Source organism: Cydia splendana, chromosome 4 (assembly GCF_910591565.1).
Source record: "Cydia splendana chromosome 4, ilCydSple1.2, whole genome shotgun sequence".
Lineage (NCBI taxonomy): Eukaryota > Metazoa > Arthropoda > Insecta > Lepidoptera > Tortricidae > Cydia > Cydia splendana.
Window position 1 is genome coordinate 12,773,422 of NC_085963.1, and position 106,128 is coordinate 12,879,549.

The 106,128-nt window shown below is 38.6% G+C and overlaps 1 protein-coding gene and 1 non-coding gene across 3 annotated transcripts; one reads left to right on the plus strand and one right to left on the minus strand.

Annotated features, from left to right (window-relative positions):
• The first annotated feature begins 18,016 nt into the window (after positions 1 to 18,016).
• On the plus strand, positions 18,017 to 100,921 carry LOC134789926 (neurogenic locus notch homolog protein 2-like). Of its 2 annotated transcripts, XM_063760634.1 has the most exons (12): positions 20,839 to 21,143; positions 21,180 to 21,535; positions 75,673 to 75,863; positions 78,162 to 78,334; positions 80,660 to 80,778; positions 86,324 to 86,477; positions 88,487 to 88,741; positions 98,327 to 98,469; positions 98,731 to 98,853; positions 99,324 to 99,426; positions 100,083 to 100,267; positions 100,635 to 100,921. In XM_063760634.1, exons 1-12 carry the CDS (start codon positions 20,936 to 20,938, stop codon positions 100,836 to 100,838), a joined length of 2,214 nt encoding a protein of 737 aa, XP_063616704.1. In that variant the 5' UTR covers positions 20,839 to 20,935; the 3' UTR covers positions 100,839 to 100,921. The 2 variants fall into 2 exon arrangements, with proteins under 2 accessions (XP_063616705.1, XP_063616704.1); XM_063760635.1 differs by lacking the exons at positions 20,839 to 21,143; positions 21,180 to 21,535 and adding an exon at positions 18,017 to 18,731.
• On the minus strand, positions 69,741 to 69,813 carry Trnad-auc (transfer RNA aspartic acid (anticodon AUC)). The gene has a single exon. It is a non-coding gene; the product is annotated as a tRNA-Asp (tRNA).
• Positions 100,922 to 106,128: the final 5,207 nt, after the last annotated feature.

Sequence of the window (106,128 nt, forward strand, 5' to 3'; positions counted from 1 at the left end):
TGAGAACCTGTAAACAGCATGATGACGTAGGCCCGTGTCAGTTAGGTCATACGCGAATCTCGGAATAGAGTACCAGGCGGAGTATATTATTATACCATGACTTAGAGTAAACTTACTTAATAATTATACTTATTGATTAATTTAATATTTCATTAAGTAATTTAACAATGTACCTGAAATTTTTACTTAACATATTAGGGCATTTCTGTTTAAAGTACCCAGAACTTGAATTTTAAAGTTTAGAATTTTTATATTATTTCCACTCAGAATCGCAATCTCTTTCGATACGAGAAAAAAGTGTCGCCAAAATCTCATACAATTATTTTCTTTTGTCCGTTTTATTAAGGTCATAGAAGGTTGTATTGAAAACATATTCAAATGGACCAATAACATATGCCTATTACAAATCAACTCCGAGTTCTCTCGCACTTCTTTGAAGTTCATCATCAGGTCCATCTCGTGACATGAGACCTAACTGCTCACCTAGAGGATTCTAAAAAACCCATACAACATATGTCTATCCCAAACCAACACCGAGTCAGGGGCGTATTTTGAAATTTGGCGCCCCGGGCCAATACGTTTTTCCGCCCCAGAAGTCAAGGAAGAAAAACAAAATGCAATCCGGCATGCCGCCCCTGGGGGTTGGCATATGCCGCCCCTGGAGGTTGGCGCCCCGGGCCATGGCCCGGATGGCCCTAGGGTAAATACGCCCCTGACCGAGTTCCCTCGAACTTTTTTGAAGTTCATCATCAGGTCCATCTCGTGACATGTAAGTAAGTAAGTAGTAAGTAATCATTTATTGTCAGATTGTGCAATGTCAGTATACAGATGTTACAATATTATTTGATTAGAGAGTGTCACAATCAACCGGTTTACGGTATACAATGTCCTTATTCCTAAAATACATATAGTACAGTTCAAATAACCTTAAGATTAAACTAAAAAATGTCTAAGGTACAAAATACATATAATATAAAAAAAAAAACTATTCAACCACTACTACAATCATAATATTATAAAGCAACATTATTGTTTATTACCTACTAGCTATATTATTAATTACTATGTCAATTAAATATTATTATAATTTACATTGTTATTAAGGTCAATATTCATAAGATAGGTATCATTCACATGTTACATTGTTCAGTTAGGAGGCAGGGTTAGGGTACAGAAAACCCATAATGTCAAGCGTTAGAATTGTTCTATCTTGAGAAAAAAATCATTGATATTGTAAAAACATTCAGTTAGGAGAAAGGATCTTAACTTGGAGAAAAATTTGTTGTTTGGCAACTCTGTCCATGACATAGGAAGTGCATTATAAATACGAACAGCCATGTAGTAGCAATTTTTCTTACTCACTTCTAATTTACATTTTGGGACTACTAAAGCTTTATGTGTGACTGTGCGCTTTCCAATGTTACATTTCTGATCAAATAATTCTAAATTGCATTTAACGAATTTACATATCTCTAAGATGTATAAGCTCGGAACTGTCACGATTCCATACTGTTTAAACAACGGCCTATATGACTCTGACCACTTGACCCCCGCTATAGCCCTAACACATTTTTTTTGTGCTATGAAAGCTTGTTTTACATTTGTGCCATTACCCCATAATACTATTCCATAACGAACCTATTTCATGAGACCTAACTGCTCACCTAGAGGATTCTAAAAAACCCATACAACATATGTCTATCACAAACCAACACCGAGTTCCCTCGCACTTCTTTGAAGTTCATCATCAGGTCCATCTCGTGACATGAGACCTAACTGCTCACCTAGAGGATTCTAAAAAACCCATACAACATATGTCTATCACAAACCAACACCGAGTTCCCTCGCACTTCTTTGAAGTTCATCATCAGGTCCATCTCGTGACATGAGACCTAACTGCTCACCTAGAGGATTCTAAAAAACCCATACAACATATGTCTATCACAAACCAACACCGAGTTCCCTCGCACTTCTTTGAAGTTCATCATCAGGTCCATCTCGTGACATGCGACCTAACTGCTCACCTAGAGGATTCTAAAAAACCCATACAACATATGTCTATCACAAACCAACACCGAGTTCCCTCGCACTTCTTTGAAGTTCATCATCAGGTCCATCTCGTGACATGAAACCTAACTGCTCCGCTGGCCTAGAGAATTCTAAAAAAACTTACACAACATGTTACCTATATATTATGTCTAAAATGGTACAATACGGTATGACGAAGCACGAAGTTTCCGCAACTGAAAAACCATCATCGTCACATCACTAGTCGAAAGGGAAAGGGATAGCGCATTGCATTTTCAAGTTGACGAAAAGGGACGGACATACTTCGCCTCTGCTTACTGACCAGTATAAAATGAACCCCGCGGACAAGAAACATTATTCAATGAAATAATGAATTTCGCTTTCCTGTGGGATGTTATTCCATCTGTTTTGTAAGTAGAAGTCTTAGATGACTTGCCACACCATTTTACGCTGCAATATCCCATGATTTCCCAATGAATTCAATAGTTTACGATTTATTTTCTTAGACTCGTGCACACTGCTAACAGGTCGTAATCTTGGGCGCAACTGATCGGAGCGGCGCGCGAACAATCTTATATTTGACCTATACACCATACGGGCGGTGACCGCGAGTCGTCCTATAAGCTCGGTCTATAGGGGTTGGTCTGTGACAGATACAAAACTCAGCATAAACATTTATATCATTTTGATCTAGATTATTTTTTAAACTTCGTATGCCACTTCTAGTTAGTTCTTCTCTGTAAATTTTCATTCTGACTATAGTTGTAGCCATCATTATCATGTCTAGAGTTTCTTCAAAACAAGCTCCTAAAGGCAAAGGCGTGGCACTGTGCGGCACAAGCATATTCAGCACAAAAATGCTTGTGCCGCACAGTGCCGCACACTGGTGGAATCCCGCCTTAACACCAACTTTTTTGTGGTGAGATAGTACTTAGGTACTTATACAGGAAAAACTAATATCAAAAAGAATAGATAGTATAGAGGGGTCCTGTCATTGTAAATTTTGTAGTCACTGTAAATTTACTGCCATCTATCGACACACGACTAAAACTCAAAATGAAAACGTATAAAGTTATCAAAAAATGTATATATGTCGTAGTCAGATCGTATAATCCGCCGTATTACATTACGGCTAGCCGTTATCAAAAACAGGGGCGTTTTGAAATGCGGCGGTTCGACGATTAGCCGGATTGTCATTGCGATACGTTCTTCAATAAGGCGGCCAACGTTTAGCCGCATCGTACTACTATTTTAGATTGTAGAGTGACCAGTTCTTTCGGTCGCCTACGTAACCGGAGTTTGACAATGTTTGCAATTTAATTTATTTTTACCATGGTCCCACCGCACTACATGTGTTTCTTTTCCAAAACATTTCCTTCACAACTTAAATAGACGGAGCCCCGCAAGCGGGGCTCCTATTTCTGGGCGGTTTGCCCTTCGGGCATCTGAAGCTACCTAACGAACCTAACCTACTTACCTACCTACGCTTTTTTCCCCAAAGTGTAATGTTTTCACGGACGTCTCACTAAATCAATAGGTAGGTAGGTAGGTTAGGTTCGTTAGGTAGCTTCAGATGCCCGAAGGGCAAACCTCTCAGAAATAGGAGCCCCGCGAAGCGGGGCTCCGTCTAGTTAAGTTGCGAAAGAAATGTTTTTTGAAAAGAAACAGTCCGACGAACTCCAGATTTGATGGACACCCCAGCGTTTGTCAGGCAGCGCCACGGGTGTTAAAAATGGGAACTAAAAACTGTCAAAGCGGCGGCTAATGACTCGCTGTATTACATTACGGCTAGCCGTGTTGAAGAACGTATGGCGCCGAATACATTCCGGCGGATTCTCATTCAGCCGCATTCAATCCGGCTAATCGTTAAACCGCCGCATTTCAAAACGCCCCTGTTTTTGAAAACGGCTAGCCGTAATGTAATACGGCGGATTATACGATCCGACTGCGACATATATATGGATAAATAATTTTATAATTTTTATATCATTTTGATCCATGTTCATTCACTGATATCTATGTGTTAAAATAGTTAAATATGAAACGGTGTCGTCACGCCATCTAGCCGAGGATAGGCTAAAGGTGTGTGCGCCACCTATTCGAGAACGACTTTTACTTGAATTCCGAGGCACGTTTTTTCCTTAGACTTTATTCGTCTTATACGAAGTTACATATGTCTTTGCTAATATGTTGATAAAATGTTAACAGAGTTTTATATTTTATTGTAGCCAGTCCCACGAGTGTGATGTAGTGTAGCGCATCGATCGGTAGAACTAGATACAAGTGATAGTTGGGGTGACCTCGGTTCGTGCTCAAGGGTTCAGGTCGCGCGATACGCTTATCTTATTCTGTCTCGGTAAGTAGAATAGTCACGAAACAAAGAATTATAGGAGGGGAGCGTCTTCAACAAAAAAGGTAAGACTGGAAGTACATCGCGATAGCGTAACCACAGTTTGCTTATAAACAGTAACCTATTTCCGGCTGAAGCTTTACTCAATTATTTTTTGATCACTTGTCGACGTCCAATGGATAAAGATCTCTATCGAGTAATTTTTTTATGACTATCTATATCGAAAAATTGTAGCTATACATTTTGGCAAATCATAATACGTCGATGTTGTCTACGGGACTGCCAATTTTTTTTGGGATTTCTGTGTTGACCCTATAGGAGAAACTTTTAGGCAAGGCCTACATAATATTTCAGTACTTACATTCATCTCAAGGCAAGTCATGAAAAATCATCCTGTATAAATCTACTGTGGCGTAACGACCATTAGGCATTTCCATAATTTAATCCGGCTGACAGTAGAAATAAATGCGTTTCATTGCATAACGCACTGCTGGCGCTGCGGTGATTCCAGAATTTGCAAATTTAATCTGCAATGCGCTAATGAATAAAGTTTAGGTATACGAACTTGGATACGTATATAGATTAGATATGAGCGCCGCGCCGGCGCGCCGCCGCCGCCGACAAAATATTCGCGCCGCCGCCGCCGACGCTGCGCTATCGGCGTGGCATCGGCGTGACCTTGTTAGATACTACTACGTGCTACTACTTTAAGAATCAGATAATATATATTTTATCTAGTTTAGATCTTTAACGGCGCCACTCCGAAGACATTCAATAGGTATTTTAGGTCCATATAATTCAAAAATATCGATGGTAAATTCATTTTTTTTCTTTCTGGTAATCGCCCTACTATTAAAATAAAATAAAAAAGTCCGGCCGTTGGCTTCGCACGGAAGGGCGTCGGAAACGGTACCGGGTCTCATTTAAACTTGGCCATTGTACAAATTTCAAGCTTTGCTTTCTTTGGCCTTGCATCGCATGGAAGTAAGCCGTTATATGAACCTTACCTCCAATTTTTCGGTCTGTTTGGAGCTCAACTTTCGGCCTCGCTTTTACAATGCTTGGTCATTGGTTTTTATCCGATCTTAGCTGCACTGCAGCACGGCCTTTGGCCTCGCACGAATGCGCCGGCAGGAAAGCTCCAGGTCTTTAACACTATGGCCTCGGTCTTTATCGCCCTTCGAACTTGCTTACACTGGACCACTAGTTCAATTCCAAGCTCTGCTTTCTTGCAGCTTGGCCTACGACCTCGCACAGAAACGCGCCGCCATCGGCGCTCCAGGCATTCGGCCGTCAGCCAAGCTCAATTCTAAGCTGTATTCTTACTTGCAGGTCAGCCTCTGGCCTCGCATCGGAAGGCGTCGGAATCAGGTCTTCGCTTTTAGGTGGAGCTCGGCCTCGCGTCTCCCTTTTTTACATAAATCGGTTATGTAGAGTCGATTTTGGTTAATGACGGAGCTTGATTTTCCTCACTTCGGCTCTTTGGTTGAACTGTCGACAATGACTGTTTCCCTGTGGGCGCAGCACGGTTCCATTTTTATCGTCGATCACTATGCGCGTCCCTTTCGCACTTACGTACTTGTTAAACGTGACAGGCATGGTGACAAGGGATAAAAACGCGACCGTGCTAAGCCGCCTGGTGATACAGTCAATCCGCTACTTTTTACTTAGCATAAAAGATAAGCCGCTCGCAAAGATGTTCCCGCCATGGCCTCGCCAAGATTAAAACCGCCTCTGATGCAGCGCGATACCGTTTATACTATGAAATGAAATACTACTACAATACTACTTAAGCCTATACTATATAAAACTATTATACTATATAAAACTATTTTCGTACCTTTATTCAATAAATTATCCTTGAAATTGAAAAATGCACTTAATTTATAACTTTCTTACAGCAAAAACATGTTTTTTCGGTAAAATTTTGATTTGAATTATTTTTTCATTAATCCAAGGAGTTTCAAGGCCACGCCGCCGATTCGCCGCCGCCGCCGACCGATTTTGACCGGCGCGCCGCCGCCGGCTAAATGCCTATCGGCGCTCATATCTAATATAGATAAGATAACTGTCGAGTGGTAGACTTGAACATTTGCTGCGTTTGCTGCTGTGCGAATCTCGTAGCGCTACGCCAGCCATTTTATTTTATAACATCCAATGTAGGAGCACCACAGATGTGTAAAGACTTAGGACCAATTCGCGCTTCGAAGTTGAAAACTTCTTAATGAGCAGAGTTCATTAAGAAGTGATGATGATGAGATGAGTGATGAGGGAGTTCCCTCTGCCAACAAACTGTCCTGCAGTTTGGCAGAAGAAAAAAAACTGTATAATAGGGTTTATTTCATCTGAATAAATGATTTTTTTATTTTTTTTTTATTAGAGTAATGTACGAGTACAGTATGTGGCGCTTTGACAATTCAGTGACCACCGTAAGCGGGTGGCGCCGTACTAAAATATGATAGATTTAATCTAATGCATCTTGTTCGTTGTTCATGTATATGACCATACATGTTGTTGCGAGCAAAAATCTTCTCTCACCGCACACTAAATGATTGGCCTTTATCTAATATTAATTTTAGTGCATCGAATCGACCATATTTTCTGAGTCTGAATACACCTCTATTACCGTGTCGAGAATTTCTTATGATTAGCCCTAATTTGAGCCGCAAAATAGCTACAAGCAAATGAAAACCAAATAACAAAAACATCTTAGAAAATGCGAAAAAATATCTCATTGTAGAGATCTTAAATAAAACTGGAAAGAGAGCTAATAAACCATGTCAACATTTTATCTACATCATAAAACTTTCAATGTTTCATTAATACGAAGACGAATGCTTTTATAGCACGCGACAAATTGAGAGAGACGAATGAAATCTACATAAGTTTCCATTTGACGAAATTGCCGAAGCTCACATAGTAAGTCCGGGCTTATTGCAGAAACAGACAATGTGGCATGCACTGCTGGCAGCGGTAAACGGTGACGAGGAAAGTGAAGCGAGGCATTGACGGCGCGGATTCATGCGGCGATAAGGCTTTTGTCGCAGTTTAAAAGGCGGTAAACGTGTGTTGATGGTAATGTCCATAGGCTGTTTTGTCGAGCGGGGATAGTGACAGCGTCAGCGGATGGCGCGTTGCCAGGCTTCATTCGTATATTTCTGGTGCTTACCGAAAAATATGCTTCTGGCGAACCAGTATAAGTGTGATTGTTACGTACGGCTTAAGGACCTTGATTATATATTGAACTACCTATTAGGTACGCACGCGAATAGGTACCGATATTGTTGTTTTCGTACTTTTGGTTTATTTTTTTAACAAATAATTAGGTACGTTAATCAAGAACTCTACATGGCCGACTGAGTAGGTGCAGCAAATTCAAACGATCTGCAAAATGCTGCAATATATCTAAATCTCATGTAATTTGTTCAACGTGAGTGGAGCCCTTAACAATCATATAGAGATTTATTTCTGGTATTTTGTTCCTAAAACGAAAATATGAAACCTACCTACTGGATCTACTTGTTTAGAAAGAGCAGGACTATAGCACTTAGTAGTTTACTCTGTACGAGTGTGATACCAACCAAATTCTTACGAATTTACACATTTTTTGTCGGCCAAATTGCTCCTCAAAAGGTTTTTATAAATAACGAAATAGATATATATGATTGGTTGCGCGGGTATTCCAATTTAGCGTTTATTACATGAAGTTATTTTGTACTGGAACACAAAAAGAAACATAAGATTACGTCCTTCCTAATTTGAGCCTGATGTGCATTGCAAAATTAAGGGTTAAGCATGACTGTTACGGGTCTCGAGTGTTACCGAGTTGCTCTTATACAAGGTGCGTCTGACGTAAACACTCTAGTGTTGTGACTAACAACCAGGGTAGGTACTTGGCCAAGATTAGGGTGTTTCATTTTTCCGAATTTTCGATTTTCATCTGACTTTGCTCGAATTCTTGTTCTAACTGATAAAAAAATATTATACGTTAAAAAAAATTAAAATCGGTCAACATTTAGAGGTTGCACAACATCAACAAAGATTTTTCAAATAACCAACGACTCTACATCGGAGGGTAGAAAATGGTTTAAGCGGCTACCATCAAAGCGGAGAGTAGTGTGATACTGAACCTTCTACATATAAATAAATTTTAAAATTAGTAATAAACTTGGATTTTGGTTACTCGATAAATGTTCTAATTAAGAATTTTCAGTTTTTCCACCTGTTTCCAAAGGAAAAGTGCTTTTATCGTGTTTTAGACGCAAAATTCAGTTTTCTCATTCGATTTTAGTATCAGTTCATTATATTTTGTCATTTTAGAACATAGTTCATTTTCACGCAATGTATGGGGTTCTCACTCTACCTTTTCAACTTGTGCAACCTCTAAACGTTATTCGATTCTTTTGAAAATTGAAATAGATAGTTTTTAGTGTGGGGAGACTCCATTGGTGAGCAAAGTCAGTACGTCTACCATCAGTTTTGACATTGACATATACGCTCACGTCTACGTAACTTACTTTCTATGCATCTCGCTCGTACTCGCATATGCGAGCAATAGTGCAAGCGAGATGTACAGAAAGTAAATTACGTAGACGTGAGCGTTATGTCAATGTTAAAACTGATGGTAGAGGCTCAGGAAAAATATTACAACTTTTTTTTCTCCATACAAAAGTGAATCACCCTAGCCAAGATGCCAATCATTTGCGCGACGACAACGAAACGCTATGTCTAGTACGTCTCTCTATCGCACTAATATGTAAAGCTGGAGGTTCGCGCCGCGACAGAGACAAGCGACCGAGACAGAAGACCGCGACCATCACTTGACCATAGGCAACATATAAGCGACAGTTCGCGGCGAGACAGAGACAGGCGACAGAGACGCGAGAGGTCTCTGTCTCCTCGCGAACTGTCGCTTATGTGTTGCCTATGGTCAAGTGATGGTCGCGGTCTCCGGTCGCGGTCTTCTGTCTCGGTCGCTTGTCTCTGTCGCGGCGCGAACCTCCACCTTAAGACTGATAGAGAGACAGAAAGCGTTTCATTGTCGTAGCCCAAACGATTGGCATCTTGGCTAGGCCCCCAGCTCCTCTCGCCGTTGTCCCCGCAGCCCGCGCGGCGCTGCACCACCTAAGTCGCCTCCAGAATCTCGCGAACTAAATTGACATGAGATTGACAGATAAAATGATACCAGGCGGCTTAGCACGGTCGCGTTTTTATCCCTTGTCACCATGCCTGTCACGTTCTAACAAGTACGTAAGTGCGAAAGGGACGCGCATAGTGATAGACGATAAAAATGGAACCGTGCTGCGCCCACAGGAATAGCAAAGAAAAAATAGTCAAGAGTATGTGTCGATAAGATGATGTCGATAAGAAAGAATTGCCCTTACTACCCATATGATAATTATAAAGAGGTCAGAAACGATTTCGATTTATATAAATATGACGAGAAAAGTGGTTGATTCGATTGTAAAATTATGACGTTACCGATCAAATCAGGAGGTGTGGATGCGAAATTGACAAATTTCAATGTTAGTATGCAGGTTTGGGGCAAGTTGTTTATTTCAAGAGCTCGATTGTCATCATGAATCTAAAATTGGTGATTTAATTTTGTACATGTGGCCGGTAGATGAACCTGATCCATAATTATTCCTGATCAATTGATATTTTCCTACTTGACGATCATAATATAAATTCGTATAGATTAGTGTAAAATAATTTATATTGTAATTTCATATTATGAAATAAATAAATCTAAATCTAAATCTATTTAAATTCTGACCTAATTGTCAACTTGAATGTCCAATTTGGGGACTGGTCTTTACAATCGAAGCAATAGGGATCAACGAGACTATTTAATTTTTGCGTCCACACCACACAATGTAAATGAGAAATTAATCAGATTGTACGAAATATTTCCCTTGTCTGGGTTGGCCTTATATTTGTATTTTGAGCCAAAATAAGTGTAGCTGTAAGTATTCCTAATAATTATAATAAAATATTTATTTAATTACAATAATATGTTTCTCCAATATCCTTGTCTCTATTACCATAAAATTGCACAATTTTCGAAATACCAAGTAACATTTGTAAAGTAAGTTAACAAAATTACAACTTCGAAATTTTATTAATATACTACATAATATATAACAAAACGTATAAACTATTATTAAAATTAATTATATATTAAAACTAATAAAATAAATAAATAAATAAATTACTTAAAATTACATTTGTACTGACCGCGCAATAGTAGCTCCCCTAGCGGTGAATTCTCGCGATATTCTCTAATTCAAACTTTTTTGAAAATATCGATATGAACAGCACTGGCCAAACTGTGGTATCATTTGTGCACATTGACTTGTCAATTTAGTTCGCGAGATTCTGGAGGCAACTTGTAAGCACGTGAACAGTCATATAAGTAAATTACGTACTAGTATGAATTATTTATATACATACAAGCATAATTCAATGGAATCCACTTTACGGAAAGACGTAATATAAGAGGCAGACAAGCGGCCAAGAAAGTAAACCGAATTACTTATTTCGTTTTCATGTAAGCATGTAGGTAGGTACCATACATATATTATTATACTCTTTGTCTGAGGGATCGCGCAAGCTTAGGTCATGACAAGACCGATGTATTATGTATGTACCTATGTACCTATATGTATTGTATAACTTGTAATAGGTAAATATTTAGGTGCATATAGGTTTTTCTAGACCCACAAAAATGCATGTCCTACATATAATTTTCTTAGCACTAGCTAAAACTTTTTTATTATTTATTTAAGACATTTTATTTTTAAGACATTTGTGTAGTTATGTAAACAAACGAGTATGCAGGATGAGCATTTGAAATTGCCGAATAAGAGGAAATCAGGAACTACATGTATAAGACACTGACATTTTCTTTTCTTAACAGCGACGTCCTCGCTATATCTATTTTTGAATTAAGTAAAATTTTACATAGCTTAATGAAGTGGGTGTATGCACAATTGTACACTCATATGTACAGTCGCCATCAGATATATCGGAGCGGCCAAGGTGTTCACAATATCTGAACACGCGCTCTAACGCCCTGACAATAGAGGCGTGTTCCGATATTTGTGAGCACCTTGGCCGCTCCGATATATCTGATGGCGACTGTATGAGTATTGATATTTTCAAAAAAAATTTTTTTTTGACGTGATAATGTCTTATAAATCGATGAACACCGGTAGCATGCACGAAAAAGTGTCACGTTGTGGACAGATCTCCATGGTAACGTTGTGGACAAATCTCCATGGTAACGTTACGTAATGTAATGTTAATGTTTTCTTATGGCGTTATCACGCAAAATTATCGTCCGTAAACCAACTTTACAGACAACCATATTTTTTTTTCGTAATATACATTGTTAATATTGTTATCATCATACAAATTAAACGTAAATAATTCGACGAAATCCATTACGCTCATATAATAAGGCGCTATTGTTGTACCTAGGTACCAAATCATCAGTACAATATTTCGCAAATGTAGGCACAGTTAATCAGCACCCTGTTGTAAAATATTTACACGAGCTAAATTTTGCCAACAATTCATTCAAATTATTCGGAGTAACATAAGGCAACATTAAACATTCAAATTGCTTTCAATTTGAAAATTTAATATTGTTTTTTCTACATTCAATATAGCTTTATGTGGCACCTGTGAATGTTAATGAGCATGAGCAATCCCTAGCATTATTAATTGCGTCTCACGCTACACTGGCACTGTTATTACTGAGTAACAAGAAGCGCCGTAATCCCAGTTAGCTAAGCTCCCAGAGGTGAGCTGCTGATTATTAATGAAATAAGATCGCAGTGGCGTTTACTCTAAACGCCGCTAAGCGTACTATATTCGCGAGGCAAGCATACAGGCTGTCAGGGAATGAGTAGATTTGATTAACCAATCGAACGGCAATAGGCAGCCTCGCAATTATTTTGAACTTTATTGCACATAAATTGTCAAACCTGAAATTGTAGGATGCATAATAATAGACATAGGAGTTGTGAAAAGTGTCACGTGTCAGTCCATACGATGTCGCATTGGCAAGCAGAAGGTTAGTTCTCATAGCCTAAGAAAAAAACCTTCCACCCATAAATCTTTATTAAACCTAGTCTAATAAACGTTCGAGTAAAAATAATAACAGCGCGCGTTTTGTATAGCTTTGTGGTCTTTGTGACACCTTTGTAAAAGCTTCATAATTAGCTTGGTGTTTTAATTATTTGATGCAACCGGAAACTTTATTTTGACTTAATCCTATAAGGAATATATCCCGTTATAGACCGGGAGATACTGACACATTTTACTGGGTAATTTGTACCAGTATGGCGGTTCGTCAGGGGTCTAAGTACGTAAAGAACGAAATAAAAATGATGGTCATAGCGCTGGTACCGGCGGCCCAATCGCGTGGGCGTTAGTCGAACGTGTCGGATAAAATACGAGTGTCGAACGATTTGTTCCACAAAAATCCTCGTATTATTCGATAGTCCATAAAAAAGAAGTAGACGGTAGCGTAATGCCATACTTCTCCGGTGTGACTTACAGCCCGCCATACTGAGGCGAACACATTAATAAAAAAAAAACAATTCAATCATTTGTGCCAAGCTAATTTTTGCACAGGTGATCATCGTCGAGCAGCCATTCATGGACATCACCATGCCATACTTTTCGGATGGTTCCAAATGGCCGCCATACCGCCGCAAAGGAGTTAATTTTTTTTTTATTGCTAAACGATTTGTATCATCTTGTAATTTTTTTTCAAGACTTTCTGTGTGATCATAAATGGAAATCTCATAATGCCATACCTGTAGGAGGTGGCAAATGTGTACAATATTTTTTTTTTTTCAAGTATGGTGCCCCTTTTTCCCCCTATTAGAAGTATGGCAAATATAATAATGGTCACAATGGTCACATTGCATCATATAATTTCCAAAAATCCAAATGCCATACTGGTACAAATCGTCAAAAAATTGTTTTTTGTTTTAAGTCTTGGCTTAAGTCTCACAGTCGTCCGCCCCGTAGTTATAATCTGAAATATATTTTTTTAGGTACAATTGTATCCAAACAAACAGAATATGATGATGCCATGCGGTAAAAAAATATTTTACGTATACATAGTCGTATTTTTGAAACGTGTCGATTAAATAAGTTTTTCAAGTATGGCAGCACTTTATCCCCCTACTATAAGTATGGCAATTATAATAACGGTCACATTTTATCAAATACTTTCCAAAAATTTAAATGCAATACTGGTACAAATCGTTTAACAAAAAAAAAAATTAACTCCCTTGCGGCGGTATGGCGGCCATTTGGAACCGTCCGAAGAGTATGGCATGGTGATGTCCATGAATGGCTGCTCGACGATGATCACCTGTGCAAAAATTAGCTTGGCACAAATGGTTGAATTGTTTTTTTTTAATTAATGTGTTCGCCTCAGTATGGCGGGCTGTAAGTCACACCGGAGAAGTATGGCATTACGCTACCGCCTACTTCTTTTTTATGGACTATCGGAAAATACGAGGATTTTTGTGGAACAAATCGTTCGACACTCGTATTTTATCCGACACGTTCGACTAACGCCCACGCGATTGGGCCGCCGGTACCAGCGCTATGACCATCATTTTTAGGGTTCCGTACCCAAAGGGTAAAACGGGACCCTATTACTAAGACTTCGCTGTCCGTCCGTCCGTCCGTCCGTCCGTCCGTCCGTCTGTCACCAGGCTGTATCTCACGAACCGTGATAGCTAGACAGTTGAAATTTTCACAGATGATGTATTTCTGTTGCCGCTATAACAACAAATACTAAAAACAGAATAAAATAAAGATTTAAATGGGGCTCCCATACAACAAACGTGATTTTTGACCAAAGTTAAGCAACGTCGGGAGTGGTCAGTACTTGGATGGGTGACCGTTTTTTTTTTGCTTTTTTTTTGTTTTTTTTTTTTATATGGTACGGAACCCTTCGTGCGCGAGTCCGACTCGCACTTGCCCGATTTTTCTTTCCTTCATTACATGCTTAGACCCCTGACGAACCGCCATACTGGTACAAATGACCCAGTAAAATGTGTCACTATCTCCCGGTCTATTAGAAGACATCCTATACAATAACTAGTTACCCGGTCGTCTTATTTTACCTTAGCTTCATTCCAGTAAGGCATATATGTATTTAATCTCGTAAGCATTGGATTAACTTGCAATCTTACCAACCTCCGGCTACGGCCGAAGGTGAAGCAGAGATTAACACTAAAGTCATTAGCAACAGTAAATACGCCACGAGTAGTTTATATACACCTGAGCGTATTGAGTTTGATCGAGTTTAAGTTCTACATGTTTGATTTGTTAACGTATTGATTTTGTACGTATTTATTTGTCGTCCTGTTTTTGTATGTATTTAGTCTTAGGTTGAAGCGTAATTATTTAAGTAGGTTCCTAAGTTCCAGTAGTTTGACTTGTACCTATCCTTGCATAAGATCACATATGAAAGAATGTCACTCTTCATTGGCTGCATCTAAATAAGAAGGTATTGATGAAGGTTAGCATATTTTAAATCCCTTACCTATAGCATAGTTCTATGTATAATTTTTCTATTGAGGGAATGACAATTTTAGGTCATTTATGACGATATTTTACTTCTTTATAACGCATAATCCGTTGCGAAGAGAATATAATCGGCCGTAAAATGTCGGTGTGTGGCTAACTTCAGTAGTGCTTACGATTAGTAGGTAGGTACGTAAGCATCAATTTAGTATAGGACAATGTATAGGTACATTTATTAGAAAATAATTAAAACTTTAATAAATATTATAGCTAAAAAATACAACCGGCTTTCTAGCAAGGACCGATTCCCTCAAATCGATGACTCTCACATAAAAAAAACCGGACAAGTGCGAGTCGGATTCGCCCACTTAGGGTTCCATACAAACGTAACTATGTACTTTTTTATTTTATTTTTATATTCAAAAATTTATAGTTTTGAGATTTTTTTCATGTAAGTACTTGTGGTGTTACACGATATTACTTATTTCATATACGGGAAGTACCCTATACATTTTGATTCCCTTGAGAGTATACGTTTTTTTGCGGCAAAAACGGCTATATCTATTTTTTTATGTCAACTTAGAAGTTTGATTTTTTCACAGGTTTTGATTTCAACTCGATATCTCCACGCGCTCCCGAGATAAAGAGTCTTGACAGATCGGCAGACGGACGGACGGACAGGACGGAAAGTGATCCTATAAGGGTTCCGCTTTTCCTTTTGAGGTACGGAACCCTAAAAATACATAGTACACTTTCAATGGGTGACATGGCGGACTATCCTATTTTTAACATCGATATCCCTGTAAGTAGGTACATAATATCTTCAAAAATGGGCAAGTAAAAAGTAATGTTCGTAAGTTACCCGATAAAAAGCGATGGCTCGTTAAATATGACTTGCGTGCGAGGTGGTTTACAGATCTAAATATATTGCACCAACTTATGCTTATGAGGTGCCATCATGGTGCCATAATATAAATAGCTTTGCCCTTTTATATGATGAAATTATTAACGTGCCTTTTTGCAGCGTGGTTTATTTTAAATCTACCTAATACTTATTACTATAGATTTAGATTTAGATATTTATTCTCATAATATGAAATTACATTATAAATTATGGTAGACTAATCTACATGAATTTATATTATGATGGTCATTCATATTTACATAATATTATTTGCCCATATTACGTCAATATTTTTTTGCCCGTAATATTATATAAATAGGGGACATTTGTGACATGAATTACTTAATTATGATTTATTTATGATACCATATTAGGAGTCAACTTTATTTACTTCCTTAATTGCGAACCCATATATAAGAATAATACCAGTTTAGAACTGGTGACTATGCTACATTATACGAGTACACTCGTAGATTTGCTAGTTACCATAGCTATTACGTCGATTGAAAACGACATCGGATGTAGGTAAGGTAAAAGATTGTGTCTTTCGAGTTCTATCACAAAAACTACTCTTGAGTAATATATGAACCTGTCGTTACTATCCCAATACACCTTATACGGCTTATATGTTTTTCGGATCGGATCGGCGGTAGGTAGTTCGTTGTTGTCAAAATATACAGCTCCCTCTTCTTAGCATTTAACCCCGTTGCAGTTGCAGTTACTGATTCTAAAGCAGATTCCCTTTGGGAGCGTTCGTATCCTACCAGCTGCGCCATATAGTATAGGGCACGTAAGTTAAACACAAGTTCGAGATAAAGACTGATTTATTCAAATCTAAGAATACATATACTGATTCCTAATATTACCCACACGTCCAAAGCTGTCCAGTTTCGGACTTTTGATGCCCGACTTCTACTCTTATCTCTCTCTTATGTTACCCCATTCCCTTTCATTATAAAGTCAGTGCAACCAGTGCCTCCTATAATTTCACGAAGTATATATATGTTGCAGTCAAAAGTGGGAACTGGTCAAAAGAACTTTTAACCGACAAAAACAGGCAAAACTGCTTTTGACTGAGCATGTTGGTCAAAAGTAGTTTTACCTGAAAATCATACCTATTTCTGGCAGCAGTTTCGTTTTTAGGGCGAAGCAAAAAAAAAATAACCCTAACCTACCTATCTCTGGGAACAGTTTCGTTTTTTGGGCGTAGCAAAATAAAAATAACCCTAACCTACCTATCTCTGGGAGAACTTTTGACTGATAGTAACAGTCACAATTACTATTAACCAATGATTTTCAGGTAAAACTACTTTTGACCAACATGCTCAGTCAAAAGCAGTTTTGCCTGTTTTTGTCGGTTAAAAGTTCTTTTGACCAGTTCACACTTTTGACTGCGACATATACACCGATCGATTAATCAGCTAAGCACAAACCACAATTTATTCCAAAAATCTTTATTGTAGATCATAATCAAGACTAACAAATAACAGAGTAATTGATATGGTGATATAATTATTGGATTTTCTCACAATCTACAACGTTTGCGCGTGTAATGCGGTTTGGCGGTGTGTGATAATATATAGCGCAAAGGAAAATTTTCACAAAATTCATACCCGGATATTACCTTTGCATTTTTAGCGTCTTTCGTAATGCACATAAATTATAGGGAAGAGATATTATTATACATTGTTAAATAAATCTAGTCCAGGATACTTTTTTCTTCTCTTAAAATCGGTAGGTACCTATTAGGTAGTAAATCTACCTAGTATTTCCACTTTCTAACAACTATTTCTTTTATTTGCTATTGAAAATCGTAGCCCTTTATTTACCATTTTACCATTCCTCCTTTATTGCACAATATACTCAATGCTATCGCGTCCAAAAAATAGGCTTTAACGATATTGATGAGAGATCATTGGGCTCATTAATGCAGGGATCATTAAGTGATGGTACAGTAATTCAGCTGTATCTCGTTAAATCTTTTCAGCACAAAATTCGATCTTATTCCATAACAGTACAAATGTGAGTATCAGAGTAGACCTATAAGAGTTTTCAGCGAAATTTTTAATTATACGGACATGCCGGCAAACTGGCGTGCTTCATATTTATACTCTACACGACCAACAATGCTCATTTCAGCGAGGTTTTATGAGTGGCAGCGTTAGCGGAAAAATATTTTCAATCTGCCCACATGATATTGGATTGTGTTAGGCGCGGTATCCGAGGAATGTAACGCAATAAATACCCAGTGGGCAGCGGGCAGGTAGCGTCGACGATGTTTACAGGCCGGTCCCGCCGTGAAGCCCCTCGAGTCGGAGGTCGTTTGTCAGTCGCATCACGCTGACCCTACAATGAACCATCAACTCCACTGAGACCTCAACCTAAACACTCACAAAACTTAATTGAAAGCATTGCTATTTATAAAATCCTTTAAGTTAAAAATAGAACCCATGTTAAATCTTGACACGTCGAGGAATTCGTTTGTATTTCAGACATGTATAGTAAAATTAAGCAAAGATACAGGCGTGAGGGTGCAGGCGAGGGTGGCGGGTGGAGCGGGGCGCGGCGCGGGGCGGCCTGCCCTCAGTGTCGCGGAGGCTGCGGCGCATCGAGCCGCCCGCCCTGCGCCGCGCGAACTTTTTGCCAAAACACTACCTAATCCCATCCAAATTACTCATTTTAACGGCAACAACTTGCCCCATCACAATTTTACGTACTCCAAACGAGCCAATGTTTCTTATAAAGTCACGTTTCTTAGCTCAACTTGTGAAATAAGAAAATGACAACATAATTTTCGTTTGACGATTATCAACTAAGTATGTGAACTGTTTTTCAACTTCTTATGAACGGCTAAAACGTGACTGAGAAAGCCTCTGTATGAATTCTTACGTAAGTATCTTATTATTTCCATGTTATAGTATATACTTAAGTATATGTGACGTTCCACGGGAAAAGGTACCTTATGAGGGTTTCTAGTTTCGGAGATATGAAATGTTTTGTAAAGAGGTGAAAAAATGCTCAATTTTTTTTTATTGTGTGATCTGAAACCTTAATGCGTAACGTTTGTTTACCTGTTTTTATTTTTGTTATAAGTTAGTTATAAGCCTAGTAATGTCGTCTCAGAGTTTAGTAGAAAAGGTACCTTATGGAAAAAAGATTGTAAATTCCCAAAAAAACTAGTCAATACGGGAAAAGAAGTTTGGTAGAGAACTGTATTAGCATTCTGCAAAACTAATTTGATAATTTCAGTTCTGGTTGGGGCGCCTCGCAAATATTATAACCTTACATAGACCGACATCACAAATCCAAGTAGACTGCTATTATACCAAAGTTACTCTCGTCAAGTCTTTCTTAACTAGAATAATCTTCATTTGGTTTGGTCGCATGCAGTAAATCAGCCATTGGTTTGCTGAAAAATGCCAATACCCGACGCATTACCTTATGGAATATCTGAGGTCATTGAACCTCAATGCCGCTTATCTTCAATAGCAACCGAAATATATTATTGATAAGAAATAGACTATTTATACCATCTTAACCCCAAAATATTATTAGTTTATCCTAACTGTTCCATCATCATCATGCCTCATCATGTAACTTGACCACAAGGTACCTTTTCATTACATACAAATTATTGGTCTTTTTTAAGATTATTATGACGAAGAACTAATTAAAATTGGGGCAGTTTAATGTAAATTAATATTTTCTATTCATAAAAGATAAACTGTAATATGATTGATATTTGTAGTGATGTATTATTAGATTTATTTCCATAAGGTACCTTTTCGTAAATGTATGGAGCAAATACTGTTATTGTTATGTAAGTTTAAAGTGGCATAAGGGGTTAAATATAGTATTTAGTTGGGGTTTTAGGATTTATTTCATTTGAATGACAGAATTTCTTTCATATGTGCTCAGAAAAATTGATTGTGTGTCACATTAAAAGTAAAAATATTCAATTTTGTGATTTTATATGAAAAAGTCAGAAAATACATTTTCACCTCTAAATCGGTATTGTTTTTTGCTTAAACTGTCTGTCAGTGTCGTTTTCTAATAGATAAAATTTAAATCTTGAGAGCTCATTGCAATCAATCGTGAAAATGAAATAAAACTTTATTTTCAAGAGATTGGTTAGTATACACATAAATCAGTTGATATCAAAAGTTTCTATTTGCATTACAGAACAAGTCGCAATATTTTTTTAATCTCAGATATATAAGGTATTATTATTTGTAGTCAACTATGTAACTTACTTCAGGAACATAGTTTTTTAGGCGGCTAAACTTAAAACTTCTCTATCGTAAAGTTGCTCATTTCACAACATTATTTTCAAAAAATCATATCTCTGTAACTACGTAACCTAGAAGGTTGATCTTTTGTGTTATCGATAGCTTATTTATTGTAGATTACTGGGGTATGCATAACTCCATACCCGCCATAAGGTACCTTTGACCGTGGGACGTCACATATACATATACATATATATTTTATAAGAAAATGTAGATAGCTACTTATTAGATAATACAGCGTTTGTCATATTGTTAAACTACTGTAAATTTTTATTTGAAAATTGAAACATACTTATTTTATGTAAAAGTTGTTTTTAAAACCTCAGTAGTTATAAATTAGCGCCCGCGACAAAGTTACAAGGTAGGTATAGTAATTAATGAGGGTTTTCTTATACTGAAAGGTTTTGATGAAGTGAGATAAATAAAGTTTATCCGGGAGCTGCACTCGTGGTGTAAAGAGGGTCGCACTCTTTAGGCGAGGACTCTACGCTGTCAAATTATACTTAGACTTTTTTGCCAAGAGACCACTCGTGCATCGCGCCCTTGGGATCCTGGGACACCTGAAATACCTACACCTTTTATTTAAAAGTCCTTCATTAGAACAAAGGACTTACCCTCAGTTTTTACCCAATTATAAATTTATTTCGTATCGTAAGATTTTTTTCGAACAATAGAACGATTCATGCAAATTTTCATGATATTGCTTTCTTTGTTAACAGGATTAGCAGCCTTGAGAGAAGAACCACTAGAGAATAATCTACTTGTGCCAAATTTACAAAAGCCAAATAAAAAGTTCTTAACATCATGGATGGTCGAAGACGCAATGCCTGTGTGCAAACACATATGGCACCCAGTGCATTGGCTGCGCTGTTTATATTATCGTTAGCAGGAGTGTGTTTTTGTAAATCAACTGTTAAACCGACAGAAAACGTTACGTTGCCTAGCACGTTGCTTAGCACGTCGCCTAGTACGTTGCATACCACGTCAGCTAGCACGACGCCTGGCACGTTGCCTAGCACGACGCCTAGCACGTTGCCTAGCACGTTACCTAGCACTCGGCCCACTCAGACAACTGTATATATTCTACCGACAAACACTACTTTGAAGCCATTAGAGCCGGATGAAGCAAGCACTACTGCATCTCCAACTACAAAGGCGAACCGTAAAACAACAAAAGCGAATAGTGCCGGGCGGGCAACGACTCAAGTATACACGAGCACAAAAGCCGTAGTAAAAAGTGCAAGGAAGCCGAAGTTAAACACTGGTTCAAGTGTAGGGGGGATGCATTCCGCGGGCCGGCTGCAGGAGCGCCTAGGGGCCATAGATTGTGATCTGCCCGTGCTACCGCGGGAGTCGCGGCTTTGGCGGGGCAACGAGACGCATGAGCTCAATCTACCGGTCAAGGTAAGTTGGGAACTTATCAGATATCTAAAAAGCTTTACACATTAATTAGTGACAAAGCACGCGAGTTCATACATTTTCCTGTAACTCCTAGCAAAAATATTTTTATTTAAATCGCGCTTATCACTGATCAATCGATTTACTAATAAGACTTCGACATTTAATAGTAAGTATGTTTAAATTGTTATTTAAAAAAAGTAGACATCACACACTAAAAAAGTCGAAATTGAGTCCCAAAGCAGATGAAGGTACTGTGTGTACAGTTCTACTCAAAATTCACTATCTGTCACTTCCTCAAACTCGTTAATAATTAGATTCTGTCTGTCTGTCTGATTCTGTGTTGTGTGATATATTTATGTATATATGTATTTATTTATATATTTATATATCTCATTAATGTATGTATTCATATTGCTATATATTTAGTTGTGCTGATTTTTTTTCCTGTTCTTGCACTTCATTTATTTTTGCTACCCTTATATTTATTTCTTCCCTTCGATAATTTCTACTACCTGAAGGTTGTCTGAGAGAGATCGCTCTTTAGCGATAAGACCGCCTGTTGTTGCTTAGTTTTTTTATCGAACGAGCGAGCGAAGCGAAGTGAAGTTCTTACATTCGACTTTGAACACACGGCTGGCTAGGGGCACGTCCCGGCATTTCGATGTTTTTAAGCTGAACTATCAGAGGATAGTTTGATACTCGATAACTTAAGTAAAAATGTTCTAATTTAAATGAAATTGGGTGAACGTATAGTTGAGGGCATTATATTTTAGTCATTAAATTTTGAGCTGGCTCGAACAAGATTGGTTATTGAGCTAGAAGAGCCGAAAGTGCTAAAAAGCTATTTGTGAGGGGTCTTGCTATTCTGGTCATTTTAATTGCAAGAAAGTATGGTCGAGTTTGGTATCAAATGAAAGTACAGTAGAGTCCGGTTATAACGACGCCCAAGGGACCGCTGATATTACGTCGTACTAACCGGACGTCGTACTAAACGAACTGCCAATTTTAATATGTTTTTTTATCAAAAAAAGAAAAAATAACATTTCTTTTAAAATATTTATTTACGTTAGTATTACGTACAACACATTGTCTTAAATGGAGAGACTTGTGTGAAGACGTGTCTGTGTTAGAAGAAGCCACTTTTCAAAGTACGCGTACTCACTCGTCATCCGCAAATTACTCGAAGTGAGTCGAATTCCGTAAAATAATAAGTCGTAATTCTTGGGGATCTAATCAAGATGACGTTGTTTTATCACACAGTTCCTATGGCCACCTCCTGTGTCCATTATCAGATCAGCTCGAAGGTAGGTACCTACCAAAATATTGCATTGTCACCCAACACATAATTATGTATATATGTGAAGTTTAAGCTCAATTGAATAATGGTAATTGGGTTTTATTTAGTTTGCAAGATTACGAAAAGTCACATGACTATTTCATCTTGCTGCGTATAATCAACAGGGCGAGGGGTGATGGGTGCGCGGGACGGAGTAAGCTTCTTACCAACAATTTCTTTGTAAAAACTACGTCGCTCGTCGTTGTAACCGGACTTGACGGACGGATTTTGAGTAAATTTCCGTCGTTAAAAGCGATCGGTCGTTATAAGCGGAGTCGTAATAAACGGTTGTGCTTTCATAGTAGCTTATACTAAATCCAAACAAGTGCTTATACTTACGTCGCTATAAGCGGTTGGTTGTTATATACGAAGTCGTACTAACCGGACTCTACTGTACTCGGTTTACACATTTATTATTTTAGGTCGTATTGTAGGAACAATTGCTTCATAAGTCAGAAACGCGCATGTGACACTCTTTAGTAGATTGTTAACCAAGGGTGGAAAGTGAACCATTTCACCCGAGATATTTTGGCGCTCGAACGAAGAGAGAGCGCCAATAGTTCGAGGGTGAGATGGTTACTTTTACCCGAGTTAAACACTCTACTTTTCATTTAGACTATGAGGAAAGTCAAACACGGGAAATGTCATAGGTTTATTATTGGTAAGTATTTATGAAGTTTTTCAAGTTCACTTGATGCTTTGTATTCATCACTGATTTAAGCATAGAGTAATTGCTCCAAAGTGTGGAAGGTTGATTTGATTTAGACATTTCACTGAAATAAGCCAAAAATACGTTTCCCGACAGCGACTTCACTTTTTTAACGCTTCTCCAATTCATGAAGTACTCGTATGCCTTTAGGTATCTTTGTTTTGAGGATGCAGGTAAAAGATTATCAACCACTATTTCTGCTTCTTCTTTAACAGATTCAGGAGTTAATTATATGTTTAAGTCACTCGAATCACTTGAAAAATCCATTTTAAACCAGAGCAAGTAATGTCTCAACAGTTTATTTAGTACCAATTAAATACCTATACCCGCCTTAACTTAGTTTTTTTTTCTATTTTATGATAATAAAAATGTTGCTACTGGCAAAATATTTATTATTATATTATTATATTGTTTAATACACTAGCAGCTGAAAGCTGATGCGTGTATATCACTGCACTTGTTTTTTTAACGATTAGTGTTCATTTTTTTTTGTTTAAGTGTTTGTCAAGTCTGTTTTTGAAACTATTCACTGAAGGAGCACATATCACTGTTTCTGGCAATTTATTCCACTCGCGTACGACGCGGTTTGATAGAAAGTGCTTCCTAGGATTGCTTGTGCTGGGAACTCGAATAATCTTTGAGCTGTGGCCTCTTAGACGATGATTCTTGCTCATAACAAACAGGTCCTTTAGTTCAGGTAAGTCATAATAGTCATGTATGATCTTGAATGTTTCAATGAGGTCACCACGCTTTCTTCTTCGCTCTAGGGTTGTCAAACCAAGATTGGCAAGCCTTTGGTCATATGGCTTATTACGTAATCCATATACCATTATTGTGTATAAAAATTATACTCCTCCTCTTCTTCTTCTTGCCCTTAGTCCCAACTTCATTTGGGGTCGGGCCTTCTTGTGCGTTTGCGCCAGGCCGGTCTGTCCTGGGTTGTCAACAATGGGATATTCTGAGTTTTTAGGTCCCTTTCGACAGTGTACCACCAAGTGGCGGGCGGTCTGCCTCTGCCTCTTGATCGCTGCGTGCTAATGTTCAGCACTGTTTTTACGGAGTAGCTATCGTCTCGCCTCATGACGTGCCCGTACCATCTTAGTCGCCCCTCCTTGACCTTCTCGGCTATTGGTGCAACTTTGAAGGAACCTCTTACATATTCGTTTCGTACTTTATCCAGGCGCGTCACGCCTCCTGCCCAACGGAGCATTTTCATCTCTGCTGTATGTAGCTTTTGTTCGTGCTTCTTCAAAGTTGCCCAGCATTCGGAACCGTATGTCATGGTAGGTCTGACGGCCGCCTTATATACTTTTCCCTTAGTTTTTATTGGCACTTTTCTATCACACAGAACGCCGGACAGCTTTCTCCATTTAAGCCAAGCCGTATTAACTCGATGGTCCACATCTCGATCGATTTTTGAGTCATCTGTTAGCATAGAGCCGAGGTATTTAAAACGCGAAACCTTTGGGATTTTATTGCCGTCCACTACAAGATTGCAGCCAACCTCCTCAGTTCCTCCGAAGTCGCATTCCATAAACTCCGTTTTGGTGCGGCTCACTCGTAGACCGTGTTTTTCGATTTCAGCTACCCACCCGTCTAAAACTTTTTGGAGCTCTGATGCGTTGTTCTCCACCAGCACTATGTCGTCTGCATACATTAAACTCCATGGGATCTCCTTTTGGATGTTTCTTGTGATGTAATCCATACACAGGTTAAATAATAATGGGCTCAGAGCTGATCCCTGATGAACTCCTACTTCGACTTTAAACGGGTGGGTTATACCAGCGGTGCTACGGATCTGGGTGGTGACATCCTGATACATGTTTCGGATCAAGTCAATGTAAACTTCAGGCACTTTCTGCGATCGGAGCGACTGCCATACCAGCTTTCTCGGTACCCTATCGAATGCCTTTTCGAGGTCTATGAAGACCATATACAGATTTTCCTTATTTATTTTATATTTGTCCATAAGTATTCTTAAAGTCTGTATAGCCTCTATGGTAGATCTTCCTGCAGTAAAGCCGAACTGGTTTTCTGTGGTTTTAGCAATCGCCGTTATCCGTGCTCCAATTACTCGTTCCCACAGGTTTAGGGTGTGCGATGTTAACTTTATACCCCTGTAGTTGTTACAATTAGCGACGTCGCCTTTATTTTTGTATATGGGACAAAGATAGCTCCTGCGCCAAGAGTGTGGTATTTGTCGCTGTATTAGAATCCTATTGAAGAGATCTGTGAGCCAGGGTAGTGAATCCTCTCCCAATATTTTCCAGATGTCAGCCGGCACGTTATCAGGTCCAACGGATTTGTGGTACTTCATTTGGCGTAACGCGAGTTTTATTTCTGTTGGTGATATACAGTCTATAGGTCCCTCAGAAGGTGGTAGCTCTGGTAGTGGCTCACTAGCATACTCTTCATTAAGGAGTGTTTCATAATATTGTTTCCATCTACGGTTTATTGATGCGTTTTCTGTCAGTAATCTACCTTGATCGTCTTTTATATATTTATTGCACTTGATATCCAGTGATGATTTGTGACGTTGTTTAGCAATTTTGAATATGGTAGTTTCATCCGGGGCGCTTCAAAGTCAAATATTTAAATACATAAAATAAACATAAGTATTTGTTAATAAATTAATATAAATGACAATGAATGTATATTAAAATATTATCATTACATTACATTCATTCATTCAGTTTCACTTATTTTTAAAGCGCGTATACATTAAGGCCTTTTCAGACACGTCCCAATTTAAGATCGGATTGTCTATGGTTTTAGATTTTTATCCGATGAACATATAAACGGCGCCAATTTCAGTCACGCGGAAGCTAATATGAGAGCTTTTAACTGAATAATATGGCATATATTAGCCGTTGCTCGAAGTAAAAATTAAAAAAAAAATACTTTCCACCCTAGGGTGGGAAATGCAATTTTCCACCCGGTTATCAGCCTATGAAAGGTGAACTTTCCGAACAGGAGAGTAAAAAAATATGTAAACATCCATAGACTACGAAAACCGCTTAGCGTTACTTGTTAGTCTCCATAGGCTACGGTGGCTAAAATCGAGAAAAAAACTGTTTAAAAATTTAATTTAGCAAGGAGCAAGTACCAGGGCCTCATGAGAGTCATGAGTTACGAGAAGGTGTCGTTGACCAACCCGCCGCGGGGCGCGGCGGCCGGGGCGCGTACCAGTATGAAGGTATCGCGGCTATATACTCGCGTATCTTAGCTATATACTTTTGGTTTGGTTTGTTTGTATGATTCTACTATAAAGACTTTAAAGTATTATTTTTGTTGACTTGTAGAAAAAGTATTGTATACAATAGTGATGTAGTCAAGCTTTTCAGTCTCGTGCCTAGTTGGGCAACTCAGCAAGCTTCGTTGCCTGAACACGGTGCTCGACTGAAGAGCTCTCTATTGTATCGCGATTGTATGAAATACTATTTTTTATATGAAGATTTTTTATAATGATGAAAATTTCGGATTCCAAGATGGCGGCCATGCACTATGTCATAAAAGTCGTCATGGATGTCGTTTTATAGGTTTTAGGGGGCGCAGATTTCGAAAATGATGACCATTTTGGAATCCAAAATAGCGGCCATGCAGTATGTCATAAAAGTCGTCATAGATGTCGTTTTATAGGTTTTAGGGGGCGCAGATTTCGAAAATGACGACCATTTTGGAATCCAAAATGGTGGCCATGCAGTATGTCATAAAATTCGTCATTGATGTCATTTTATAGGTTTTAGTGGGCGCAGATTTCGAAAATGATGACCATTTAGGAATCCAAAATGGCGGCCATGCTGTATGTCATAAAATTCGTCATGCATATCGTTTTATAGGTCATCGTCATCGTTTTCGAAATCTGCACACCTGCTTTAAATAAGGTATAGATGCATCCTAGTAAGTCAACAACATCTATATCTACTATCGAAATGTACTTTTGATAGTAGTAGTACGAAATGTAATCTGAAAGGAATCAAGTAATGCATTCCTGTAATGAGGAATCGACATTGATTCCAATTACTATTAGTAATTGTAATATTTGAAAATTTTTTTCCTGATTCCTCAAATGGAATTGTAGTTAGTAATTCGGTATTGTTAGATTACAAAGTAATCTGGGAATCTGTAATCAGATTGCAAAGTAATTTCAAGTAATCGTGGAATTAGGAATCAATTACGAAATGCCCATCTCTAAGACTAAGTAGCACTGCATTCAATTGATCTTTTTGGCGAACCGCGAGTTCTTAGTTCGGGGCGAACTACTAGTTTATGTTAATTTGCTGTATTTAATCATGTTTTCATTGTGCACAATAAAGAATATTATTATTATTCTCTTTATTTATTTTTCATCTTAAGTTAGGTATTTTTATAATATGAATATAAAAGTAAAATATAAAAACACTTACAAAACAATAAAAAATACATATAAACACATTATAAAAAAACCTAACCTAGGGTGCCGCCGGTAGCGGGGCAGGGTCCAAGCTGCCGGTGGTCAGGGCCGCAGAGTGAGGAATCGACGTACTATACGCGCCGTGTCCAAAATTACCGCCTTCTGCATCTGACCCTTGATCCAACCACCCAGCGAGAGTCTCTCTAGGTGTTGGTCGAGACTCTTCGCTATGAGACCGTTCGCTGACACGACTATAGGAACAATGATCGTCGAGTCAACATCCCACATGGCGGTTATCTCGTGGGCTAAGTCTAGGTACTTGCTGGACTTGTCCTTCTCGGCCTTCACGAGATTCTCATCATGGGGGATAGTGACGTCGACGAGCACGGTCCGGCGCTGCGATCCATCTATCAGCACGATGTCAGGCTTATTGGCTACAATAGTCCTGTCAGTGATGATAGATCGATCCCAATAGAGCGTGGCACGACCATTTTCGAGAACTGGCGCAGGTGGGTACTTGTAGTACGGCACTTCGCGGTCCATAAGGCCGTATAGGAGGGCAAGCTGCTGGTGAATAATTCTGGCTACGAGGTTATGTCTGTGCAAGTACTCGCCGTTAGCAAGATGAGAACAACCGGAGATAATATGCCTGAGTGACTCTCCGGGACGGCGGCATGCCCGACAAATGTCGACCGTACCGTCCTTCAGGATATAGTAGTAGTAGTAGTAGTAGTAATCACTTTATTGTACACAACACAGGTTTACAAAAATAAATTACAGTAATGGAAGTACAAAGGCGAACTTATCCCTATAAGGATATATCTGCACAGGCAAAACCTTCGGTTTCTCCGAAGAGTTCCCCGAATCGTAGCCAGTTCACCGACGCGGGTAGGTCTACATCGGGTCGCATGAGGGCCTTGTAGAACCGCCCGTGTAGCTGCTTATCCTTCCATACCGCCTTGCGGTCCTCGGTGCTAAGTACTACAGGTTTGCGCCAGTTCTCGTTCGCCAAGGAGAGCGGCGTGAGGCCCCTGTCAGCTGCCACCACATCACGATGCATCCCACACTCGTTGTTGGGTCAATTTGTGAACACGATTTTTTTTCTGTCCGTGATGAAAATCGCGGGTTAGCATCAGATAATACTTACCATTTTTTTTTACATAAAGAAGTCACACTTTCACACCGAGTTCCATATGAATTCACTGATTAATTGGTTTCTAGAGTACAATTAAAAATACCCAAAGGCTCAAATTACTACTCCCGTGCCCTGTCCGGAATCTACTTTTGAGCATAATGAAAAATCCTACGAAAAATTCTACATTAGTATCACTAATTTAGGGTCAAATACTTAAACTAGATGATATTTACTATCACTGAGCACATACACTATTAACTTCATTGTGGTAAATAACTCGTGATCGAAGTTTAAATTTAGTCCGAGCGCGCGAGTACAATTTCGTCGGCAAAACTCAAAGGGCTCTGACCGCCGACGTCTGTATTTGAACCGCCTCGTGTCCCGCCTCACCTGTACTGGCAGTATTCGGCTGTCTCTTAAAGCAAGCCGATGTACGTCAAGCCGCGGCGTGTTCGAGCAAATCGCGTAAGTATTTCGGAATCCGGGTGGGCGCCTTATAAAATTTATTTCCCACATAGCTTTTCAATAACAATTGTCATATTTAGGAGCCCTTTATGTATCTTTATGTAACCGATAACATAACAGTTTGGTCAAACACGATTTAAATTTTTGGCGAATTTTTTTATTACGAATTCTAATTTCTGTGCCCTAATTCCCATGGAATATTTACCTAAAACAGCTGATTTAGTGGCACGGGAATTAGAAAGTATTACATATATTGTCAACAAATCTTTTATTGGAGGCACTGTAAGTTAATTGGCAATGTTTACGTCATATTATTATTACATATATATATATTGGCATTGAATATATATTATATGTAATAATAATATGACGTATATCTTTCTATTTTACATTTAAGGAAATCTTAAAGAATTCACGAAAATCTGTGAACGTTTTTTTAGTATAAGTACTATAGTACATACTTACAGGGTGGACCCGAATGACCCGGGCAATTTTAATACGTAAGGTAAGGTGGGGTAAGACGACACTGGGGTAAGACTATCACTTGTATGGAATCCTCGTACTAGTGGGGCAAGGCCCACCTTACCTTATTCATTGATCGTATTATAATATTAAAATATTATATAAACATAAAACTATTTTTGGAATTATTACATATTATAATACCTGTACCTAAGGTTACATGAAACAAAATGAATCAAATTTACAATGTTTTTTTTTTGTAAATTTGACAGATGACAGCGTGTGCCGTATAAAGTTTAAATATCTGGGAGACCGTTTAGAAAATTTTCTTTTAGAAAAAAAAAAATCACACTTTAAAATCCCTTAGTTTTGTCACTGACACAATCGCTCACAATCATCATTATTCTAAGGTACTTCTAGCATACCCACAAGTTCCAAATTTGAAACATAATTCGGTTTTAGCTTTTTAAGCCAATAATCATCATAATATTAGTCACGTTCTAAAGATCTAATAACGGCATAAATAAGTTTGTAATCCTATAGAAATATATGCGATAACAACGTTACCTTTTAGTTCTTACAAATTAGTAGGGAAAGTAAAGGTACACTACACTACGATGTACGATGTGAGTATGAATAAAGATGTGTATAGTTATGATATGTGTATACATAGTATCAGTATGGTATGGGTATGATTACCCGAAAAGAAGGACAGCTTACAAAAAGAGATGGGATCCTATCAAAAACATTACATGTAAAAAGATGCAAGTCTCGCAACGCAGTTCTTCTACTACAAAAAAGTTTGAGATGTAATGTGAAACCAAGTCGGTTATTTTAGTCAGTGCCAGGGGGAATTTTTTTTTAGGAAGATTATGATATTTTTGAGAAATTACTTAACCAATTTGAAGATTTTCCCGGAGGGCAGGGACACCCCGTATACCTATGTGTAAAGTAAGGCGGGGTAAGACTTACTTAGTTTATGTTGACGGGGCAAGACTAACAGTATGAGGATTCCGTACAAGTGATAGTCTTACCCCGCTGATAGTCTGACCCCACCTTACCTCATATGTGTTCAAACAATCTTTGTGTTATGAATTTATGAAGGCAGCATATTCGATTTCTTCAGATTAACTTACACAATAACTTCTTCTCACTGTGCCCCTATTTATTTCTCAGTATCATTTCCTATACGGTCATATACCAGAATAACACCTTGTACCTATCTACATGCAGATACATAATGACACTTTTTAATGAATAGTTTTGTATGTAAGGCGGACAAGTTTACGAAACTACTCAAAGTATTGTTTTGAAATATGTACATTTTACTAAGAAAGAGAGATTAGTTGCCATTAAAATAAAGGAAACGATTAGTCAGATACGTAGTTTTTAGTGTATCATACTTTCATAGATTTGTCTTCCGAAACTAAAATTAAAGAAGGTAAATATGTTCGATGCCACTTCAGTATGGTTGCAGTATATTATTGTAGATTAAAATATACATAAATAATAGTTTTAACTACCAAAATAAGTTAAGAAAACAATTCCTGTGCCATGTTCCAATTTCCGTCCTAGTAAAATCTAATTCCCATGGACACACTAATTCCCGTGCCCCGACCAAAATTTTAAATTGAAATAACTTTTATAGTTTTATGAATATTTTTATCCCATAAGAAAATTAATGTTTATTATATTTTTTATCAAATTATCAGCATATTTTTTTTGTGTAATGTTGGCATTTCAAAATTCCATGGGAATTAGACAAAAATGCTCGTTTGGTGAAATTGACCCTGTTGAGGAAATAATTCCTGAGATTGTACACCTCACGGTTGTGGAGATTTTTGGCCTTTAGAAAGCCGCGACCTCCACATTTCCGTGGGATGTACAATCTCATAACAGACGAGCGTGGGTGCAACATACGGTGTGTAGTGAGCAGCTGTCGGACCCTCCGATCCAGGGCATCCAGCTCGGTCTGAGTCCACCTTAGTATGCCAAAGGAGTATGTGAGTAGAGGTATTACCCAGGCGTTGAAGGCGCGCAGTTTGTTGCCTCCTGACAAAAGACTGTTGAGTACTTTTGTGAGCCGACTGAAAAAGCGCTCCTTCTGCGACCGTCTAATACCTTCTTCCTCAATACCCAACGACTGTGACATACCAAGGTATTTATAGGTTTCTGATTCAGAGATGGATCTGAAAGACATTGTCTCAGAAAGTTGTAAATTTGTTGAATTTACAACTTTCCCCCGCTGTACATGCATAACCGCACATTTATCGACACCAAACTCCATGTTGATGGCATTACTGAAGACTTCGGTAGTTTTCAGTAGCTCCACCAAGTCTTGGCTATTTGGTGCAAATAATTTGAGATCATCCATGTACAGAAGGTGAGAAATGACTTCACCCCCTCTCCGAAGCCGGCAACCGAGTTCTAAATCCTTCAGCAAGGTACTGAGAGGATTCAGAGCTAGGCAGAACCACAGAGGACTCAGACTATCACCCTGAAATATTCCTCGCTCAATCGCTCCTATTATTATTATTATTATTTTATTACAATTAAATATACCTATATTAAATATACCTACATATGATGGCTATCAGTGGAAACAATGCGATCGTATGCCCGAGGAAAATTTTCAGATTCTGTCAAACTACCCCATTTCACACACAAGCACACTTCACGCACACTACCTCACTTTACTGGGACAGGTCAGTGACCCATCTTGTTATTTTTTTAAGATTCAAATGAGAGTATTTTGAGTTTCGTGTTAACCCTGTTAACCACTAGCCTCCTTTGAGGAAGAGAAACTCTAAAAAAAAAACGTTCCATTGAAAGAAGGAAGAGAAACAATATATTTTATCTTGCTCTCCTTGTCTGTTCATCTCACATGTGACGTACTTAAATGTAAATTAACTAAATAATCGAATTCATTAGATATGCGTACTAAATAAACCGAATAAATACAGAAGTCGTCAGATGAAAAACGTTATTTAGGTACTACTCTATTCAATAGAGCTTTCGATAAGGCGCAAAATCAATTCAATCACAATTTCATTGAAATCATATGTGTATTCCGATGATGTTATTTTTATATAACTTACCTTAGCTTAGCTTCAATTTGTATATATTTAGTTATAGTACCTAGCTAAAGCCTGACCAGGAATACATGATCATTGTCAAGAGGGCGCTATTATTCTCATTTATATGGCAACAGTTCAGTATAGTCTGAACAATGTGGATTGGCTACTCGTTTATTTTGACTTACATACTTTTACTCACTCTAATCATAATCAGTATCCAAATATTCGGTGTTCACATTTTTTTATTGTCGGTTTTTCCCGTATAAAATTCATGTATTTTCTTACGCGTCACACATAGGTCAAAATTACCTTACATAGGGTCTGCTACATTGTCAAGGAATAAAATTGATCGTCTCCAAAGCCCAAGCAAAGAGAATAGAGTGTATAGAGAGTTATTGTCATAGTAAATTTTGTAGTCACTGTAAATTTATTGCCATCTATCGACACAAGATTAAAACTAAAAATGAAAATCTATGTTATGTATATCTTTGCCCATAGTAAATATTTTTCAAACACATGTTTGTTACTGTACTTAAGTATTTCCTCGCTTGTGTATAACATAACACTACAATAACCAAGTTTTAATAACCAGACTATAATGACATTTTTTGTTTACCTGTCAGCTCTGATGTTAATTTGGAAATGTTTCATAGCGAAATAGTTTAATTTCCCGAACGGTTCTTTTCCAGCAGTTTATTATTTACATTATTTACAATGTTTCGCTCTTGATTATGTATAGTTTTGGCCATTTTTTGTCATTTATTATTTAATATTCAACACTTAATTATTATTTTAGTAAACCGCCACAATGACACTGACAACAGTGACAACCTATCATTAAAATTATTGCCAGTGTAAGAAATTAGTTCCAATGAAATTCCGCAACATGGCGCATGATCATATATTAATGGTCAGGCTTTAATAAGAAAAATTTGCAAGTTCAAGTGAAATGTAGGGGAGAGCGGGGACAAACGTAACGGCGGGTGGAAAGTAACTATTGCTCTGTAGGTTTATCTAATAGTCAAAACACCACTCCGCTGCTATTAGGTGATAGACAGTGGCGCCCCCTTCACTTGCATTCAGTCGAAACGGGCGCCACGTGCTATTAGGTTAGGTGAGAGGACGCAACGTGATTTTTCGAATCAAAAGTACGTTTTTTGACTTTTAGTTATTTGATGTTTATGTTGTATTAAAATAAATACATTTTCTAAATATTTGCATATCCCCTAAGAGTGGCATTGTCCGGCTCCCGGTCTCTATGGTGGCGGGGAGCCGGGAGACGGACAGACATAACAAGCCGTTGAATGGCGGCGCCTCAGATTTAACGGTGGGTTGAGGTTGATGGCGCGGCCATTTTGGAAAAATATACGTCAAGTGGCGGGGCCTCCATGGGTGGTCATCGCGAATTTGGCGAATATGTATGAATGATATATATTAAGAGCGCTATTACATTTCGGCGTTGAGCGAGTTTAGGTATTTTACGCGCTGCGGCAGGCCGTGCGAGCTCAGTATGCCGATCCCTTCTACCACACTCGCACTACAATGATGGATTAAACATTCTTGATCTCTTTATAATATTTATAAACGACCTGCCGAACTGCATTAACTGTGGGACTACTTATCTGTACGCGGACGACACCAGCACAGTCTTGAATGCCGATTCTGAAGTTACGTTTAACGATCTAGTACAAACCTGCTGGAATGAGCTGACAACCTGGTTCGCAGCAAATGGTCTACGAATTAACTGCAGTAAGTGCTTCTATATGATCTTCCGTCGCTGCAGTAATAGTCCTGACTTTGAGTGCAACATTCCTATATCTAAATCTAACTGTGTATGTTTTCTGGGCGTAAATCTTGACCCGTATCTAAGGTGGAATATCCATATTGACAAAGTTAATAAGAAATTGGCGAGCGCATGCTATGCATTAAAAAGTTTAGCTAGTAGCTCGGATAAATATATATTAAAAAGTGTCTATTACTCTTATTTTGAAAGCATAATCAGCTATTGTATTGAGGCTTGGGGTAACGGTGTCAATAATATGAACTCTATCCTGTTAAAACAAAAAAAAGCCCTTAGAATTATAGAAGGCTGTGCTAGAGTACCTGTCACACATAGAAATATGTTCATAGACAATAAAATTTTGACCGTAGTATCGCTGTATCTGTATCGTATATGTTTGTTTATCCACCGTAATAAAGAATCATATCGTACGGTTGGCCAAAGTCAGAATTATAACTTAAGAAACAGTGACAAACTAGCACTACCTGACTCTAATTATGCACACTTCAACAAAAGTTTAAGTAATAATGCAATTAAAGTATATAATAAGTTGACCAAAGATCTAAGAGAATGTGACGATATGAAATTATTTGACATGAAAGTGAAAGACTATTTTATAAATAGGCCATATTATTCTACCGACGAATATTTTGCTAATGTATTAAACTAACCTGACATTATCCATACCTACTGTTATTATTATTATTTTCTTCTGTTTGTTTGTTTTACTTGTGTTATTTATATCTAGTTTTATTCTTTGTATATCTATTGTTGTGACTTATTATTATAAGTGAAATGAACTAACTGTATTTGCATGCATGCAACTGTGCTTACTTAGCAAATAAAATTTGATTGATTGATTGATTGATTGATTGATTGATCCTTCGCGAAGCATATTGAAATCAACCATAACAACACTAACTGTACTTAACTTTTAAAGTTCTAAAACTGTTATTTGGTAAGTACGAAAATACTAAATGCAGTGCAAATGTACATAGGGGTTGTTCATAAATTACGTCATCTATTTTTACGATTTTTGACCCCCCCCCCCCCCCTCAAATCATCCAAAAATCAAGCTTCGGATGAATCTGTTTCCTCCTACGTCATGTTACCATCATCCGATGTCCAGACCCCCCCCCCCCCCACTCCTCCCATTTGAAACGACGTAATTTATGAATAGCCCCATACTCGTACTTATGAAGGTATATTACTCGAAAGAAATTATAGGTACCTACTCGCTTATTTACATGTTTCGTCATTGCATTTGGTACCTATAGGTTGTAAAGTTTGTATCAACGAGGGTTTAAAAACGAACTGGTACTGAGGATCTGATGATGATTAAGGTGGTCACGGATACCAATCAACCATGTAGTAACATGATTAGGCTCGTTTGATTCGTCTCAACAAGATCTTTGACACTGAAGATACACAGGGTCTGATGATGGAGCTGGAATGTGGCCACGGGTACCAGTCTATCATGTAACTAAACAACTTCGTGTTTGGGCTCGTTTGATTCGTCTCAACAAGATCTTTGACACAAGATAGTACTCAGGGTCTGATGATGGAGCTGGAAGGTACCATTACCAATCAACCATGCAACTAAACCACATCGTGTTTAGGATCGTTTGATTCGTCTCAACAAGATCTTTGACACTAGGTGATACTCAGAGTCTGATGATGGAGCTGGAAGGTGGTCACCGGTACCAATCAACCATGCAACTAAACCACTTTGTGTTTAGGCTCGTTTTATTCGTTTCAACAAGATCTTTGACACAAGATAGTACTCAGGGTCTGATGTTGGAGCCGGAAGGTGGTCACCGGTACCAATCAACCATGCAACTAAACCACTTCGTGTTTAGGCACGTTTTATTCATCTCAACAAGATCTTTGACACAAGGTAGTACTCAGGGTCTGATGATGGAGCGCGAAGGTGGCGACGGGTACCTGTCTATCATCATCAGCTCCATCATCAGACCCTGAGTAGTATCTTGTGTCAAACATCTTATTGCGACGAATCAAACGAGCCCAAACACGAAGTGGTTCAGTTACATGGTAGACTGGTACCCGTGGCCACAGTCCAGCTCCATCATCAGACCCTGAGTACTAACTTGTGTCAAAGATCTTGTTGCGACGAATCGAACGAAGCCAAACACGAAGTGGTTTAGTTGCATGGTTGATTGGTACCGGTGACCACCTTCCGGATCCATCATCAGACCCTCAGTACTACCTTGTGTCAAAGATCTTGTTGCGACAAATCAAACGAGCCCAAACACGAAGTGGTTCAGTTACATGGTAGACTGGTACCCGTGGCCACAGTCCAGCTCCATCATCAGACCCTGAGTACTAACTTGTGTCAAAGATCTTGTTGCGACGGATCGAACGAAGCCAAACACGAAGTGGTTTAGTTGCATGGTTGATTGGTACCGGTCACCACCTTCCGGATCCATCATCAGACCCTCAGTACTACCTTGTGTCAAAGATCTTGTTGCGACAAATCAAACGAGCCCAAACACGAAGTGGTTCAGTTACATGGTAGACTGGTACCCGTGGCCACCTTCCAGCTCCATCATCAGATCCTGAGTACTATCTTGTGTCCAAGGTCTTGTTGAGACGAATCAAACGAGCCTAAACACGAAGTGGTTTAGTTGCATGGTTGATTGGTACCGATGACCACCTTCCGGCTCCAACATCAGGCCCTGAGTACTATCTTGTGTCAAAGATCTTATAGAAACGAATAAAACGAGCCTAAACACGAAGTGGTTTAGTGGCATGGTTGATTGGTACCAGTGACCACCTGCCGGCTCCATCATCAGACCCTGAGTACTATCTTGTGTCAAATATCTTGTTGAGATGAATCAAACGAGCCTAAACACGAAGTGGTTTAGTTGCATGGTTGATTGGTACCGGTGACCACCTTCCGGCTCCATCATCAGACCCTGAGTATTATCTTGTGCCAAAGATCTTGTTGAGACGAATCAAACGAGCCCAAACACGAAGTGGTTTAGTTGCATGGTTGATTGGTACCGGTGTCCACCTTCCGGCTCCATCATCAGACCCTGAGTACTATCTTAAGTCAAAAATCTTGTTGAGACGAATAAAACGAGCCTAAACACGAAGTGGTTTAGTTGCATTGTTGATTGGTACTGGTGACCACCTTCCGGCTCCATCATCAGACCCTGAGTACTATCTTAAGTCAAAGATCTTGTTGAGCCGAATTAAACGAGCCCAAACACGAAGTGGTTTAGTTGCATGGTTGATTGGTACCGGTGACCACCTTCCGGCTCCATCATCAGACCCTGAGTACTATCTTGTGTCAAAGATCTTGTTGAGATGAATAAAACGAGCCTAAACACGAAGTGGTTTAGTTGCATGGTTGATTGGTACCGGTGACCACCTTCCGGCTCCATCATCAGACCCTGAGTACTATCTTGAGTCAAATAAATACATATATAATGTCAGGTCGTTTCAAATATTTTTAATCCTGTCCGGTAGTTTATTAAACTGTACCATTATAAATTATAATACTATAAAAACAGTGCTAGGATCAAAGTCTCTCTTTGCGGTTTACACGCACACAGTATAGCGTTTTACACGGCGCCCGCCGCACACAATGATAAAAAACCTCGTCGTCGCCGTTGAAAATGTGCGGAGCCGACCGACACACGTCCTGCCTCTACAAGCTCTGCCGCGGCACTGAGCTGGCGCAGCGCGCGTCATCGGTAATATAGAGTAGTTTTCAAAAAATTGCCAAAAAATTATAGTAGAATTTCATAAACACTAATGTATACCAACAGTATAAGCAAACGTTGCAGATTGCTTGAGTATGAAAATGACTTCGATATTAAGTAGATTTTCGTAGGAATTGACACTTGTTTCGGAGAGAAAATCGAGTTCGTTTTACTTTGATTTTCTCTTTCTCAAAGGTATGTAGGAAAAATATAGTTTGATATGCCTAAAGTACAGGGTATTAGTAATACAAAATAGCCAGGTTTAGCAGAGTAAAATTCTCAACATTTCCAAATAAGAGCTCGCCATTCAGTGCTTCACGGGGTTTTTCGGAAACGACCATCAGAAAGAAAATCATTACTAATTTAATAAGTCCTTTTTCTAATATTTACAACGATATTTATAAAGATAAGAAGACGCTTTTACTGGAACAAGTACTCATTGTTTCTAATAATGAGCGCAAAGTCCTGAATTTCGTCGACTAGTATCATCAATTTTGCATTATTTCGACTTTTCTTGTAAGAGCGCTTTTAACTATGTATCATTGAATTCAGCATAAAATGGCTTAATTGATTGTATACCAATGAATTACATTCTATTTATGTGAATTATGCTGGACTTGATCAATTCTCATATTACCAATTTTTTTCTACTTTCATGTATAAAAATACGTATAATTAGGTAATAAAACAATTTATTGTATATAACACTTTAAACTCTCGCGTTTTGTACACATATTTAATTACACAAACGGGTCTACCGCGATATAATTTCATTGTTTTTACCTTTAATTCCGACGTTTCAGCTGAGTTGCACCAGCTGTGGTCACGGAAAGACTGACGTCCCAACAAATGTCAACGGATATATTAATAAAACACCACTAAACTACCCGAAATTAGTTTATAAAAATGTTCGGGGTAGACAAAGAAATTGCAGCTACCCGTTAAAGTTTAATGTTTATTGTCCACGGCACGACACGCAACACTCACAGTATCCGTACACTGGTCCGAAGATATATCCGCTGGTTTCAACATTTGAATCACTGGTCCCCAAGTAGACGATAATTTGTACCCGTCCTCACGTTTGAAATTTTTAGGGTGTTTTTTAATTTCAATCGCCTCTCTCACGATCCGCGGATAATAGTGTCGCTCGTTGGAGAGGACTTTGGGTTTATGTAGCTCAATCCAGTGATTCCTTCCTGTTGTCAGCAAGTGCTCAGCTATTGCGGATTTGTTTACATGGCGATTTTTAACAGCTGCTATGTGTTCCTTCACCCTCTCTTGAACGCTGCGCTTAGTTTGGCCAATGTACGCACTTCCACAACTGCATTCTATCTTGTAGACACCCGGATTCTGATACGGAATGACATCCTTTGGGCTGCGTAAAAGACTTGCTACTTTAGATAACGGCGTGTATACAGTATTAATGGAGAATTTCTTCAGTACTGATCCAACTTTGTCCGTTATCCCTTTCACATACGGCAAAAAGGCTGGTTGCCTACTAACCTCCGGATGTCTTTCTTTTTTAAGAATAAGAATAAGAATAAGAATCTTCCCACCATCATCCGAGGCATCTACAATCCGTGGTCACAACTCTGGTTAACAGAGCACGAGACTTATGTGACGCGGAACACATAGATAATGAGTTAGCCCATGTTCAGGAAGTGCTAAAGAAAAATGGGTACTTGCAGAAAATCCCACGCACGACTAGGAAAAAAGAAAGACATCCGGAGGTTAGTAGGCAACCAGCCTTTTTGCCGTATGTGAAAGGGATAACGGACAAAGTTGGATCAGTACTGAAGAAATTCTCCATTAAGACTGTATACACGCCGTTATCTAAAGTAGCAAGTCTTTTACGCAGCCCAAAGGATGTAATTCCGTATCAGAATCCGGGTGTCTACAAGATAGAATGCAGTTGTGGAAGTGCGTACATTGGCCAAACTAAGCGCAGCGTTCAAGAGAGGGCGAAGGAACACATAGCAGCTGTTAAAAATCGCCATGTAAACAAATCCGCAATAGCTGAGCACTTGCTGACAACAGGAACGAATCACTGGATTGAGCTACATAAACCCAAAGTCCTCTCCAACGAGCGACACTATTATCCGCGGATCGTGAGAGAGGCGATTGAAATTAAAAAACACCTTAAAAATTTCAATCGTGAGGACGGGTACAAATTATCGTCTACTTGGGGACCAGTGATTCAAATGTTGAAACCAGCGGATATATCTTCGGACCAGTGTACGGATACTGTGAGTGTTGCGTGTCGTGCCGTGGACAATAAACATTAAACTTTAACGGGTAGCTGCAATTTCTTTGTCTACCCCGAACATTTTTATAAACTAATTTCGGGTAGTTTAGTGGTGTTTTATTAATATCTCCGTTGACATTTGTTGGGACGTCAGTCTTTCCGTGACCACAGCTGGTGCAACTCAGCTGAAACGTCGGAATTAAAGGTAAAAACAATGAAATTATATCGCGGTAGACCCGTTTGTGTAATTAAATTTATTGTATGTAGAAAAAGCATTCTTTATGACAAAACAATACATTTAACACGATTCACACAGTTTATTTCACTTTTTATCATTGCGTATTCCGTTTGAATGTTCGCGGCTCGACGGTCGGCGCGTAATGGGCGAGGTGGGGCGGGAACATCACGCCATTTCTAACAAACTTTATTTTACGCGGGAATTCGACCGTTAAGGAATACCATCCTTGTTTATTGACGAATGCATCTTGCAAGAGTGAGCAAGCAAGGCATAGTTTTAACGGTTTTATTTTAGGCGCAAAATACGGTGTCGCATAGAGGCCGGGAGACAGTCTCTGCCACACACGGGCTTGTTGTGACGGAACCGTCTCCCGGTTCGCCGCCAATTGGGGAGTGTCCGGCTCCCAGCCTCTGCCACGCAGGGGCATATTTTTAAAAATGGCCGCGCCATTTCTCCTACCGTTCAACCGGAGGCCCTGCCACCCGAAGGGATATTGATTAGATTGATTGCAATTTATTTTTCTCGAGCACGTTCCGTTTCAAAGATATCTTTCATGTTTTCAGAAAAATGCGGTCGGGTACAAAAGTAACAAAGCCGTACAAAAGTAACATTTACATCCCATACAATATACCTATTGGATCTAATATGGGGTCACATGCTTAATGCGTCAATGATGATTTAAACGATGTATGCCATATTTGTGAGTGAAAAAACTCTGACCCAGAATTATCTGATTAGAAAACATGTTTATAAGACAATAATTGATCTCATCACTTGAAATAAAAGCAATTTCTAACGAGGAATTATTGATATGTTTTCTTGAAATGATAATGTTTATGTAGTTAAAATGCAAATATTAAAGTGTGTTATCAATAATAATTTACATGATTAGTACTTTTTTGATTTGATATGTCATATTATATTAAATTACAGCCCAATGTGTCTTGTTACTTTTGACCCACAACGTGTTACTTTCTGCACGCCAACGGGGTCATAAGTAACCAAAGACGATTATTTTAAAGTCACTCTAATATACATACAAAATACACAATTATAAGGTTAGTCAAGATGTTAATGTACAGAACATGCACTGAAGTTCATTAAATAATAATAATAATAATAATAAGCTCCAGGGGTGGAAGTGAAATATGCATAAGACGCGAGTTGGCACAGTGGCTGATAACAGCCACTGGGTAGAAAGCGGCGCACACCTCTCGACACCCCTGAGCCGCTCACACCGGTGTTGCCCTTGAGCCATCCTAGATGTCGCTTTTTGTGGGGGCCCATCTTGTGAGGGCGAGTCACCGTCTGCCGGAAATAAAATTGCATACCGTTTTATTAGGCAGGCGTCCGGTTTTTGACCCCATAGCTCAGTTCTTAGTCCATCGCTTTCACCCAATAACCTAGTTCATTTTAGATTCCATCAACTCTCAATAGTCCTTACACCCTGGCGGGTGCTGCCTCTGCGTGCGTCCCATGACACGGGCAAGGGCATCCTCCGCTCGGTGTACCCCTTACATTTCATTAAAGTGTCAAAAGGGCCTCTACGTGTTGGCTTCGGCTCCGCGCACGCCTCCCAAAGGTCCGGAACACCATTGTTCCGTGATGGGAAAGACATAATAATAAAAAAAAAAAAAAAAAAAAAAAAAAAAAAACTTGACGCCGTCAACGTCAGACGCGTTTTTTACTAAATTTTCCTTTTATATGCGATCAAATATGTTTTTACTGGCTTTTATTACATTTTAGTTGATTTTTTTTGTGGAAAAGTTACCTTCACAATAATGCGACACTTCGCAAAAGGATACGTGACCGCAAAAAATGTAACTGTACGAAACTAGCCGACAAACAATGGTTGAATGACAAAGGAAAATGATTACACGAAGTAAAGCGCGTTCACAAGCGTCCACCACAGCCAACGCACGCCCACCACCCTCGCCCGTCTCGTCCGTCTCCTCACAATCATCGGGCGATGAATTCGCCACTGCGCCCGATACCAGCGAGTCGAGCGACGAGTGCGGGCCGCCGCCGCCGCCGCCACGACCACCAGCGCGACGCGGGCGGCCACCGCTGCCGGCACGCTTGGGGCCTGCGGGACATCTTGCTCCGCCCACGGCTCCCGCTGCCGGTGGTGTAGTGCGTCGCATGAGATGGTCTCAAACCATGAATGAGAACGTCATGCGCGCCTACTATGGGGCTACAGAGGGGGGAACCGACTTATGCGCGTACCGTGTCCGAATGCTTCCACTGTTTCAGGCCCTCGAACCAACCATCGACGTGACTGCGCAACGGCTATCGGATCAGGTGCGAGTCATCCAGCGGCTAAAGCGGTTGGATGACTCGACACTTGATCGGCTTCGCCTGGAGGCTCTCTCTGCTCGCGCAACCTCCACCTCGGTGCGAGACCCGCCCGCCACATCGCCGGATCCGGTGCCGGCACCCGACCAGGCACCGGAGGCGCCGCGGGTAGATCTCTGTGCCGACGAGGAGGAGTTCGCGCAGAGTGTGAGTAGTACAGCCAATGAGCAACTGAGGAGGACTTTGGATGAGGCGATTACGCAGTATCGCTCCACACCCAATACTAGGCCACGATTACCACGTTTGCCTATGAATAGACACAATCTAGCGCTAATGGGAGCCCTAAACGCTTTACTAGAGCCATATTTGCGGACTAGTAAAGATTTAGATGATACGCACGCGATCATGTATTGCGGAGCCATCGCGGCGTGCCGTGTTGCACGAGTCAAGTTTCCGGACTCTGAACGTGCACCTAGGACCGCCGGGGGTGCCCCCGCATGGCAAATACGGATCGAGCGACGTATCAGCTCTTTTAGGACTCTTATCGCAAAGCTGATCTGCTTCAGGGGGGGCAACAATCGCCCCCGAGTAATGCGCTTTGTAAACCAGGCATTCGCGGGGACGGATATTAGGCCCCGCGACTACATGGCCAACATTACGGAGCGCATCGACTTTCTAAAGCAGAAAGTCTATGCATGGGCAAACCGTATTCGCCGCTACAGAGAGCGTGTGGACCGATTCCAGCAGAACCGTCTTTTCCAGAGTGACCAAAGGAAGATGTACCGAAAGTGGGAGGAAACCAACCCTCGTGCGTCCGACTCGCAGCCACCGGATGCTACTGTCATGAATGACTTCTGGCGTAGCATCTGGTCAGTGCCTGTCGGACACACCGAGGGGAGTTGGATGAGTGTTGTCGAGCGTGAGTGCGAGTCCATCGAACCTATGGGGGCAGTCACCATCAGCCCCGATGACGTAAGTTGTGCCATTCGCACGGCCCAGAACTGGAAAAGTCCTGGGCCGGATGGATTGCACAACTTCTGGCTAAAATGGTTCCGATGCTCACACTCCTGCTTGGCAGCACAATTTCAACAAGCCCTCGAGCTTGGTTCTCCCCCACCTTCCTTAACAACTGGTGTCACCTTCCTGCTCTATAAGTCCGGTAGTACCACGGAAGCGAAGAACTACAGACCCATCACATGCTTGCCTACACTCTACAAGCTCCTTACATCCATTTTGAGAGCAAAAATCAACGCGCACATTGTCGCAAACAATATTTTGGCCTCTGCTCAAAATGGATGTAGGGTTGGGTCCCGTGGTACTAAAGAGCTCCTCCTCATAGACATGACCATCTGCCAACAAATCCGGAGGAACAGGGGGGCCCTCTCAGCAGCCTGGATTGACTACAAGAAGGCCTATGATTCGGTGCCTCACTCATGGCTGGAGAGGATCTTAGAGCTGTATAAAGTTGATACAGCTTTAAGAGCCTTTCTAAGCGCATGTATGAGGCAATGGACCACAGTCCTTCGTCAACCAGGAGGCGGGGATGAGAGCCCTGGCCCGCAGGATTTTATAAGGATTGAGCGAGGAATATTTCAGGGTGATAGCCTGAGTCCTCTGTGGTTCTGCCTAGCTCTGAATCCTCTCAGTACCTTGCTGAAGGATTTAGAACTAGGTTGCCGGCTTCGGAGAGGGGGTGAAGTCATTTCTCACCTTCTGTACATGGATGATCTCAAATTATTTGCACCAAATAGCCAAGACTTGGTGGAGCTACTGAAAACTACCGAAGTCTTCAGTAATGCCATCAACATGGAGTTTGGTGTCGATAAATGTGCGGTTATGCATGTACAGCGGGGGAAAGTTGTAAATTCAACAAATTTACAACTTTCTGAGACAATGTCTTTCAGATCCATCTCTGAATCAGAAACCTATAAATACCTTGGCATGTCACAGTCGTTGGGTATTGAGGAAGAAGGTATTAGACGGTCGGTGAAGGAGCGCTTTTTCAGTCGGCTCACAAAAGTCCTTAACAGTCTTTTGTCAGGAGGCAACAAAGTGCGCGCCTTCAACGCCTGGGTAATGCCCCTACTCACATACTCCTTTGGCATACTAAGGTGGACTCAGACCGAGCTGGACGCCCTGGATCGGAGGGTCCGGTCACTGCTCACCACACATCGCATGCTACACCCACGCTCGTCAGTTATGAGATTGTACATCCCACGGAAGTGTGGAGGCCGAGGCTTCCTAAACGCCAAGGATCTCCACAACCGCGAGGTGTACAATCTCAGGAATTATTTCCTTAACAACGAGTGTGGGATGCATCGTGATGTGGTGGCAGTAGACAGGAACCTCACGCCGCTCTCCTTGGCAAACGAGAACTGGCGCAAACCTGTGGTACTAAGTACTGCGGATCGCAAGGCGGCATGGGAGAGTAAGGTGCTACACGGGCGGTTCTACAAGGCCCTCACGGGACCCGATGTGGACCTGCTCGCGTCGGTGAACTGGTTACGATTCGGGGACCTCTTCGGAGAAACCGAGGGTTTTGCCTGTGCAATTGCGGACGAAGTGATGATGACGAACAACTATCGGAAATATATCCTGAAGGACGGTACGGTCGACATTTGTCGGGCATGCCGCCGTCCCGGAGAGTCACTCAGGCATATTATCTCCGGTTGTTCTCATCTTGCTAACGGCGAGTACTTGCACAGACATAACCTCGTAGCCAGAATTATTCACCAGCAACTTGCCCTCCTATACGGCCTTGTGGACCGCGAAGTGCCGTACTACAAGTACTCACCTGCGCCAGTTCTCGAAAATGGTCGTGCCACGCTCTATTGGGATCGATCTATCATCACTGACAGGACTATTGTAGCCAATAAGCCTGACATCGTGCTGATAGATCGATCGCAGCGCCGGACCGTGCTCGTCGACGTCACCATCCCCCATGATGAGAATCTCGTGAAGGCCGAGAAGGACAAGTCCAGCAAGTACCTAGACTTAGCCCACGAGATAACCGCTATGTGGGATGTTGACTCGACGATCATTGTTCCTATAGTCGTGTCAGCGAACGGTCTCATAGCGAAGAGTCTCGACCAACACCTAGAGAGACTCTCGCTGGGTGGTTGGATCAAGGGTCAGATGCAGAAGGCGGTAATTTTGGACACGGCGCGTATAGTACGTCGATTCCTCACTCTGCGGCCCTGACCACCGGCAGCTTGGACCCTGCCCCGCTGCCGGCGGCACCCTAGGTTAGGTTTTTTATAATGTGTTTATATATTTTTGTTATGTTTTGTAAGTGTTTTTATATTTTACTTTTATACTCACATTGTAAAACCCTAACCTAAGACCCTAATTGAATAAAGAGAATAATAATAAATTATTTATTTGGCAGGCAAGAAACCCAAAAAAATAAATACAATACAATATAATAAAATGTGTAAAAGTAAATATAAAATACAGTAAAACTTACAACCTAAAACAATGAAATAAAACATTTACAAACTTTTGCACTAAAGATGGCCGTTCTCAGACCGGTGCAGTTTTCGCCAATGTTTGTTAAATTCGTCACTGTAGTCTTTAGCTACCAGTGACAGAATTTCATTGTCAGAGGCTAGCAGTCTCGCCCGGAAGGCAGCCGACCTGGCTCTCAGAATGGCGAAGAAGTCAGGGACTCTCGCGTCCGCAAACATACCTTTCGCACTGCAGAAACGCGGTAATTTCAACAAAATACGAAAGGCGTTGTTGTACTGTACCCTCAGCGCGTTGAAGGAGTGCCTGGTGTACCTATTCCAAAGCTGACAAGTATAAAAACATTGGCAAAAGGCTTTGAACAGGGTCACCTTTACCTCACTCGAGCAACGCGCAAAGCGTCGAGCCAACATGTTGCACCGAACCGCGAGAGCCCTGCGCTCCCTCTCCATATCGGCGTCATCTTTCAAGTACTCGTTCAGGATATGTCCCAAGTACTTGAAGCTCGTTACAACCCGAATTGGCGCACCACTCATACACACCGTAGGTATCACCTCCGGACCCTTCCCTGACCTAAAAACGAGCATTTCCGTCTTAAGCACGTTATATTTTAGGCCATGCGTACTGGCATAGTGTTCGCAGATCTTGAGCAGCTTAATTTATTAACATTAATTTCATCAAAATAATAACGGTTAATCAGAAACTAAGGTCAAAGTACAAAGTGTTTCGTTTCTCCCCGTTCTCCCCTACGCATCCAAAATTACTGTCCACCTATGTTCATCACTACATTTTTGCAAATAAACATATCGTTATCTTTATCAATAAATAAAGTCCTGGCAGGGTGCAAATTTCATTATGGCGGATTGTTTTTCTCTGCATCTGACTGTACAGCTACGCCAAATTTTTGGTAAACTTACGGTTATATGTTCAGAATCTGAATCTGTATAGTTATTTAGTACGAAAATACTTAAGATATATGGACATACCTCTGGTCCTTGAACTACGTCCAAAAGTTCCAAGAGAGGTATGGGCACTGTGAATAACATCTCGCTTTGTGTGGTAGGAGAGTTGTGCCATTCTCGAGAAAGTTCTCCGTTTTGTATGGGGAATGTTCTCGCTCAAGAATATTTCCCATAGTAAGCAGAGAACATTCTAAAGAACGGCACAACTCTAGGTAGGGCACAGCACAGCGGATGTCATTCCAGACCTAGATCAGAGCTCAACCTTACAGAAATCTGCAGCCAAATAACACTAGACCCTACTCATAGTGTTCTTCCTGCCGGTGAGTATGGTTGCCAGTTATCAACGAGGATTGCGGAGTGTTAGGCTCGGCAACGAGCATGTAACACCTCTGGAGTTGCAGGCGTCCGTAGGCTACGGAGACTGCTTACCATCAGACGGGCCGTATGCTTGTTTGTGATCGACGAGGTATAAAAAATAAAATTAAATATGCACAGAATATAATTTAACCAAAAACTTTGTTTTATTTTATAGTAAATTAGTATAACACTCGATACATAGGCAATCACAAACCAGGCCGCAGCGGTATTGGCCTGTAAGCCTCGTAGGCAAGTATATCTCGGCCTCACAAGCCGCATAAACTCGCTAGGACTGAGGCTAGATCATAGTCGTTTATTTATTCTTGATTTCATGAAGGTTTGCAGAACAGCAAATTGATTCTTAAATTGTGTCCAAAAAATTTTTTTTCCTTAAACGTTTTTATTTGTCACATACCTATTATTACATATATCAAAAGTACATACAAAAAGCAATTTGGTGACATTTCGGCATTTTGGTGGCCATCTCGGCTATTTTGATTTATATAGTTATTTTAACATAGCCTAAGTCACTCCTATGACTACAATAAACCTAATGACAGCTCAGACGTTGAAATCCGTCAAACTATAAAGGCTGTAGAGCGTGACAACGAATTCCATACACATCATACATACAAGTTAAAAACATTTTTTTTTCCTTTGGGAGTCGGGCAATAATAGCAAATTATCTATATCTTATAAAAATGCATTTCTGAAAAGTGCATGTGCCTCTAAATTAATCAAACGAATTAAGAATGACACGACCACGTGTCTATATGTCACGAACGTGGACTCAAAAGTCCGTGGTGGTGACAGATTTTTGCGGCCACGGTCGTGATAATTTGGAACATGTTCGATATTACATAAACATTTCCTTTGATTTTGCAAATGTTAAATAATTAGCTTAATCTGCGATATATGAGGTATATCTTATGTTACAAACAATAACGTGAAACTGCAACTTACATTTAAAACTCTAACACGGCGGTGACGCGTTAAGGTTGACAGTTTTTTCAAATGAACACAAATAAATAATTTTCGACAAAACTTCTTCCTTCAGCCATTTGTAAACCTGACAACAACACAGTGTTGCTGTTCTAAAAAAACTTTAATAAGGCTGCCAGTAGTATAGGTAAACCAGAATTTTGGGAGTATTGTCAAGAGGGCGCTCGTTTTGAATTTTATATAGCAACAATTTGTATAGTGGGGACAATGGAAATTGGCAGATGATTTTTGTTTTATTCCGACAACTTTAATAAGTGCGAAGTTTGATGTTTGGATATTTCTTCGGTTTTTACGCTATAAAATTCGTGAATTTTACGACGTATGACACATAAATCAAAATCATCCAAATCTATTTTCTTTTTTTGTTTTCTTTTTTTTAGGTTTGGTCGTTTAATTCCGCCCTTACGCCCTTCGCTAGCAATCCGTGATACCGATGCATGCGATACACCTAATACACAAATCAAATTATTACAAGACATCAACCAAATCGTGACGACCTGACTATAGTGACATTTGTCCATAAGTTTGAAACTTACCCGTCAATTCAGGTGGTAATTTTGTTATGTTTTCTAATGGAAGAAATTTCTCTCCCGCACGTTTTTTTTTTTCAATAAATAACTATATACACCGTTTACAACTTTTTCTCTGTAAAATCTAAAACTTTCGGCATGATTATTGCAGTCTAATAATAATTCACACGAAACTAGACAAAGCAATGTTTACATTGTCAATATTGACAACTATCGTAGAGGGTAGATGTTGTCTATTATTAAAGTTGTTGCCATTGCTAGAAATTAGTACCAACAAATTTCCGTAACATGGCGCACCCTCAATAGATCCTGGTTCACCTATAAAGATAATTTTCTACCGAGTACCGCATGTTTATATATACCACGCGTGGTGGTGACGCCAAAACTAATCACAAAATGTATGTTGTTTAAAATTATATAAAATCGTTATAAATCCATACAATTTTTAAGCAGTGTTGTAGAACAAGGATTAGTGTTTTACATTTGATATAAATTATTGCAAAATCACTTCATATTTTTTCAAAAAAAAATCAAATAATACAAAATCTGGGGAAGTCACACTACACGGTCCGTGACATTTCGCACTTGTAATTTTTTTTAAATATGTTTCTAATACTCTAAGGACAATACATTTAGGTTGACCTAAAACTAGAGGTAAATTGCTAAGTATATTGATATAGAGTTTACTTATTTTCACAAAAATACATGCTATTCTTACGTGTTACACAAAAAATGCATAAGAATAAGATTTACCCATACATCTAGGCGGACCTCACAGCAACAAAATAGCTGTACCACTGCAAGATTTTCAAGTAGTACATGAAAATATTTAGATAATGTTCCGTATTAATAGGTAATATTTGAAGTTCTCTAACATAAATACTAGTGATTATATGCTCTTTGATAAATACAAGATCACAAAATTGTCATCACAGTTCATTGACGTTGACGTACAGAAGTTACATGGGTACGCCATATTAATACCAGCTAGAGATGGGTAGGGGTGAGTAAATACTGAGTATTTACTCGGTATTTACTCAAAGCACCCGATAAATACCCGTATTTACTCATTTAGGTGGGTAAAAACGATTGCTTATAAAATATTCAAAAAGTGAGATTTAAGAACAAAATTGTCTTTTATTGAGGAGTGCTAACGTGTATTAACAATATCTATATAATAAAAAGCATATAGGACGCTTAATTTAGGAAAAAAATGTAATTATTAGTGAGAGGCCAATTGTGATAATGCATAGTTAACAATTTTGTTTTAAATAAGAAGGTATTTACTTTAAAAATATGGTACTTAAATTCTATCGATGTTCTAGATAACTGCATGTCGCGCAAAAGTGCGTGTTTACGCGGCACTTACGACCTTTTATTAAGGGTTTTTTAAAGAAAACTCAAAAATGGCTCGACCGATGGTGTTCAAAATATTGTTTTTTGTACTCTATTATACGGCTAATCTCCCGATATGTTTTCATATTTTTTCTGAACGTTGGTTCTAAAGTTATAGAGAGATAAACATTATTTTGGCCTTTCGAAACGGTTTTTTTCCAAAAATATTCAATTTATCCAAATATGTTCTTAGAAACATTCCCGTTATTTTTAAAGACCCATTTAGTGAAGTGCAATACGTTGGTGGTTTCTGAAATTTTTTTTTGTGACAATTAGTTACATGTATGGAGTGCCCCTCTTAAAAATACATTTCTTACAATTTTGAGTACTTAATCCAGTAGCGGCTTAAAAAATACACCTATATTTGAAATTAATATGCCCCTTTCAGCACTCTAAATAGTTTATACCCACCAATTTGGGTAAAAACGAGTAAATACGGGTATATTGAGTAAATACTGAGTATTTACTCGGTATTTACCCGTGAGTATTTACTCACTACCCATCTCTAATACCAGCATAATGAAAATTAATTCCAATCAGGGGGCCGATTTTTGAATTTCGACCGCTCGATTTCGTCTATTTCGTTCAATAATATCTCCAGTACCCGGCATTTAAATTCTACTAATAGAACTGAAAACGAGTGGTCAATACCACTCGATTCCCAATTTCTATCGCTCGTATTTCAAAAATTAGCATTTCGCTGTTTTCCACCGATTTTCGAGTGACGAAATCAAACGCTCGAAATTCAAAAATCGGCCCCCTGTAAGTATGAGTCTTCAAACTTTTTTCATTTTAAGCGGGGTTTCAAGGAGCAAATTACTTAAATGATATTGGAATCGTATTGTTTTAAGATAGTTTACTGCGTTTTTCAACCATTATATGCCCCGTAAACAACAACAAATCAAATTTAAGATGAGACTCGAGCTCTATGTGATGATAATTTATTTACCCTGTTTTTTAAATACAATATGTCTACTGGTATACTTTTTCGTATACGTATATGATTTAATGTCAAAATAATTGCAAAACCCAAATGTCACTTTAGTGCGCCCGACGATACGACTGCCTCCTTCTTGACTCAATGGTGAAGGAGCTCAACAGAGGGGGTATGTATATGCAGGCCTACTCTGATGACGGAGTGCTACTAGTGAGAGGGGCGGTTCTTAGCGTCATAAGAGATATAATGGCAAAAGGCCTCAGACAGGTACTGAGGTGGTGTAGAGAGAGAGGACTGGATCTCAATCCGTCGAAAACAAAGCTAGTGCTATTCACTAATAAGAGAATAAAGGAGATGAGACCCTTGAGATACAAGGCATAGAAATAGAAATGGTGAACGAGCTGAAATATCTGGGAGTGACTCTAGACCAAAGAATATAATACTCACTAGGAGAAGAACGATAACTCCATACAAAAAAATGTCCCTTTCAAAAGTTCGTTTATACTACTAGCGCTCTGGTAGGATACCATTGTAATTAGAATTGACAACTCGTTTAGCCTAGCGGGTATTGGCAGTAATCCAGTTCAGGAAGCTAATGGTCCTGGGTTCGAATCCCGGAGAGGGAATTTCTTTTTGTATTTTTTTCTTTTTTGTTGGGGTCAGGTTTTTAAGAGCCCATCAACATGCACACTAGCGCCACTACTGAATACATTAAACTAGTTTTTATGTTACTGGATTCGTCAATCTACCCGTCCAAAGTTAAAACAGCCGTTTTTGTTTTGAGCACATAGATCGACGAATCCAGCAACTTAAATACTAGTTTGATGTATTTAAAAGGTACTTAAATACACAATACAGACCGTAGCGGCCCCTTTTATAAATTTAAATAATCACGATTATTTAGCAGTGGCGCTAGTGTGCACGTTGTTGGGCTCTTAAATTAGCATATCACAAATAAATAAAAAAATACGTTAAAAGATAATGATTAGGTACTATATTTAGAAATTCGTCAAATATAAAAAAGGTAACAAAAAGTTCATCATTCAGCCTATATAGTCCCACTGCTGGGCACAGGCCTCCTCTCACTCGCAAGAGGGCTTGGGCTATAGTCCCCTCGCTGGCCCAATGCGGATTGGGACAAAAAGTTACGTATTAAGATATAAATATTTTCATTCCATAATACATATGAATACATACATTGATATGGCAAATGGTTACAAGTTGTTATTACATCTATCCGGTTATCGGACATTTTCTGCTTCACAGCTCCGCGCGGCGTTCTTGATCACCGGGAAACTAGTCTGGATATGCGGCAGATACGTGCCCTTTGAGCTTTTTCCAAGAAATCATATGACGGCCCAGGATTATAATATATTATTATCTCACGCTCAAGCCATCAATTTGATTGATTCAATTTCTAAAACAAAATAGTCACAAATTAAACAATATAATCTAACTTCCTAATTACTAACGTCGCTAATTCCTAGGGTCTAAATTTACCAGCTCAAACAATGTGAAGTTTTACATCTATGATGAATTTTGATTATAATTTCGGACGCGATATAACGTCCGCGGGTTTACGGGGATAGTAAGATTAAATTATTATATTTGAATTTGGTAATTTAGTACGCTCATTTTTATTTAAATATTAATATATTTCTTACCTTGAAATTATCGCTGTTTCTGGTTTCCACACACACATTAGGGCTTTTCATAATCCGGATAAGAATTGTTGATAAAGTCGCCATTGCCGGATACAGCAAGGAAGGAAGAGAGACAACGGTTTAATTTTAACTAAGCCTGTCTATGCGAAGACGCATTTAGATATGTTGCTCGTACATATGAATAGTTTTTATTTTAAAAATTAATAGGAACCTAAATAAATATATTTCAAGTGAATAAATCGTTTTATATGAAAACTGATATGATATTTTTGCGTTAAATTACTTTACTGACAGCATTGACATTACAGACTTTTGTAATGACCTATGTTCTTACCGGCCAGACCCAAATCAAGGCCTATCAAAGAGGCCTATTGACAAAGTTTTTTTTTTTATTTTATTAAGGAGGGTAGAGGCACGTCTACCCTTCGTAAATTTTATGAACATAGACAAAGACAAACTGAAATATAATAGATAACAATTTACATATATCAAAATATAAATAATAATTTACATATGACTACTTCATAAAATACAAATCAAAATATATTTGATAAAATAGTTTCATTTGTTCCTAGAAATCGTATAGACAAAGCCAGTTCTAGCAATGTTGCTGTAGTAAAATATTTTTATGTTAATTACTGGCAATCTCGTCTGGGAACGGACAACACATATACAATTTTGAAAGGCCCCATCGTTTCAAGGAAGTCAATAGGCCTTGCTCTAGACAGTACACTCAGATACAAAACTCACATCAAAGAACAGACGGCAAAAGCCATAAGAACACTGTGTCAATGCAAAAGGGCAGTGGGGAAGAATTGGGGACTGAAGCCAGGTATGATCCACTGGATCTACAAGGCGGTGATACTCCCCAGGGTGCTATACGGGGCAGTGATATGGTGGCATAGGGCCCGTATTAAAGAATACCAAAAAGACCTAACCAAAGTACAGAGATTAGCGTGCCTCATGATGACAGGGGCCATGAGAACGACCCCGACACATGCATTGGAGGTAATGCTAGGCCTGAAGCCACTCTGGATAGAGGTAGAGAAAAGAGCCACTGAACAGTGGTATAGAATGAAAGCATGCAAGGAATGGAGAGGAAGCTGTGTGGACAAGAGACACGCGCTGATACAAAAAGAGGCGCTATCAAAATTTGAGATGCTGATGGCCAATAACGACCTTATAAAAAGGCAGGAGATATTTGACAAGAAGTATAGGATACATATAGGAGAGAGAGACAACTGGAAGGTAGAAGTCAGTCACCCGACGACTATCTGTTTTACGGATGGCTCTAGAAGAAGCTCAACGAAACTAGCAGGAGCAGGCATAGTAATCCCTAAACTGGGAGAGAAGGTATCAATACCGTTGGGTAGGTATGCTAGCGTATTTCAAGCAGAGGTATGTGCAATAGCGCGCTGTGCACATATAATTAAAGAGAGTGTGCAGCAAGAAGGCGCTGTTGTAATATATACCGATAGCCAAGCAGCACTGAAGGCACTAAAGAAAACATCGGTTACCTCCTCCCTTGTGAGAGAATGTCGGGAGGAGCTTAACTCGATAGGCAAACGAAGAAACGTCACGGTGGCATGGGTACCAGGACACCAAGGAGTGACGGGTAATGAGAAAGCGGACGAGATGGCAAGGATGGGGGCGGAAACGGATCACATTGGTCCGGAACCGGCTCTACCTATGTCAGCGGACGTCACGAAGGGAGTCATAGAGAAGGTAAAAGAGATGGAAGCACAAAGAGAATGGGAAGAAGAAACTGGATGTAGACAGTCGAAGATGATGATCAAAGGCATAGATCACAGGAGAACCAGGTATCTTCTGAAACTAGGTAAGAGTAGTCTGAGACTTCTGACAGGCATTATTACAGGTCATAATACTCTCAATAGACACCTTAAGATAATGGAGATTAGCAGAGATGCCTCCTGTCCACACTGTGGTAAGGAGGAGACTAGCTTACACCTACTAGCGGAATGTATCATGTATGCGGCACCGCGATATAATACATTCGGCAAAGACACACTAAAAGAGAACGAACTAAAGGACGTCGAACTCAAAGATGTCCTTCTGTTCTGCAGGAAAACAAGAAGATTTGAGGAGAATGGTGAGGGAATGCCGCCGGGACAGTAACCTGCAGCTCCGACTCCAGGGAATCGGGCTGAATGAACGCGACACGCGATCGACAGCCCGCCTGCTTCCGGCCAGGCGTCCCTACACTACATCTACTACATCTACATCCGTTCAAGCCCAGCGGGCATCTGATCAAAGAAGTTGCGTGCACGGGACCGCTATAAAAAAAGAGTAATCGCGGAATTCGCTTAAGCATAAAATTGCGCGTTATTAGAAGCAGTTTTCATATTTTTTATCTTTTGCAAGTGCACAAATTGTTACGAATGTTTATAAAGTCCGTTTTAGACCTATGTTCGTGATTGTTTTCGGCTACAAATATAATGACCACCAAAAAATACTTTGGTACCCTAACTAAAAAAATCATGCTTACCAAAAAAATTACTGAACACCAAAAAAATAAGGCCTAAAAATACAAAAGTACCACCGTTTTAATTACGACTGCACTTCAAATTGTATTCAAATACCAAATATATTGAATGATCACCAAAAATCATTAATGATCACCAAATCTTGAAGACCAAATTAAAGCGATATGTTCACCTAAATAAACCACTATGATTACCAAAAAATGTAAACATAATACCAAATAAAGTAAATTTAAGTGATGCCAAAATTACTAGCCCCTCCCGCTCAACCCCCCCGTACCCCGCACCGCATACCTACCTAACCGAACCTACTTTTCTAGTAGCATTTCGTTATGCTACTAGAAAAGTAGGTTAAACTGCTATCAGTTTGAACTGCTATCAGTTAAGTGGGTTAGGTTAGGTTAGCACTGCGACCCTTACAGAAACGAAATGGTACTAGAAAAGTAGGTTAGGTTAGGTTTGATCTGCGACCTTTACAGAAACGAAATGCTACTATAAAAGTGGGTTAGGTTAGGTTAGAACTGCGATCCTCACAGAACCGAAATGCTACTAGAAAAGTGGGTTAGGTTAGTTTTCAACTGCGACCCATACAGAAACGAAATGCTACTAGAAAAGTGGGTTATGTTAGATTTGAACTGCGGCCCACACAGAAACGAAATGCTACTAGAAAAGTGGGTTAGGTTTAAACTGCGACCCTTACAGAAACGAAATGCTACTAGAAAAGTGGGTTAGGTTAGGTTTGAACTGCGACCCTTACAGAAAAGAAATGCTACTAGTAAAGTGGGTTAGGTTAGGTTTGAACTGCGACCCTTACAGAAAAGAAATGCTACTAGAAAAGTGGGTTAGGTTAGGTTTGAACTGCAACCCTTAAAAAAAAGAAATGCTACTAGAAAAGTGGGTTAGGTTAGGTTTGAACTGCGACCCTTACAGAAAAGAAATGCTACTAGAAAAGTGGGTTAGGTCAGGTTTGAACTGCGACCCTTACAGAAAAGAAATGCTACTAGAAAAGTGGGTTAGGTTAGGTTTGAATTGCGACCCATACAGAAAAGAAATGCTACTAGAAAAGTGGGTTAGGTTAGGTTTGAACTGCGACCCTTACAAAAAAGAAATGCTACTAGAAAAGTGGGTTAGGTTAGGTTTGAACTGCGACCCTTACAGAAAAGAAATGCTACTAGAAAAGTGGTTTAGGTTAAGTTTGAACTGCGACCCATACAGAAACGAAATGCTACTAGAAAAGTGGGTTAGGTTAGGTTTGAACTGCGACCCTCGCAGAAAAGAAATGCTACTAGAAAAGTGGGTTAGGCTAGGTTTGAACTGCGACCCTTACAGAAACGAAATGCTACCAGAAAACTGGGTTAGGTTAGGTTTGAACTGCGATCCTTACAGAAAAGAAATGCTACTAGAAAAAGGTGACGAAATTAACGATAACGATATATTAAATATTTGCACATTTTTAATTAAAATGTGGTTACAATTTTGGTGGTCATTTACTATATTTAGGTTTACAATGATTATTTTGGAGTCATTTGCTTTAATAGGATAAAAAGATTTAAAAATTTGGTTATAATTTTACATTAAAATGGAGTTCTAATTTTGGTGGTCATTTACTACTTTTGGGTTTACAATGATTATTTTAGTGTCATTTTCTTTAATAGGATAGCAAGATGTAAAAATTTGGTTATCATTTCACATTAAAATGGGGTTTGAAATTTGGTAATCATTTACTATTTTTGGGTTAATAATGATTAGTTTGGTGTCATTTCCTTTAATAGGATAGCAAAATGTATTAAAATTGGTAATCATTTCAAATTAAAATGGGGTTATAATTTTGGTGGTCATTTATTATTTTAGGGTGGTGAAATATATTTTTTTGGTATTAAATTTTACTAAATCTGGTGATCAGTTAAATAGCAGCCATTGTTTTCTATCGAGCAAAAGTCAAAAGCTTAGGATTCGAATCGCGGAAGTCACTAGAAAAAGCCCTCAAGATTGCTAATTGAACGTATGGCAGCCGTATTGTGATCCAAAAAAGAGCTACGGCATTTAAAAAACTCCGTTTTCTGAACCCACTGCACCTTAAATTCCCTTTGAGCTCAAAAGCCTTTAAATGTAATTTTATCCGTCCATATTAAATTAATATCGCCGGTCCAATACTTATACCTTCCGCCATACATGTTGTTGCGAACAGAGAAATAAAATACTTCCGGATGCTGCAAGCTTTTTGTGAAAGACACGATATAGATAGAAACAACGCATCACGTCACCATATGTTTTTTAATCAAAAATCTGGTGCAAAATTATGTAATAAATAATGAACATTTTCTTGCCGCTATGGTTGCTGTATACTGTGGTTTATTATTTATATTTTTAGAGAATCTACCGACCTATTAATATATTATATTTGGAGTGGGTGAATTACAAAAAAATGTACATAGTTACTCGTAATTAAGGAGCTGTAATTAGTCTTAAGTTAATTGGTTACATTGTGATACGAAAATGAATCATCGTATTGTATTGTATTCATTGTACTTAATTCATACACACATGAGTTTATATTATACTATAGCATACGCCAACACACTGTCATGCATGCAACTTAAATAGAAAATGCTTAATTTTCGTACCTAACTGAATGGAGTCAATTAATCCGAGTCTTCAATTAACCCAAGTTTTCTTGTCGGTTAAATTAGCGTCCCAGCCTGATTTTTAATACTAAAAACATATTTGTGACAATACTAAAATCACGGAGGTACATCTTCGAACATAAATCTGCTTTTGATGGCCATTCACAATGTTCGCAATCTTGGAGCACGTATAAATAAGAACAAGATTTTCCTTAAAATAAAGTAATGAACAGAGCTCAACGAGTCTCTTAAATCGTTGAAGCAAAAAAGCTTTTCCCCCTTTCCTTTCTTCTTTCCTTCTTCTGTCGAATTGTATGTTTTATGTATTCGATCTCGCCCTAGTCCTTTAGGTGTTTTACCAATGTCATTCCAAAATCATTATTTAAGTACATATACTATAACCATGATCTGCGTTTGGTTATACCATTACATGTCCGTCACTGAGCGTCGGCTGGCATTCGGTAAATTTGGCATGGCATATTTAATACCAAGTACCTTCTATAACTTTAGTTAGGTACGGACTCATTAGCCACTATGTAGCGTGAGTTACCTTAAAGTTAAACAACAATTTAAATCACATTTGAAAACGAAAAGTTTGCATGTATTTAATACGTACCTACAATAGTTTTGCCGAACCCTAAACAACCCCGTTGTCCCCGTTCTACCTGTTTTCGCTTTAACAATGGAACCATGAAAGTTTAGCATTTGTTGCTTGTTGGGAATTATATATTATACTATGCCTGAACTCGTAACCGACACCTTTACTAAGATAAATTAGAGCAACGTGTCACATCTATACAATTTCACAATTGCTATCTGGGTCACACAAACCAGTAGTACTGTAAGTGGGTACATATAACATATATAAATTGAAATTAAGTTAGCATTAACTCCCCAACCGCCCGAAAGCTACGGATTTAGGATTCTGGAAGAAATTAGCAAATGACAGAAGAGTGAAAGGCCTTAATGATAAATCATAAGGTATCTGCGCCAAAGAAGGCCCGGTTCTAAGACGAAGAACACTTGGAGAGGTGTGGCACCGCCCACGTTTGGCCTAAAATATATTATTAATGCGAGTTAATAATATATTTTAGGCCAAACAGCGATGATCTAAATTTAATGAAATCAACAAAGTTTAACTGCGGACGCAAATCGATTCTAAAGGAGCTTATCACTATAAATACAGCTTTTATTGGCTGAGTGTGCTAGCCTCAAGTTAATTTCGATGGTAGGTAGGTACCATTTAATTTGATTTTGGCTAAGGCGAAAAGTTTGCTTATTTCATTATACAAAACTTGGTTGGTTAAACACTCCATCGTGAACATTTTGCCAATAAGATTGGATTCGCGAAAACCCTTCTAGGTAGAGTTACGCTACGTCTTACGTAGGCGAACAACGCGCGAACGCGGCGCGGCGCGGCGCGGCGCGGCTAAATCAATCCTTTGATGCCCATAGAAGTGTCCTACGTAAGCGATCTCGTTGCGAACGCGGCGCGGCGCGATTTGCACGCGAATGTCGGGCGGCGAGGCGCGGCGCGGCGCGGCGCGGCGCGGCGGCGGCGCGGCGAGACGCGGCACGGAAAAAACAAACCGTTGTTGCATATGGAAGTGTCCTAGGTGAGCGATTTTGACGCGATGGCGAAGCGGCGCGGCGGCGGCGCGGCGCGGCGCGGAACGGGCGCGATCAATCCATTTGATTTTTAGACGCGAATATGACGCGGCTAGAGGCGTTGCGTATATAGAATTACCGGCTATGATTTGATTAGTCGACTCCCGTTTGATTTCTTTATAGGTTTTCCTGTAATCTATAGGCACAAAACTAAAAAATATTCAAATTCGCGGAAATTGGCATAAAAGACTTAACTCCAGTAGCTTCTATGGCACTTACGACTATTCTGAGTTCGCTGTAGTAAAGATTCGGCAAAGTAATTTATGTCATTATTTCAATTTTTTTAAGCTAATTGCGAAGTTACAGCTCACAGAAAAGAGCAACTACTTTGGTTTTTAACCGCCTTAAAAAAAAGGAGGTTCTCAGTTTGACCGGTATGTATTTATGTATGTATGTTTGTCCGTGATTTTGATGCGGTTTTCAGTGGGATTGAGAGTGCGAGTGCGAGTGCGAGTGGGAGAGGGAGTGGGTCCCTGTATTACGTGCGCGCAGCAAGATCAATCGATCGTCATAATGAGACAAAAATAAATAAAACTAAATAAAAAAGTAAAAATATAAATAAATCAATTAAAAAAAACAAACATAAAAGCAAAATAACTTAATATAATTTCTTTAAAAAAACCGGCCAAGTGCGAGTCAGACTCGCGTTTCTAGGGTTCCGTACATAATTCCGACTCCCGCTTGACTTCACATTTCTAATAGGTTTTCCTGTCATCTATAGGTAAAGAACTATTTTGTACTTATATTTTTTTTTCAAAATTTTAGACCCAGTAGTTTTGGAGATAAATGGTCATTTTTTGGCTATTTTCTTAAATAACTTCGAACCTATGTATTTTAAAATTATAAAAAAAACATGTCCATCTTTAAGTTACTAATGTACATATGTGTACCAAATTTCAACTTAATTGGTCCAGTAGTTTCCGAGAAAATAGGCTGTGACAGACGGACAGACAGACAGACGCACGAGTGATCCTATAAGGAGTATAAGGGTTCCGTTGTTTCCTTTTGAGGTCCTTCCAACCCACTGAAAAGCACAAAATATTTTTTTATATACCAGACCCCACCCCTATAGGTCCTTGTCCAGTCCCTATCCCGTCGTAAAGCCAATTTCTGCCAAAACGTAATTAATCCATACTATCCATACTATATTAATACTAATATTATAAATATATATAATATTATAAAGGCGAAAGTGTGTCTGTCTGTCTGTTACCTCTTCACGCTTAAGCCGCTGAACCGATTTAGTTGAAATTTGGTATAGGGATAGTTTGAGTCCCGGGGAAGTACATAGGATAGTTTTTATGTCGGTAATCATCCCTGAAGAGAGTGCAAGGGGGGGTGGAATTGAAAGAGTTAATGAATTGCCTAATAATTGAAGCAAGCAATGCGCGAATTGAATCATTGCTATTAGAATTATCCAGGCGCCATACCTACTTTAGCTGCTGTCACTAATTCCACGCAGACGAAGTCGCGGGCAAAAGCTAGTAATATTATAAATGCGAAAGTGTGTCCGTCTGTCTGTCTGTCTGTTACCTCTTCACGCTTAAACCGCTGAACCGATTTTCATGAAATTTGGTATAGAGATAGTTTGAGTCCCGGGGAAGGACATAGGGTAGTTTTTATCCCAGAAATCCCTCTTTAAAGGGGTGAAAAAGGGGGTGGAAGTTTGTATGGGGAATCAACAACTTTTTCTTCAACAATTCAACTTCTACTTCTCTAACTTCAACTTCTCCAACTCGAACTTCTCCAATCTTTTCAACGTCGTCAACTTCAACTTCTTCAACTTCTTCAACCTTTTCAACTTCAACTTTAACTTCTCCTACTTCAACTTCTCTAACTTCAACTTCTCCTACTTCTTTAACTTCTTCAACTTCATCAACTTCTCTAACTTCAACTTCTCCTACTTCTTCAACTTCTTCAACCTTTTCAACGTTTTCAACTTTAACTTCTCCTACTTATTCAACTACTTCAACCTTTTCAACTTCAACTTCAACTTCTCCTACTTCTTCAACTATTTCAACCTTTTCAACTTCTACTTCTCCTACTTCAACTTCAACTTCTCCAACCTTTTCAACTTCTACTTCTCTAACTTCAACTTCTTCAACTTCAACTCCTACTTCTTCAACTCGTCCTTCAACTTCTCCTTCTTCAACTTCTCTAACTTCATATTCTCCAACTCGAACTTCTTCAACTTCTCTAACTTCATATTCTCCAACTCGAACTTCTTCAACTTCTCCAACTTCTTCATTTTCTACTTCTATGACTTCAACATCTCCTACTTCTTGAACTTCAACTTCTCCAACCTTTTCAACTTCTTCAAGTTCTCCAACCTTTTCAACTTCTTCAAGTTCTCCAACCTTTTCAACTTCTTCAACTTCAACTTCTTCAAATTCGACTACTCCAACCTTTTCAACTTCAACTTCTCCAACTTCCTCAAATTCAACTTCAACTTCTCCAACTCTAACTCTTCCACTTTTGCACCTTCTTCAACTTCTCCAACTTTTTTTAACTTCTTCAACTTTTTCAACTTCCTCAATTTCTCCAACTTATTTATCTTCCTACTTCTTCAATTCATCCAACTTCTTCAAATTCTCCAACTTTTTCAACTTCTTCAACTTCGACTTCTCCAACATCTTTAACTTCAACTTCTCCAACTTCTTCAACTTCAACTTCTCCCACTTCTTCAACTTCAACATCTCCTACTTCTTCAACTTCAACTTCTTCAACTTCTTCAAATTCAACTTTAACTTCTCTAACTCGAACTTAGTCAACTTTTTCAACTTCTCAAACTTCTCCAACTTAAAATTTTCCAACTTCAACTTCTCAAACTTCAACTTCAACTTCTCCAACCTTTTCAATTTCTTCAACTTCTCTAACTTCAACTTCTACTTCTTCAACTTCTTCAAATTCAACTTCAACTTCTCCAACTTCCTCAACTTCTCCAACTTCAACTTCTCCAACCTTTTCAATTTCTTCAACTTCTCTAACTTCAACTTCTCCTACTTCTTCAACTTCAACTTCGACTTCTCCAACTTCTTTAACTTCAACTTCTTCCACTTCTTCAACTTCATCATCTCCTACTTCAACTTCAACTTCTCCAACCTTTCAACTTCTTCAAATTCTCCAACCTTTTCAACTTCTTCAACTTCAACTTCTTCAAATTCAACTTCAACTTCTCCAACTTCCTCATGTTCTCCAACTTCAACTTCTCCAACCTTTTCAATTTCTTCAACTTCTCTAACTTCAACTTCTCCTACTTCTTCAACTTCAACTTCGACTTCTCCAACTTCTTCTACTTCAACTTCTCCAACCTTTTCAATTTCTTCAACTTCTCTAACTTCAACTTCTACTTCAACTTCTCCAACCTTTTCAATTTCTTCAACTTCTCTAACTTCAACTTCTACTTCTTCAACATCAACTTCTTCAACTTCGACTTCGCCAATTTCCTTAACTTCAACTTCTACTTCTTCAACATCAACTTCTTCAACTTCGACTTCTCCAACTTCTTTAACTTCAACTTCTTCAACTTCAACTTCTCCCACTTCTTCAACTTCAACATCTACTTCTTGCAGTTATCCAACCTTTTCAACTTCTTCAACTTCAAATTCAACTTCTCCGACTTCTTCAACTTCTCCAACTTCAACTTCTCCAACCTTTTTAATTTCTTCAACTTCTCTAACTTCAACTTTTTCTACTTCTTCAACTTCAACTTCGACTTCTCCAACTTCTTCTACTTCAACTTCTCCAACCTTTTCAATTTCTTCAACTTCTCTAACTTCAACTTCTACTTCTTCAACATCAACTTCTTCAACTTCGACTTCGCCAACTTCCTTAACTTCAACTTCTACTTCTTCAACATCAACTTCTTCAACTTCGACTTCGCCAACTTCCTTAACTTCAACTTCTTCAACTTCAACTTCTCCCACTTCTTCAACTTCAACATCTACTTCTTCTAGTTATCCAATCTTTTCAACTTCAACTTCTCCAAAATCTTCAAATTCAACTTCAACTTCTCCAACTCGAACTGCTTCAACTTTTTCAACTCCTCCAACTTATCCTACTTCTTCATCTTCAACTTCTTCAACTTCGACTTCTCCAACTTCTTCTACTTCAACTTCTCCAACCTTTTCAATTTCTTCAACTTCTCTAACTTCAACTTCTACTTCTTCAACATCAACTTCTTCAACTTCGACTTCGCCAACTTCCTTAACTTCAACTTCTACTTCTTCAACATCAACTTCTTCAACTTCGACTTCGCCAACTTCCTTAACTTCAACTTCTTCAACTTCAACTTCTCCCACTTCTTCAACTTCAACATCTACTTCTTCTAGTTATCCAATCTTTTCAACTTCAACTTCTCCAAAATCTTCAAATTCAACTTCAACTTCTCCAACTCGAACTGCTTCAACTTTTTCAACTCCTCCAACTTATCCTACTTCTTCATCTTCAACTTCTTCAACTTCGACTTCTCCAACTTTTTTAACTTCAACTTCTTCAACTTCAACTTCTCCCACTTCTTCAACTTCAACATCTTCTACTTCTTCAACTTCAACTTCTCCAACCTTTCAACTTCTTCAAGTTCTCCAACCTTTTCAACTTCTTCAACTTCAACTTCTCCAACTTCTTCAAATTCAACTTCAACTTCTCCAACTCTAACTGCTTCAACTTTTTCAACTTCTCCAACTTCTTCAACTTCTCCAACTTCAACTTCTCCAACCTTTTCAATTTCTTCAACTTCTCTAACTTCAACTTCTCCTACTTCAACTTCAACTTCGACTTCTCCAACTTCTTCTACTTCAACTTCTCCAACCTTTTCAATTTCTTCAACTTCTCTAACTTCAACTTCTCCTACTTCTTCAACTTCAACTTCTTCAACTTCGACTTCTCCAATTTCTTTAACTTCAACTTCTTCAACTTCAACTTCTCCCACTTCTTCAACTTCAACATCTACTTCTTAGACTTCAACTTCTTCAAGTTCTCCAACCTTTTCAACTTCTTCAACTTCAACTTCTCCAACTCGAAATTCTTCAACTTCTTCAACTTCGACATCTCCAACTTCTTTAACTTCAACTTCTCGTACTTCTTGAACTTCTACTACTCCAACCTTTTCAACTTCTTCAACTTCAACTTTTCCAACTTCTTCAAATTCGACTACTCCAACCTTTTCAACTTCTTCGACTCAACTTCTCCAACTTCTTCAAATTCAACTTCAACTTCTCCAACTCGAACTTCTTCAACTTTTTCAAATTGTCCAACTTCTCCAACTTTAAATTGTCCAACTTCAACTTCTCCAACTTATTCAACTTTATCAACTTCTCCAACTTCTACAGCTTCTCCAACTTCTTCAACTTCTCGAACCTCCAAGTTGGAGTGGAGGTGGAAGTGATGTTAAGATAGAAAAATATGGTTGTCTGTAAAGTCGGTTTACGGACGATAATTTTGCGTGATAACGTCATAAGAAAACATTACCATTACATTACGTAACGTTACCATGGAGATCTGTCCACAAAGTTACCATGGAGATTTGTCCACAACGTGACACTTTTTCGTGCATGCTACCGGTGTTCATCGATTTATAAGACGTTATCACGTCAAAATTAATAAATAAATAAAAGAAAATAATATCTTAATTTCGTTACAAATAAAGAAAGTTCGCATTTTTGACTAATTGTAATTAGTCATCCATTTTGGGGGCGAAAAGAAGGAAGTAATAAAAAGCAGATTTGTTTAAAAATTATGGTACCCAAATTACTAATTCCACGCAGACGAAGTCGCGGGCAAAAGCTAGTACCTAATAAGCAAATTAATAACCACCCGGGTAATTGTGTACTTAGTTTTTGATGGCGGTGCCAATTCAAAATCCCAGTAAACCAAAATTTTAGACAACGAAGAACGCTGCACTTACTTTATGCAAGTAACCACATAAAGACATAGTTTACTCATAATTTAAATACGAATTTACTAAAAACCGTGTCTGCGTGCGGCCATGGCGATCGTGGAGTGTCTCCCTAGTCGGACAAGGCCGCCGCGCCGCGCCTTCGCCGCGTTCATGTGTGAGTAGGACACACCTATACGTATCAACGTTTTGTTTCACCTCGCCGCGCCGCGCCGCGCCGCGTGTTCGCCGCGCGTTCGCCGCGCCGCGCCGCGCCGCGCCGCTTCGCGTCTAAATCGCTCATGTGTGAGTAGGACACACCTATACGTATCAACGTTTTGTTTCTTCCTCGCCGCGCCGCGCCGCGCCGCGCCGCGCCGCGCCGCGCCGCCGTCGCGAGTTGTTCGCTTACGTAAGTCTGCAGCGATTTTGATAGCTCATGCAGTGCAAGTGTAATTTTAAACGTCAAAATTCTATGAAATTATGACGTATAAATAACACTTGCACTGCGTAGGCCTTCGAGCAACACGGAAGGGAGGCGGCATTCGCACTATTTCCCCTCTGCCGAGGTACAAGATTAGCGCGTCAATCTAATCTAGCGCGGGTAATAAAACTAGTTGCACTTGGATTTTTCACTAGACCGAGTCCAGACGCGCGCGTGAACACTGCTGCACAAAAATGCCTGTTTGCTCGGTTTTTTGTTATAAAAAGAGGTCGGGGACATCAAATTTACAAAAAGAAAGTGTTACATTTCACATGTAATATTTTTTTTTACATATCATACGTTTAATTACATTCAAACACAATAATTATATTTTAGTCTCATGTAATTGTTGGATTTATCGATTTTGCTCGCTCAGTACAAATTGCGGATCGGTCGAGCGACAAATCCGACTTCTCATCTCTCAGAATACAATAACATACTTCAACGAAAATGTGTTAGTGTGCGTGTTGTGACACTTGTCACTCGTCCGTACACAAAAAGAGATCGAGGTTTGCAAGATTTGTCTTTGACGTGTGTCATTTTCTATGTATTTGTGTCGTCATTACAGATTGGATTTTGTATGTAAGTGTGTGAGAAGTGCGACTGTGTGCACCTTTCCCCCCGCGAAAAATGGCAAAATGATTTGTACGGTGAGATATCGCTTGGGCCCCTCCCTTCCGATGTGTCGGAAGCCGGTGTTGCTCGAAGGCGTAGGCTATCAAAATCGCTGCAGACTTTTCTTGGTCTAACTCTACTTGACACTTGACTAGGTATACACACTTTTGATTAAATGTCACATAAATTCATAAGTATCTTACCTAGTCTAATTCCTAAGAAGGTATGTAGGTAAGTGATCGCGTGAATATTTTTTGAAGCTTATATGTATGTATATTACTAGGTACATAGTTTTAATGTAAAGTCCTTTGCTTTGTCAAAAAACCCCACTGTACTCATATTACTAGTATTAATAGAAGTGCAGTAAAATCAAAGTAGGTACCTGTGGTGTTCATCAATAAATAAGCAGATGGCTGGCAACACTGGTGCGCATGATGGCGGCCGCTGTGTTACGGGCGCTCTGTAAGGACCGAATAATAAATTGTTTTATTTACCTATAATCAATATAATTCCTCTAAAAGTAAACTAGATTAATGATGTTAAGTGAACATCACAGTACCTACTTTAAAATATTTAAATTTTTGCACGGAAAACTAATAAGTAATAAATACACCTCCGGGTCACATGGGTCGCCGTAGCATACATTGCATGGACGCCAGGTGCATCCTCCAAACGTAACATGTTTCCTCGCTCTAACGTTGAAAATGAGATTGCGAGGGAATTTGTTTTGCCCGCCATGTCCTTTTTGTCCGCCCGTCCCCGATTTATTTTGCAAAAAATACGAATGTAAATAAATATATCTACTAGAGTTCGTTTTTTTAGCATTAGAAAGAAGGTAAGCGATCTTGACATGTCTTTTAATTGAAAAACGCTTTTTAAAAATCAGTAACTATTACTTATGAAAGCAGAAGAATATAAATGATCCTATTAGATTCAAAATTGTTACATATTTGCCGTGACATATTTTTAAAACGTGTTTTTCAATTAAAAGACATGTCAAGATTGTTTACCTTTTTTCTAATGCTAAAAAAACGAACTAGGTATAGAACCTACCTACCTACGTGTATCTACATAGATACTCGTATCGTTGCCTAGTACTTAGTAGCTTATACCCTTACTACCCATAGTATAAGCCTTGCTATAATGCATAGTATAAGTTTGGGGCAAGGTCGTTCTGTGTAAGATTGTCTTCAAATACCTATTTATTATTTCACTTAATATCTAGACTGCAGTCGACCTTAATATAGTCGACGGCTAAGCCTAGAACTAGATGCTCGTTAGTTTTGTGCATAGATATTTAATTCCATAATTTATACGGAGAGCTAGCTCCAGAAAATGGTTCACGATTTCGACAGCAACGAATCTACCAAGTGAGTTACCATTCTTATTACTGGATCCAGGCGTCTGGCAGCTATTCATCGGTGGAGGTCAGAGAATGCGGGTTATGCCCACTAGTTACCACCAAGTTCTTACCAGTGGTAAATACTGGGAATTTTTTTTCCACCTTTTACCACTGGTAACTACTGGGAAAAATAATTCCCAGCAGTTACCACTGGTAATACGAGTAGGTGGGATTTTTTTTTGTGCCAGTAGTTACCCCCAAAAAATTTTTAAATTTAAATACTAATAAAAACAGGTTGTTTTTTATAGTCACCTGCAATAATTTACGGGGTAAATATGTAGGTAGGTCATACTGAACAACTTTTACTATGGCAAATATGGAATTATTTCTGCACAGCTGCAAACGTCAATACTACTATCATCCGCATTCTCACTATGAAACGTTTACGACACACGACACGTACAGTAAGTATTAATTCGCGATTTCTTGCCAAAATAAACTCTTTTCGGTTCGCAAACTTGCGAAACTTAATTAATTATAATTTAAATGATCGTGTCAGCTTGAAATCCTATAGGACTGGCCCTCTATAAATGAGACAACTTCTGGATTTTTCTCTTAATTTGGCATTTGGTTTTGCTGGCTTGTCATTCTAACTTCCACCGATGAACAGCTGCCAGGATCAAGTAATAAGATTATTATAGCAAATCGTATAGGTACCATTTTCTTAGTCTATTTATTGTAGGTTAGTTGCGTCTGACGCATTTCGGAAACAATATTTTCAAGCATTTTAAATATATTTACCTACACTGTATATATAATACCTTATAGCTTAATAGCTTATTAGTTTTAGGGTATTTATTATGATATCGTTAAAAAGAATAGTCTTTTTTAAGCTTAGAATAAATTTAAAAGTAGAAAAATTACTGTCTTGGGTGAGACTTGAACTCACGGCCTCTGGATTGATACTCCAGCGCTCTGCCATCTGAGCCACCAAGACCTCATCCATATTCAGCAAATCTTTCCACCATATTATAGGTCAAGGTAATTTTTCCACTTTTAAATTTATTCTAAGCTTAATAGCAACGTTCGCAGACGTTTCTGCTTGTTAAAAATTAAAAATAGTCTTTTTTTTCTTACAGAAAAAACATGTTACCTATTTGGTTTGAAAATGTTAGTAAAGAAGGTACTGCATCTACCTATTATTCCAAAAATAAGGTTATTTGGATAGAGTTAATCTATATCAACGAAAACTGCCCACTGACTGCACATTTTCTATAAAAGGTGCAGCAGCATGAATTTTGCGATCGTCTACCGTCATGACCCGCCATCCATTGCGTTGCGGTTAGCCTACACCTAGTACGGTTGACAGAATATTTGTCCGATTTTATAATTAAAATCGTAATTTAATCAACCACTTGTTAAAACATTGGATGACAGTTACCACAATACGGTATCCTAAATCACATTATTTTACTCTTGTAAAAGGGGGTAGTTAGACTGCATACATGAGTGCATATCCATAATAATATACCTACTCACATAGACATAGGTATACCGGTATAGGTACCTACTTAAATTTTCGGAGAGGATCAGTGGGAGCCAATTCATAAATTACTGATTGTGCCTGCGCCATCTGTCGGAGTGAATATACTTATTAATGAACTAACTTTTGTATGGTACAAAAACCTTTGGCCTTCGACTTCGGCTGATTCAGGAAGGATTGCCCACTTATTCTCAATTTCTGATCATAAGTGTATTGTGAAATAGAGATAGGGTAGCAATATCATTCAATAATAAGAACCCTTTTAACCCCATAGGATGATACGCGTTTTATCCATAATTTTATTTACTTTGCGACCCCGAACTTTTAGACTTTTCAGACGAAAGCCAATTATATTTGGCTCCTACTTGTATACCTAGTATCTTATGTAGAACGGCATTGACCGAATACCGTGAGTATTATTAACTTTATTTAAAATTAAATAAACCTTGTAACATAATGTTGAGATAAAAAAAATGGAAAGAAAAGTCCGATAGTGTGGCCGAATGTTACTCATTCATTAGATATAGAAATCATCACGATATTCATGATGAACTAGTGAAACGTTAGGACTAGGGGTCACAAAACCGTGCGTATTTTAGAAAACCGGTTTTTCGGTTTTTGTGAAAATACAAAACCGGGTTTCAGGTTTTTTCGGTGATTTCGATTTTACGTATAATTTGTAAAATAAGGAAGTATTTTTAGGATCAATGCTTTGATATTAAGTCTTCCACGACATTTCTATTTACTTTGTCTTTACCAAGACCATATCAATAAATCAATCCAAATCCATCAATGAAGTTTTTAACTAAGTCAGCAATTCTAAAGCGGAATGCCTAAGCAAAATATTATATGACAACGGTGTTGACATAGTCCTCCTTCTGGAAACACACACCGCTGATGATGCCCAACTCGCTAAACGAGGTAAAATACCGGGATTTGATTTGGTAGCGGCATTATACCATAAACAATATAGAACTTCGACATACGGCCGGTCTTCTCTTACTGCCCTGATCAACGTGATTTCAAATAACATCGATGGCAACAACATCGCCACCACGACTATTCGAATCGGCGAAACGCGGATATATATGCAACATATATAAGCCTCCACGTAGCTACTGACCTACTCCACCCCTTCCTAAAGGATGACTCACGTTAGGCAACACTAACAAAGGCAAAGGAACGTTCAAATCAGCTCGATGGAGAAGTGACCACAACCCGGACCTAGTCTTCACAACAAGAGCAATAGACGGTACCCCAGTGGCCGCGAGCTGTAAGTGCTAGCGGATTTTCCACACTCTTATCACTGCCTAGTATTAGTTGTCAAAGGTCTGAAAATACCGATGGTTGAGTCGTATCCTGCCTAACACCACATGACACAAATAGACAGCTTGGGAATGGAACAAAATAGCCTGGAAAAGGACCTGGATCTATTAGATGACTATTTCTCTCGATGGCGTTTGTGCCCCAGCATTTCGAAGATCGAGGTGTCTTACTTTACCAGTGCAACAAACTATCCAACAAGGAGCTGAGAGGAAAATTCAGGGGCAATCTTCTCCGACACAACTTCCTACCTAAATATCTCCGAAGCATCCTGGATTGAAGCCTTAACTTCAAGGAGCACCTAAGCAGTCTATCTGTAAAACTGGGAAAATAGATATAACGTTGGAGACTAAAAACCTGTTCATTTATACAATTTTTGTGTATAAAGGATTGTTTCTTTTTTTAATTTGCTCTTCAAAATCTTTTTATTAAACCATGTACCTATATAAAACTGTAAAATCGAAAAACTCGAAAAAGCCAGTTTTATCAATGTGAAAACCCGGTTTTTTCAATTGGCTGTAAACCCGGTTTTTCCGGTTTTTTCGATTTCGGTGAAACCGGGTTTGTGACGCCTAGTTAGGACCATAGATGAACCTATTAGTGATTTGAACATTGCTTGAATCCCACAGCAATTGATACTTAGTTTTTTAAAGGGTGGATTGTTTAAATGGGGCACTGAGGGCAGCTACCAGATCCGGCAGAGCTATGCTAAAATGGCCTTAGGAGGCATTCCCTAACTTTTGAAATCGTTAGTTATACATTTATAGTTTTGGAAAAAAAATTACGGTCTTACAGTCAGTTAGTATGAAAAAAGTACAATTTTTCAAAAGCTTTAGTACATTACGCAACTATGTCGAAAATTTAAAGGGCCATACGTATTCCAAAACGTTGTAAGTATGTATATGTGCGAATAGGTGATTCACTTAAAACGGGTTTTTACGGTAGGTAACATATAGGTACATTGATGTGTAATTCTTGGAAAAATATGTACTTACACGCGAAACGATATTAATTGGCGTACTAATCGTTTATTCGTAATAAATGGCCGAGACTGAAAATATCCGGAATTTAATGGAGGATGAAAGGAAATTAATATTCAAATGAATTAAATTACGCATGAGAACGATAAGTGGACTCCAGGCGGGGTGTTAATGAAAATGCTTCGAATTATTCTTTATGATGGGTCATTACATTATCGACACAATAGTACCCTCATCTGAGTCTGGGGACTACGTATGTCTTAATTTAAGTTAAGGTACGAAATACGACCCTTATAATATACACATGCGTGGGCAGAAATTTTTTCTTAGATTTTTTAGAGCGCGGAAATGAATAGATAGATATTTCTTCATAAACCCATTCTTATGCAGTTCGCCTGGATACATATATAAAATTTATCCTAGTAAAATCCCATCAAAACACAAGATAAATGTTTTCATGGCTTTCGAAGTGAAGTGTCATCATCATCAACATTATAGTTACTACCGAATATTTTCCGGACGGAGTTAGTGAACGGGAAGTTATGTTAGGGTAGCTATGTCTTCTGAAGAAATTCGGCACCAGGAGGCCAATCCAAACTGACATTTTGACCTCAAAACGATTTAAAAAAAATGTATGAAGGAAGAATTTCTATACACAATATATAAGAAGCTATCTACCCATTTTTTGTCTCGATACGAGTGGTAGATATCTCTTGGTCAAATTGTAAATATTTATAAATTATCCTTTGAGAGAAATAGTAGATTGTGTCACAAGGGAGCAAAACGACATAATATATTTACGGTGAGGGCGTACATTGAATGAAGCGAAGGATTCTAAAATGGAATCTTAAGCGTAGTGAGGGATTCAAGTGTTAGTTGGAAACAATTTTGCTACCAAGTGACACATACTGCTTTTCACATCACCCACCAGGAAATTATTATGTTTTAAGCTAAAAAAATAGTATAACTGAGGATATTTTCATTGAAGTTAAATTTTACTGAAAAGGGTACCATGCCAGTATAAAGTAGCCACCGTATAAATAAACCTGTTTGATGCATCCCTAAATGTTTTTAAGCAAATAAAGCAGACATTTCACTCTACGCACCCACAAAGGGCCTCGTGATAATTAATGTGTGTGACTTTGTCACTCGCGTGTGCGGTTTCTGTGCGAGACACACGAGGCGGTATGAAGTCAAATGTAGCCTGAATGAGTTGGGGCTCTTGATACTGGCCATTTTTCGGTAGAAGTTAACATTTTTTGTAGTCTAGGGAATTTTGATTTAGGTGGGTAATTATTTAGGTACCGTACTTACAATTTATGTTGGTACTTATGTAAAGATTAGCGGTTGTCACGAAACGGAGGATAACTGTTTTAATCGTACTATTGACATATTTTTGAAGTGAAAACTTCTTTAGCAGCGCTGTGCACTTTTTGAGGTGGGGAAAAAATGTTAAACTCGAGACAGCGTAAGGCGTAACGCGTAAGGCGTAACCCCTGCTGTTTCGTTTTTATTCACCAAAGAACTTTAGTCATAACGTATCATAATCAGGTCAATTATTTAAAACTGGACTTTTATATTAAGCAATAAAGCTCAATGTTCTAATCTTGTACGGGCTGAAATACGAGGATCTCACAGTTACATTCTAACTTTATATCACTCCAATATAATTCAATAAAGCTACATCTTGATGATATCGCTAATAAAGGTGAACTCTAGTACTGGTGAATAAAACTCAAAATATCATGACCAAATATATTTAGATGCGAGGTCTGCAAGGTAACTTTACAATTTCTATTCGAATTTTAAACAATTATCGCTACAAATTTAAGCTCACTGGCCAGCAATTTCGGAACTAAAGTTTTTCAATAGAAAGGAGGATGGGTCAATTATACATAGTGCTGCAGACATTTTGGACTAGTCATTGAGTTTTCACTACTGTCGGCACTCCCGGAATGCAACCCGTTGTTGTTTTTAAAAAACCGGGCAAGTGCGAGTCGGACTCGCGCACGAAGGGTTCCGTACCATAATGCAAAAAAAAAACAAAAAAAAAGCAAAAAAAAAAACGGTCACCCATCCAAATACTGACCACTCCCGACGTTGCTTAACTTTGGTCAAAAATCACGTTTGTTGTATGGGAGCCCCATTTAAATCTTTATTTTATTCTGTTTTTAGTATTTGTTGTTATAGCGGCAACAGAAATACATCATCTGTGAAAATTTCAACTGTCTAGCTATCACGGTTCGTGAGATACAGCCTGGTGACAGACGGACGGACGGACGGACGGACGGACGGACGGACGGACGGACAGCGAAGTCTTAGTAATAGGGTCCCGTTTTACCCTTTGGGTACGGAACCCTAATAAGTTAATTTTTATAAGCGTTGTTTAAGAGTGGCATCATATTACATGAACAATTGAACATGTTGTATACTATAATTTCTTTCCCGCTTGATATTAGCTGTATTCAGAGTCTAAAGCATTAAACACGTTACATTTTATTATTATAAATATGCCTATAGTAGGAAAATACTGGAGGCCAAACTCTTATCGCTCTGTCGTTTAACTTTAGTGCATTGTTTTACGCCATATATACTATGACAGTCTTAATGTTTTCTAAAATACTGGTTAGTTAATTTCAGGTTGTGTCTAACCCGAATTAATCGTATTTTTGACGACTACTAAAATAATAGTTTAAAATTTTTAAAAATAGTTTGTATGAGTAAAAATTCTCCTTCGTGTTCCTACTGAAGAACATAATAAGACCACGATAATTTTACATATATCCCATAGCCAAGTATTTAGTCCATCGCTTTCACCCAATAGCCTAGTCCTTATACCCTGGCGGGTGCTGCCTCTGCGGGCGTCTCATGACACGGGCAAGGGCAGCATCCGCTCGATGTACCTACCTCATACATTCCAACAAATTATGTACGCGCCATTGTCCCATGATGGGTGAAGACCACAATAAAAAAGCGTAATAATTATTATTGAATCTTATTTGTTGCATAGGTGGCAGAGGATTGCGCAGGCGGAGAGGAGTGCCCTCCGGTCGTCGTGTCTTGGGAGGGCTCGGCCGACATCCAGAGCGGAGACATCCTCATCGTGCGCATCGCCGACTCGTCGCTCCTCGACACTTTCGCCCACCCTGACGCTAAGAACAGTAGCCATGATGCGAACGCTACGCAAGCAGATGGACAGAGGTAGGTGACTACTACCCGTTCGCTTCAAGTTGGCCGTTACCACCCCCTCTGACGCCTTATCCACTCGGCTACCACAGCGTTACACCCGCTTTTGTTAGGTAGGTAGGTATATACCTACTTACATTCACAAAAATTTACGGTCTAACATGAGATTCGCGGGACTTCATATAGTTTTCAATTTGAAAACCCGAATAGTTCTGCGCAGTTCTTGGCTACTTTTGTACGTAAAACCCTTATCTCGAATAAAAACTTAAACGAAATATTCGTGTTAAACTTAAGTTTAAACACTAGAGGATATCCGATTTGAAACTATTCAATTCAGCTGTAAAATTGTTCCGCTGTGGAATATCCATTGGCATGGAACAAAGAGGATTTGATCCCTCGGTTGGATCCAAACCCGATGTTAAATTTAGTTAGCAAGAATTTCTAGAAGCGAATGTATCACATAAATATGATACCTACCTACTAAGATATATTATATCGGCATCTAATATACTTAGCTAGATTAATCAGGCTTAATAAATATCATCAAAGTAACTAACTTACTGTGAGCCGAGAGAAGGTCAGAATGAATTTACTTCATCACGCATCATAATTACATGATTGATTAATCTTGAAGGGGTCAGGCGGTGACCCGAAAAATCGAGATGCCTCAATGCTTTACTGAACCCACGGGTAATCCGGAGAACTAGTGGACTAATAAGGACAAGTAATTCAACGGCAAACCATTGAGGCATAACGGGACAATTATTTATACAATATTTTTTCCCTCAATTTCTCTATGGATCTATTTTATGGGTGCGGTAATTAGAAATAAAATCTCCCTACAGCAATCAATGTGCTAATACGGAAATGGGGCCGCAGTTGTTTAGGTTTTTTTTTAATATTAGAAGACGTTCACGCTCCGCGCTGCTCGTGTTGGACTTATTACTAAAATAATAATAAAAAAATAGTATACTATTTCTTCCCTTCTCAAAGTGAACGTTATCGAAGCCAAATCGAACTTCCTTTGGAGTTTATGGCTTATATAAGCCGTAAAAGGGTCTGAAACGGGCCTACGGACGACCAGATATAGCATTACCTACTTAAGTAGGTTTGTAAAGGCCGATTTTTATGATTAAATTTAAAAGAATATCGACTAGCAATAGGTGACATACTTATCATAGAAACCAATTAGAATCAATTTTTTTGATCAAAGCTACTTGTATCAGAAATTCGAAAAAATATAACTTACTTAAAGTAAATGCCAAATATTTGAAAAACTTTGCATTGCATACTCATTCTCGCGTATTAACCATAACATGTGCAATGGTACTTTATGTATAGGTATAATATCAGTCGATAACGAAGTATCAGTTGATTTTCGGTGAAGAAAAATATCGAGAGGAAACCTAAACGCATCTCCGAATTTTTTTTATTTAAAAGTGCATGTGAAGTCCTATATCCGCTTTTGGCTAGCGTAGCGGGGACTGTAGCTTTTAACCGCCCACAAATGAAACTTGACAAGACCAATGCCAAATTTTGTTTTGTCAAAATACTCAAAATAAATATTAAAATTACAATGGAATAGAAAGCTTCTGGGCGGCTAACGATAGCCCATAACGGTGGCCTGTGCTAGAGTTGGACGCATATTTGCTGAATTTTGCTGGTATTGACTGTCATATAAGTAAGGTGTGTACGAGTACCTAGTCCATATACGTGTAGGTATGTTGAAACTATGTAAATTTATAACTACCCCTTTAGACAGAGTGGTTAGCATAACGAGCCCGTTATTTATGTATATCGACGTTATAGTATAATTGAAAGCGAGCTACCTTAGTTCTGTTTGAACTCCGTTTAGACCGCATGACATGAGGGTGGGCTCCGAGCGACCGTAAAAGCATCAGGGCGCGTAGCCAACGTGCCAATCGTTAACGCTCCGTTGCGTATCGTAGTCATCTCTCTCTATCACTCTTCCTCACTAGTGCGACGGCGACAGTTGCGTTTAGTTCGCTACGGAGCGGTCACGATTACACGTTGGCTACGCTCCCACACCCAGGGCTTCAAAACCACTTCAAACACAACGAGTAGCGAGATGGATTTGTTCTACTTATATAACCGCGTGTCTATGCAAATAAAAAATCCCTGTGTTTTACGATTCTTGGGTGTAAATACTCGTAGATCCGAATTCTGATGAATTTTCGTATTTAGTCGACAGATGCGCTATTTTTATTCGATCTTTTCCGCTTCTTTGAAGTTGTTTGTTTCTGAAAAAGTGGGAAACAATCGAATTAATATCTAATGTGTTGTACTGTGCAGGGTACACCGCACGCTGCCATCGCCGGCCGTGTACCAGGTGACGCGGCAGGGGCACGTGCACTGCGACGTGTCTGAAGGCATGCTGCTCGACATCACCCCGCTGGACGAGAACGGCGCCAAACTTATCACGCTCTACGACAAGGATCTCACCGAGGGCGTCAACTTGCTGATAGGTACGGACATAGCACTGTTTGTATTAATTTAATATTGTTCATACTACTTAGTATTTGTTCGTCTATACATTAATATTTGTTCATGTAATGAGCCAGTATAATTCGTTTATAATAAGTACGTACGTAAGTTACGTTAACGGTTTCGTGCTATATTGCTTGCTTCCTTCAAGTTTTATTACTTTTGTATAACTTATAAACATGGCAGTGGCAGTTACTTCAGTGTGTTAAACGTCGAGTTTCGAGATTTATGTGCATGTCATTTTTAGCTTAAAGTCGAATGAAGCAACGAACACGAAACATACTTTATTTATAGCATTTAAACCTTCGAGCAACACCGGCTTCCGACACATCGGAAAGGAGGGGCCCAAGCGATATCTCACCCTATAAATCTTTCTGCCATTTTTCGCGGGGGGAAAGGTGCACACAGTCGCACTTCTCACACACTTACATACAAAATCCAATCTGTAATGACGACACAAATACATAGAAAATGACACACGTCAAAGACAAATCTTGCAAACCTCGATCTCTTTTTGTGTACGGACGAGTGACAAGTGTCACAACACGCACACTAACACATTTTCGTTGAAGTATGTTATTGTATTCTGAGAGATGAGAAGTCGGATTTGTCGCTCGACCGATCCGCATTTGTACTGAGCGAGCAAAATCGATAAATCCAACAATTACATGAGACTAAAATATAATAATTGTGTTTCAATGTAATTAAACGTATGATATGTAAAAAAAAATATTACATGTGAAATGTAACACTTTCTTTTTGTAAATTTGATGTCCCCGACCTCTTTTTATAACAAAAAACCGAGCAAACAGGCATTTTTGTGCAGCAGTGTTCACGCGCGCGTCTGGACTCGGTCTAGTGAAAAATCCAAGTGCAACTAGTTTTATTACCCGCGCTAGATTAGATTGACGCGCTAATCTTGTACCTCGGCAGAGGGGAAATAGTGCGAATGCCGCCTCCCTTCCGTGTTGCTCGAAGATTTAAACCAACAACAACCCATAAAGAACCAAAAAAGTTTATATAAAACAATAAAGTTCCCAGGGCAAAGGAAGTTTTCCCCGTTAAGCAAATGATAACACGATTTTGTAACAAAAGTTGGGTCTATCTAAATAAAAAACGAATTCCGGGAACGCATAGGCTGCCGTGAGCGTGAAGTAATAACATACCTTCATCCCGCCAACTGTCTACATCAACAGCTAACTATAAACAACGAGCCGAATAGTGAAAACTGAAGGCTTGTGAGTGGTTGGGAGTTTCAACCCTTGCGAGTCCGGGCACGTATACATGGACGTCATTAGTTAAGGCGCTTAGCCAAGTCAAATCGGCTATTTCGGTTTATTTCTGCCTGAAGTGATACCGCCGGATACGTGGCATGACAAAGTAAGCAGGTAGACTCTTTGTTACTGGCACCACACCTGACAAGATTACAGAATTGAAGAGCTTAAGTCTTTTGTTTGTTGTATCACTTTTAAAATTTCTTTGTTGTCTAAACTTTATCCTTTGTAAAAGCGCAGCTCCTGTTTTCGAATAAGGCACTTTAACTATGACGTAACTTGAAGCTTGCGGAAAGTTAGTAGCGCAGCGCTAGCCGTTTTGTGCCGTAGCAAATTGTTATCGCTACGGTATAACGCAAGTTCAGTGAGGGCTGCATTTTCGCTGAGTAAATTCTTTTTGAGGTTTAATAACTACCAACTCTTACACAATCAACTATTATTACGTAAATACGTAGTCGTTCTATTCTATAACCTGCTTAGTCGCGTAGGTAATATACCATGAAAATGCTCGCTTTTCACAACAGAGGGAGTAAATACGTGTATGGCGGGCGGAAACGAGGCACCAAGGGGAAAACGATGACGCTTTTATGCCTCGGGAACAATAGGTATGCGAGGAATCCCGCCGCATGCATGCGACGCGCCGTGCATTGCTGACACAGTTAATGTTGCCGCCTGGGACCCACTTGTACCTCTGCCGTCTTGTCTCGTATTTAGCGCCCGTGTAAATTTTACGAAGTTTTACGCTAAATGCAACATAGGTACACTAATTATTTCCTCAGACATATATTTTTACAACCTATATAACTTTTAAGTTGTTAAATTATTACAACCCATGTGCCAAAAACTTGAATCGAATTTTAAATAAAAATAGTGAAGTTGTTTTTCACATTCCGCGAGCGCTCACTACGAAATAAAGAATGCTCCACTAGACTGAAGAGCCGCAAAGCCGCGCTCTCGAGCCGTCGGTCCTCCAGCGATATAAGTTACTTTAAGGAGGCGCCGTGTGGCTGCAATAAACATTTATGCTTACAGTTGTTTCCGAGAACTGGGGGTCACAGTGCGTCCGCCTCAAAGTTACTGTCAAGTCGGATAACTGTGGAGAGTCTCAAGACTGCTCCGGGAAGGGCGTGTGCTACACCAACGTATCTATGGTAAGTTAATTAAACTGTATTCTAGTTCGCTGCATCGTGCCACGGAGCATAGTGCTTGGGAATTTAGTTTCGTTAAGGAAGCCAATATTATGTAACCTCAATCTATTACAACATCTTAATTGCTACCTACCACAAAACGAGATTTTTAGTTTTATACATATTTAAAATAGTTTTGATAATAGCATATCAAAACTATTTTAAATATTTTTAGGCGAGTTTTAAACTTATTAAAAATACGTTTTATTATATTTCCCATATCACTTATTAAGTAAGAAAACTCATGTATGGAGCAGTCTACGTTTACTTATACATATCTCTCTATGGTAACAGGTACAATAGGCCTGTTGCAAGTAACAAAGAATCATGGAAATAATGGTTTCAAAGAAACATATATGTTAATATGATTCTAAAAAATGGCCCAGTCTCAGTATAAACTGAAGGATTATTAAGATATTCGATAAAATAAAAGTGCAAAATTCTCCAATCGGCCATTATTACTGAAACGCCAATCAGAAGCGTTCTAAACAGTGACGTCATTAATCCATAACATATTTCTTAGAGCAACATAGACAACCTCATTGACCGAAATTCATACGTCCTCACCAAAGAGTTCGAAAGGTGCAAAAAATATATTATTTCGCCACTAAACATTTATTACGTCCAAAAAATATTATTACACGATATAAAGTAGATATCTATTTGTTATTATTTAAATAAAATGCTAAATAATACGATATTTCAACAACAAACTTTTTTAATTATTTGGCTGAATGGAACTATCATTGCCATGTCGGCTGTCGTAACTAGAAAAAATGAAAAATTAAAAAGTAAAACCGGCGTTCGGTGATTTTCACACAAAATTTACATGTATCTAAATAATTCATCTTAAACTGCAACCGTGTGAGAGTTTTTGTGTAAAATGAGTTATTGTGATAAATTTTTGTAATGTATTTATCATCCCTAATCGTAATATATGGTGCTGAATTAACAATATCATTCGGATTCAAGGGAAATTTGTAACTTTAAGTATGTAAACAATGTTTACCACCCTACCACCAACTAAATGATGACGTCACAAATGGCATGCGAGGCGTTTTCGCGCGAAGTTTAAACTAGCTATAATAAAATGCATTTATTTATGTTAAATCTTATGAGTATAGCTGAAATATTGTGTTTTTCGAAACCAATACAAGTGTACCGACAATAATAAAAGGGATTTCAAAATTTGTCATCAGGCCTATTGCAGCTTCTTGATAGATAAGACACGATTCCCAATCACCCGTATTTTAGAAGTACTGTACAAGTTTATGGCGCAATTTCGAATTTAGAATAAACATCCGTGCATTTTGAGTCGGCGCACGAACGATATTACCTATGCATTCAGGGTGGAATGCAATGTAATATAAAATGTTTCTTTATAACATTAGTCAAAACACTATTACTTTTCGAGATAATAATGGCAGCTACACTTACCCCATAATACCCCTACTAATATCCATACCCAACTAGCAAAATCACGCTAACAACAGTCTCTAGACTACAATTTTGTCGCTCTTATATTGATTTTATATCATCGTATAAGCCCGGGTTTGGGCACAAAGCATAAGCGTATTTATTTTAATATCGTTCTAATATCAGTCTAATTGAATGTTGTTTGCATTTACAGTAATCTTTTTCAAAACTATATTAAGCTGCTTTAGGCTAATATCGCTTTTACGTAAGTATCTTCTAAGCCTACATAGGCTTATATTGGTCGAACGTAAGTATCTTGTAAGCCTACATAGGCTTATATTGGTCGAACGTAAGTATCTTGTAAGCCTACATAGGCTTATATTGGTCGAACGTTAGAATCTTGTAAGCCTAAATAAGCTTATTTTGGTTTGAAACATTCTATTTGTGAAGTATAAATATACGGGTGAAATTAACTGCAACGTGACAAAAACATATTAGTGTAAGTGTTTATCAAACTTTTTATGAATTATGTTTAAATATAATAACGTGCTGTTTATCATCGTCTGTTTATGTTTCAGGGTAAGTATTCACATGGGAAAATATTATTTATTGTAAAGTAGACCCTGTTTTACACTTCAAACTTCATGCGCCTACTCAAATATGGTGTTTGAATATTTTTATAATTATTTTATTTCTTTATTTTGTATTGATAGTCAGCCATTGATGTAGGTGTATTTTTCAAACGCACTATTAGAGTATTTTAAGCATTCTGAATACAAATGATGTGGCCATGTTGAATAAATAACGGTTCCTTGCTTTACTTATACTAACAATAGTGTTCCCAAAAACGATTTAAGATCAAACCATCTTATATTGATCTTCTCTTTTGTGATATAAGTGTCTTGATCTTATATCACTCTAATATTTTACTAAAGTGCTGCTGTTGATCTTATTATAGCTTTAGTAAGATCAGAAAAGTACGTACTTACAGTGTTCTTATGCTATGTTGATATTAGTCTTACATTCTTACAATAGCATTTAGAAATCTAATATAAAATCAAATGAACTAAGAGAATGAGGATATAAGACCAGGTACTCTCAAGTTCAATGAGACTTCGTAAATGTTGTTGTAAGAGCAAGAGGCTTATAATAGTATTATGCTATGTTGATATTAGTCTTACATTCTTATAATAGCATTTAGAAAGTCTAATATAAGATCAAATGAACTAAGAGAATGTGGATATAAGACCAGGTACTCTCAAGTTCAATGAGACTTCGTAAATGTTGTTGTAAGAGCAAGAGGCTTATAATAGTATTATGCTATGTTGATATTAGTCTTACATTCTTATAATAGCATTTATAAAGTCTCATATAAGATCAAATGAACTTAGAGAATGTGGATATAAGACCACGTACTCTCAAGTTCAATGAGACTTCGTAAATGTTGTTGTAAGAGCAAGAGGCTTAGAATAGTATTATGCTATGTTGATATTAGCCTTACATTCTTATAATAGCATTTAGAAAGTCTAATATAAGATCAAATGAACTTAGAGAATGTGGATATAAGACCAAGTACTCTCAAGTTCAATGAGACTTAGTAAATGTTATTGTAAGAGCGAGAGGCTCATAATAGTATTATGCCATGTTGATATTAGTCTTACATTCTTATAATAGCATTTAGAAAGTCTATTATAAGATCAAATGAACTTAGAGAATGTGGATATAAGACCAGGTACTCTCAAGTTCAATGAGACTTAGTAAATGTTATTGTAAGAGCGAGAGGCTTATAATGGTATTATAAAATGCTCTTATATACATATATAAGACTAGGTAATAAGACTAAACTTACTAAAGTGCGTATTAGCTTGTCTAAGACTAATATAAGAGCGATGATAAGTTCAAAACAAAAATAAGAGCGCTATAAGCTCACTACTCTTATAAAGTGCGCAATCTGAGACTTTTTTGCTAGTTGGGTAATGACCTACCCTAGGTACACTTATATTTATAATTTGAACATTTTTATGTTATTACTCAGAATTGCGAACTCTTTCGATCCTAATTAGTAGGAGAAAAAAATGTACCAACATTTTTATTTCGATTCCATTTTTCATAGACCGTTACGGAATGGTGGATACACTTTTTATACTCCTATTATTAGGATTGAAAGAGCTCACAATTTTTAGTAGAAACAACATAAAAATTCCTAAATTCGAAAAAAAAAACGTAGTATCCTACTTTAAATAACATGGCCCATATAGGTACTTCCTGTTGTTAAAAGAAAATTAAAGTCATGGATTATAATATATTAATATTAGATTTTGTAACAAAACATACAGAATCAACCTTTAGACAAATTAGTGCCCTAACTATTCTTTTCAAATCTAAATATCTTAATCATATTACTAAATGCCATTTCGTCGAACCCCTAAATATTTTACTATTAGAAGTATTAGAACAAAGTAAATTATTTTCAGAAAATATTACAGTAGGTATTTATTTCAGTTTACCCTAAATATTTTGTCATATAATTAATTTTGAACAGTCAATTAGGTACCTAAGTATTCGCAACGTATTAAACTTAACAATTTAATATCTCAACGGTACAGTTTTATAATAACCAGCTGTATTCGGCCGTAAGTGTAGATACTTGTAGATAGAAGTTCCGACCGCGACGTTCGTACGAGTAAGTCCGTGACCGCTGAAAGTCGGAAATGTCTGAACTAATGCTAACTACGCGTTCGACCCCTGGCATCTGTGACTCGTCGTTAGGGGTAATAGAAGTCCGAAGCGTTATTAATGCGCTAATGCTTTAGTAAGCAGAATAGGAATGTTCATACCATATGATCATTTTCATCAGACACACGTAATACGTGGCAATTCAGACTTGGAAGAACTTACAAAAAAACAGCGCTTTCAAACCGTATTACTGTCTTGCAGAATTTCTGGGCGGGCGAGGTGTTCAAAATTACCTTGACACACTCTTATTCTTTTAAGAATAAAGTCGCGTCAAGATCATTTTGAACACCTGGCCCGCTTAGCAACTTCTGCTGCTCACTGTACCTACTCGTACTTCCTTAATGCGATATGCCTCAGATAAAAGTTTTCTCGAGACATACGCTGGCCAAAGAGGGCCCTAAATCGTAGAGCTTTATGCGCGGTTTGTAACGGTTTTCCCTTGGAATTTGAATAAGAAAGGGCCTATTATGCGATGTGCATTTGGCGTATCAAAATAATAACGAAAACGTATGGGTTTTACGTGTTTGCTAGCTTTTGTGCGCGAACACATATTTATTTTATGTGCCAGCAATGATGTAGGTAGATACCTAATTGCATACCTATGTTTCCCTCGGGAATGGCCTAGGGAATCGGGAATAGGCCAGTCATATGTTTTTATGAAAAATATATAAAGATTCGTTAAAGTAACTGATGCATTAAATTTGGAGTATCTCGATTTGATCAAAAACACTTTTAACTTATTGTTTTATTTCATGCTGGATTTCCTCGTGACCAATCATTACATATTAATTCATCAGGGTAAGGTCACCTTAACCTAGAACTTAATGTCCTTATAAGACTTATGGATTTTTTGGTCATCGCCATTAGTGAACGGATCGTAACTTTTATTGGTACTTACCTACATGGCAGTTAAAACTTTAGGTACTTAGTTACTGTATGGAATTGGGACCCTTCAAGAGGCGTTACCTACGAAAATGTGTCGTGCTGATAAGCGCTATTTTCGTAAAAACTGTATATGTATTACGTCTGTTACGTGTAACTATTTTAATAATTTTAACTGTAGGTAACTAGTTCCCCGCCATACAGCCGTAGCCTAGTGCCCCTGACATATTCTGTTATGTGTTTTATTACTTTTATTTATAATATTTATTTCTTATTCTATTCTTATTCTTAATATCTTAGTGAACGCTTTGTAAATAAAAACCAAGTTAAATGCTAGGTAGCTCCCATAAAATGGTACGATATGTATAGTATTGTGCAGTTGGTCGAAAAAGGCTTTCAAGCGTTTGACCTCAACCGGCGTGTGACGCGTCGTTAGTGGTAATAGAAGCCGACAGCGTTATTGATGTGCTTGTAGGAAGGCTACGAGTGCCAGTGCTGCGCCGGCCAGCTGGGCCCGCACTGCGAGGAGCGCGACGTCTGCAATCCATCACCCTGCCTGAATAATGGCATATGTGTCGACCTCACGCAGCCTCTCAACGGGGCGAACTACCACTGCCTTTGTCCCTACGGTAAGGAATATGAGGAATATTATGCAAATTGTGATGATACCTTTCTCATTAGCGCGTGAGGTGTAACTTAATACCTACTAATTACTAGTTGTTGAATCCTTGATGGTAACCTAATATTTTGTCTCGTCGAAGGTACGCAGGCATTTGTTATAATAAATTCATTGGCTTTACAGTTGAATAGGTACATCAAATTATACAGGGTGATTTTGGGGTCGTGAAGCAAGAGAACAAGATACCATACTTTTATTTTAGTATTCTCATGAAGTGAAATATGCAATTTCTTTTGAGAAAAATAAAGTTCCTTAAGCATAATTCAAAGATGATGAAGAGCCTAATGATGTTGTTAATTATTGTTTATCACCAATAATGATGATAATGTGGATCATTTACAGAGTCAGAAAAAGTGGTTCTGGATCACGACCCAGAAATCACCCTATTCACCCTGTATTAAAAACATTCTGTGACCTTTACATAGCTGCAGGTCCTCGTCATAAAAAAAACTCGTTATGAACGGATTTACACGCCTTTGTAATGATATACAGATGTTGCGTGAACCCATGACGTCATAGCGTGAAACTGAAAATATCTAACATACCGAGGCCGTGTTTCCTTCATGAATTATTGCCTGGATTTTACCATTTTCCTCGAGCCATTTATTTTTCGGACAACTTCATTCTAATTTATGTCGGAGGTAACAGTTTATGTTTCATGTTTAAGCTCAGGATAAATAATCCCTATTGAAATAATTTATTCCTTTCATATTCAGTGGTGCGATGGCGAAATTTTATTCATTGTACCTATTAAATTCGACAGAGGAATATTTTTGTAACTCAGTCAATTAAGCATCGTTGTGACGCAATCTGCTGCCCTGAATACGGAGCGTGTTATTACGTAATCATTCAGCCAATTGGATTGAATACGTTATTTGGATCAAATATTCATATTGGCTAGCTGAATATTGCTGAACCTGATATGTGCTTCGCCTATATTTATTTTCGTAGCTGGGATGGATGAGTAAAGTTTGTCAGGAGCTTAAGCTTTTAGCTTTGTTAGTACGGTGGTGCGCTCTTAATACACATTTTCCGTACCATGCCCCACATATATCTTGTTTACACGACGCTTTTACTCAACTGGGCAGCTTGAAGGAAGATTTATTTAGAGTTGTATAGCGGGTTTGGGCTAACAATATTTATATTGCAGTGATAAAATAAAGAAACTAACTTAGCTATCTATAAAATAAAATAAATTCTAAATAAAATTAAACTATATCTAAGAAATTGGGCCCCTTTGGCATGGTGCCGAGGACGCTGGCAGCATTAGCATTATAAGTTAGTTTTTTTTTATGTACCTGAAACAGAAAATAAACAGAGATAGGTACTTACCTAAATATGAGTGTTAATCCATTAACGGTTTAGGTAGGTATAAGTAGTTTAAATTTGCATCAATTAGCTTGGAATACTAATTTTATCGATGCATATTAATGTTCTGTTATGTTCCCAGCTTTAGTTTGATGCCTACATACACATTTTAATGATATTAACTAATTTAAATTTTAACTAGTTCGACTACTACCTATTGGTTCTTAACGGAACTAGGTACCTACGATTGATGTCGAGGTTTGATGTCGATTTAGCGCGCCATTACACACAACTGTGTCACGCTGGACTGACTTCCAATGCTTGCTAAACCATTAATCCTAAAAGATATCGACATTCCAGTATTATCGCTACAATTTATAGCGCTAGTCTGTATTCATAAAAACATACCTAGATATATCGCTTATGATTTATTTTATTACCAAATAAATAACGGCCAAAATGTCTGCGACTACCGTTTTTTTCTGCCTTTAAATATAGGTACTCATATAATTTCACCTAAAGAAATAAAGCTTCAGTGTGTGATCTCAAAGGTGAAGGGAAAGTAAATTAAGGAAAGCATTCGCAAACATTGAAGCCTTTAGCGTGGGAAATGTTTTATGTATTAACTGTAAATGTTTCCTTTTTACATAGGTTTTACAGGTAGAAAGTGCGAAAAGGATCCGTGCTACTCGGAGCCTTGTCTGAACGGAGGGTCGTGCATGAGCCTGGCGATGAACGGGTCGACGACGTTCCACTGCGCATGCGCGGACGGCTGGACGGGCGCGCACTGCGAGCTGCCCACGGTGGGCGGCGCCTGCGCTGACAAGCCCTGCGTCAATGGCATCTGCATAGAGCAGACAGACATTGACGCTGAGGGCCACGAGTACCGATGTTTCTGCTTGCCAGGTAATTATTTAACAGTGACTTTTGTTTTTTAGTTTTTTCGCTTGCGCAGCAAACAGCGTCAGCGGCATTAGCATAGAGCAGACGGAGGTACACACATCCACACCAAGACGCACGAGTTAGTCGCTTTATAATTCTTTACCAGAGACTTTTCATTTCGTAGAGACTTTTTCCTCTTTTTTATAGCGCTTTTCTAGTTGCTTCGTAAAGGTATAGTCACCTGCAATAATATGTACACAACGATGGCCGCAAAAATATCTGATACGGTTTTATTTGTTGTAGGCCTTCGAAGAGTAACATATTATTGCAGGTGACTGTACACTTAGACAAAAAAAATTAAAGTCTAGAATAATCAGTCACAGTCAGCATTCAAATGCACCTGTCGTTGTCGCATTTCTCCTCTGTACCATAATGCTTTTATGCTTTTATTTATACAAGGTATTAGGAGAGCCTTTGATCATAACTCTAACGGAAACGGAAATTGATGACATGGCGGGAAAACGTGATCAAATGAATTAAGTAGGTACTCAGACGTTGATCTAACTGTAAACAAATGACTAAGTTTTACAGCTACTAGGCACTACTTGTGGTAAGTACCTAAAGCCCGTCTTCTATACAATTCTGTACAATTTTCGAAACATTAAATTAGGTATATCATATTTAATTTTTTGTAAAAAGTAAGGTTTACTCGGGTAATTCCGAACGTCGAAAACTGTCGGAATTAAGGGTGATTTTCATCTGAATTTCGGAATTATCCGACATTCGGTAATACCCGAATACACCTTATAAGCTTTTAAATTATAAATGAGGATTTATATAAGAATTCATCAATCTTCTGAGGTATATTATAAGTATTTAAAGAATTACATTTTACCTATGGTTAGGTAAATTTAAAAAACCTAGAGCACCCTCTAATGCGTAATAGTGCCACACCTTATAAGTATGTCATTTTACCCCGTCTGAGAATTTACATGCAAATTAATTATCGCTACCCGATCATACAATTCTCACACAATACGAATACATCTAATCTCTATTGATCTAACGACCTTATCTCTATCACGCGCTTGTGTTTGTGTTTTAGGGGTCGTTAATGTAATAAATCGTTTTGAAGTTAGTCGATTTAATAATAGTTAGTCGTGTTTGCGATCGTCGGGCGAGCGAAATTGTGGGAGTGATTTATTTGAAGATCAGTTGGAAGGTTGCCCGCTCCCGTGCGGTCTCGCTCGTCACTTGATGTGATGCCTAACCGCCTTGCACGCTTGCTGGGGCACGACCTCATCTACTTATTTGTTTATTTAAACTTTATTGTCCAAAGACCTTTTCTATCACATATACCATAAGTAGATCTTATATTTAACCTTGGTCATAAGTTCCATTCGCTTCTATTTAAAAATGCATTATTTTTATAGCATAATACAATAACAATTATTAAATAGATCAGATACATATCATCATTTCAGCCTATATACGTCTCACTGCTGGGCACAGGCCTCCTCTCATGCGCGAGAGGGCTTGGACTATAGTCCCCACGCTAGCCCAATGCGGATTGGGGACTTCACAAACACCTTTGAATTCCTTCGCAGATGTATGCAGGTTTCCTCACGATGTTTTCCTTCACCGAAAAGCCAAATAAATATCAAATGGTATTTCGTACATAAGTTCCGAATAACTCATTGGTACGAGCCAGGATTTGAACCCGCGACCTACGGATTGAAAGTCGGACGTCATATCCACTCGGCCACCACCGCTCAGATACATATACTTCGTCCAATTATTTCTTTGGCGTACAATAAAGCACTCTCAGCACATACGACTCATACGAGGGAAACACTAATTTATATTAAGACGAATATAGGTAGGTAGGTACTATAAATATGTGTATCTACGGAAAGTTTAGCGAATCAGAAACATTGATCTACGTATAGAATTTTGAACTTACGTTAGTACTTACTTAAAATGATTTGTAGTTAAAAATATTTATAACCGGGTCTATCGCGAATCTATTTTGTTACCTTTATTTACCGACGTTTCGACACAGGTCGTGTTAAACTAGTGATATGTGTTCAAAGCGTGAAAGTTAAATGTTACTGTTAAAAAAAACCGGCCAAGTGCGAGTCGGACTCGTACACACACGAAGGGTTCCGTACCATTATCTATAAAAACGGTCACCCATCCAAGTACTGACCCTGCCCGACGTTGCTTAACTTCGGTCAAAAATCACGTTTGTTGTATGGGAGCCCCACTTAAATCTTTATTTTATTCTGTTTTTAGTATTTGTTGTTATAGCGGCAACAGAAATACATCATCTGTGAAAATTTCAGCTGTCTATCACAGATCACGAGATACAGCCTGGTGACAGACGGACGGACGGACAGCGGAGTCTTAGTAATAGGGTCCCGTTTTACCTTTTGGGTACGGAACCCTAAAGATGACATGACAAACGAATGGATGCGTTCGCCTTCCCATTAAATAAAGATAGCGCGTTGACATGCGTGCGAGCGCGACGCACTTAATATTTATATATTTATAGTGCTTTAATATTAGCAGCACTTGAACTGCGATTACGTAACTCTTACATTTTTCGAAATACTTTTAAGAATGTTTTGTGGGATAGGTAGACTTATATCTTTTGACTAAAAGTTTTGAGACAACGTTTACTTAAAAAAAAAACCGGACAAGTGTCGGACTCGCCCACCGAGGGTTCCGTACAAATTTAACTTTATACAGGGTGTCCCATAAGTGACACGTCACAGTGACACTGGAGGTAGACCAGGCCAAGAGGACCCAAACCAACTTAACATGACCCCAGTAAAAGTGGCACGGTTTTCGAGTTATTGCCAAATTAAGGTTTTTCATGAATTTTGACCGTTTTTAACGTTGTTAGTGCCAGTGTGCACTCGGAAAGGTGTCGAAGTTAGTTTTTTTTATGTGTACGGCATCATGAATAGTTAATTAAGATAACAAAATATGTATTTTATCCATAAACAATGTAAAATACAAAAAAAATACTGGTTTAATCTTGAATTAAATTCACAGCGAAACATCAGTTTCGACTTTGACCACCTGTCGTGAAAAAAAATTACTACAAAAGTAATGAGCAAATAAAGTCAAAAAATTGAGCATCTTATGCAGATTCAAAATGGTATAACACATGTACCTTCCTGCAATAAAATAGGAATTATTATCATCTTTCGAAAGCCTCATAAAAAATAAGTGAAAACTAGGAAATCTGCAATCCGTTGCTACTTTTAGTAAAAATAACGATTTATGTTGAGATATCTAATTCTGGATTCAGAAATAAAAAAACGCCTATTCAGTATTTACCGAATGCTTAAAAGAATGAGATGGAAAATGGTTATGTCCCTTTTTAAGGATATCATTGAGTTGATAAAGGTTCAAAGAAAATAAAATACTGCAGGTTGAAGTTTAATCAATTTTTTAAAGTAATTTTATTTTAGAATAGGTGCTCGAATTGTTTTTCCCCGGCTCGTATGCACGCTTGGCACCGTCTTGTAGAACTTCAAGTTAATTTCCTGTAGAAAGGTACATGTGTTATACCATTTTAGAATCTGCATAACATGCTCAATTTTTTGAAGTTATTTGCTCATTACTCTTCTAGTAATTTTTTTTCACGACAGGTGGTCAAAGTCGAAATTGATGTTTCGCTGTGAATTTAATTCAAGATTAAACCAGTATTTTTTTTTGTATTTTACATTGTTTATCGATAAAATACCTATTCTGTTATCTTAATTAACTATTCATGATGCCGTACACATAAAAAAAAACTAACTTCGAGACCTTTCCGAGTGCACACTGGCACTAACAATGTTAAAAACGGTCAAAATTAATGAAAAACCTTAATTTGGCAATAACTCGAAAACCGTGCCACTTTTACTGGGGTCATGTTAAGTTGGTTTGGGTCCTCTTGGCCTGGTCTACCTCCAGTGTCACTGTGACGTGTCACTTATGGGACACCCTGTATACAAATTTTTAGTTTTGATTTTTTTTTCTGTACTTGTATGGGGATATTACTTGCCAAATTTCATAGTTGTAGGTAACCGGGAAGTACCCTATAAATTTTGATTCCCTTGAGAGTGTTCGACACACAATATACGTTTTAAGCGGCTTAAACGGCCTTAGCTTTTATTTACGTTAACTTAGAAGTTTGATTTTTTGAGAGCTTCAAAGGAGCATAGACCTGAGTGACCTGAGTATATGGTTTTAATTTCAACTCGATATCTCCACGTGTTCCCGAGTTAAAGACGGCCTTGACAGACAGACGGACGGACGGACAACAAAGTGATCCTACAAGGGTTCTTTCCTGTTGAGGTACGGAACCCTAAAAACGTCACACTAATGGATCGAGAATTGAATTAATCAATCAAATCAAGTTTGATGAAAATTTGTTTCCTTTCATCTATCATTTTTCACGAAACGCTACGTCGAGCCGTAATCAGGAGAACAAAATAAATTCCTTCGAAAACGGCCAATATTTTTCACTTTTTATCACATCAATATTCGTTTACGTAAGTACCTAATTTAATTAAGGGTCTTAAGTAACCGAATGTTTTATATCCCATGCTTGAAATAAATCGGGGTGAATTAATCAAGGGACTTGTTTTCCCGACTGGGAGAGGGAATATACATAGTGCCGGGGCAAACAAACAATCCCCAGGGCAATATTGTCTTTCAGAAGAAAGCGACCGAAACTTCTTTCATTGAGATCGTACTTGTACCTACGTTTAACATAGCTACACATATGCATATTTTAGGTAGGTACTAGTAACAAATAATAAAGAACAACCGATATTTCAATATTAAATATATTAAAACGGGTCCTCACGTTGTACTATGTTTCGCTTCGTACTGAGTAGCATTATCGGTAGCACGCGTTGGCGGACCGACGGAGACATGTTGAGCAATTTTCGACCTAAAATACGTTAGTGAGTGAAGTATTCATATAGGTATTTAATATAGGAGTCTCACGGAAGTGTTGTTATTGAAATTGATTAATTACGAGGCAATATTTCATTATTCATACCCATTCTTCTGTTGATTCAATATCATCCGAATAGATTAAAAATGTAACCAAACGTTCATTAAAGTGAAGAGATTTATGTTTATCACTTTGGTAAAACCCTCCCGCCTTCCGCTTAAGTTGCTTTTAATTACGCTATCGTAAAGTGGAACGGAAATCTCTGTCGTATCTCATGGACTTAACTTGTATCTAATGCTGAAGTTTTAGACGCTATCCTAATTAAAAAAGATACTATTACCAAAATCAGACAGGTCAGCAATTTATTATTGCTTTGTGCACGATTGGGTCACCCACTAGGAGGCTATATTTACCTAGGCATTATTAGTCAGTTATTGTTTCTCCGTTCTGGATTTCACGGGCCTTTAAATCCCGGTCTTTTGATAGGCTTGCGTGGGGATACAGATCCAACACGTAGAGGCCCTTTGGAGAGCTTTAATGTCATGTAGAACGCCTGCTGGAACCCGTTCACAGGCGCAACAATAGACACCCATGAACCGGTCGCAGCAGGCATTGGGACTATTGTAGAAAAAGTGAACAGTATACCGGTCTATGGATTGATGTTTGGGTGGACAATGAAAGTGGGCTATTGTAAAGAGGTCCGGACACCTGCCATAACAATGTTAACACCGTCATCGAGGCAGGCGGTGACTCGCCGCTGACTAGATGGGCCCCTGAAACTGCCGTCGTAAAGACGACCAGGAGCAACATCGGTGTGAGCGGCTCAGGGGTGTCGAGAGGTGTGCGCCGCTTTCTACCCAGTGGCTGTTACCAGCCACTGTGCCAACTCGCGTCTTATGCATGTTTCACTTCCACCCCTGGAGCATATAGCTCTAGCGACTCCTCTCTGGGCGGCCAATGAAGGCAAGCCAGAGCTGAGAGTCCTGCGGGTCCCCTTGGGGTTCCACTCCGACCGACGAAGACACGCCGGAGACGGAGACCCTGACCGACTCTCGGGAGCACTCGGGTCCGTGGGGTCGTTACTCCCCAACAGCTCGCCACAAGCTGCCCTGCGCCACAAGGTACCAAAGACATATATGTAACCCCGTATAAGATGAATAAAGTCTAAGAAAAAAACGTGCCTCGGAAATCAAGAAAAAGTCATTCTCGGATAGATGGCGCACACACCTTTGGCCTATGGTCGGCTAGATGGCGTTGACGACACCGTTTCATATTTAACAATTTTAACACATAGGTATCAGTGAATGAACATGGGTCAAAATGATATAAAAATAATAATACAAATCCATAATAATAATCCATATATACAAATGTTTTCGATAGTTTTATACGTTTTCATTTTGAGTTGTAGTCGTGTGTCGATAGATGGCAGTAAATTTACTGTGACTACATAATTTACTATGACAGGACCCCTCTATACTATCTATTCTCTTTATTCGTAACCTACTTATTCGTAATTTGACTGTTGACATAACAGTATTTTTTTCTTGAAAATTATTTTCTACTATTTTATGTGTAACTATACGAGTAAGTAGGTGCAACAAAGTCAGTCGCTCTATATAATTTTTGGCAAACCGCGAGTTCTCAGTTCGGGGCGAACTACTAGTTATAAAGTAATTTTCACCACACCAGCTCGGAAAGGCTTACTTTGCACTTCAAAAACGGATAGCAAAGTTGCACTTTGCTATCAGTAATTCACATGTGAGGCAATGTAATCAAATGCAAATTTTGAGTTGTTTTCTTATGTTTGCTGGTAGAATTGACTTTTAAATGATGATTTTGGATGATAAATATTGAATAACATTCATTTGAATTTGATTTGGTTTGATTTTGTGTGATATTTTACATTTAATATTTGATTCGGGTTGATGTGGTGAAAAATTTTGTGTTTCACTCGGGGGCAAATTTTGTTTAACCCTCGTGTTTTGAAAACCTCGCAACGCTCAAGATTCAAGAAGAATTTTAGCACGAGCGGTTAAACAACAACTTTGCCCCCTTGTAAAACAAATAACTATTTATATATTGATTCGTTGCTTGTTGATAAATAAATCATAACAGTTGATTAGTAATAGTCTACATATTACACATTATTATAGTGTAAATAACATTATTTGCGGTATTTGACGTCTGTCACTCACAACAGCAATACTACGTAAAATGTTTTGCACATCGAAATCACAAAGGAAAACAACTGCACTGCGAAGTTGCGAACGTTTACGTTCTACGTCTTTTTTTTTTAATTTTAGGGTTGGCCGGACACCACCGTTATGAATCGGTAGTCGTCTAAGTAAATCGATATGAATTTTTCATTTTTCTTTTAATAAAAATAAGGAAAAGGTGGATAATTAACTGTAAATATGGATATATTTATCGTCACTTAACAGACAACAAATTTGACACAGAAATAACATAAATAAACTTTAAAATAGATCCCCAGTTAGTTTCAATTTTGACAATGGGTGCGACCTACTCGGTCGGTGTATTAAATACACCGACCGACCGGTAGCTTGCGGGAAAACCATATAATTCTAGCTTTATTTAAATCTCAAATAAAAATTCATTATACGTCACAATTCGATACCTCAGTCTACGTGCCATCCAATTGTAATCGCTTGCTGTGACAATCGATTTGCGTTAGTTACATCTCTATATACGTCAGTCATAATGTGTCAAATACCGCAAATAATGTTATTTACACTTATATCTGCTTATATATAGTTCTCACTAAAGTTCGCATTGAAACTAGCTTGGTTTCAGGTTTCATTTTTTTTTTTAAGTAAATAAATCTTTTTAAGCTTTAAACACAATCGACATATAGAGGCTGATACTGGCTTGACGATTTGTTAAAGTTTCGATTACCTAGTTAAAGTTACGACCCTGACACGATTAGCAGTGAATCTTTCGCGCGAAAATAAATGCGAGCGTGACGCCTAATGACTCGACCCTTCATATTCGGTGCATTTCGCGCGCACCAATCAGCGTGAGCGATCGTCAAAGTCGTATCACATCAATATCAAAACAAATTGTTATATCAGAATCGGCCTCCTGATCAGCCGAAACGTATGAAACCATAATAAGCAGACTCGAGGTTGCCACACAATAGCGCTCCCTTAGTAATTTTACATACTAGTTCATGTAAAATTACTAAGCGAGCGCTATTGTGTGGCAACGACATACGAATAAACTAGGTAGGTATATTAATAAGGCGAATTGTGTGGTGACCTCGAGTCTGCTTATCGTTACGACAACGTATATGATCTGTACTCATGTAAACGATAGAGATGTTAACAGATATTCAGTTCTAGAGGTGATAATGGGTTGTTATAGCGTTAAAAGGTAACAGTGCAGTAAGTTATGGCTTAGTTTTTTCATGCACTTACTCGTACTTGTGGCGCTGGCAACCGCAAGTCTTTGCAAATGCTGCATAATTCGGAGTCTATCGTGGCTCACTTGGGGAACCTGGGGTCAGCTCAGTATCTAATTCCTAAAATTGACACAGGCGCTAGTTTTTACGAAAGCGACTTCCATCTTACCTTCCAACCCAGCGGGGAAACTAGATCTAACCCGGTTTTCGCACGATGTTTTCCTTCACCGAAAAGCGATTGTTAAATATCAAATGTTATTTCGGAAGTTATACATATCAGTGCCATGCCACGACCTTCGGTTTAAAAGTTGTACGCCTTAGGGCCCAACTTACATCCATCGATTTATCATCTAATCATCTTCACTGTCTTCAGCTAATAAGCTGTAGGTAGGTACTTAAGTTCTGACTTTATTCTCACGCTCAAGATGAAATTATGTAGATAACTATATTAAACATCCAAGTAGCACTTACCCTAATACGACATTATTCTTAATCTGAATTCGCGATGATATTCTTCTACTCAATTTATTTTATGTATTTATTATATGAGAGTTTCATGCAAAACCGAGCCTTGAAAAACGACTTACGAGTGAGATGGTTGGCGCAGCCCCGCGTCAAATGTCGTTGCGTAATTTTTATTTACATAGGCGTGTTAAGGCCCTTTGTGGCTTGTTTGCCAGAATGAGAAATTCCTCTTGTTTTGCATTTTATGTCGCCTTCGTATTAGATTAACATATTTTACTTTGCTATTGCTAATTTAGGTCCATAAAGAACATTATCGGGCGAGTTCATTTGAAGGTTTTCGGTAACCTGATCTCGGTTTCCATTAAAATGTAAACTTCGATTAAATTTAGATACTTACTTAGAACTTATTTAGTGAAAAGTCAAACCTACCCCTATTGCATCTTTCATAATAACATAATTATTAGTATATGTATGTATGTATGAATGTATGTATGTCACTTTATTGAACATAAACAGGTTTAAATAAAACGGACAAAATAAAAATGTTATGTACAAAGGCGAACTTATCCCTAAAAGGGATCTCTTCCAGCTAACCTTTCAGAAAACCTTTAACCTTTGAGTACAGGCAGCCTATTCATACTTTAACGGTTTTGACTCATCTGAGTTTCCGAAATAACGCAACAATATTTTTTATACAGAGATCAAATACATACAGGCTCTTTTATTATTTATATTGTAGTTTTTGCTTTGTTTTAAATAGGGTACACGGGTGAGCACTGTGAGATGGAATACAACGAGTGCGAGTCGTCGCCGTGCGCGAACGGCGGCACCTGCACTGACCGCGTCGGCGGCTTCGCATGTGCCTGCGGCCGCGGCTTCACCGGCAACACGTGTCAGCTCAAGGTACTGTACTGGGTACACGGGTGCTGATGTATGAGTGCGAGTATCCGTGCCCGTACAGCGGCACCCGTACTGCCCGCGTCGGGTGGCACTAACTTCGGTGTGGCACTCACCTAAGCTAAATTATCAACTAAGGACCTACCTATTTGATATTTTAAGAATGACACAGATGACGTTAATAACCTTATGGCGAGTGCACTTTTCCATTTTATATTTGAACTGGAATAAATAATTCCAATTTTGGTACCTTATTTCCCATTTCAGGTTGATTTGTGCTCACCAAACCCGTGCTCTGCGCAGCGCTATTGTGTGGACCGCGGCAACAGCTATACCTGCGAATGCCCCCACGGCTACGTCGGTGACGAGTGCCACCTGCCTGTCAAATCGGTAACTATCCGTGCAGATATATCTGTGCTAGCTAAAACCTTGCTCAGAGCAGCGCTACTGTGTGACTCTTCCATATAATTGTAACACAGAGACAATAGCGTTTCGTTCGCTGCTTCGCAAACGATTGGCATCTTGGCCAGGCCCCCATATACGTCAGTGATGAGTGCCACCTGGCTGCCAAAACTGCTGCTTGGCTGCGCCTAGTAGAATTTTCCACTCTATTCCATAGGTACGGGGATCGAGTCACTACCTACTATTATGGCTTGAGGGCCACCCCACACTAGCTTCTCTCGAGCGTCGGCATCTAGTCAACTCTATGGCTGCTGCTCGACCCAACGTTGACGCAACTGCGCAGCAACAGCATTTTCCATAGTGCTGACTAGGCGCCGACGCTCAAAAGACGCTAGTGTGGGATGGCTCTAAGAAATGCACATGTTTATAGGTTACAAATAATTATGTTGGTGTTACAGGCGTGCGACAATAATCCGTGCGCACACGGCGGCACCTGCTGGAGCGGCATCGACTCCTTCTACTGCTCCTGCCGACCGGGATACACCGGCAAACTATGCGAAGGTATAACTATCGAATATTCTTGTATTAATTAATTCGATTATTATATGCCTCAACCATCGGGCATATAATTTTTCTAAAACCTATCAAGTAGGTACGTCTCCAGTCTCCATATGCGCTGCGCACATTCACCTGGTTAACCTAAGTATAGTAGTGAGTAGTAGTGACCTTGCCTTTGGGTTCAAATCCTGGTAAGAACAATTGTTTATTTGATGATCACAAAAGTTTATTCCTGAGACGAGGAAGTTATCTTTGTAACTACTGAAACATTTAAATATAAGTAACAACAACGTTTTAAAACCGTCATTGAAATTGTTACTCAGCGGTACGGCAGATTTGTGTTGTATAAAAATACTCTTAAGTATTCATTTAATTATGTTTATTTAACCAAATTAGTCCTGGAAATAGACAGTAACGAAATTTCTTCAGCCAAAACTGATTATGAACGTTAGAATTAAATATAATTTTTAGAATGTCAAAAGGCATAAATGAAACATAAAATTTCCTCATATTACTCAGATTTTGTCAAACGTTGCATGGAAGGTCCCTTAAAGGATTAACGATTTGGTAAAAGATCACAGGGAACCGTCGGAATGATGGTAGCAAGAGACTGTACGTTGGATATATTCCGGCTTATTTGATAATGACATAACTTTTAGAGGACTTCATCCTGGAATCAGTGGTCCGCGGCGAGGTGATCAGCTCGGAGTCCCGCGGCGACGGCGGCGGCGGCGGCGCGGTGCGCGAGGTGCGCATGCCGCTCGGCCTGTACCACGACCGCCTGCACAACGTGTACATCGCCGCCGGCACGCTCGGCGCCGCCATCGCCATTGTGGGCGTCGTGGTCAGTACACACGAGATTCTTATCTTTTGGTGCGCATGACCAAAATATTACGTGTCTACGAAAGACAATGCTACGACGTAGCAAACCTTATCTTAATGATTTGCGGATAAATCCAAGAGTTCGTAATTATTCGTAAGAGATTTAAAGTCCAAGAGAAAATACCGACCATTGTTTCATATGCGAAACCTACTTAGGTACTTTAAATGGCTAAATCGAAAAAAAACAATAACTTCAATAATACCCTTAGATAGGGTAGGAGAAACATTTGTAGGGAATTCTCGTACTTTTCCTCTCGCCCCAAGCAAAATAAAACTAGTTATTTTCTTCTTACACAACCATGACCTTAACAAAAATATGAACATTGCAGGTGACGGCATGCCACTGCCGCGTGAACAAGACGTACTCGCGGCTGCTGTCGCGGCTGGCGCGCGCGCCGGCGCCGGCGCCGCACTGGCTGCACGACAAGCGCGCGCCCGCGCACGCGCAGCCCGCGCCGCCCGCGCTCGACACCACCGACATGTACTACACGCTCGACTTCAGCGACAGCCAGAGCTCCCCGCTCATACAATAGCAATCACTCATGAACTGCTCCGACGGGGAACGGTTCAAGATACAAATTTAAATCGCAGAACTTGCATGACACGAGATATTTGGGGGATTCAGAAAAATGTTTACCATTTTTTTTTTTCAAAAAAATTAACAAATTTTGAGTTATTTCTTCTCAGATCTTCGAGTATTATTGACTTTTTTTGTCATAAATGTAGTTTATGATACAAGCTTTTATCGCTGACTGTACTTTTCTTTTAACGGGCAACCGAGACAATTGTAACAAACCCAAACACACTTAGGTTGCGTTGTTTATCACAGAGTTCCTATGGTCATCTCCTGTGTCCATATTCATATGAGCTCGGTGGCACCATAATATTGCATTGTCCCTTCAACTTGCATTTGACCCGAATATACAACCATTCTTCGCTAGTTCAATAAAAGTTTGTAAAAAAATAACAAGCTGGGGGACAATAACTTTTATGAATCAGTTCTGACGGCTGATTTAAAATGTATTTACGTAAAAATGCGTCACAAAAAGGACAAGAAATATTTGCACTTTTATTTTTTTCTTAATCTAGCGATTTGCGTAGAAATAACCCAAAATAAGTGTAAGTTTGACAAAAAAAATATAGTAAGTACAATTTATTTTATAAAATCAGAACTCAACAACATAAACATCAAGCGGGATTAATAAACGGAAGCTTATTATCAGTTGTTGCTTGTTGCCAAATATAGGTCACTTACAACAAAGGGTACACTTACGGAAACCGGCATTAATGGATTTTTGACTGAATGTGGACTCAAACAGAGAAAATTGGGTTATTCCCACTAGTTACCACCAAGTTCTTACCAGTGGTAACTACTGGGAATTTTTTTCCCACCTTTTACCACTGGTAACTACTGGGAAAAAAAATCCCACTAGTTACCACCAACTCAGCTTGGTGGTAACTACTGGGAATTTTTATTCCCAGTAGTTACCACCGGTAAAAGGTAGGATTTTTTTTTCCCAGTAGTTACCACCAAAATATTGTTAGAATTCAATACTAATGAAACAGTATAAATGTAGCGTGCTGTAATAAATAATTATGTGTCAGTTAGTGATTCAGTAAACTGCTTTAAAAGTGATCAAAAATATTAAAACAGTTTTACCGGTACAAGTGTAAACACTAAAATAGAAGAGTCTCATTCTAGTCAAGTAGAAATTAACTTATTATCCGGATTAAATTTATCTTATTAACTGTAAATTGAATTACATATTTATACAAACGAACAAACAAATCAGTCAAAAACCGACAGAACTGATTTCGTTTATTTATTTACAGCTACTTCATTTCGTTCTATTATAACACGACGCAGAGCTGGAATATGTAGGTATTCATAATTTGTAGTCAGCCTAAATAAGTAAACGGCATGGTTGTTACTAAAACCGCTTAGGGAGCGCTTCGGATTGGCTGACTGCTCGGACTTATTCGGATTTTTTGTATTTAACTTTTATTATTTTGGTAAATACAAAAAAAAACTTAATACGAAGTGTACGAATAGTACTGATGCCCCTCTGGTAGAGTGTTATTACCATCCCGCTAGCGTGGGTGTTTAACCAATCGAGCCAACCAGCGTAACATGACCGAGCGATGTACTACCCGAGCGTAATTGGAATGCGAGCCTATGCTGGTTAGTCCGAGCAGTCAGCCCATCCGAAGCGCGCCCTAAGCGGTTTTAATAACAACCTTTACTTTACTTATTTAGCCTAACTACGAATTATGAATACCTACATATTCCAGCTCTGCGTCGTGTTATACTCGTAATAGAACGAAATGAAGTAGCTGTAAATAATAAAACGAAATCAGTTCTGTCGGTTTTTGACTGATTTGTTTGTTCGTTTGTATAAATATGTAATTCAATTTACAGTTAATAAGATAAATTTAATCCAGATAATAAGTTAATTTCAACTTAAAAACTAGAATGAGACTCTTCTATTTTACTTTTTGCACTCATACCGGTAAAACTGTTTTAATATTTTTGATCACTTTTAAAGCAGTTTACTGAATCACTAACCGACACATAATTATTTATTACAGCACGCTACATTTATACTATACTATTTATACTGTTTTTATTAGTATTGAATTCTAACAATATTTTGGTGGTAACTACTGGGAAAAAAAATTCCCACCTTTTACCAGTGGTAACTACTGGGAATAAAAATTCCCAGTAGTTACCACCAAGCCGAGTTGGTGGTAACTAGTGGGATTTTTTTTTCCCAGTAGTTACCAGTTGTAAAAGGTGGGAAAAAAAATCCCAGTAGTTACCACTGGTAAGAACTTGGTGGTAACTAGTGGGAATAACCCAGAAAATTTGGAGTATTTTTGATACTTCACCGACCCTTTAAAATGTCTACCGCTTTGCGCGTTAAAAGTTGAATGACCTTATTGGTCTTTTATATCTTCAACGTGTTTAATGAGAGATATTGCAATTGGTTTCAACATAATTAACAAATTAAAACTTTGTTGTTATCTCCAGTCATGGGCAGTATGGCGCCATTTATTTTAAACCAAGCAGAAATGAATACTTAAGCAACTCTATGACTCTTGTTTAATGGTAAAATGTTGCCAGTGTTTAAAAACTGGTGTTAAATACTTATTTACAGGGTTTGTGGTGTACGACTCATTTTGATGCTTTGTCCATCATAGGGGTGTTTACTATACCTAATATCTATTGCCCAATAATTATTATAGATGGCATCGGTTTATTTCATTCCATTTGTGCCTGCTTTCGAAAAACCTTTTGAATCTAGTTTATTCCGTTTTGCTTAGCGTTTTGCTACCTCTCAATTACCTATATTCGATGGATGTTAGAAGCGAATGATACAAAACTTAAATGCGTATTAGTTAGGTATTCTGCTTTCCGCTACGTGAGTCTATCGGCAATATGCATATATAGATAAAAAATCCCAGTACCACCATTGCCCAACATGTATACGGCATGACACAGACGTTGTGTCACATTGCTACGAATATATACCACATAGCCAAAAATACCTCTACGAGCTTGTAGTAAACTTGGGCACTGAAAGAGTTAATATTAAGATCAATCCTTCGACCGACAGACAATTTCTGCTATTATACTTGTGTGTGTGTAATGTACTTGTGTTACATCGTCGCACAGTACCTAAGCTATAGAAAAGTGATAATTGTAACCCGCCCTATATATAACCTACTTGTATAATATTAGGTAATATAGCAACATAGACCTCCATACAAATACCATTGTGATTGCTAGAGCTGAAATAATTTATAAGTACGTAATGTACGTAGTAGGTAAGCTTAGTGATCTCTATTTTGCATATTATGTGAATACATATTGTTGAGGTAAAACGTTTAGTGTAAAGAGATGTTAACGTCGGTGGCGGTTAGATAGATCTATAATAATAATAAGATTTTTGTGAAGAGAATGCATTTGCTAATACATATATACCATTTGATGTAATTTTCTGACAGAAATAATCCTTAATGGTGTTATCTACATTTATTTTATCCGTTAAATATATTCGGTGGGTTTACTGGCATAAACTCGTAAAACCCTTATAACACTTTAAACTCTCGCGTTTTGTACACATATTTAATTACACAAACGGGTCTACCGCGATATAATTTCATTGTTTCTACCTTTAATTCCGACGTTTCAGCTGAGTTGCACCAGCTGTGGTCAGGTGTGGTCTTTCCGTGATATATATCGCGGTAGACCCGTTTGTGTAATTAAATACGTAAACCCTTATAAATTAACCCACTAATCAATTTCATATCTCCATTTAGGGTTCCAATATGTGTATTTATAAAAATTGATTCTCCTATAAACTAACCCTAATCAGGGATCCGTAACTACTAATTATTGATAGTCGGAAAACATATTTATGCTTCCCATTTATTTGTTGTTAAAAATATTAGTAGTTAGTGAGGTAGGTAATTTAAATTATTTATATGTGTATCTTTAGTCGTTTTCTTTTTAATTACGAGGTTATTAATATTAATCATAAGTCAAGAAGAATAACTAGTCTAGTTAAACAAGAGTTAAAAGGTAGCCAAATTTAATGATTTAATTTACATGAGCCAAGGAAGTCATTAAATGAGCTAAATAAATCCTGAAAGCTTCTGAAGTCGGAACAAATATCTAAATCGGATAAACTTGTTTGTCTTAAATTTTAATTGACATGAACAACAACTTACTCGCACGAAAAAAAATCAGTAGGGGAGACCGAGGTGAGTTGTGACATTGTCGATTTTTTGGAATCTATTAACTAAAAACTAGGTCGCAATAGCGCTCGTTTGTTAGTTCAAGTTGCGAGCTAACAAACGCACACTGTTGCGAGCTCACTAACAGTTACTAATAACTAATCTAAATTCCAAAAAATCGACAATGTCACAACTCTCCTCTGTCACAACTCACCTCGGTCTCCCCTAACGTAAGTAATCAGAGACAATGATTAAATCTGACAATTGAATGGGTTTGCCTACGACGGGGGTTGAAAAACAACAGTTCACGAGGTGTGTGTTGTGTGTAGCAATAGTAGTTTACAAAAAATATGACAAAATTATTTTATTAATTTTATTAAGCTCATTATCTTTCATACGCACCGCATAATTGGGACGCCCGTGGGTCTTTGATTTGTCAATATCTTCATAGAGTTAGTTTTCCCCACTAAGTGCCTATTAGGTTTGCCAAAAATGCTTATCGTAAAACCTAGGTTATACAAGTACCTAATAGCTTTTGTCCGATCCGTCTCTAGATAGTTATTAAATGAAGCAGCGTTATAAAATTAGTGAGTATTAAACCGACATCGTACATTTTATAGCAATTTCGGTGCAACATAGTTGAATTAAAGGAATTGCTTAAAACAATTTCTAAAGAGATAATCAATTAAGGTTCGTATTATTTATATTAACTCTAATTTTATTAACTAGATTGGGTAAATATAAATCACTAAAATGCAACAATACTGCACAGAAGTTTTTACAAAACTAATGATGTGTGGGTAATAAATAGTTGAACATGTATGTAAGTATTTGACTGATCTTCAAATTAGATATTTTCTGACTATCTTCAGCTTTCTTTCGATGTTCTGGTTCAAAAGTACGTACAGTCGTTATCAAATATCTACGATACTAACGTCAGTGGGGAGACACTCCTAACTTCGGTCGAACTCGGCTCCGTTCGGCTCAGCAATCAGCATTGCTCCGAACAATTATTAGGGTTGGCACCGCTTGACTTCCTTTTGCGTGCACGACCATAGATAAGATCACTTGAATTTTGACAAC

Excerpts from the sequence above, each read along its gene's own strand:
- LOC134789926 (XM_063760634.1), top strand. The coding sequence starts at position 20,936 with ATGGATGGTCGAAGACGCAATGCCTGTGTGCAAACACATATGGCACCC. Across the intron at positions 21,144-21,179 it reads CACGACGCCTGGCACGTTGC|CTAGCACTCGGCCCACTCAG; the intron begins CTAGCACGACGC and ends CTAGCACGTTAC. Across the intron at positions 98,470-98,730 it reads GCAACACGTGTCAGCTCAAG|GTTGATTTGTGCTCACCAAA; the intron begins GTACTGTACTGG and ends TTCCCATTTCAG.